The sequence below is a fragment of the Vigna radiata genome, chromosome 3, assembly GCF_000741045.1.
Source record: "Vigna radiata var. radiata cultivar VC1973A chromosome 3, Vradiata_ver6, whole genome shotgun sequence".
NCBI lineage: Eukaryota > Viridiplantae > Streptophyta > Magnoliopsida > Fabales > Fabaceae > Vigna > Vigna radiata.
In genome coordinates, this window is record NC_028353.1 from 4,394,859 (window position 1) to 4,534,757 (window position 139,899).

The 139,899-nt window shown below is 31.3% G+C and overlaps 17 protein-coding genes, 1 long non-coding RNA gene and 1 pseudogene across 41 annotated transcripts; 9 read left to right on the forward strand and 10 right to left on the reverse strand.

Annotated features, from left to right (window-relative positions):
- Positions 1-1,332: 1,332 nt before the first annotated feature.
- Positions 1,333-7,193, reverse strand: LOC106758014. Its single transcript, XM_014640897.2, has 4 exons — positions 6,983-7,193; positions 6,732-6,907; positions 2,426-2,624; positions 1,333-1,742 (listed from the first exon to the last, which is right to left on the reverse strand). Exons 1-4 carry the CDS (start codon positions 7,050-7,052, stop codon positions 1,510-1,512), a joined length of 678 nt encoding a protein of 225 aa, XP_014496383.1. The 5' UTR covers positions 7,053-7,193; the 3' UTR covers positions 1,333-1,509.
- Positions 7,194-8,533: 1,340 nt separating this feature from the next.
- On the reverse strand, positions 8,534-10,763 carry LOC106757328 (protein ALUMINUM SENSITIVE 3). The gene is made up of 3 exons (XM_014639971.2): positions 10,238-10,763; positions 9,661-9,906; positions 8,534-9,106 (listed from the first exon to the last, which is right to left on the reverse strand). The coding sequence occupies exons 1-3, from the start codon at positions 10,556-10,558 to the stop codon at positions 8,795-8,797; spliced, it is 879 nt and encodes a 292-aa protein (XP_014495457.1). The 5' UTR covers positions 10,559-10,763; the 3' UTR covers positions 8,534-8,794.
- A 7,579-nt stretch (positions 10,764-18,342) lies between these two features.
- Positions 18,343-19,875, forward strand: LOC106756908. 5 transcript variants are annotated; one of them, XM_022778972.1, is made up of 5 exons: positions 18,343-18,503; positions 18,608-18,728; positions 18,868-19,003; positions 19,208-19,256; positions 19,351-19,875. In XM_022778972.1, the coding sequence occupies exons 1-5, from the start codon at positions 18,427-18,429 to the stop codon at positions 19,484-19,486; spliced, it is 519 nt and encodes a 172-aa protein (XP_022634693.1). In that variant the 5' UTR covers positions 18,343-18,426; the 3' UTR covers positions 19,487-19,875. The 5 variants fall into 5 exon arrangements, with proteins under 5 accessions (XP_022634693.1, XP_022634692.1, XP_022634691.1 ...); XM_022778971.1 differs by having other exon boundaries at positions 19,178-19,256; positions 19,351-19,874; XM_022778970.1 differs by having other exon boundaries at positions 18,868-19,138; positions 19,351-19,871.
- A 7,418-nt stretch (positions 19,876-27,293) lies between these two features.
- Positions 27,294-29,546, forward strand: LOC106757763 (probable protein phosphatase 2C 38). Its single transcript, XM_014640552.2, has 5 exons — positions 27,294-27,652; positions 27,737-28,135; positions 28,430-28,797; positions 28,906-29,142; positions 29,242-29,546. The coding sequence occupies exons 2-5, from the start codon at positions 27,847-27,849 to the stop codon at positions 29,458-29,460; spliced, it is 1,113 nt and encodes a 370-aa protein (XP_014496038.1). The 5' UTR covers positions 27,294-27,652; positions 27,737-27,846; the 3' UTR covers positions 29,461-29,546.
- Positions 29,547-29,812: 266 nt separating this feature from the next.
- Positions 29,813-34,832, forward strand: LOC106757762 (pentatricopeptide repeat-containing protein At3g53360, mitochondrial). Of its 8 annotated transcripts, none has more exons than XM_022779177.1 (3): positions 29,813-29,991; positions 30,296-33,108; positions 33,452-34,832. In XM_022779177.1, exons 2-3 carry the CDS (start codon positions 30,839-30,841, stop codon positions 33,498-33,500), a joined length of 2,319 nt encoding a protein of 772 aa, XP_022634898.1. In that variant the 5' UTR covers positions 29,813-29,991; positions 30,296-30,838; the 3' UTR covers positions 33,501-34,832. The 8 variants fall into 8 exon arrangements, 6 of the variants coding, with proteins under 6 accessions (XP_022634898.1, XP_022634900.1, XP_014496035.1 ...); XR_002667350.1 differs by lacking the exon at positions 29,813-29,991 and having other exon boundaries at positions 30,218-33,374; positions 33,452-33,539; positions 33,844-34,832; XM_022779179.1 differs by lacking the exon at positions 29,813-29,991 and having other exon boundaries at positions 30,218-31,425; positions 31,657-33,108.
- A 1,449-nt stretch (positions 34,833-36,281) lies between these two features.
- On the reverse strand, positions 36,282-39,338 carry LOC106757743 (protein MODIFIER OF SNC1 11). 4 transcript variants are annotated; one of them, XM_014640517.2, is made up of 6 exons: positions 38,854-39,335; positions 38,623-38,700; positions 38,399-38,527; positions 38,242-38,302; positions 37,759-37,818; positions 36,282-37,624 (listed from the first exon to the last, which is right to left on the reverse strand). In XM_014640517.2, the coding sequence occupies exons 1-5, from the start codon at positions 39,126-39,128 to the stop codon at positions 37,792-37,794; spliced, it is 570 nt and encodes a 189-aa protein (XP_014496003.1). In that variant the 5' UTR covers positions 39,129-39,335; the 3' UTR covers positions 36,282-37,624; positions 37,759-37,791. The 4 variants fall into 4 exon arrangements, with proteins under 4 accessions (XP_014496003.1, XP_014496002.1, XP_014496001.1 ...); XM_014640516.2 differs by having other exon boundaries at positions 37,759-37,831; XM_014640515.2 differs by having other exon boundaries at positions 37,759-37,834.
- A 5,219-nt stretch (positions 39,339-44,557) lies between these two features.
- On the reverse strand, positions 44,558-46,965 carry LOC106757744 (annotated as a pseudogene).
- A 3,048-nt stretch (positions 46,966-50,013) lies between these two features.
- LOC106756910 (glutathione S-transferase L3-like) lies at positions 50,014-52,745 on the forward strand. The gene is made up of 7 exons (XM_022779181.1): positions 50,014-50,024; positions 50,114-50,185; positions 51,918-51,978; positions 52,108-52,194; positions 52,280-52,378; positions 52,462-52,567; positions 52,660-52,745. The coding sequence occupies exons 1-7, from the start codon at positions 50,014-50,016 to the stop codon at positions 52,743-52,745; spliced, it is 522 nt and encodes a 173-aa protein (XP_022634902.1).
- Positions 52,220-54,012, reverse strand: LOC111241406. Its single transcript, XR_002667351.1, has 3 exons — positions 53,385-54,012; positions 52,648-52,789; positions 52,220-52,552 (listed from the first exon to the last, which is right to left on the reverse strand). It is a non-coding gene; the product is annotated as an uncharacterized LOC111241406 (long non-coding RNA).
- Positions 54,013-54,134: 122 nt separating this feature from the next.
- LOC106757973 (glutathione S-transferase L3) lies at positions 54,135-56,687 on the forward strand. The gene is made up of 10 exons (XM_014640843.2): positions 54,135-54,272; positions 54,390-54,464; positions 54,547-54,607; positions 55,005-55,091; positions 55,181-55,279; positions 55,364-55,466; positions 55,554-55,630; positions 55,817-55,924; positions 56,180-56,260; positions 56,384-56,687. Exons 1-10 carry the CDS (start codon positions 54,262-54,264, stop codon positions 56,393-56,395), a joined length of 714 nt encoding a protein of 237 aa, XP_014496329.1. The 5' UTR covers positions 54,135-54,261; the 3' UTR covers positions 56,396-56,687.
- A 6,191-nt stretch (positions 56,688-62,878) lies between these two features.
- On the reverse strand, positions 62,879-66,100 carry LOC106757969 (probable serine/threonine-protein kinase PBL7). The gene is made up of 5 exons (XM_014640840.2): positions 65,617-66,100; positions 64,655-64,845; positions 64,260-64,449; positions 63,775-64,166; positions 62,879-63,480 (listed from the first exon to the last, which is right to left on the reverse strand). The coding sequence occupies exons 1-5, from the start codon at positions 65,714-65,716 to the stop codon at positions 63,214-63,216; spliced, it is 1,140 nt and encodes a 379-aa protein (XP_014496326.1). The 5' UTR covers positions 65,717-66,100; the 3' UTR covers positions 62,879-63,213.
- Positions 66,101-69,634: 3,534 nt separating this feature from the next.
- LOC106757963 (WRKY transcription factor 44) lies at positions 69,635-75,999 on the reverse strand. 4 transcript variants are annotated; one of them, XM_022779185.1, is made up of 8 exons: positions 75,627-75,999; positions 75,435-75,534; positions 71,944-72,197; positions 71,736-71,867; positions 70,852-71,576; positions 70,494-70,547; positions 70,248-70,406; positions 69,635-70,083 (listed from the first exon to the last, which is right to left on the reverse strand). In XM_022779185.1, exons 3-8 carry the CDS (start codon positions 72,163-72,165, stop codon positions 69,897-69,899), a joined length of 1,479 nt encoding a protein of 492 aa, XP_022634906.1. In that variant the 5' UTR covers positions 72,166-72,197; positions 75,435-75,534; positions 75,627-75,999; the 3' UTR covers positions 69,635-69,896. The 4 variants fall into 4 exon arrangements, with proteins under 4 accessions (XP_022634906.1, XP_022634904.1, XP_022634907.1 ...); XM_022779183.1 differs by lacking the exons at positions 75,435-75,534; positions 75,627-75,999 and adding an exon at positions 72,792-72,948; XM_022779186.1 differs by lacking the exons at positions 75,435-75,534; positions 75,627-75,999 and adding an exon at positions 72,350-72,538.
- Positions 76,000-81,190: 5,191 nt separating this feature from the next.
- Positions 81,191-83,544, reverse strand: LOC106756811 (adenylate kinase 1, chloroplastic). Its single transcript, XM_014639406.2, has 4 exons — positions 83,308-83,544; positions 82,188-82,328; positions 81,782-82,054; positions 81,191-81,711 (listed from the first exon to the last, which is right to left on the reverse strand). Exons 1-4 carry the CDS (start codon positions 83,542-83,544, stop codon positions 81,568-81,570), a joined length of 795 nt encoding a protein of 264 aa, XP_014494892.1. The 3' UTR covers positions 81,191-81,567.
- Positions 83,545-85,243: 1,699 nt separating this feature from the next.
- LOC106757624 (thioredoxin-like protein AAED1, chloroplastic) lies at positions 85,244-88,209 on the forward strand. Of its 3 annotated transcripts, none has more exons than XM_014640339.2 (9): positions 85,249-85,572; positions 85,848-85,989; positions 86,095-86,140; positions 86,634-86,693; positions 86,952-86,991; positions 87,077-87,156; positions 87,295-87,386; positions 87,645-87,705; positions 87,822-88,209. In XM_014640339.2, exons 1-9 carry the CDS (start codon positions 85,377-85,379, stop codon positions 87,879-87,881), a joined length of 777 nt encoding a protein of 258 aa, XP_014495825.1. In that variant the 5' UTR covers positions 85,249-85,376; the 3' UTR covers positions 87,882-88,209. The 3 variants fall into 3 exon arrangements, with proteins under 3 accessions (XP_022634909.1, XP_014495825.1, XP_014495826.1); XM_014640340.2 differs by having other exon boundaries at positions 85,251-85,572; positions 86,952-86,988; XM_022779188.1 differs by lacking the exon at positions 87,822-88,209 and having other exon boundaries at positions 85,244-85,572; positions 87,635-87,677.
- A 243-nt stretch (positions 88,210-88,452) lies between these two features.
- On the reverse strand, positions 88,453-97,440 carry LOC106757623 (pentatricopeptide repeat-containing protein At5g02830, chloroplastic). Of its 2 annotated transcripts, XM_014640338.2 has the most exons (12): positions 96,764-97,438; positions 95,573-95,660; positions 95,156-95,360; positions 93,691-93,798; positions 93,135-93,299; positions 92,423-92,998; positions 91,676-91,741; positions 91,464-91,544; positions 91,067-91,164; positions 89,784-89,994; positions 89,086-89,146; positions 88,453-88,952 (listed from the first exon to the last, which is right to left on the reverse strand). In XM_014640338.2, the coding sequence occupies exons 1-12, from the start codon at positions 97,209-97,211 to the stop codon at positions 88,624-88,626; spliced, it is 2,436 nt and encodes an 811-aa protein (XP_014495824.1). In that variant the 5' UTR covers positions 97,212-97,438; the 3' UTR covers positions 88,453-88,623. The 2 variants fall into 2 exon arrangements, with proteins under 2 accessions (XP_014495824.1, XP_022634908.1); XM_022779187.1 differs by lacking the exons at positions 88,453-88,952; positions 89,086-89,146 and adding an exon at positions 89,157-89,437 and having other exon boundaries at positions 96,764-97,440.
- A 2,345-nt stretch (positions 97,441-99,785) lies between these two features.
- LOC106757319 lies at positions 99,786-101,088 on the reverse strand. Its single transcript, XM_014639960.2, has 2 exons — positions 100,802-101,088; positions 99,786-100,316 (listed from the first exon to the last, which is right to left on the reverse strand). Exons 1-2 carry the CDS (start codon positions 100,932-100,934, stop codon positions 100,045-100,047), a joined length of 405 nt encoding a protein of 134 aa, XP_014495446.1. The 5' UTR covers positions 100,935-101,088; the 3' UTR covers positions 99,786-100,044.
- Positions 101,089-102,655: 1,567 nt separating this feature from the next.
- On the forward strand, positions 102,656-105,779 carry LOC106757230 (protein REVEILLE 8). Of its 2 annotated transcripts, none has more exons than XM_014639856.2 (9): positions 102,656-103,448; positions 103,682-103,739; positions 103,838-103,961; positions 104,048-104,179; positions 104,298-104,423; positions 104,525-104,625; positions 104,867-104,926; positions 105,097-105,209; positions 105,290-105,779. In XM_014639856.2, the coding sequence occupies exons 1-8, from the start codon at positions 103,321-103,323 to the stop codon at positions 105,199-105,201; spliced, it is 834 nt and encodes a 277-aa protein (XP_014495342.1). In that variant the 5' UTR covers positions 102,656-103,320; the 3' UTR covers positions 105,202-105,209; positions 105,290-105,779. The 2 variants fall into 2 exon arrangements, with proteins under 2 accessions (XP_014495342.1, XP_014495340.1); XM_014639854.2 differs by having other exon boundaries at positions 102,657-103,448; positions 104,516-104,625.
- A 1,475-nt stretch (positions 105,780-107,254) lies between these two features.
- LOC106756665 (60S ribosomal protein L4-like) lies at positions 107,255-109,057 on the forward strand. The gene is made up of 2 exons (XM_014639174.2): positions 107,255-108,414; positions 108,714-109,057. Exons 1-2 carry the CDS (start codon positions 107,320-107,322, stop codon positions 108,825-108,827), a joined length of 1,209 nt encoding a protein of 402 aa, XP_014494660.1. The 5' UTR covers positions 107,255-107,319; the 3' UTR covers positions 108,828-109,057.
- An 11,898-nt stretch (positions 109,058-120,955) lies between these two features.
- LOC106756828 (ethylene-responsive transcription factor RAP2-7) lies at positions 120,956-123,864 on the forward strand. 3 transcript variants are annotated; one of them, XM_022779191.1, is made up of 11 exons: positions 120,956-121,133; positions 121,241-121,696; positions 121,777-121,802; positions 121,886-121,916; positions 122,015-122,102; positions 122,206-122,351; positions 122,512-122,571; positions 122,690-122,793; positions 122,877-123,019; positions 123,174-123,287; positions 123,384-123,864. In XM_022779191.1, exons 2-11 carry the CDS (start codon positions 121,263-121,265, stop codon positions 123,633-123,635), a joined length of 1,398 nt encoding a protein of 465 aa, XP_022634912.1. In that variant the 5' UTR covers positions 120,956-121,133; positions 121,241-121,262; the 3' UTR covers positions 123,636-123,864. The 3 variants fall into 3 exon arrangements, with proteins under 3 accessions (XP_022634912.1, XP_022634911.1, XP_014494914.1); XM_022779190.1 differs by having other exon boundaries at positions 120,956-121,696; XM_014639428.2 differs by having other exon boundaries at positions 120,957-121,696; positions 122,527-122,571.
- The last annotated feature ends 16,035 nt before the right edge of the window (positions 123,865-139,899 follow it).

Genomic DNA, 139,899 nt, shown 5'->3' on the forward strand with positions numbered 1-139,899 from the left:
TTATCATTTTTCATTGTAGAAATGAGTGATAGATATTGCCTCTACTACTTTGACGATCACAATTGAGTGTTTGCTTATAACATATCGTAGAAATCCTCTTTCCCCTAGAGTTAACCAAATTATTGATACAAGGACTAACTTACTCAATGGAAATTTTTAAAACTTAAGTGTATCTAAATTTCTTTTAAGGATTACTTGATAATTCTCACTGGAAAGAATTAATAATGAAGAAAGAAGACTTTCTATTGATTCTAAACAATACATTTACTTCTATATATTGAAAATTCAAACTTAAAGTAATAATTACAAAAATACATCCACTTCTATATATAGAAAACAATAGATCTTTAAAAGTTTTTAACAATTTTTAGTAATTTAATATCTCATCAACAACTTTCAATAATATTTAATATTCAACTAACAAGACTCCTTCTTGTATATATGTCATTTCAAGTTTATATGTGAAATCATGAAATTGTTAGTGAAAAGACTTTTTGCAAACAAATTTACTAACTAAAGTCCAAATAGGATGTAGAAGTAGCAATAAAATCACTATCCAATTTTTTATTTAATAAAGTGTCAATCTATTTCTATTTCTATGTATTTAGTCTTATCATACTAAACTAGATTATGAGGCTAATAGCTAATTTATTATCACAATAAAAGATCATAGGTTCTTTCACTTTAAAATTAAAATAATTCTCATCCATAATAATTCGCGCACTCCTTGTGTCATATCTCAAAATTTAACTTCTGCATTAAACCTTACAACATGGAAATTTCTTCCATTTTGATCATTCATTATATTCTTCTAGTATGAGGTAAGTAAATGAGCTTCCCAACAAATCTTTAATATTGGCCTTATTCACATAATAACTGCCTTCGTCACTCTCAATTTTATTGTTTTGTTATGTAGAAACTCGAGTAGTCTTGCAATCAATCATAATTGTTTGCTTGAGAAGATCATTTTTGAGAGATAAAAATGTCTTTATTTGAGTAAGCTACTTTTATCTCAAAGAATTAGATCCTTCATTTCAAATTAAAAATTAAGTAGCAAGTTTTTCTTGGAATTGACAAAGTGTTATAATGGTGCTCTTGAAATTGGTAATGTGATGGATTTGTCCAATGCAAAACCAAGATGCAATGGCTGTTTACAAATTGCTTTTGCTGCCTATTTGTGACAGGTAATATGCTTTTTAATGTGTCACTCTGTAAGTAGAAGGGAAGATTTATGGTATGGGTATTTTGAGAATGGAACAATAAATATATGCATAAAAGGTTAGATGAAGTGCAGCATTTGATTGGTGGGATGATAGAGTGTGGGACTGAAGATTTAAATTTGTAAAAGTGATCTTAAATAATTTGATTGTTAACGTATTTCTGTCAGGTGAAGTTCAAACAGCCATACGTAAATTTGTGGTAGTGGTATGTACAGGTAATATGAACAATAAATTTTCTTAAACAAAATTGTGAGGTAAACCTACTGTACAAGAGGGAATTTATTTGCTGTCATATTATAGTTCCAAAGCCGAGCTCATCCTCAATGTCATCGCCATCTTCAAATAGCTTCAAAAACCGAGCCTGATCCTGCTCCCTCTTCCTCTTTTGCCAATACTTGTACACAACCAGCGTTACCAGAAGCAATATGGCTGTGCCCAGAAGAGTTAGCAAAACGATAACTGCTACATGCATTTCTTTTTTACTGTGATCTTGATTCTTGGCCGGCAGTGCAGAGACAGAAACTACAAATAAACACATTTTTTTGCAAACATATATTAGCAAGTAATGCAGTAACGATGCATTCATACGCGAGAAAAATAACTTATAAAACAACATGAAAAGTTAATTAAAAAGTGCGAAGTGGAAGAAACTTAATTTGGGCAATCCCAGGAAATCACAGACTCACAAGAACAAAATGAATGAACAATGATGAGAAAAGTATATTTCAGACATGAGATAACAATATCAACGGTAATCAAGACTTGTCCCATTAGGTTGAATCAGACCAAAGATTATATATAATACTTACCATATAAAATTGAAGTTTAAGACAAATAAATCCTACCTCTTGTTTATTAACACCACCAATTAATCCTTCGTCTAGTTGGTTAGGGTAAAAAAAGGTTAAGATAATTTATTTTTTTGTTTAGATTCTCAGCCAAATAATCTTCTAAGCAGGTCATCAATGGTGACATAATTGAGATTACTAGCACTTTTTAAAAAATTACAAAATTGAACTGTAAGCACCATATTAGAGATTAGAAGAACCATTGACAGAAGTTGAATTTGTTTTCTTTTCATAACTTCATAATTGTTGCATTGGCATCATATAACTCCCAACTACCATCACACAGTTGTCTGTGAAGTCTAATACCATGATAGCTGTAAGGAGTTTTCCAAGAAAAAAAGGTAGCAGGAAACTCACCACCAGTAATATTTAAGCAATCTGAGCAGAGAAAACTAGCATTGAATTCGTTTTCCTTGAAGTGGATATATCTTCCATCAGGGGCCGTAAAATCAGAAGGACACAATTCCCACTCGTCAAACACATCGTCATAAAGAATCTTGTCTTCTTCATAGAATCCACATCGTTTACACTTTTTACCAGAGAAATTAGTTAAAGGCTGGAACCACAAAGCAAAATCTCAGCAGTTGCAAATGCAAATTCATACATAATGATTAAGTGAAATCTCAAAAGGTAACGTTTGAAATTACAAAATGCAAAGTCACATGAATTTAATGATTAAGCAAACCAGTCTAATAGTTGTTTTTTGGTTAAACAAGATGAGCCAACTGCCTAAATTAAAAATAACAGTACTTTGTACAAAGAAGCAAGGAGTTCAAATAACTGATTTTTAGACCTCGTTGTTACACGAGATACAAGATGACCAGTCTCATCATAACCCAATTAGTACCCAACCAGCTCAACTTAACAGAATAGCTACCCAGCAGGTATTATTTTTGCAATTTTAACTGTACAAACAAAGAGCTATTGTTGATTTCATCTTAGCTCAGTCAGGAGTTGCCCTATGCAATTCCATTGCCGTCAAAATTCTGTACAAGTAAGATTCTTCTATAAACAAAACACACTTCCAATCAGGTCAGCCCCTCTCCTCACGTTGGCCATAAACCAAGCCAGGATCTCAATCCACCTCATAATGTCTGTGTCCTAACTTTTTTCCTCATGTGTCAGTATTGGTTCTTGGATATTAGACTCTGGAGCCAACAATCAAGTATTTTTATCTCTTGATCGGTTCAGTGTTTATAACAGTATTAAGACAATCAATGTTACACTACCAAATGGAAACCGTGACTGCACAGTTTGCAAGAACTTTGAATTATTCTTCCACCTTATATCACACTAATGTTCTCTATTAACACGAATTTTCTTTCAATCTATTTCAGAGTCCAAGCTTTGTCATTTCTTCATGTGTACTCTCGAATTTCATGAGTCAGTGAATTCTGCTGTATCTAAAATCCCAGTGGTCAATTGGCTTTGCAGATAAAGTTGAAGGGAATTGGTGATTGATACCAATCGAGCTCAAGTTCAAGCTGTACCCAATATATTTCCAATTTCATACCTAAGCCAAGACTGCATTATGACAGTTCTGTTGAGACACTTTTTACGAGGGAGAATGTCCTTACTATGTAGTCTTTCTTCAACTTTTCATTTCAGTCAATAAGAATTAGTATGTATGCCATTATGATTACGCAAGCCAGAAGAGATTACCATAAACTCTTAATCATAAAAAAGCTTCTAAGAGATATGGAATGCTACATTTTGACAAATGGGGACCCTTTGTCCATTGTTTCTATTCTTGGATGCAAATACTTTTTACCTGTATCGGATGATTTCGGCAGATCTATATGCATTACATAGTGGAAACTCAAAGCCGAGTCTCATACTTAGAATTTTGTTGTTCTGAGAACAAACTCAGCATGATGCATGAGCGAAACTGATTTGTACAGATAATGGACATGATTTTCCGGTTCATCAGCTTCAAGTATCTAATGAAATAATTCACCAAAAATCTTACATTGAATCCCCCTTACAAAACCATAGAATTGAGAGGAAGCACCGACATATACTTATGCAGATAACTTTTTCATATTCTAAAAAAAAATTGTCTTATGCCCTTACCCGTGTCAATTACATCATAAACCAGTCCCTAGTTCATAACTGCATTTTATAAAAAAAGCTCCCCCCTGACAGTTGCTACGTGGTTAATTATAGTGATGCCAAAGTCTTTCAATCACTATGTTGCCAAACCTGAACCCTGAGCTAGAAAATGCCTTCTTTCTAGGTTACAAAATGGGAACAAAGGGATATGTATCGCTAGATTTCAACAGCAGAAAAGTGTTCAAAATACCGCAGTGTGATCTTCCATGAGACAATCTTTCCTTAAAAGGTTGACAGTGATAACTTATCACTTCATACTTCTTGAGAATATCACTTTGTAGAACCACGTTGCTTCCCTCATGTACTATATACTGAAACTAGTTACCTAACTTTGCATAGGCTGAACCTCCACCAAGAAGATCCACACAAGCTAGACATCAGCCACATCACCTTGCTGAGTACATATTCAGCTTCTCAACTGATTCAGTAAATTCTTCTTCCTTATACTACCTTCTTTCTTGTCCTGTTTCTGATGCTAACCTTTTCCCTTTCATTTGTTGTTTTTCACATCCGATTACAACACATGTTGCATTTTAAGTCTCTAATCCAATGCTAAGGCAAATGAATAAGAGTGTTGGAATCATTTGATGCTGGGTGAGCTCATAGCTATAGGGAGCAACGACACTTGGAAACTAGTTCATCTTCTCATTTGAAACCCATTAATAGAAAATTGAGATATAAAATAAAGCATTGAGGTGAAGGATCTATTAATTGACTTATACCTTGTCTTGTGGCCAAAGGTTATCATAAGGTTGACAGGCTGGATTACTTTGATACATTCTTTGTGGTTGAGAAGTTTACAAATGTTTGCATGCATCCATCCAAAGTTTGCATTTACATGAATTGAATGATTTTAGAATCTTGTAGATATGTTAGAAGCCTACAGATATAGTAACTGTTGATATTAGGATCTATTAGATTGTGGTCTAAAATATACAGAATTCATCATATTTGATATCAAGAACCTAAGGAGAAGGGAACCTAACCTCCGCACTTTCCTTGGACCCACTAATCATATGTGTAAATTGTTTAGAAACCATGTATATTTTTTGGTTTTTGTTAATTTTTTTAGTGTGTTTCACAATTAGTTTGTGTCATTGTTCACCACTAAAAACTGTCTAGCGAGCTTTTTCTGGCTCACGATGACCACTGCTGGCATCGCCTTGCCATGCAAAGATCAAATCCGAAAGTCACTATGCCCTCCAAGCCTTTTTTTTTTTTTTTTTTCTCTTTGCCAGCCACTCTAGCAGTCACTGCACCATTTGACCCGTTTTGCTCTCCAGCCGCAGTCACCCTTTTACCTGTTTTGCTCTCTAGCAGCCGCTGCACCCTCTAACTAGTTTTTCTCTCCAGCAGCTGGCACACCTTCTGAGCCTGTTTGCTCGTTTGCAGCCACAGCTCCCTTGGAGTATTTTTCTCTAGTACTTGCTATTCTATTTGAGCATTTTTTTTTTCTCTTCAGCAACCACCATGCTTTTCAAAGATAATTTTGCTTTCTAATAGCCACCATATCCTGTAAGCACTTTTTCTCTCATGCAGCTGGTGAGCTTTCCAAGCAAGTTTTGCTCTCTGACCACTGCCTCTTTGGCAATACTACTAGTACTCATTTCACAAGACTTCTAGTTGATGTGGATGATATCATCTGTGCTGGAAATTTTTTGATAGAGTTCGAACACATCAAGTATGTCCCAAGGATTTGGGAGTCCTTAAGTTTTTTCTTGGTTTGATTGTTGCCAAACAATTTCATTTTGTGAAAGGAAGTAATGTTTGGACCCTGTTGCTGAATCTGGTAACTTAGGATCCAAACCAGTTCAAACTTGACCCTTTCATTTAAGATCCGTTCAGATTGAATAAAGCCTTATGAAGACGTTCCATCGAATAGGCATCTCAGAGGGAGATTGCTTTATATCATTCTCACGAGAGACGACGATATTTTTATCATTCAGCAGCTGAAGCAGTTTATTTCTCATCCAACTTTGGTTCACTACCAAGCTGCTTGCAGGGTTCTCAAATATATGAAGGGATGCCATGCAGTTGTTTGGTTTTCATAACCTGATTGGCCAGCTGGTTGTTTGGCTTCTCTACTTACTCTGTGATCTGAATGTCAATACACTTGCACCCTTCTTCTGTATTGCAACAACCAAAGTGTGCCAACACAGTCATATCATATGGATCCTGATAAAAGAGAAGGCCCTCTTGCCCATTTCTTAAGCTCAAGGAAATTTCTTCACTGAGCATCTCCAAAGCATTACATTAGCAAATAACTATTCAGACAGCTCAACATAAAAGAATAACTCCCAATCAGTTATTTCTATGTAATTTTCGCAGTACATTACAGAGAGCTGCTATATATAGGATACATCCTAGTTCAAGGAATTGCATATTGCAACAATACCTTTCCATATAAATATTCTAAAACCCTAATAATGATAATTAAATTCATTTGATCACTCCTCTTTCCTGTGATAACCTTCTCATGACTTATAAAATAAAACTCAAATTAAAAATAGTGAAGGAAAAGCTTAAAAAACAAAAGGGGACAAGGAGGAACCTGCCAAGACTCTTCACCCTTAAAAGTATAAGAAACGTTGGTTTTTTTTACATCAGGCAAGTTGGTTTTGTTGTCCCCTTTGCACCGAAAATAGACAGCTGGAGTGGCTTTTAGCCACTCGTGGGTTGTGAAGATCTCAATCGAGCTCAGAGTCACCTCCGCAGATACAACCGACCCTGTGCTACAAACAGTTAGTTTTATGTTTCATGAAACCTATAAACGAACAAACAAAGAGAAAATTGAAAATTAACCTGGGAAATCGGTGAAGAATAATATCGAAGAGAAAAGAAGGAGAAGCGAATAAGGAAGCGACATGAACATGGAGATGGAGATCAGAAGAGAGATCGATGAAGGAAGGTTGGAGAAGAAGTCAGAATTCAGATACGAAGCTTAAACGACAGCGTTCAAGGTTGTACACGGATTGCAACTGCTTTATTCGTTACGGTCTGGTTGGCGGTGCGTTCCGAAGAATAATACTTGTATCATAGCGTAGCGTCAACAACCCAATAGAATGTTCCGCCACGTCATTACTTCTGAAACGGCATCGTTCTGTTAAGGTAAAGTTGATAAACTCGTAAAGATCTTCAAAATAATTATTTAAACTCAATTATATGATTGATTAACTGAAAGTTCAGGCGCAAGTACTTTTAAAAGAAAATATATATAAAAATAAATAAATAATTCCTCAATAAATTTAAGTCATGTGCATTGAATTTTCTAGAGAATACCTTCATCTGTTTCCTGATTTTATAAAATAAAATGTTATAGTTTTATTCCTTTAAAAAAATTATCTATTCTTAATCCCCAAAATCTAGAATAATTGTTTTTAGATAAATGAATTGTGTAATTATATATATGTATATATAAAAAAATCTTTTGATCGTTCCCTCTAAAACATAAACATAAAATTTCCGTTTTTTTTAAACATTTGTTTAAGACAAATAAATACATTTGTTTTAATAATTTAGTGGTGGAATTTAATTTTTTTAGAAAAGTGATTAATAATAGAAGGGTCAGAATTTGGATAGTCCATAAGAGAATATACAACAAATTATTTAAGGTAGTGCAAGATTCATTCAGAACAAAACAATCCTAAGGAAGCAGCTCAAGGATCTTGAATGAATCAACCTTTGAAGAAGATGCTAATCACCATTATTATAAAATACATCTCAATCAACTTCACAAATATTTAAATGAAAACAATGAATGTTTCAGCTGTCCAAAAGATCACACCAAACATTATAATATTAGTACCTTAAGAAAATGTATAATTGTTAAAAATGAAACCCAGAATGGTTCAATAATTTTGTAATCAATCATGCAAAAGGAAGCACTTAATAAGGTACAATTCTTAAATATCGTTTAACACAATTTGTCTTAAAAATAGTTGTTTTAAAAAAATTATACTTATTCATTTTTAAAATTTAAAAACCAAAACATTAATAAATTTTAATTTTCTAAAAATATATTTGACGAAAAGATATTGGTTTAAATACGCTTTTAGTTTTTATTTCCATGAGAAAATATCAAATTTATTTCTTAACTTTTTTTCATCTTTTTAAAATTAATGTAATTTGATTATATCCACTAATAATATATGAATTACATTACACATCACCATCACATGTCTGACAAAAATTATAACAAAACCGTATTTTATCAAGTATTAATTAGCTGTAAAACAAAAACTACTATAATCTTTTATGAATTAGAATTAATAACTTATAAATTGCTACATTGTGAACTCTGTCATTAACCATTAACGTATGATTTGTAATGTATATTTACATAATAAATCAACCTTTCTCACTGATGTAAATTACTTACAAAGTTATGCTATAAAGTGAGTTATTTGCTTTAAATAAGCGATCTATATATCCAGATTTGAAAAGCTTAAGGTGATTTTGAAGATTTACACAAGAATCAGTTTCGTCAGACAATATAAAAATTGGAGTAAACATCTACTGAATTACCTTTTAGGAATTGAAAATCATATATATATATATATATATATATATAGATATATAATTGGATGAATATGAATGAAGGGTTGAAGTTAGAAATCAAGTTAAGAAGACTTTGGTTTCGAGCTGATAGGCCTTGGTGAAGAATGCTGGCCAACAGAGGTATGTGACCATTATGCTGCTAAGAGTTGCTGCACCTATCAACATGTTCATCACCACTATCTGCAGTTGAATGGCTTCCAATGGTGAGGCACCTCCCATAATCAGACCAGTCATTGCCCCAGGAAGAGATATTAAACCTACTGTTTTCGTGTTGTCGACCACTGGTGAAAGAGCCAATATCACTGCTCTTTTCACTTGCTCCTGCGTTGCTTCTCGCGGTGTTGCACCAAGAGCCAATGCAGTCTCAACCTGCAAAACAAATTATCATCAATAAACATTCAATCACTTCATCTAAAACAATTACAACTATTTTACTCACTAATTTAATTATACTCACCTACACTTGACATTGTAATCAATATCTCATAAATGTTTAAGTGTTTTTCTTAAAATTGGCACTGATAAACCAACATTCATATATATTTAATAGAAAAAAGTATTAGTTAAATCCTGATGTATCGAAGACGTTAGTTTCAAATATTAAAAAAATATTATGCAAGTGTGTTTCATTTTAATAGAAACTAGTTGCAAATTACAATCATTTAGTAACAAAGAACTTTAGTAATCCACGCTGCAAAATCAAGAACTTTAGTAATAAAATATCGACAATTGGAATTTGTGGTTGGTGTTAAAAGAGCTGGATATTTTGACTGACTTCAATCTTCTTTTTTTGGTGGCGTGTGTGGATCTGTTCAACCTTATGCAGATCTCATCTTAGTGCAGCAGCAAAGCTTGCAGCTGAATTATTCATTGTGTAATACATAATCAGAAGATGAATCGATAAGGAGGATTATAAGACATACCAAGTTCATTTGTGTTTTGATGTCCTCTCGGAGTCTTTTCATGGTAACACCAGTTACTGTCATGGCGTTTCCAACCATCATTCCAGCAATAGGTATTATATATCTGGGAGTGAAAGGGAACACGCTCAGCAACACAAGCACAAACATGGTCACCGCAGTTCCGGTGAGAATGGAAACCCCAGCCACATACTTTCCTCTAGGCACGTTTTTTGCACGTTGACCTGCAGTGTAACCAGCAACTATTACCTGCAACAAAAAAGACAGACATTTTCTTCTGTGGGTAACTGCAACCTATACTAAAAACACAAACTATCTTAGTTTTGTTTATCAAACTCCTAAAAAGTATATTTTTTTTCCTACCCTTTGGTTTTTCTGGACTTTGCAGACGGATTTCCTATTCAACAATGTCTAACAACCATTTGGGTTATCCCAATGATCTTAAATTCGAGCCAAAACTTGTTGATACAAAATATATACATTTACTTGAGATAAACCCAATGAAAGTGACCATTGAAATTTGTTACGTGAAATTAACCGAAAAGAACGAATAACGGAGAAAGAACGAAGAGGGACTAACCATGAAAAGGTAAGCTAGAAGGATCCATCCAGCGTTGTCCTGGTTGAAGATGAACTGCAGCACAAAGCCAATGATAGAAAGTTGAATAAATGCCCTCAGAATGGAAACAACCATCTCCAGCTCGAGGCCAAGCTTCTGGTAGAAGGACAAGGCCACAGCGAGAAAGACCACCGCTGTAGCAGCCACAGGCTTCACCATGCCCTTGAGGAACTCCAGCATCCATGACCAATCCGTGCCCTGCTGTAATGTGTGGTTCTGAGAAGCTAGCATGGGTTTGAGGAAGAAGAAGGAATCCATGGTGATGGATATTTGCTGACACATAGGGTATAGCTATGATAACATATATGTGAAGGCCAAAGCAGAAAAGACCTTCCCCAGAATGCGAGTCACCATGTGGATGGATTGAGGAGTTCCTAGTCGCGTGACGCAGCAGCAGATTCAGCACTATTTTGGCCTTATCTTAGTTTACTTAATTATTCAATTCTACTATTCTTTTCACAATTCACAGTTCTCAGCCACTATCCTTCTCTGCAATATTAATATTGCTTGCTGACAAATTTTAATGATTTCTGTCAACTTTTCCATTTTACATGTAAAATCTGGTTATTATTCAGCCCAAAATTACCTGGAACAATATATATTTTATAATTTTGAAGCATGTAATTAATAATTTGTCAACGATCCAACCATTTTCTAAATCTGCGTACAGCTGACAAATATATTTCAAAATAAAGTAAAATGGTAAAAAGTATTAGGAACTATCTTAATTTAAAAAAGTGTTTTTTTTTTCTTTCAAAATCTTAATTTCAAATATTAGGAACTAAATTTTTTAAGGTGTTTTTTTTAGAAAAGTAACGGAACGTACGTACGACAAGTTGCTTTCATGAGGTTGTCCTTTGTTTTCAAGCGGTTTGGAATGTGCCGTGTTAGTGAAAGTTTAACAAAATCTTATGCTTTGGCTCTTACTTAATCGATCAATTAAAATTAATGTTAAGCAAAAAGTTATTATAAAGATCAATAAACTTAACAACACAGTAATAATGTAAAAAAATTGAAAACTTTTAGTATTGTTATTTAAGATTTAAACTAAAACATTTTTTAAGATTTATTTTAAATTATTATTTACTGATAAATTATCATAATTGAATAAGAATATTAGTATATCATATAATTGTCTAATCAATCATAAATTAGAAAGTCAAATATTATTGATATGTATAAATAAATCATCATCTGCACCAGACAGTTAAAGAGGGAAATCAATTGATTAATAACGAAAACAATTAATTCTAATATTGAATAATGAAAATGTAAAGTGTAATTATTAACTATTGAATTTTAATTAAATTGTTATTAACAAAAATCTATTATAAAATCTATAAATATAAACTTGAAATAGATATTAATCCGTATTTATTAAACCATTAATATTTAAACGGAATAATTGTTAATAATTATATTTTTTAAATTTATTATTGACTAAATAGTACAGTGGAGCAGGTGATGTCTAATTTCATATTAAATCGTGTTTTTGAATTTGGGCGTCCATGATCTGTCCACGTTCGTGGTTTAGGTAGTGTACGGCCACATGTGATGTAATCGTATTCTACTTTGATTTCTTTAATCATACATAATAAAGGTATGGTATTGTGTCAATTACCAAACAATACGTGTACATATATTATTATTTTATTCTCTATTAACAATAAACTAACTCACAAGTTTTGCAATACGTCACTCTTGACATCAGTGTCAATTGTTAATTACCAATTGTTATTTATTTAAATTATTACTATTTGGATTCTAATTTTTAAAATATAAACTTTACTAGAACAGCAAGAAATACGTTATAAATGAAATGGTAGCTTTGTGTCTACACTCCAAAACTTTAAGGAGATTGTGGCTTCGAACACAGTTTAAAAAAGTTAGTGTTTTTAAAAGCTAATCAAAGAATTAAACATTCAGTTATATGCTTCTTCTTAGAATAGGGCATGGACAGAGTATTCCAATACATGTACTTCCAACTTCTAATATTTTAAGAGCAAATGGAGATTTTAATCCTATCAGGTAATGCTACATTAGTACTTGAAAAAAATATTATAAAAATAAGTCTTTAAATTTATGGATTCAACTTCAATTAATTCTTAAATTTGTTAATATTATCAAATATTTTTATGATTTTGCTTACATCATCTTGGTTGGAAAAAAAAGAAGAAAGAAAATGATACACGATACAACTAACAAGAATTGTAGAACTTAAGTTATTGGAAATCTATCATATGATAAGTATAGTTTTTTTTTTTAATAAATAATTCAGTTTTGTGAAATTATTTAAAGCATTTTTGTCAAATACTAAAATTGAAGAAAACTCTTTTGATTTATTTTTTCATAAGTTAACTAAACTTATGCAAAGTGAATTAATAAAAGGAAAATGAACATATTCATCGTACCATACCATTAAACAATGTTGATTTGCTTTGATTATATAGTGGAGACAACTTTTGAGTCTATGCAATGTCCTCTCGCTCAATTGAATGAGATTTGCAAAACATATTGTCTCTTAATTCTCATAAGCATTGCCAATTGAGAGAGTGCAAGGACACAAATACTACAATTCTAAAAATTCTTACAAAGAATATACCAAAAGATAACAATGGTTTAATAAATAAAGAGATTTCATGTCAAATATCCTACATAACTTAGAAATAAGGTTTAATTATAGCATATGGGTAATTGTAATCATATCATAAATTAGTGTATGGTTAAGTTTAGTTTAAAGTATATTTTTTAACATGATATTAAAGTTTTGCTGGAGTGTATTTAAGTGAAATTTTTTTTTAGGTTTATACTCTTCTATTTATTATTGAATTATCCATAGATGTTTAGTCTCATGCTTGAAGGACTTTTCTTTTTCCACGCTTCCTTTTTTCTTCTTACACCTTTATCAAATTTTTAATCTCAATTCTACCCGTCTATTAAACAATATTAAAAATTCTAATCAATTAATCTTCACCATACTTTCTTTTTCTTCTTCCATAAACACATCTCTCCCATTTCAAAATCTCCATTTTTTCTTGTTTTTTCTTCCATGATTATGGCACATAAATTACATCTTCCTTATTTTCTAAATGGATTAAATATATTTTTAATCCCTTAACTTTCAATGAAAATTGTAAGGGTGTTGCTCCCTCCACCTCCCCAAGTGGGTCCTGCACCTCTCCACTATTTTAATTTATTTCTAAAATATTTTACACCTCTCCACTATTTTTTTTTATTCCAAAAATACCCTAGACCTCCCCATTATCTTTAACAATCTTTTTCTTTCTTTCTCTAGATTAATGGAGCATTTACATGACTCAAATTTGAACTTGTGATATATTTTCTTAAATAAGTTTGGTTCAACCTTATTTTCGCTGCTGAATATTTTTTTTCTTTTCAAATTACTTAATAAATGGTAAAATTTTGTTCTAAATTTCTAAAAAAATGTTTATATATGTGTGTTTTTTTATATATAATATCTATAATTTTTAACATTATATTATGTTTTAATTCACCGACATGTTTGACTCAAATAACTTAAATAAAATATTTAATTTATTAAATAAATAATATAAAAATATTATTAAATACTTAAAATATAAAAAAAGATATTTGTTAAAGATTTAGAATTTATTTAGTTCTTTCATCATTATAAAGTTAGTATATAATAATAATAATATATCATTATTTAATATTAATATTATTATGTTTATTATTTTGTATTTGCATCTAACTTTTAATTTTATAAAATGGAGATGGTAGAAGTACTAATATTGAAGTTTCCTCTGAATTTTATATTTTGTAATATATCACAAATTCAAATCTGAACCATATAAATGTTCCATTAATGTAGAGAGATAAAGAGAAAGATTGTTAAAGATAGTGTGGAGGTCTAGGGTATTTTTGGAATAAAAAAAAATAGTGAGGAGATATAGAATATTTTTAAAATAAATTAAAATAGTGAGGAGGTGCAGGATCTACTTGGGGGGTGGAGGGAGCAACACCCAAATTGGAATTAGCCCATCTTTGAAGCTTTGGACCACTTTAGTTTCTTATCTTTAGAAACACATGAATTTATTCTTTTTAACCAAGTTTTGTTAAGTTTATTTAACGTTTCAACACATTTCTCAACTAACATTGAAGTAGAAATGTGTCAAATGATGTAAACAAATCAAATGCTATCATAAAACACATTTGAAACGTTAAATAAACTTCACAAAATTTAGTTAAAATGACTAAATCCATAAATTTTTAAAGTTGAGGAACTAAATTGGGTCAAAGTTTTGAAGAGGGATTAATATAATTTTTACTAAAATTTAAGAAACCAAAAACATATTTAACCCTCTCTAAATCATGGTTCTCCTTCACCTCTTCTTAGTGACTCATCATCATTGTTGTACCTATCAACACATCTCCATGTGAGTGTCACATTAAAACCCCTCACCCATCATCCCAAAGTTGCTAACAAACTTTATCTATGTGTTCATATTATGGTCCCGCTCGAACTTGATTTTACATGCAATGCTTCCATCGCAAACGTTAAACACAATGAAATAATTTATGCCTCTATGATCTCGTAACCCTACATACTGGTATTCTTATGATGAAGTCACTAAAATTATTTTTCAGATTGTCTGTTTCGAAATGTATTATAGATTTCTAAATGTTAACACATAATCCAAAATATATTTTTTATGCATTCTAGATTATATGTTTCAAAAGGTATTTTTGGATTTGGAAGTACTATCTAAAATATCTAATCCAAAATTTATTTTTTATACATTTCGAAGTGAGTGTTCAAGAAGGTATTTTCATATTCAAAAATATCTTTCAGAATACTCAACCTAAAGAACATTTTATATTATGGATTGAATATTTCAGAAAATATTTTCAAATCCAGAAATACCTTTTGAAATACTCAATCTGAAATTTATTTTTTATAGAGTGTTTCAAAACTCAAAATACCTTTTATAACACTTAATATGGATTTTTTTTAAAAGTACAAGCATTTTTATTATAACTGTAATGAAAGGTAATTTAGAAATTACAAGGTTTAAGGGGTGCAAGAAGGAAAAAAAGGTGTAGGAAGAAAAAACTTATAATATATATAGTTGTGATAAGAACTAATTTGCTAGGAATCAACTATGTGTTCGTTGGGAAACGACTCAAAGTTTACTTTATCCTTTCTATTTTGTTGACTACTATCTTAGCAATATTGAAGTTGTTATATTTTAGTAGTATTAATTTGATTGCATCAATGATAACATGGCTGATATAATAGAATTTCATAAACAAATCGTAAAGGGAATTGTGAGATATGTGAAAGGAACAAGAGAATTTGGAATCCTTTATGAACACAAAGGTGATAAAGAATTGTTAGCCTAATAGTGACTATACATGAGATTTGAAGGATCGCAAGAACATGTCTCATTATGTGTTTTACTTGAGTGGAGGGATTGTAGACTAGAACTCTAAAATGCAACTAGTGATTATATTGTCATTCACATAAGTAGAACATATATTAATAAACAGAATATATAGTAATAGCTTATTGTGCAACTCAAGACATATGGTTAAAACAAATTATGGACAAACTTAATCAAAATGAAGATAAAAGTGTTGTAATCTAACAATAGGTTCAACCATCACAATAGCAAAAAAATCCTCTCTCTCAAACACATTTACATCTACTTCGACTTTTTTATGCAATCTCAACAACGATAGCAAGATAAAGTTGGTATATTATAGTTCTTTTTATCAAATGGCAAACTTAATCACCAAACCACTCAAGCATATACATCTAATATGAGTTTGTAAGGTTGTTAGCTTAAATTAATCATCTCATAATGAGATTTTGAGTATGATATATAGGATAAGATTTGTTTTAGTCAATTTGTTGTTGTTAATAAAGTCCTTAAATATTGGTTGCAGTTAGTGGCTCCACGTTTTTAGACTTATTAGACGTGAATATTTATTTGTTGCATTCAGTTATAAAAGAATTATATAAGACCCATCATATTAATAAAGCTATGTGCATTTCTCTACATTTGTGTACTATAGTTTAGTACCTAACAAATTCAACATATAAATATAATTATGATTTTAATTTATTTAATTAAAAATATTAATTAATCAATTATAATTAAATACACAAAAACAAATTAAAAAAATTGAAACAAAAGTTGGCAGGTTATTCCATAAAACGAATCACGAATGCTAACTCATTTTACTATCTTATCCTGTTTTTATATCTTGTCGCTTTTAGTAAATCAATGACAAGATATATCAAAACATAGCGAGTTTTATTACCTCTAATTATTTTCAATGACATTTTTATTGATAAAGATTTTTTTTATTAACAAATAACTGTTTTAATATAAAGCAACAATGTCATGAAATAAATAACAAGACCATTATATTTAAAAATCTTGTGCATTTATTTTTTCCAACATAAAAGGATCAATTTTCATTTTGATGATTAATCTATATTTCATAAATATAGTAAAACCCCGCCACTCCATTCCTTTTTTTAGAGTTGTGCAATGGAAGCCTAACACAAAAAGTCAAAATAGTTCTTTATAGTTTATTGTTATTTTACAACCGTACTTTTAGTGTTTTCTTACATGTAGTTGGTATCATAAAAATGACTTAGTTTAAATGGTTAATTAGTGAGTTTAATCAATCACCAAACAGGTCAAGATGATATGTACTAGTTTGGAGCACAAACTAATGAACATGATCAAATATCAAACAAATAGTTGATAATACATTAGTTCAGATTCCATATCCTACAATTTGAAATACAAGTCACAAAGATCGGCCGGTTATTAAACAGGTCAGTCGATAATAGTCAAGTACTAGCTTAATAAACAAGACAACAAACTCAATCGAACACTAAATAAACTGATTGACTATGAACTGGATTAATAAAAATAAACTCTCCTAAAGTAAATTAACCTTCAAATAATCAATTTAAGAGTAAAATATAATTATACCGTAACTAAACCAATATTAATTAAATATCTACCATCAAACTTATAAATAAATATTTTAAGTAAGGAAATATGTTTATGCATTTATTATTGTATTAGCGACTAATTATCAAAAATTAAATTAACTTTGATATGGAAATACTTTTTACAAATATTTTTCTAACGATTTAAACGAATATAAGCTTATTGAATAACATTTAGACTTTTATCTATACAAAACAATCCGAACTATTGACCTGATGCAAATGCCATTGATTTGAAAAAAAAAAAAAAAAACATTTTTTCCCACACTGGTCCAGAAAACTTTGCTCATTACTAAAACTTGAATCTCTTTTTCTTGTTATCAATTGAGGTAGACAAATTTGGAGTCTTAAGAATTCTTTTTAAGATAGCGTTCGCCCGTGAATAGGCTAAAAAATCATATTTGAATTCATATTTCTGAACCCTCAGTTTTTCAAATAAATAATGCAAAATGGTCCAAATATTTTTATTAAAAATATGCTCTTTTTGTTGAGAGAGAAACAAAGTTGAATTTTAGGTGACAATAAAATAAAATGAATTTATATAATATAAGGTGCACTAACCAATAACTGTTGGTGGGTATTTCACGAAAATCAGTAACATTGTGTGTCTGTTTGTGTCATGAGATGATTTAAACGGGTCACACAGGTTAAGATGATGCATACGAAATCAACAGATTTTAAGAATAAAATAATATATTCTTATAAAATAAATAGAAAGTCTATAATATGTACAAATAACATTTTCTCATCATCAAAACATAGAACCAGTAACACATAAAAATCAACTAATTGTTTCTAATATTTTTTTTTTCTGATCAATGACAATCCGCCTTTTAAAATAAAAGAAAAACTACACATTTTTTATTTTATTTCTCATAAATGAAAATATTAAATTTCATTTTAATTAATAATAATTTTATATATCGATGTGAAATTTTTATTACATTATTATTATTTTAAAGTCGACAATTTTGTTTACATGTAGTGTGATAATAATATAATGTTGTCTTTAAATTCTGCATTGCATGACTCATTTTGTAGAACACAAATGTTTCATAAAAATTTTACTAGGAAAGATTCGGAGTTCTGAAACGGTGATCGTTGCAGCAGCAGTACTTGTCTGCAACACACAAAGATGACAACTTGCTGCGGCCGAAGGACAGAGAACAAGCCAATAACACCTGCCACAGTCAAGCAGAATCACACATGGAGGTGGGTTTCTCAATTCTCTCTCTCACGGACCTTCTTTCAAATAGGTTATGTCACTGCTAAGAAAAATAAAATAAAATGGAATTCACATTGTTTCGAATGATCAGTGGCAAGAAAACGGAAGAACATGATGGTTGGAATGCTCTCGAGTGCCTCAGAGGGAGATTACTAGCAGAGAGACAGGCTTCAAAGGTTGCCAAAGAACAAGCAGAATCATTGTGCAACAAGGTCATTTTCATACATTGCTTCTTCTTTCCTTAGATTAGGGAAACAAAATGACATAACTTCTGCTTTCTGCTTCATAAACTTTATTCTGTGGTTTTATTTTTGTCTCCCTAAAATTGAAAATAAAAATCTTTGGTTTTAGCAGTTTAATGAGCTGGAAAAGAAGCTCAAAGAAGAGATTAAACTAAGAGACAAAGCAGAAAGAAAGCTTAAACTTTTAAAGAAGAAGCTTGAATGTTTCAATGTGTCCACCCCGTCATTGCAAAAATGTCATTCGGGTGAGAAATGTGAACTCTTCTGCGGATCATCTTTATGTAGTGCAGCTTTGTTAGAAAATGAAGTCCGCAACCACAATGTTGCAGAAGAACATGCACTCGCTCATACCCACAATAGTCCATTCATCACCAAAGATGGTGATTCTCTGTTAACTGATACTTCTTGTTGTAATTCAGACCTCGGTAACTTTCTCCCTCAAATTTCAGGCAAGACGCCAAATCAGAGCTCAGATAATTTGAAGAATGGCGAAAATAGGTGTTCCATTTGAAATTGAAGTCATATTGCATTTGATGAAATTTTGGATCTTTTAGTTGAATTTGTTGGCTGATTTCGGTTGTTTCTATGTTAGGCTTTCACTTTCAAGATCAAAATCATTGGCGAAAGGTTATAATTCTCAGGGTAGCTATGGTTATTATGGTTCAAATCCAAGTCCTGCTCAAGCTTCACCTGAAATGATTAGTCAGAATCCAAATCCAAGATTATAGTAGCAGGTATTACATTAGAAAATGTGGAGACATTATATTAGACGAGTAGTTTTTGTCCTACAACTTAATTTGCTTGTGTTGACAAATTACCAATTTTCAACTTAAGATGTGTTTCAGTCTTTCTGGGTTTCTAGTTTGAGCTCAAAACCACCATGGCACTGCCATTAGTTGCTGTGACTTTTCCAGCAACTTGGACATAACAAACCAATCAATTAAGAGTGTTTGAAGTCATAAATGCATAAAGAACAAGTCAAACTATAAAAAGTGTGTATTTTGGAATAGTGAATGGTGTGATAACTTGATTGGTGTGAGGCAGTAACTTCCATTTACATTATAAAACTTAAACTTGCGAGCTTCAGCATACTGCTCAGATGGCAAACAATCAGAATCATTCATGGCAGGCAAACTTGTCTACATCTCACTCTATGTTCAAGATTATTCAAATTGATTAAATTCAAAACTTTAGTTTCCCGTGATTGTTTATTTTGCTGGATTTTTTTTTTTAAATGATATTGTATTTGTGAAAAACTTTTCATTTTCTTTCTTCAAAGTTACTCTAAATGACACTAACTTGCCTAATTTCAAAAGAAGTTTTTCTTTTGTTAATTAAGTTTTAAGTATTGATAAGTTTGAGTATTTTAAATTGAATCTTTATTAAATCTTTAGTTCATTGAGTACTCAATTTTTATGTTTTTTTAATTAAATTGTATAGTTAACTTTTCGATTAATGGAGCGAGCGATGTAATTATTATTTTGTTTATTTGTTTGTGTAATATAATAAAATTTACGTATGTGATTAATTTTTCTTATATTGTATTTATAGAAAAAATATGAATTAAATTTAAAATACAAATAAAAAACAATAATAGACAAATAATAAAACATAAAAATAAAATATTTATCTAAGATATATAATAATATAATATATTTAACCGTCTAAGAAATTTGAGAGTATATATTTAATGTATGAAATGATATAATATATTTAGCCGTCTAAGTAATTTTTATTGTTCTTATTGAACGAAGTTGTTATATCTTTTGATAATTTCATATATGATAACCCAGAAAGCATAACCACTGAGATGTTCTTATTATCTATTATGTTTTTAATAAAACTAATAAAAGTTATTAACATATTATTTGTAATATCACGCATATAAATAGTGTTACTTATTTAACAGAAAAATTAAACATAGAAATTTAATTAAAAATATAAAAAATTGGAGTATATATATATTAAGGTAAAGTTTTAATAAAATTTAAATAAAATATTTAAATTTATTGTGAATTTATATCTTAATCAAACCTTACTTTTTATAATAAAATAACATTCACACTATTTTTCTTCCATTTTATGATTAAATTCGTAGATTCTTAGTAAAACAAGATAATAATACAAGATCAAAATGTACTGAGTAAAACGTAAAGAAAAGGACAATAATATTTTGACAATATTTTTTGACAATTTTTTTTATAACGAGATACATGTCATCATTTTATTGGTCTATTTGAATTTATGTTTAAAAAATACTTAAAACAGACCAATCACAAACTATCACATAGTTTGTTAAAAAAGTGGTGTTAAAAAAAGTTTTTCCTAAAGAAAAACATATCTTTAACATTTTTTTACAACTTTTTTATACTTGTTTATGTAACCGTTTGTGATTTAGTTGAACTATTTAAAATAAAATCCCTACTTACATACACTCAAAATCAAATGAGCTCAAAGTTTAACTTGTATTTAGCAACAGAATAACTAAAAGATAGAAACATATGAATATCAAACTAACGCCAAAAACAAAATAACAGTGATCATAAAAAGGGATTATGGCCTATGGAATCTACTAGATACAACAAATTAATCTGCTAGAAAGGGGGACCAGAAGAACCATGGAATGTACTAGATTCAATATTTAATAAAGACGAAGGATACCATGTGGTATGGTTTTACATTTCATGGTATATTGTATGATCTTGTTCCTTGTCTATTGCTAAGATGGTTTGAGATATGGCATTGTTACGTGGTCATATTCTCATGATTATGAGTTTATTTCATGTGAACATGTTACATGTCGTAGGTCAAATGTTGGTCTTTGCTTTGTTAAGCAAGTCATCATACTTAATTACTTTATTTAAAAGTTAATACAATGCCTAATTATTGTGTAGCTACTTAGATATATTAAAATTTTAAGATAAGCTTGTTGGAGGAATACAACTTCTGGAGTATAAGAATGATTAAGGATATATACATTTGTTTCAATTCCTAAGAAATACGAAGGTTTTATGGTTACTGTAAAACGAAGTTGTTATGGATGTAAAATAATAAGTAATTTTTATTCATTGTAAAATGATCTCTTGTAACAACTTATCTCAATGAAAATAATATAAATTATTTTGTTTTGTATGAAATATAATATCATTTTTGTATTATTCATAAATATTCATATTTTTTAATAAGTAGAGAAAATAAATAATAGATGAAAAATTATAAAATATAAATTTTTTAGTATAATTAAATAAAATGAATAATAAGACACAATTGAGAATATTAAATTTTATATAAAAAAAAACTTCAAACTTAATTAAATCTAAAAACTATATAACAGTCTCTAAATATACTTAAGAAATATTTCTTTTAAGTATAAATTTATATAAAAATGGATTTTATTTATAATCCCAAATAAAATTATATCATAAATATTAATAAAAATAAAAATAAAAAACAAAGTTTAAATTTAAGCAAAAAATTGTTTCATAAGTTTTGTTATAAAACATAAACTAATAAATCAAATAAAATAAAAAATAATAATGATTTTGTCATCAATCATTTTATTTTGTTCATTTGATTCTAAGAAAGTACTTAAATAAAAAGTTACTAATAATGAACATTGAAATATTTTAATCTTTTTAAAAAGGAAGGAAAATGACACTAAAAAACATTTAAAAAGGCTTATAACACAACATATTAAATACTTCTTATGTCATTAGTGTGGTTATCCAATCGATACATTATCCACATGAGAGACATTTATAACTATATAGCAAAAATGTGATCCTTCAACAGTGAAAGAAAGCCTAGGAATACTGTTTTTCAAGAAAAAAGGACAATTATCCATGGAGGTAGGACCCATTGTAGACAAAAAAAAAGTTCACATTGCATGTGTTTTAGGAGGAAAATTCGTAACATGAACTTAGAAAGAAATGTATAGTCTAACATAAAGCTTTAAGCTATGGTTGATTTTGAGATATTATAGATAATAAGATAATTAGTATTGCCTACAATTTAGTACAACTTAACAAAACAAAGTTCATATTTAGTATCTAATTAAAAAAAATATTTAAATGAGATGATCTTGGCCTTATTTATGAATAATAATTAGAAAGAAATGAAATAGAAAATTTGGCAGTGACATTAGTAGGGGAAATAACAAATATGGTAAGATGAATGGTGTCATTTGCTATGCCTCTCCTTTCACACTAGAAATAGGACAACACACATAATTATTAACATGTTATATGATACACTAAATGCACCAATTTTACACTTATAGGATTTCACTCTCCACCTTTCAATTCAAATTTCCTTTATGCCCTATTTCTTTCTCTTCCCACAAAAATCATTACATACGTAAACATGCTATGTTTATACAAATTTGATAACCCAACATGTGAAATCATTTCATACGTAAACTATTATTATGTTCTTATCATGTGAAATAACTTCAATACATTACATTAATTCTTTTCCATCTTTTAAATCCTTTTTTCATCAATCCCTTTCTCATTTTTTTCTTTCACCATATTAACAAAATCCTTCATCAAGTAAACATTGCCTTTCTTGGCCTCAAATGGAAAATATATTTACACAAATTTGAAAACGAATTATCAAGAATTATGGTCAAGGTTTCTAAAATTAATATTTAGGGATATGAAAGCAATTTGAAGATATAGGTGTCACATAATCATTCACATCAACTCAATATCATATTATATGAGGCAAGTTGGATGTCACTTTCACAAATAATTGAAACAATGGAAGGATTATACCGAAATGGAAAAATGGTTTTTGAAAAATTAGTTTCAAACAAGATTAATAAATGTTGAAAAAAAATTACATTAATTAGAGATACAATAAACTTACAATATATAAATAATTATAAATATCATTTTTATGTTTAGTTTTATGCAATTAAGTTTAATTTAAAATTCACTTTTTTAAAATGATATAAAAATCATAAATTTTTTTAATGAAATTTATTATTTGTTGATCATTATGTTACTCGTTATCAATTTTTATACTCAAAATGTAAATATCTATTTAAAAGAGTGTGTTGAAAATTTAAAAAAATTAAAGATAAAATGAATTTATTATTTAAAGTATTAAATTTATAAGATTGAGTTTAATTAAAAAATATATGATAAAGTTTTGTAGAATAAAAAAATTAGTTAAAGAGTTGTTGGGCATTCTAGTCTTACTATAGGTTGGAAATAAAGAAAGCATGATGAGTTGCTTCAGAAAGAAAGACCAAAAATTGACCCATACGAGTAACATGCGTTCTAATAATCGAGCATCCCATGTACTACTGTTATTCTATTATTCATATTTTCCTACAAATATCAAATCATTTAAATTTACTTTTAATATTCTATCAGTAAATTAAATATTTCAGGAATTACCTGGATGGACGTGCGGCTCATTTTTTAATGTCTTAATGCAAAATCATTTATATTTATTTTTATGGAATATGAACTTATTATTATAATAAGTTATGGTTTTCAAGTCATATGTACGATTTCATTTATGAAATCCATTATTGAAAGAGAAAACACTGTTTAATGTTGTCGTACATGCAGGATTTTAAAGATCAAGAACCATGTGTTTCTCTATCACAATCTTAATCAATTCCGTTATCCATTGCTTCATTTTTTAATCTATTAATTAATAAATGGCTTCAATAAAAAAATACAAAAACATGAATGTAAAAGCATTAAAAAAATTATTAAAGCACAATAATAGAAAAATGAAAGAAAGAAAAATTAATAGACTTAAACAAAAATTCTATAATCTATTATAGATACCTAAATATTTGGTATGCAAAAACAAAAGTAGGTTATATTAAACTTATTTAATATGTTTCATCCTCTTAATGATTAAATTATTATGAATTAGATTAAGCATTAATCTATATATATATATATATGTCTGTCGACATATTAATTCAAACATCAAAATCACAAAAGTTAATCTAAGTCAATTCTCCAAACAAACAAACTTGTTGTGACTAATAAATCAATTTCAAAATAAAATTATCTTAAGACAAACTACTATTATTTAGGATAATGATATTTAGATAACATTTTTTTGACAACATTTGAACATTGATTACATGTCAATATGTGATTGGTCAAAAATTATTCACAATAATGTTTATGATTATTATTATTGATTGTTGAATAATTTTTAATCAATCACAAGTTGACACGTAATCAATGTTCAAATGTTGTCAAAAAAAATGTTGTCTAAATATCATTATCCTATTATTTATGAGAGACCCTTAATTTCTTAGAAATTTAGTTCACATTAAATTTCCATGATATGTATCATGGATAAAAAAAATTAAAATTATTTTGATGATATGATATGAGTAAGTGTAGTTAGTATTACTTACTATTTTACTGGCTTAATAAAATTTTAACTATGCCACAAATTTCCATTTTAATTAAAAAAATTATATTGAACGTTCAAAACATTTATACTTTTTAATTAATTTTACAGTTTCATTTTGCCATCATCATCATTCTTTCTTCATTTTAAAAAGAAAAAAAAACTAAATAATTAAAATATCTCGTAGATTCTATATTTTCAATTGAATCTTTATTAAAAAATTATTCTATTTAATGTCTAAATTTTTTATATTTTTAATTGAGACTCTGTTATCAACTAAAACAACAAAGCAGACTTATTTTGTTGTCTAAGCATAATCTCACGAATTAGCAATAAGAAAAATAAAACTCCAAAACACTAATTGTTTTACCAAATGACAATGTTTGGTTTCTACACATTGGTTGTTTGATTTTTGTTTACGTAATTAATTTAAAAAAAAATAAAATCAAACAATTTAAATTTTTATAATTAAAATTCTAAACCTTAAATGCTAAATGTAATCAGTTACGTACATCAAAAAATATAAAGATTTTTGGCACTAAATATAATAACTTATTTTTTTAATAGAAACTTAATTGAACTGGTTTTTTTATTGTTGGTATGGACACACATAAATAATGATGATACAAGATAACAGCTATGCAAAATCAAACCACATATACTCAATTTAAAATTATAAAAAATTTAAATACTAAATAAATTAAAATTTGTAAATATCTAACTTTACAATTGACTTAAATCTTAATTAAAGGTGAAATTGATTAGAAAGAAAAATGTAATTAAATTACTTGAATCAGTGGTCAACTTGGTGTATCTTGTATATATAAAATTTGATGAAATAGGGTATTTAAAATATTTAAAAAAAGAAATAAAATGTGAGGATATGAATTGATGTTAAAAAAGATGAATAATTTAATTTGGATGTATGTTTTACATGTTTCCATATTGAGTGAGGTTGAGTTGACAAGGCCACCTGCTAGCCTGACTATTCATTGAAAATCTGCTAAATACTATATATATGTTGTATCATGCATCCTGTTTTCTAACTATTCTCTGAAGAGCACGCATCCAAATTTATTATAGGTGGAACCCATGCAAAACCATCATTCACTTTGCTACTATCCATAACCACAATATATAATCGACAAATCCTTCTCTTTCCATAAACTATTGCTCGCTAACTAATACACCTTCACCAAATTATCATATTGAAGTTGATGGAATTTCAAAACCACACTCTGTTGTTTCATACAGTGAATGCATGCATCATTTCAAGTTCCAAGGTGTCTTCATCCGCGTATATACCTTTTCTGATGTCTACAGCTGCACTCTCTCCTCACCCTTCTCAATCATACCTTTCAAACCTTATACACCAAAAGGATTTAAATATCTGTTTAAGACAGGGATTAGTCTTTGCCTAACATAGTTGTATCCAGAAAATAGTATTTATCAAATGAAAATGTTGCAGGGTTTTTGACTGGAAAAATAAAAAGAAAATATCAGAATAATACAGATTCATTATGCAGTGAGTCGGTGACAGAAAAATGAAATGACCATACAGGAGAAATTGGGTGAATGAATTTGGTACTGGATATGATAAGAGTCCATTTTTCTTTTCCTGGTTAAATTTGTTAGGTTAAAGCCAAAGTGAACTTTGCCATTTTACTTATTTGACCACCCCGGAACATGTTTGTGGAAAAAAAGTGTTAAAGGACCACTTTTTGGACATATTTTACTCCTGAGATGTTGTGTTGTGTTGTGTTGTTCAGTTTCTAATTTTTCTTTATCACATATTTACACTTACCTAGATTTTTATGTCTTGTTACAACTCAGACATATAGGAAAGTATTGCAGAGTTAAACAAAGTGATATGTAGCAGAAATGTGGAGATAAGTATTAGAGAGGAAAAATCAAGTGCATGAACCCATGATGGTAAAGGGTGAGAAAACCCGTGGGTCCTAGACTCTAGATTAGTAAAGTCATGCATTATCACGAAAGTTAAAGCAGGGAAAAGTCGACGTTTACCCAGAAAAATGGAAAGTGGAAGAGGTAGACAAGCAAAGTTACCTAACACTTAGGATTATACCTTTTTAATGTGATGGAACTCAAATCCTAGCCATGAAAGGCTTTTGGAAACCCACATGGCCACAGAACATTAAAATCATGTGGGACAAATGAAAGGACATGAGTTACAATGTCAGAGTTTGTAGTTTAAATCTCTTTTCATTTTCTGATCTTAGATCTAGTCTCAGTGCTCTCAAGATCCTCTGTCAAAAACATCCAAAACCCCTTTTCTTATCCATTGCTCCCTTTTATCACTCAAATCTTAGACCAACTCTGCCATATCCAAATTTTATGTGCTTTTACAGCTAAGTCTGCTGCTCAAAATTGGCACACGGAGAAGTTCCGAATGCATGCTGCTCAGGTTCAAGGTACATGCCACCAAAAGGCCTCAGTATTCTCTGAACTTGCATGAGAGTTACTTGGCTTGTCATCCCAAGGTATACTTCTCAGTTAGTTTGCCCCATACCAATTTGGCTTTTAGCTAAAATTTGTTCTTATCCTATGATGTCTGCTTTTCCTAGGTATATATATAATATAACTTCAGGATAAGAGAGCGTGTGAAGCATAAGCAGCTGAAGAAAACTTCTTCATATTTTATTACTTTAAGGGTCTGCAAAAAAAAAAAAAAATTATGGTTAGATTCTGCTGGAAGCCAGCTTCTGTGGGTGATGATGGAGATGTAAATGGGAGAGTTGAGGGACTGCTATGGTACAAGGATTTAGGAAACCATCTTTATGGGGAATTCTCAATGGCTGTGATTCAAGCAAATAGTTCATTGGAGGATCGTAGCCAACTTGAATCTGGACCCTTGACTTCTGACTATCTGGGGCCTCAAGGAACCTTTATTGGTGTATACGATGGCCATGGTGGTTCTGCAGCCTCACAGTTTGTCAGTGACAATCTCTTCGCCAATGTCAAGAGTATGATATGCCCTCAACTTTTACTATAACAATATGTGTGTTTATTGGAAGAACAATTTTTTCTCTCTGATGCTTTTCGAATCAATTGAAGACTGAAAATCCATTAGTATTTTCTTGCTTGACCCAAATATTCTGAAACTAAATCAATTACTTGGACCACAACTGCAAAGTAGCATAATTTGGACCATACTTTTGGCAGTGAAAACTGAAATTGTTAATGATTTAAAATATAAGAAAGTCAAATAGAAACAAACATCCATAGAAGTTTAATAACCTCTTTTGTGTGTAAAGCAGGTTTCGCAGCTGAGCATCGAGGCATATCAGAGAATGTTATACGAAGGGCATTTTCTGCAACAGAAGAGGGTTTTCTGTCTGTTGTGAAGAAACAGTGGCTAAGCAAACCACAGATTGCATCTACCGGTACATGTTGTTTGGCAGGGATAATTTGCAATGGCATGCTATATGTTGCAAATGCAGGAGACTCAAGGGTGGTGCTGGGGAGAGTAGAGAGAGCAACAAGGGAAACAACAGCTATCCAATTGTCTGCAGAGCACAACGTTAACATCCAAATGGAGAGAGATGAAGTTCGGACAAGGCACCCTTATGATCCACAAATCGTGGTTAAGAAACACAATGTTTGGCGTGTGAAAGGCCTCATACAGGTAAAAATTAGAGAGATTCATAGCATTAATTGTTAAGTGGTTCCTTGTTGATTGTTGAGAAGAAAATAAAACATGAGAATTCAAAGTTAACAGATTTGGCCTTTGCAGGTTTCAAGATCCATAGGTGATGCATATCTGAAGAAACAAGAATTTAACAGGGAGCCTCTGCCGAATAAGTTTAGACTACCCGAACCCTTCTTTAAGCCAATTCTTAGCTATGAACCAGAAATATCAGTGCATAAACTTGGTCCTGAAGATCAATTTCTCATCTTTGCTTCTGATGGTTTGTGGGAGCAACTTAGCAACCAAGAAGTTGTGAATATAGTCAGCAATAGTCCACGCAATGTAAGTTTCCTTTACATCCACCAAAGGATATGTGTGTGTTGTTTTATCATGCAAAAGTTCTTTCTGAATATTAATGGTTGGTGGTAATTGATGTTGCAGGGTATTGGTAGGAGACTTGTGAAAGCTGCACTTCGAGAAGCAGCAAGGAAGAGAGAAATGAGAGTGTCAGACCTGCAAAAGATAGAAGAAGGAGTGAGGAGACACTTCCACGATGATATTACAGTTATTGTTGTATATCTAAATCCCAAACTCATAGATAATAGCTCTCTATTGGCTTCTCCTCTTTCAATCAGAGGAGGTGGGTCAGCCAATTTTTAGTTCAAACAATCATGCTCTTCCTGTTTACAAAATTGTTACCGAAACAACATAGTCAAATAACATAACATCACACTTCCACAACCGCAGCAGCATGCTTTCTCAAGTCCTTCAAGCGAAGCAGTTTGTGATTGATCAAATAAATTTCTCAAAACCTTCTCTCAAAATGCTAAAGAAAATAAGCACAAGCGTTATTAGTCTGACATTGTGCTGATACAGGAATTTAAGGAAATAGTAAAAATTTACATCTACAGTTATGACTATAAAGAAGCAAGTTAAATGTCACAATTTTTGTTCCGTTGTTGAATTGATTAACGAGAAGTAAATGTGGTCAAATTCATTCCTAAACGATAATTTTGGTGGTATCTTGGATGGCGATGCTACATTAAATTAAATGCACATGTGTCTACTGCATTTCAAAAATGTTGCGCATAATCTAGCGTAATATTCTATCCTGCAAACATTGGAACAACCGAAAAGCAATGCATTAGAAACAGAGGGTGATGAAATTTCAAAAGCTTTGTTTCTTCATAGGTTAGTTCATTGAGCTTTCCAACTGTAGATTCCAAAAAATATAGATTTGAGAATTCTCTATTTCTAATTAATGATAGGTGTAAAGTGAAATTACAAAATGAGGTATCTTAATAAACTTTTAGACTTTGAATAACCAATATTGTTGGCTTAAAATGACTAAATGATTAAAATAATTCATATATAATTCATAAAATAGTCCATAGTACAGCAAAAAATCATAATTTATAACATATTCATATAAAAATAACTAATAAATTTACAAATTCATAAAGAATTTCATGCCAATTTTTTCAACTCTTGTCAGAACCCAGAAGAGCAAAAAGCAATAGAGGCGGGGAAAGAAAAAAGAGTAAAAGCGAGGGCGGGGAGTGCCCGTAAGTGCGAAGGCGGCGGCCGCCGGTGAGTGCGACGGTGGTGTCAACAATGGTCGTCGTGAAGCTCGTGCCTCGTGTGGGCCTTCTCCTCTGGTTCTGATATGCGAAACAGAACCCTACCAGAAAGATCGACACGGCGCATGGTCCTCGGATCCAGCGAGCACCCTCGCATAATTGCTCCTATCATCCAGCCTCCGCGTCAGCTCGCTTGGTGGTGTAAACTCGTAGGATACGAGTTTGCGAGTTTACTCGCGATTTTAACAACACTGCGCCCAGGTACTACATAATCATATGCGGTTTCTTGATATTCGCCCAATACCTGGCTTTACATAAGTGGGTTCATCTAATTGTGCATTTTTTATTTCATTAATCACAAACACTAATTTGTGTCGACTTCATTATCCTGACACCACACCCAGTGAGATTCTCAACAATAAGAAGAACTTCACTTGCTTTGTCGACATCCCCTGTCCATGATCATTCCAAGCCAAATTCGATGTATATATAATTGTACAAGACCTATTGTATCAACAAGAGTAGTCTCCAGTCTCAGTACAGATTTATCAACCAACAATTACATCAACTTGATGTGCAAGCAACAGCATTACAAAGAAGCACTTGATGCATTTAATTTCAATCTAGAGAAATCGAGTATCCACCTAGAACCAAGCACTTATGCGAATCTAATACTGGCATGTACCAACTTTAGATCTCTAAATTACGGCAAGAAAATCCATGATCACATTTCAAAATCCAAGTGTCAGCCAGACCTTGTTCTCCAAAATCATATTCTTAATATGTATGCAAAATGTGGTTCTCTGAAGGATGCTAGAAAATTTTTTGATGCTATGAAGCTGCGTAATGTGGTCTCTTGGACTATAATGATCTCCGGATACATGCAGAATGATGAAGAGAATGATGCCATCATCATGTATATTCAAATGCTGCGATCAGGTTATCTCCCAGACCAATATACATTTGGAAGCATCATTAAGGCTTGCTGCATTGGGGCAGATATAGACTTCGGCAGACAACTACATGGTCATGTCATTAAATCAGGGTATGATCATCACTTAATTGCACAAAACGCTCTTATCTCAATGTATACGAAGTTTGGACAAATTTCACATGCCTCAGGTGTGTTTGCTATGATTTCCTCGAAGGATTTAATTTCCTGGGCTTCTATGATTACAGGGTTTACTCAACTTCGTAATGACATAGAAGCTTTATATGTTTTCAGAGATATGCTCAGGCAATCTGTTTATCAACCAAATGAGTTTATATTTGGCAGTGTATTCAGTGCTTGCGGAAGCCTTCTCGAACCAGAATTTGGAAGGCAGATTCATGGAGTCTGCGCTAAACTTGGTTTAGGGAGGAACATTTTTGCCGGGTGCTCCCTCTGTGACATGTATGCAAAATTTGGATTCTTACCTTTGGCAGAAAGGGCATTTTATCAAATTGAAAGCCCGGATTTAGTGTCATGGAATGCAATTATTGCAGCATTTTCTGACAGTGGTCATGTTAATGAAGCGGTATCATTTTTTCGCCAGATGATGCATACAGGATTGATGCCAGATGACATTACTTTTCTCTCCTTACTCTGTCCTTGTGGGAGCTTTTTGACACGTAACCAAGGCATGCAAATGCATTCTTACATTATTAAAGTAGGTTTAGATAAGGAAGCAGCTGTATGCAACTCTTTGTTGACGATGTACACAAAGTGTTCAAGTCTACATGATGCATTCAATGTTTTCACATATTTGGGTAAAAGAGCCAATTTAGTTTCCTGGAATGCAATTCTATCGGCATGCTTGCAGCACAAACATGCAGGAGAGGCTTTTAGATTATTTAAGCTAATGCTCGTTTCTGAAAATAAGCCTGACAATATCACCATAACTACCATATTAGGTACTTGTGCAGAATTGGCATCTCTAGAAGTTGGGAATCAAGTCCATTGCTTTACTGTTAAAAGTGGGCTAGTGGTTGATGTTTCCGTCCGCAATAGACTGATTGATATGTATGCAAAGTGTGGATCACTTAAACATGCTCGTGATGTTTTTGATTCAACCCAGAACCCGGATATTGTCTCGTGGAGTAGTTTAATTGTTGGCTATGCTCAGTTTGGACTTGGCCATGAAGCTCTTAATCTCTTTAGAATGATGAGGAATCTTGGTGTCCAGCCTAATGAGGTCACATATCTGGGGGTTCTCAGTGCATGCAGTCACATTGGATTGGTGGAGGAAGGTTGGCACTTGTATAAAACCATGGAAGTGGAACTAGGTATTGCACCAACAAGAGAGCATGTTTCTTGCATAGTTGATTTGCTTGCTCGTGCTGGATGCTTGTATGAAGCAGAGAATTTTATTAAGAAAACAGGATTTGATCCTGACATTACTACATGGAAAACTCTACTCGCTTCCTGTAAAACTCATGGTAATGTTGACATAGGAAAACAAGCTGCAGAAAATATATTAAAACTCGATCCTTTCAATTCAGCTGCTCTAGTGCTACTTTCTAATATAAATGCTTCTGCCGGCAACTGGAAAGAAGTTGCGAGACTAAGGCATTTAATGAAACAAATGGGTGTACAGAAGGTTCCTGGTCAAAGTTGGATAGAATTTAAGGATCAGATCCACGTGTTCTTCTCAGAAGACAGTTCTCATCCACAGAGCGGCAAAATCTACACTATGCTAGAAGATTTATGGTTGCAGATGCTGGATCATGGTTATGATCCTTGCCAAAGGTTAGAAATTAGCTTTTGATAGGTTCTCACCAATGGTTATAATTCTTCCCATATCTATGATGATCTTTTACTGATCCAATGAATCAATGACACTTAATTTTAAGAGTGGCATGGCATCTGATCATCATCCCCATTTTATATTATAGTAATACTAATTAAAGGGGAACTGCAAAACAGTGAATCATTACAGATACCCCTAAATAATTGGTTTTCTTCCACTCGCCAATGGCCAACGTTTTTGTTTTCTGGCATTCGTTTCAATCTAGGTAGTCCAATTCTAAAGAATATTTTTTTATTTTCTTTTTGTGATTTATGAATTCTCATCTCTTACATTTTTATATAGCGGGAAAATACTGTTGATAACTTCAGAGCTGGAAAAACATGGGTTTTGATTGCTACTGATGTGGTTGCCCGGTAAATGGATTTCAAAGGTGTGAACTGTGTGATCAATTATGATTTCCCTGATTCTGCCTCCGCTTATATCAACAGAATTGGTATCTATAGCTATGTTAATGTTGGTTTAATCTGAGAAAAGTATATGGATTATTTATAGTTAGTATTATTCTCATGGAGACTTTTGTTTCCTATATCCACGAATTATTAATATTGGTTAGCATCGTGTATAAGGACAAGTTAAATTGAAAACATGGATATTTAATAACCTTGCCGAAAAACAAAAATAATTTTGTTCTTCGTTAATATCGTTGTGGAGGTACATTTTTCTGTGTAAAGCAGGTTTTGCAGCTGAGCATCAAGACATATCAGAGAATGTTATACGAAGGGATAAACTTGCAATGGCATGCATATGTTGAAAATGAAGGAGACTCAAGAGTGGTGCTGGGGAAAGTAGAGAGAGCAAGAATGGAAACAACAGCTATCCAATTGTCTGCAGAGCACAACGTCAACATCCAAATGGAGAGAGATGAACAAATTTACTAAAATATTGTTATATCTTTCCATGCATTCTGATATACTAAAGCAACAATCATTAAACTCCTATATTCCTTTTGATGCGTAGTGTGATATTGGATAAGAGTGAACAAAATAGCTGAGTTACAGAACAAGTTTGTATCGTGTACCTCATTTGTTAATCAGATCATACAACAAATATAAAAAAAATGCCGAATTTAACATATCTAAGGAGTACATAGTCAATCAGAACTTAAATACAACCCAACATACATCAATAAAATAGAATATACACTCAACAATAGTCAAACTTTAAAACAACAAACAAAGATTATCAACTTTGTTGTAATGCGTATTGAATATAAACATCACAATCAGCCCTATCTAAATATAAACATCATCATCAACTCTGATTTATCTGAGAGAGAAACTTGAGTTAAAATAACAAAATATTTTACATCACTTTTAACTCGAAATGCAGCAGATATTTTACCTCAAGCGCATCTTGTTGAAAGTTTATTTTGAAAAGCCAAACCATTGTAAATGTGAGTAACGATTAGTGTCCAACACACTATAGACACAAAAGATGCACTTCACTTTGAGATAGTTGCGCAGTTCCCAAACTCAGCACTTCATATACTCACATAAATTCCTCTACCCACCAAAATTGTGACTGAACGCATAAACCGTAGTTAGGAATTAAAGCTGAGTATTTCACTCTAAAAAAGATCGTTTAAGAAATTTTTATACTTTTGTTACAACTTAGGATAACAAGGAGTCGGTTACCGGAACTATCTATCCATTATCGATTCAGTCTAAAAAATCTATCATGGTATATGTTCAGTTAGTTGTCCCTCGGACATCATAAAAAATGTATTTACAGTTTATATATATATATATACACACACGGTTGTATATGAATACCTGCATATAGATTTTTATATATAAAATTTTTCAATTTTAGATTAAATTATTTAAAAACAATTCATTGCAATATAAATTTAAATGAAAAATTAATTTTGAATTATAATTCAAATAAAATTGCTCACTAAAATATTAATACAAATAAATTTGGTCTAAAAAAGATTTAAATTAGTTAGATAAAAATATGAATTTAACTTTTATCAAAATAACTTCAATTACATAAATCTAAATAAAAATAGAGATATTTCACGTTTTTCTGATAATTAATATTTTTTTTACTAATTTTGGTCATTTTAAATATCAAAATAAAATTAACCAATAATTATTTATAAATTGTAGATATTTGTGATTGTAAATATTCAAATTCATTATTCACATATATTTATTAAATATTTATTTAGTATCTATAGTAGATTTTACTTGTGGATATAAATTTTTTTCATTCCTAATTAATATTACCAAGCTCACCTTGAGAGTTTCACCAAATTATGTGAGCATGAACTAGGGTTACGAATAATAAGGTGAAATACAAAATAAATCTTAAAACAATCAAAATGAAGGAAATAACTAAACATAAAATAAATGAAGGAAAACAGATAAAAGAGCCCGAGAATGCGCAACAAACTAAAAGTAAGAATAAAAGTGAAAAGAAATAGAAGGACAAGAAAAACTATATTAACATTGGACAAATATTATTGTGTTGTCTGATCCTTTAAAATTTAACAAATGAAACTTACCCTTATTGGTTGGAATGTTCCATACAAAATGGCGGTGTTTCACAATTTGACAAATAAATCTTATCCTCTTTATTTGTAGGACCTAATTTAAAAGTTAAATTTAACTATTTTCATAAGATTCAATCTAAAATATCTCCTGCACTAATTATTTTTCCCTTAATTATAAATATTTTCTAAATTCATGAAATAATAATGAAAAAGATTACTGTTTAAGTTTGCATAGTCTAAATTTTCTGTGTATAAATAACAAGTGGAAAACCTACTTTACCTATTAATATTAATAGCTAACTAAAATTGAAACAATGAATTATACGTACACTCAACCTTATTTATACGGACACTCAACCTTCATTTTCTAATAAAGATGTCAACATATTTATAAATTTGTTGCTTAGTGCTTATTCTTACTCTGATAAGTTTGGAGGCCGTGTATTGAGAACTAGAAGGAAATTCCTAGATTCCAATCGATCTCCCTAGACTATATTTTGAAGGGTATCTTAGATGGCGATGCTATACATAAAATTTATTGCATTTCAGAAATGCTATGCAAAATCTGGCAAGGTCGTCGTCTTCTAAATGTGTGTGTGTGTATCGCACTAAGTATTGGTCGTTGAATTCATTTATACTAGCTAGCATAATATTTTATCCTCCAAACATTGGAACATACGAAAAGCTTAGGTATAAATTACAATGGAGTGATATTTAAACAATATGTAAAGAGTTCCCTCCACATCCAGCCCTACAAATGTACAACTCTAAATTATGGCAATCAAGTAAACTACTAAACATCTTCAACGGGTTGACTTATCTTAAAGCAACAACAAAGATGATAAAAATTGGAAGCCACAGCCTTCAAAATAAACCCATTTTTAAAACATCCATTAAAACGTTTACATAATCCAGCATCGCCTTCAGGGTTTCACTTCGAATATTCAGCTTACCATCATTCACCCTCATTTTTTTTCTTGAATGCCAGAAGATAATACCAGGAACTTGAGCTTTAACATTCAGCTGATCCATTAAAGTTGTGCACTAGCTCTAGACCAAACAAATTAACATATCTACACGCACCAAAACATAATCCATTGATCCATTCTCGAGAAACATGCTTCTAATCCATGTGATGTGCATTAATAGCTACTCTCATAAGATCTAATCACGATGAAAATCTAAAAATGGCTAATGACGTATAAACACACACATTAACAAGTTAAAGAACACTAGGATCCAAGAAAAGGAATTTCACACACAAGCCACAGTAGTATTCCCATGATCCCCCCTCTTCCTGGATTGAAGAGCGATTACCCCTATAGCCATTGGAAAACCATAGAAGAGAAGTGAATCAACATTACTAATGACAAAATATTAACTCCTAACTCTAGCCCCCACTTCCCCCACAATGCCCAAAAATGCAAACAGCATATAACAAGTTTATCCAACGCACATGCCTCTATTTGAGGGCTTATTTTCTTATTCAATCATCATTACTCAAGGACATATCAAGCAACATAATTTTCCTAAATAGTAGACTGGATCAGCATGATGTTGGATTTAAAAACCTACCTGGTACTACCTTCTGGCACAATGACAATGGCACATTTCATAATCAATGCATTAGAAATAGAGGATGGATGAAATTTCAAAAGCTTTGTTCCTGCATACCTTCGACCATTAGACTTTTAAGCTGTAGGTTCCAAAATTCAAAACTTTCGCAAATTTTAAGATAAGTAACCCAATGAAGATGGACAAAATTACCCCAAAAGCTGTCACCTATGAAGCCAACACTACAAATGGAAAACAAGTGTCTTCAGAACACTCGAATCTCTTTTATCTCATAGCGAAAGGCATCAGCAAACATATTAAAGACGTGTCCAGGATTAATATGCTGAAAAGTAGAAATGGTGTGGAGGTTGCTCTGCAAATCTTGAACTGCTAAAAACTAAAAACTGCAGAAAAAGTCAAGGGAAAAAAATCTCATGAATAAAAATTGAATTTAACATCACAAATCAGGCTAGAATTGAACACACGCAAAATAAAAAAAACAAAGGATGGCATAAGGAGCAAATGATCATTCACTTACAAGAAAATTTCCTACAATTAACTACGCAACCAGTCACTCAGGTACCTCCTCCAGCTTTGCCTGCAATAGCAGCCTTCTAGTTGGAAACACGACAAAAACAGCAGTCACCACAACAATATAGGACTTCATTTATTCCCTTCTCAGTGTTAATTAGTAGAAACAGTTTTCAAAGTAATTTTACACTACTTGGCACTCATCCAAAATCTAGTAAGTTTGGAAAATTGTTTAATAAATGATATTAAAACTAAACGAGAGAAAAAGTTAGGGTTAAGTTTTCTATTGTTCTTTAGTTTTTCATTCTTTTCAACATTTTCCTCAATTACACTAAACTTCGTGTCCTGCACCACCCTTCACCATCTATCTGAACAACCATTTATTAGTTGTGTTTTGAAAACTAAAGTCCATTTCGAAAATAGAAATTAAACAAACAAAAAAAACCCATAAATTTGTCTCTATATAACTCAGCATTGGAAAAGTTCTTACCGGCTCAATGTTTCCTTCGCCATTACCACTAGCTATAGAAGTTGATGATGAATTCGCAAACCTGGGAACAGAAAACAGAAAGACCTAATAAGACTCCATGCATGGTTAATCTCCTAGCAGAATGACATGGGAAAACCAAATTATGACAAGCACCCACCTAAGTGCTCTAGCTTTCCTTTTATCTTCTTCTAGAGGATCAACTTTGGAAGCAGGTGCAAACCTAGCAAGTCGTGCTTTCTTCTTTGCCTCCTCATCTGCAGCTGTAGTAGGACTAGGCATTCCAAATCTGTGAAGCAGGATAAGTAACAGTGTTCATTTTTATTCACAGTGAAAAATAGAAGTTCTTGTCAGAAACAAAAAAGGGAAACTGAAAAGTGGAACCTCTCTGCCCTGGCCTTCCTCTTCAACTCCTCAGATTTTGACGGCTCTGATCCCTGCGAAGCGGGAGCAGTGCCAAACCTACACGTGAAGAAAACACTCAACTGAGATAAAACTAATATTTGATACAGAAAAATAGGGTATATAAATCAATATATGAACACCGACAGAAAAAAAGAGGATAACAACGCCGACTATATAATGTACATTTCGTTGAAAAGGATGGAAATTGACCTTTCGGCTCGGGAATTGCGCTTCTCTTTCTCGGACAGCTGGACGGAAATGCCGAATCGCTCGGCGCGGCGAATCTTCTTCTGAATATCAGAGAGCGGAGCATCGTTTCCGGCTTCGGGCGGCGGAGAAGTCTTGGATTCGGCAGCCTCCGTGGCGTCGGTATCTTCGGCAGCCTCAGTGGCGACAAGAACTGGATCTGGTAAGGTGGGGTCTAGGGTTTTGTTAGGGTTTTCCGGTGGAGGGTTGGTGTTATTGTTGTCGGTGACTGTTGCCATTGGAAGGGAAAGATCAATCGATTAATCAAGGGAACGAACGACGAAACGGAGAACGAACGGGGAAGCTGAGGATGAAACGCAGCGACACCGAAACGGAGTTACAGCTGGCAAGGGATTCCTTTCTCTTCCGAAGACAAAGGGAAATTGTTCTGTCGTTCCTTTTTTCTAAGTTGCGAAAATCAATGATTTTCTATTTATTATTAGAGACGAGGAGCACGATATATACTTACTTACCTACGCCTACATTTTCATTTGTGTGGGTTACTGGGCCTGGGCTGCTGTAATAAATGCAAAACAATATGACTTTTTTCTTCCTGCGCCCCATAATTTCTTAGCGCGCCTCATTATTTCAAACAAATGACTTTGTATGGGACCATCGAATTGTTTAATCTGAAGCTTAAGACGTATTTGACTTTTGTGACTTGATTTTATGTGCTTATCTTAAAATAAACTGAGTAAGAATTAATTTATAAAATTTAATTAATGGCATAATCTCTGATTTTCACTCTAAGTGCGATTTTTTTCTTATCTCTGTCACTTGATTGCATACACTTAAGAATTCATCTAAACGAGACTTGGGGTTGCAAGAAATACGAGACTCTAATAAATTATTTATTAAAATACTCAAAATAAAATTATATAGGTGCTAAAAAATTATGATGACCAGTTTTAATTCTTAAATTTGACTAACGAATTAATTAAAAAATTTATAGGAATTAAAATACCTGTTAGTCATTATTTTAACTTGTTTATATTTTTGTTGTCTTTTAATCTTATCTCTTGAATGTTTTGACTAAAGATATTTGAACATTTTTTTAAATTTAATTTTTCATTCTTATTTAGTAATATATACGAACAAATATACCTTTTTTTATGCACTTAACTCTTTTATTTCATATCATTCGTTATATATACTACTAAAGACTTAAGTTGCTTCATACAACATTAAGTGTGATGGTTCAAAAAGTAAAAAAAAAAAAAAATTGTCATTAACAATTCTCTTTAATTTTAATGATATAATAAGGTACTAAAATTTTAAATTAAAAATAAACAAATATGATTAAAATATTATTATTTTGAGTTGTGTTATAGATGTTTTCTTTTGTCTTTGATTGTGTCAGACGTATCTCCACTCTAAAATTTAAGTCACGATTTTTTTAGACGTAGTTTGTATCATATTACATATCAAGTATTCTCATTATACAACAACATATTTAGAACATATTAAGAACAAACAATCACTTTAATCCTTAGAATAAATATAATTATTATATTAGTACTTCAAATAAAATAGAAAGTTCTAAAAACTTTTGAAATGTAAAATAACTCCTCAAATTTAAGGATTTATTGTCATTTAATTTATAAACTTATGTTAATATTATCATAGTAATTTTTTATGGTTTTCTTTTAACCTTCAAATAAAGTTCACTCAATACCTGAATTGGAAGAAGAAGGAGAGAAAATGATGCAAACTAACAAGAATTACAAAACCTAAATGGATGTAAGTCTATCAAGTGATGAGTTTGTTTGTCTTAAATAGACAACCTTAGCATTGTTGAATCTTGCTTGGATTTTGTTACATTATTTATATAATGGATTTTTGTTAGATAAGAGAAGCATTAAAATTGGAGAAAATTTTCTTTCACTTTTTGTTGACATAAATTAACTAAGCTTGTGTGAAGTGAATGAATATATAGTTAATACACTTTAAGCCATCACAAAAAGCAAAATTTTAAAGGTCAATCAAACACAACAAAAACATACAAAAATTAACTAAAAATATAAATTATAACACCCTTCAAATTGTTACAATTGGTATTGCATTCTTCTTAGGCATGGCATTTTGCAAGATTTGTATTTATTTCTCTCACATCTAACATCAAATTTGTGTTTTAATCTTTAGTTTTTTTTTTTTTCATTCTTCTTCACAATTTTTGTCTTTTCCGGTCTCAAAAGTCCTTTTTAATTGAAAAATTTAACCGATTAACATCACATTTGTAATTCTTTCTCTCTTTTGCTCACATTTAACCTTTTATGAGAGTTCTATCTTTATCTCTATTACTTTTTTTTAACCTTTCTTGCATTTTGTTTTTTTCTTAGGATTGTGTTTCTTAGGCTTTGGAATTTATTCTGCTCTATGCAACTTTTTCTTTTTTTTTTCACAATATTTGTGCATATAAAATAGGGTTTTGTAGTTTATTTTCACATATGTATTTTTGCTTTATTAATCTTTGCATTTTGTTTCCATTGGGCAGAAACCACATTTATGAAGGCTGAATTGTGTGCTCTCTCTCTACTTTATAATGTAATAAAGTCTACATTTTATGCTGTATGCATTGACTAATTTGTATTTTAAGCTATATTTTTTCATTTTAACTTATACATACATATTCAGAAGTCTATTAATGTATCATTGGCATGCCTGCTTTTGTGATTTTTTTTTTTGGCAATTTGAAAGTGCATGGGAAATCAAAAGTCAAATTCAAATTCAAATTCAAAAGATGATTTTATTGTTTGCCTCTGCCTTAATTTCTCCTATATCACTATGTCAAATACAAATTCAAAAGACGACTTTATTGTTTGTAGACTTCTTCTATTTTTCAGTTGAACCTGTTAGTATTCATTATTCTTTGTCCACCAGTTGTGAGAAAAAACTAGAATAACCAACCCATGCTCTAAAATATTATTTTTTTTTTCTTTCTCTGATTTTGATAGAGCTCCAATTATACTGAGTAATCAACGCGTGTTCATTTTGTGAACAGAAATATCATCACAGCTTCATGTCTGTTTTTAATCAATGTTGTATGGTTTTGTTTCATTTTTTCAATTAAACACTTAGCACATAAGTGTAAAAATTCTTAAAACAGTTTTTTTTTTACATTTATTTTCTTTGGAAGAGAAAAATTGAAGAAGAGATCATCTTGTTTTAGAATTGTAAAATTCGTTGAAACCTTATCCGACCGCTATCATGGTGACCAATACATTGACTTTCAAATACATTGACATTCAAATTTTTTTATTTTTAATTCATTATTTTACATTACAAGAATAATAAGTAGAAAAGTATATTATTTATAATTTTCTAGAATTCAATCGATTCAAACTTTATTAAATATTACTAATTAATAAGAAATTTGTTATATGTAGATATATAATTTTAAATTGATTGGGTATTTAGTGGACTGAAATTGTAAGTAGTATATGGTTTCATTGCTATTAAGTGGTCTAGGATTCAAAGTTTATTAAATATTTATAAGGTTTAATCTTTTTAGTTATCTCTATTTTTGGAATTTTTTCAAATTTCATCATTTTTTTATTAAAATTTTCAATTGGGTTCTCATAAGAGCTAATTTCAATCAATTTAGCCATTTCCGTTAAAAAAAGTTAACATCGTGAAGTTTGTGTACAGTGGGGTGAATGAATTGTTCATTCATGTAACCGTGACCTTTTTAGCCTTGAAACGTGGCAAGGATTAGTCATGAAACGTGACAAGGATTAGTCATGAAACATGGCATTATTTAAAATTTAATAATTTAAAATAAGGTTATTCTCATATCCGATTTAGGGATCTAAGGTTAAATGGAAACACTGAATCATTTCCTTTTAACTTTTCCAAAATCAGATTTTTTTTAATTATGCACAAGCTGTGGAGAAACTAATATTAATTTTTCGTATCATTTTTCCGAAGTTTCCTCCAATCAAGCTCTAAGTCCAAAGCAACAACTTGACCACAGTGATTCAACCAAAAACCACAAACACAAACCACCTCTTCAAATTGCAGTTATGTGGTTGCCATCTCAATACTGGTAACCCAAATCAGACCTTTCATGCTTTTGATGGGCCAATTGGTCAGACATGTAAGGGCAATCTGATTCATTATATAGTGGATGCTAAACATTATCAAACACCCATTTGCCTGAAAAAACATCACAACTTTCCGGCCTCACTCTCCGACGACCAGACTGCCAAGAATCACCACGCCAAGCAATTTTCTTGCCACTATACTCAGCAGTAGAGTTGCATCTTCTGAATCTATCCAAAACCCCTAAAATCCAACAACCCCATTTCAACAAGTCAAAGAAAGTACAAAGCTTAAGCCTCCAATGAAGCACAAAGCTGAAGAGAAATGTCATACCCGGAGCTTGCTTAAGGTGACCAGAGAGGTTGGGTTTGACAAAGGTGGTTGAAGAAACCTCTTGGTGGTTAAGAACATGATATGGGATTTCATTGATTCGTTGTATGGTGTGCTCATTGTGGAGCATTGAGAAGGCTATGAAGAACAGCAAGACAAGCACAAGTAAAGGAAATATGGGGGGTTTCTTTATGTTCCACTTCCATTTAACCCTAAATCAGATTAATAACCTTATTTTAAATTATTAAATTTTAAATAATGTCACATTTTATTACTAATCCTTACCACCTTCAACACTAAAAAGACCACTTTTAAATAAATGAACAATTCATCCACCTTACTATATAAAAACTTCACGACGTTAACTTCTTTTAATGGAAATAGCTAAATTGATTGAAATTAGCTCTTACGAGGATCCAATTAGGAATTTTAATAAGAAGGAAATGAAATTAGAAAAACGCTCCAAAAATAGGGACGACTAAAAGATTTAAACCTATTTTTAATTACCAATAAATAATATTTTTGTTTATATTATATATAATATATTAAATATTACATTAAATTGTTATATATTATATCAATTATATTAATATAATTTTAAATATAGGTCAATATTGTATCTTAAATTGTTGTATATTATATATTATATATTTGACATTATATTATATATGTTATGTATTAATATTAATATTTGAGGTTATTTTATTTTGTTAAACTTTTTTAATGTATAGATTTCTTTTTTTCTTTGAAAGATAAAAACTGTAAACTTTGCTATTCAGTGGTCTGAGATTGATTGGACTGACAGTATAGGTAATATATGGGTGGCCGCTACTTCCTGCACCCCATTTTTTTTTCATGCACCCGGTTTCTATAAAATACTGATTTTACCCTTGAATCAATGAATCCATAGTAAATAGTAAAGTGAATTTTAGTTAGTTGCACCGCACCTCCCTCACCCTCCCTGCATCTACCTCCTTAATTCCTTCTCTCCACACCCCCATAGAATTTAAACTCCCATTTACCCTTTATATTAAAAAACCCTAAAATGGAAATCTGCCACCCACTATATAGGTTGAGGAATAGAGGTAAAATGAAATTCCGAACTACGTTTTAGGATTGGGTCTCTTGTAATTGATATCTACAATAAAAATCACTAAATTTTAAAGAAAAAACCTATTGCTATGGAACTATGGTCTAGTGTCCTTTTGACGTCTTTCTTTTGATATGGGGATTTTGTGAATGATCTACATTCTTAAAAGACTTAGGAGCAGATATCTTGCCTCTCCTGACAACCGCCTCTGCTATTGACTTCAGAGGAACTGCAACATCCAAAGGAAGAAGCACCTCTTCCAACTCCTGCCAATCAAGATCTTCCGAATCCCCATCTTCATAGTGGACCCTGTACCACCGAGAATCTTTGTCGTAATCAGTTACTCTACCTGAGTAATATCTTCCCATAAACCACTTTCTCACTTCCCTCCCTTCAAACCATTCACCCAAACCTGAACCCACATTTATTTCAAATTTGCTCGTACCATCACGGAGAGCAATAGAGCAGTCACTGGGGATTATGTCAGGCACCCCATTAATTACAATAGCAGGTTCTCCAGCTACCTCATAAACCCCAACTGCTGAACTATTTGACTCCTGCTTAATTCCTTTGCCCTCCATTTCAAAATTTCCTTCGGAAAATCTACAGATAACAGTAAACAATTATTTAATTATATAGGAAATGATAATCTTTTGTCTGCACTCCAAGACTCCATGGAGATTGTACCTCAGAACATGATTTCACAAAATGTTTCGCAAAATAATCATAAATGAAATGATAATTTTGGGTCTACACTCCAAGCTTTGCGGAGAATGTGGCTCAGAACACAATTTAACAAAAGTAAGTATTTTTAAAAATTAATCAAAGAATTAAACAAATCATACAAAAACATTCAGTTAATGCCAAAAAAATCAAAGCCCAAGGGAAACATTGAATATGAAAAATAGTGACTTTTTTCAAGTTATCAATTTCAATAGGAATAATAATTTATCGGCACACAAACCTATTTAACCTTGTGGGCGTTTTGATCTCGTCGTATCTAGAGTATCATATTCACATTTCAATATATCTACCTTTTATTTGAAGATCAAATCAAAGATGCATATAATAATATTATATATGTTTGGATAAACATCAAGCTTGTGGACAAGTTGTTTTCCTAGAAAAAAATAAGACTTCAATTCCATTTCTCTCTAGGATTCAATGTAAATGTCATTTCTATCTTTCTATCTCATATCAGCCATTAAATCCTGATATAAAGTTCACCTACCATAACCAACTTATTTATTTGAGTCAAACTACTAGCATCTTACCTTATATCAAGAGTTCTTACCCTATTTTTCTTCATCTAAGCACAAACATTTAAATGAATTTAGGGAGATAGGAAATCAATGATATCATTTCTACAAGTTAATTGTTTAACAATAGCTGTTTAAGTTGATTTTTCATGAAAAAATAATTTAAACAATTACTAGACTGATGATCTATTTAAATTCAAAATGGTCAAGTACATGAGACATAACTCCAAACAATTTTACAGATAACCAGTGGAAACAGATAGGCGTAAGTGTTATTTCTTTTTTATTCTAACACAAATTATTAAACTATAAATAATTATAAAAAATTGTATATATTTTAAATTATTAAATAGTTTTTATTATAAATTATTTGAATTTAAAAAATAATTATTCAAAAGATAAAATAGTAAAATAACTATTATTAATTTATAAAATAATTAATTTAGAGAGATGATTTAAAGAGTAAAAATAAAAATGTAATTATTTTAATTTAAAATAAAAGTTATTAAAGGATAAAATTGAAAAAAAAAAATGTGTATACCCAAAAAAATACGAATCCTCTATAGGTATAGATAATAGAATACTCAATTATAGAAATGTTTCCAAAACTTTAAAATTTAATCCATTATAAATTTTAACTAAACATATAATATTAACCTAAAATTATATAACAAATAAGTGCATATAAATCAACTTACACGGCCTTCCTCTTTAACTCCTCAGATTTTGAGGGCTCTGATCCATGCGAAGCGACGTTAAGAAAATGTTCACTTGAGATAAACCTAAAATTTGATACACAAAAGTAGGGTCTATAAATCAATACATGAAAACCGATAGACAAAAGAGGATAACAATACGGACGATTGAATGTATATTTGAAAAACAAAGGAATGGAAGAGGTTGGAAATTGACCTTTCGGCTCGGGAATTGCACTTCTCTTTCTCGGAGAGCGGAGCATCGTTTCCGGATTCGGGCGGCGGAGAAGTCTTGGCTTCGGCAGCCTCCTTGGCGTCGGTATCGTCGGCAGCCTCAGTGGCAACAACGACTGGATCTGATAAGGTGGGGTCTAGGGTTTTGTTAGGGTTTTCCGGTGCAGGATTGTTGCCATTGCTGTCGGTAACTGTTGCCATTGGAATGTAAAGATCGATCGAATAATCAAGGAAAAGAACGACGAACAGAATAAACGAGGAAGCTGAGAATGAAAATGAAACGAAGCGACACCAAAACGCTGCCAAGGATTCCTTTCTCTTCCGAAGACAAGGCAGAGGAGGTTTTGTTGTGTAGTTCCTTCTCTAAGTTGCAATGAGCAAAATGATTTATTTATTTATTATTACAGCTGAGGAACATGACATATATACTTACATATGTCTTCATTTTCATTTGTGTAGGCTACTGGGCCTGAATAACTAATCCAAATGCAAAAGACTTTTACTTTAAGAAGCCTACAATTTTTTCACGCACCTCCGGATTTCAAAAATTTTCCAGAACAAATTTTATGAAATTTTTGGAATAAGATTTATGAAATAAGATTTTTCGAACAGAATTTTCACAGTGCTTTGATACATTCCAAAATAAGCTTTTCGAAATAAAAATTCTGAAACAAATTTCTTGAAACGCATTAATGATAAGAGTTTTCTGGAACAATCCATCAGAAACTTCTTTTTAGAATACATGAAATTCATTTTAAAACGAACTATTTTTGTGTTTTTCTTTTCTATGTATTTTCTCTTTTTTATTTCTTTAAAGCAACAACGATAATAGATATAAGGGTGGCAATTATAACGATAATGACAATGGTAACAAAGTAATGTGATACAGTAGTGAAAGAGTATTTTCCATTTATTTAGTAGTATGGGATCGATTAGTAATTGTGGGATACAGGAAGTAATAACCTGTACAAACTTTTATTTATCATGTTCATTAAAGTTTGTTACTTATTAAATTTTTAATTTGAAATTACATATAAACATTTTATATCTTTTATATTGTACACAGTTCATTATTATACATTATTATAGGTTAATTACCTAATCACAGGTCAGTTTATTATATATAGTTAGAAGTTCACTTGTTATATCCAATTATAAGTTTGTTTATTTTTATCAAGTTATAAGTTGATCTGTTCTATTTGGTTAGAAGTCGGTCTGTTCTATTCAGTTATAAGTCGATCTGTTCTATTCGATTACAAGTTGGTCAATTCTATTAGGTCATAAGCCAATTAGTTCTACTCGATCACAAGTCAGTCAGTTCTACCCTACCGTAAGTTGACCTATTTCTACTCAACCAAAAGCCGGTCTCTTTCTCCCAGCCACAAGTCGACTGACTTATTTCTATCGGGCCACAAGTCAATTTGTTTCTATTTAGACATAAGCTGACATGTTTCTACCCAAACACACATCAACATGTTTCTACCCAGACACATGTCAACATGTTTCTACCTAAACACAAATCGAACTATTTCTATTTGTGTTACCAATAAAAAGTATTGATATCTTGAAACTCTATGAAGTTTTGGTGACGATAAAAGCTAAAGAATTGAAGACTCTTTTTGTTAAAAGTATTTTGTAGAAACAAATGTATAAAATAAATTACAATGATATAAAAAGACTTAAAAGTTTTCTTGTTTTAATCTTTAATCTCAAATTTGAGTTAGGTTTGTACGGACTTTCTATGACCCATTTTAAAATAATGTTGAATATTAAAGTGGAAAACAAATTTCACTATAATAAAAAAAGTAATTCAATTGACTTTAAACAAACTATTTTTTTTTATTTATTGTCGTTTTTAAATCGTGTAATTTATTTTATCTACTCCTAACCTGAAGGGTCATTTATTTATTATATTTATTTATTAGTATATCATGTTAACTATCACTTTTTAACATAAAATCTCATTCCTTATATCCAACTTATTTATTTTACTTTATTTGAACTCCTAGCATTTTACATGTATAACTACTTATTATTTTATATTTCTTCTTTCATTGTCCAATCAAACAATTTTGGAATATAGAAAAGAAAAGCATAATTTTTTTTATAATGTTTTTAAATAAAACATTTTCATATTCTCAAATTTATAATTTTCTTACTTTTATGATTTTAATAATAATAACAATAATTTATATTTTATCATTTTTATTATATTATACTAATTTATTCTTATATTTATTTTTTTATAAAAATATAATAAAAATTAATTATAATATATATGCAAATATAATAAAATATGTACATAACATCGAACCATATCGTTTTCATGTTATTTTACATTGATTTTTTTTTTTTTATCTTTATTCGTATTTTTAAACTTCTTGAGTTTTTATTGTCGAGAACTCATTTGTTTTAATGGGTTCAGGTTGTATTGTATCTCTGTGAACCCTTTGAATAAAAATGAGAAAACTAATAATATATAATTCTCTCTTATAATACCAACAAAAACATTAAAGTCTACTATGGTTTTCACAATCCCTTTTTTTCATATACAATCAATTACCAACATATTAATATAATAGTGATATCTAAATTAATCAATAATATATTGATTAGTAATTAATTAAGTGGTTAATGATTGTACATTCAATATTGGTTGTCAAATATTATTATTCATTTTTCCAAATGATGGTCTAAAATGACTTTTAGGAGGGAAAAGTAAATGGAATGGTAATAGAATATAAAAAGATTATAACTATTTATTGATAATGTACCGCGTTCCATTTATGATCATTTAGCGAATATATTTATATACAGTTTATAATTGGCTAAATTTCAAAATTTTGAAGCTGTTTTATTCTGTGTATATAATTCACCGAAAACATTAATAATCAATCATAAAATTGTTTGGAGTTATCTCTCAAATGCATTTAATTTATTTATAATCTAAATAGTGGATCAGTTTAGTAATTGTTAAAATTAACTTTTCATGAAAAAAATCAACTTAATAAAAAAAAAAAGTAAATTACTTTGTATGGATTATGAATTACTTCTGAGATGAAAGATAGAAATAAAAAAAAGTCGGAAAGAAATGACTTTTCAAACGAAACTTTAAGTCCCACCAATTCAAATTCTGTTTAAATTCTTAAACAGGTTTGAAATTTTTTTTAACAATTTTATATTTCATAATGTAAAGACATTGGTGAAAGAAAAAGTACTGCTATTATTATATTTATTTAGCTAAGATTTGTTATAATAAATTTTCAGGTCTTCATAGCCAACTCAATTATCAGAACTAATGCGTGCCGCCACCCACTACATAAAAAACAAGAATTTCGTCATTGCTTGCGACTTCAAACTTCACAGTATAAATTATGCCCTATAAATGCAAACACTCTCTTCCAAGTGAGTGCATTCTTTATTTGCTATTCGTGTGTTACTTCATCACTTTTCTGAAAACAAAAGATATATATCAATGGCAACTTCGTAAGATATATCATATGTTTCTTTACACTAATTCTAGTGTTTTATCAATTCTACCATTTCATCTTTTCTAAGCTTGTTTCAATGCATAGTGTGTTAAATGTTCGGCCTCCTGCATTAACTTCCGTATCTGAACCACTCCCATTTTTTTATGGAACCACAAGGTGCCACTCATCATCCCTATTCTCCATTATTTTTCATCTTTATTTATATATATATGGTTGAAGATAGAATTTGAATTTAAATTATTATTATATAATAATAAGTTTTAAATAAGGTTTAATATCCAACTTTGTTCTTAGTTTGGTTGGCAAATCTCAATTTAGTCCCTCTTTAGAAAAGTGTTTGAAATTGGTCCTTATCTTTAAATTTTTGAGTCAAAATAGTCCCTTCCGTTAAATAATGACAAACGGTGTTAAATTTTTTTTTCTCTTCTCATTTTCTGTGCATTGCAGGTTTTTGTCAGCATTTGCAGTATTTAATGATTATTGTACTTTTTCCAATAAAAATTTAATATGATTAAATAAAAAATTTAATTTTTTAATGATTTTTTTGTTTTTGTTTAAATTTTATGATGTATATAATTAAATAATATTTTGTTTTTATGATGTATATAACTAAATAAAAAATAAAATTTAAACAAAAACAAAAAAATCATTAAAAAATAATTTTTTATTTTTAATTTTAGAGTAATTAAGAAATAAATACCTTTTAAAAAAATTATAAACTCACTTATTTAGTTATATACATCATAAAATTTAAACAAAAACAAAAAAATCATTAAAAAATTAAATTTTTATTTAATCATATTAAATTTTATTGAGAAAAGTATAATAATCATTAAATACTGCAAATGCTGACAAAAACCTGCAATGCACAGAAAATAAGAAGAGAGAGAAAAAAAATTTAACACCATTTGTCATTATTTAACGGAAGGGACTATTTTGACTCAAAAATTTAAAAATAAGGACCAATTTCAAACACTTTTCTAAAGAGGGACTAAATTGAGATTTGCCAACCAAACTAGGGACAAAGTTGGGTATTAAACCTTTAAATAAAGTTGTTTCCTATTTTTAAGTATAAGCGGTTAATATTGCTTATATAAATGTACCTCATTTGAGAAGGAAAAAGATGAATGAATGAATGAGAGAATTATTTCCAATAATTGTTTCAACATGGTATTTTCTGATCCTTTACTACTTTGTCTTTGCTGCTAGGGCCGACCGCCATGGCCGCCACCGACAGCCCCTAAAAATCTCTTCTTTAACCTGTGTGTTTAATTTTGGGAACACCTGTATTCACTTTCGTACTGTTTTCAATCTCTAAATTCTCAATTTAGCCATGGATAATGCTTTCACCTCCTCACCATTTACCACCTCTTCTCCGTCCTCCAATATTATCATTCAGCAAGATCATTTTTCATTTCCTATCACTGTTATTCTTGATGACTCTAACTACCCTTTTTGGTCCCAACTAATGGACATACATATTGGAGCTCGAATCAAGGTATCTAAGGACTCTCCCCTCTCTGTATCGGACTCTCCCCTCTCGACCACGGTGATTCTTGACTATGGTGTTATACATGGAAGGTGTTTGCAGAAGTCATTATTAACACGTTGGACATGAGTGATATTCATGCGCCAACGTGAGGAAGAGTGTTGAAGATAAAATTTGAATTTAAATTATTCTTACACTTAGTTAGGAATAAATTTTAAATATTTAAAGTTATTTTTTGTTTTTAAGTTGTTTCCTATTTTTAAGTATAAGTTGTTAATATTACTTATATAAATGTATCTCATTTGAGAAGGAAAAGGTGAATGAATGAGATAATTATTTCCCATAATTGTTTCAACAGATATAATAACTTATAGTATGTAATTTGGATGGTGTTTGTAGGTTGTACATTTGCTATCTGTGCCCTTATGCACAACGTGCATGGATAACTAGGAACTGCAAGGTTTTTTTCTCACTTGTACCTTTTCTTCAGCTTTCAAGTTCTGCCAAACTCTCTGGTTCTTCTTAGAAATATCAATGAAAGTCTTCTTTCTTCTTTTTTTGTTAATTAGTGATGATCTGTGAACTTCAGGGACTGCAAGACAAGATCGAATTGGTTCCTATTGACCTCAAAAATAGGCCTTCTTGGTATAAGGATAAAGTGTACCCTCTCAATAAGGTACATAGACATGATCAGTATTTTTAACTGGAGAAAACTATTTGATTCGATTGATGGATCGTAACACGTTCTTCTTATGTTATAGGTGCCATCGTTGGAGCACAATGGCAAGGTTTTAGGAGAAAGTCTTGATTTGATCAGATATATAGATGCCAACTTTGAAGGGCCATCTCTATTTCCAAGTGTAAGAAATATACATCAATTTTATATAGTTATCTGTGTAATTTGAAAGGGAAGTCATGACTCTTGATGAGTGGAAAATTTTAGGATCCTGCCAAGAGGGAATTTGGAGAGCAAATGATATCCCATGTTGATACGTTCACCAGTGGCGTATACTCTTCATATAAAGGAGATCATCCTGTACAACAAACCAGTAAGATCTTAACATTTTTCTTTTCTGAATTTAAGTAAAGAAAATGAGAATATAGAATTTTTGAATGGTTTAAAACTGACAATTTGAATCAGGTGCTGCTTTTGATTACTTGGAGAAGGCTCTTGGTAAATTTGATGATGGACGATTCTTTCTTGGCCAATTTAGTTTGGTAAGTTGAAATTCTCATCAATCTTGAAATTTTGTTCAGTTGTGTTGATTTCACTGTAAAAGTTGTATGAAAGTTAGAACCTTCTGTGATGTAGTCAGTCATAGAAGGAAAAAAGAGACGTAGCCATATCAGATGTAATGAAAAGTTTTGTTGTATCATAGTATAATAATTTCCCCCTATCACTGATGATTTTAAACAATGTGGTTATGATCAGGCGGATATTGCCTATATTTCCTTTATACCTCTGTTTTTTTAAGTGAAACTGCTATATTCGAGTCAAGAACATTTATATACAATAATAATATTGTAAAAAAAAAAAATTCAGAATTTTGTTTTCATGGTGTAAAACAAATCGTAATTAAAATTTTCTTCGTGGAAATCATGGCAAATACACCTGAGGCATATGCAAGGTGCAATTCGTCCAACTAACAAAACTAACTAATTTACTTATTAATATTAAGGCGTAAAAGATGAAAATGAACCATGTCGCAGACTGCCAAAATATCTTCCTAGCAGCTCTTTGAGGCCATTTTTCGAACTGTAGGTATGCAAAAGAACGGCATTCTAAATTTCGAAATCCAATTCCAAAAACAATGAAGATGTTTCTTAACCTCGTTCACCAAATAATGTAGTAAAAAATGATAATACCTGAATTAATTCCCCCTTTTGCATTCCCCACAAAAATGACGGGTGAATTCAGATTCAAGAAGTTTAATTAGCTGGAACATGCTAATGCTGAAAGTTAAAGTTACGAGTTTTCATAAAAGGAAAAGAAATTGCGGGAACAGAACAGAATAAGAGGGAATTACAGAGAGAATGGAAACTGGAAAAGTGTAAGATGGAATAAGAATACAGAGATGAAGTTGACATTTTGGAGGGTCCACTGAAAACAAAAAAGACAGTACCTGATGCGAAACAAAGCGAAAGATCTCAAATATGTTGTTTCTTCTGACCCTGTCTCTCATACGAATTGAAGATCACAGTTACTTGTAGCACCAAACCCTCTTTCTCTTTCTCTTCTTGCGAGGACGGAAATCAATTCTTGCCAAATGCTATGACAGGGCAGTGTTTGGATTCAAGCCTGAGTTTAGAATAAGCCAGAAGCACATCATACAAAACAAAAAAACCACGTAACTATCGTCAAGTTCTAGAACAGAGACTGTGTCTTCAATTTGTGCTGCGGTGTAGGAAATATTAAAAAATAGTAATGAATAAAACAAGTGATGAATAGGAGAATCTTGATCCTTATTCATGTTTGTATATATAAATTAAAAATAAAATTAGACGACAAGGATATGGTAAGAGAATTAATAATTTTTTTAATTCTAGATTATGGTGTCAGAGTTTTCTAGAAGCTGGGAGTGACAGGTGATAGTGGGAAAGCAAAACATTGATGACTGCAAGCCGTTCCTTTACTTGATGTGGTCCTATAAAATGCAAACACACTCCAATTGAACCTGGACGCCATTCTGTACAAATTTTCTTTCTTTGCCCAAACTTTGCAAGCAAAAATCACAAAACATCCATGGCAACTGTGTAAGTTACTTCTTCATTCATTCTCCATCGCATGAGATCTGTTCATGAATTATGATATGCAATTACTTTTAATTTGAAAACGATTCCGATTAACTGTTTCTCCTCTTCCTCATTCAGCGGCGTGGAAGAAGCTCGTATTCCCCCGCTAACTTCCGCTTCCGAGCCACCTCCTCTTTTCGACGGAACCACCAGGTTCTTCTTCTTATTCTTCTTCTTCCGTATTTTTGTGCTGATTATTATATTTTTTTAATATTTGTTTTGAATTTTGTTATAGGTTGTATATCAGTTATATTTGTCCCTATGCGCAGCGTGTTTGGATCGCTCGGAACTACAAGGTCTCTCTCCCTTTCCTCTTTTTGAAATGATCTCAACTTCGTTTTAATTAATCTATTACTGCTATTATCTTTGTTATTTAATTTACAAGTGAATACCTTCATTTGTCCTTTCTCTAAAATGTTATACATGATAAAAGATGAAGATTTCAAAAATAACAAAATACAAAGTACCACCGCCTTCATCTTGCTTAAATCATTAAACATCGAGAGGACACATTTTATGTAGAACTAATATTCTGATGTTTCAGATATTACTTTGGCCACTGGGATTGTCTTATGCGATTTTTGGTTCTACTTTAGAGGATAATTTTAAATTTACTCTTTAATTCATGGTATTCTGTGAGCCATAGGTCGTTTTCTCTCAAGATTGGTGATTGATTTGGGTTTACTCATGCAGGGACTACAGGACAAGATCGAACTGGTTCCTATTGATCTTCAAAACAGACCTGCCTGGTATAAGGAGAAAGTCTACCCAGAAAACAAGGTGTTTGTTTAACTTGCTTATTGAATGAGGAAAATTTTTTAGTCCATGATGGAGTGTTCAATTGTGATTTTTTTTTTCTGATGTTATAGGTGCCATCATTGGAGCACAATGGGAAGGTCTTGGGAGAAAGTCTCGATTTGGTCAAATACGTAGATGTCAACTTCGAAGGTCCATCTCTGGTTCCCAGTGTAAGAACTGTATATTCTTTTCTCACTTTGCATTTCAATTTATGGTTTAGTGGGGAGTTGTCCTGAGAAGATTTTTTTTTTCAGGATCCTGCCAAGAAAGAATTTGGTGAGCAGTTGATTTCTTATGTTGATACTTTCACCAAAGAGCTGTATTCTGCATTGAAAGGAGATCCAATACAACAAGCCAGTAAGCACGGTTTTGGGTTTATAAGTAGAGGAAAGTATTGTTTGAGTCCGTATGAAATTAATTTTCAGAATTGGGTATTTTAACCAGGTCCTGCTTTTGATTACTTGGAGAATTCTCTTGGTAAATTTGATGATGGGCCATTTTTTCTTGGTCAATTTAGCTGGGTAAGTTGAAATCAATAGTCTTGAAAATGTTCCTTTTCAATTGACTGAATTATCCATCTGCAATAAATTCTAGAAAAAAAGCACATAATGATGTAATGGAACAAAGTATTATATTAGTCAAGGCTCAAGTGTAAATAAAGTATAATATATTCTCCGATATGACCTGTAAATGCTTGTGATGGTCAGGTGGATATTGCCTATGTTCCATTTGTTGAAAGATTCCAGCTTGTCTTTTTCGAGGTGTTCAAACATGACATAACTGAAGGAAGACCTAAACTTGCAGCGTGGATTGAGGTACAGTAGAAACAGTTCTATGTAAATTATTTTCCAGTTCCAAAGAATATGTACCGCTTTATATTCTTTTTATGTTAATGGATTGTTTCCTACCATAATCACAATCTGTTCTTGAAGAGAACTTCTATGCTTTGTAACAAGTGGAAACAGAATGGTCCATCTTTTCATGCCTTTAAAAGGGAGCCTCAAGACCAACTGAATCAAACTTACTGGTTACAGAAGATATATTCATTTGTGCAAATGTTTCTTTTGCAGGAAGTGAACAAGATTAATGCGTATACACAAACAAGAGGCGATCCTAAGGATATTGTTGATCTTTTCAAGAAACGGTTTTTGGTACTGTAAACAACATTCACACTCCTTTCAAGATTGAGTTTTTGGCATAACTGTTGTTGATTTCTGCAATTCTTCCTATTCAATTTGCTACTGTGTTGAACTTCCTAATTTTGTGCCCTGCAGGTTCAACAGTAAAAGCCAGAACAGAGAGTTATCATCTAAGATGTAGATTATTGGCAATAAAGTGTTATGTGTGTTTGGGACACGTCTTTTGTTTGCTAGAGTCGATAATAAGCTGTAATAAGCATTGGTTTGGCTGCTAGAGTTGCTGCAAGAAATTAGATTTCAAGATTTGGGTGATGTATATGTAGCAGCTTGGCTGGTGTTTGAGTGGGTGCATTCAATACTAAGTGGCATGGAATTATCCTATGATTATTATGTTTGGATATGTAATTTCCTAATAAATTAATTGTCTTTTTTATACTCTCCCGATGGTGAATTCTGTCCTTATGCAGATTTATTTGAAGTAATATATAAACTTCCCATCTAAAATATAAATATAAAAAAAGTTATTAAAAGAACAGCATGGTGAACTAACGGAAATTAGAAACGGAAATAGTAATATTTTAAGATAATAGTATGGTAGTATAATTTGAAAATTACAATACCTTATTTATGCTTAAATAAATAGGAAGTTTAATTTCTATTATTTATTACCATTATTTAATTTAAAGTTATGGTTAGCCCGAGAACTTTTTCATGCACGATTATGTTTGTATGGAAATGTTGTTGACAAATTTGCATTTTTATTTGCACATACCCTCTCAAGTAGATTGGTTCTTTAATTGTTTTTTCATCTGTTATATATATATATATATATATATATATATATATATATTTGTTTAGCTATATATATATATATATATATATATATATATATATTTGTTTAGCTGTTTATAATATATGTAGTAAGCTTAATCATCACATGATTATATTTTTTCGTCTACTTCTTCATATTTTAATTCTCAAACATATTTTATAATACTGCCAATTTCATACTTCAATTCTTTCTGTTTATAATATATGTAAAACACCTATCCTCTCTTTCCTTTCCAAAGTTGTAACTGTTTTCAGTAATTTTCTTTTTTCAAATAATTATGTCAATAGTTTACAAATATTTAGATTATTATTTGACGGAAATAAAAAAACAGAGACAAAGAAGAGAGAAAAGAGACAAAGATGCAAAAGAAACTCACTGTTGTGTTTTGCCTTAATATATATATATATATATATATATATATATATATATATATATATATATATATAAAAGATGACCTAACAGAACAAGAGAAAAAACAAAAAAAATCCTATATAGAGTACTATTGTCTGGTATATTCCTCTGTTATGTCATTTTCTGTTTTGCTTTGTTGGGCCAAATTGGGTGGTGCTTCTATTAGCCCCCCCACAAGCTGGAGGTAGGAAAATGTCAACTAGCGCCAGCTTGGAAAGATTAGAATGAAAGAGTCTAGGTGGGAGAGCTTTGGTAAATATGTCAGCCAATTGATTTGAGGAGGAAACTGGCAGTAAGTGCATTAACCCTGGTTGAGATTTTTCACGAACTAAATGACAATCAATATCCAAATGTTTTGTCCGTTCATGAAAGAAGGGATTGGCAGCAATGTGAAAAGCACTTTGGTTATCACAAAATAAAACAGCAGATTTAGAACAAGTGACTTGAAGATCTTTAAACAAATAAGACAACCATTGGAGTTCACATGTAGTGGAGGCAAGAGCACGATACTCAGCCTCAGAAGAAGAGCAAGAAACAGTGCTTTGTTTCTTGGTCTTCCATAAGATTAAGGAATGTCTAAGAAAGAAGCAGTAACCAGTGATAGATCGCCGAGAATTGACACAAGTGGCCCAATCGGCATCACTAAAACCAGATATTTGTAGGGGAGAATCTCTACGAAAAAGAAGACCTTTGCCTGGACAACTTTTGAGATAAGATAAAACTTTCATGGCAGCACGGTGGTGAGCTTGAGTAGGATGAGCCATGAATTGGCTAAGTTGTTGTGTGGCATATACAATGTCTGGANGTGTAGTAGTAAGATATAACAGTCTTCCAACCAAACGCCGATAGGACAAGGGATCTGCCAAGAGGGGGCTAGAGTCCTGATGGAGGCGAAGAGAACTATCCATTGGAGTAGAGGAAGGTTTACAANCGAGCATGCCAACATCTGTGAGCAAATCAATACAATATTTGCGTTGACAGAGGGAAATCCCTCTTTCTGAATGAGCTACCACCAAGCCCAAAAAATATTTTAAAATCCCAAAGATCCTTGATGTGAAAATTGGAGTGAAGAACATGTTTAATATGAGCCATTTCAACGGGTGAATTTCCAGTCAACACAATATCATCAACANATATAATCATAGCAGTAATGTCAGGACCAGAAACTTTAATGAACAAACTATGATCAGCTTGGGCTTGAATATAACCACAAGAGAGAAGCAAAAGAGAAANCTTTTCATACCATTTGCGACTAGCTTGCTTGAGACCATACAAAGATTTCTTTAATTTGCAACATTTAGAGGGATCATAAGAGCCTAATCCAGGGGGAATGGACATGTACACATCTTCAGTGAGATCCCCATGGAGGAACNCGTTGCTCACATCTAATTGTTGAAGTTGCCAACGATTAATGGATGCAAGAGCAAGAATAACCCGAATGGTTGCCATTTTCACAACAGGAGAAAAAGTTTCAAAGTAGTCGATTCCTTCAATTTGTGCAAAACCCTTGGCGACTAANCNCGCTTTGTAACGTTCCNCANAGCCATCCGATNTTCGTTTGAGTCGGTAAACCCACTTACAACCGATGGGTTTGACATGGGGAGGCGTGTCCACAATATCCCAAGTTTTATTCAAGACCAAGGCATCAATATCAGCGTTCATGGCCTCAAGCCAGCAAGAATGGGAAATGACTTTATGATAATTGCGGGGTTCTTGCTCAGAAGAAAGATTCATTAAATAATGACGATGAGAGTCAGAAATTCGACAATAATTAATGACAGATTGAATTGGATACATGCACCTGGAAGATGATGGATTTGGCATTGTAGACAAAGAATTACACTGAAAATCGCGAAGGAAAGGAGGGGGATTACTGGGACGAGTGGAGCGGCGAAGGGGTGATGTAGGTGGTGTTGAAAGTTGTGTATTTGAAGATGATGGTAGATGGTTAGGTGATGGATTGGTTTGACTTGTGTCGGTTTGTGGTGTGGTGGTTGGGGATTGTGTAAAGGGTGGGTCATATTGAGATCTATGAGTAGGAGGTGAGAAGTTAGGTGAACCCTGAGAAATAAATGGATTGTGTGAATGTTGGGCCGAGTGGGGCTGATGATGCTCAAGGTATGGATCTATGAGAGGAGTAGAAATAGTGATGTGAGTAACAATGGTGTTTGAACTTGAATTTGGTGTGAAAGGAAAATTAAATTCAGAGAAGGAAACATCTCTTGATATAAAGATAGTTTTAGAATTCAAATAAAAAATAACATATCCCTTAGTTCCAGTTTGAAAACCAAGAAAGACTCTCTCACGAGAACGGGCATCAAACTTTTGACGTGGAGTGTGTGTGGAAGTGTAACATAAACAACCAAAAATTTTAAGCATGGAAAAATCAGGTGTTTGTTTGTGTAAAAGCTCATAGGGGCACATGTTTTGAATGACAGGAGAGGGAACACGGTTAATTAAATAAACAACATGTTTAACTGCATAAGACCAAAAATGTTTGGGAAGATGAGATTGAAACATAAGTGCACGAGCAACATTAAGAATATGCTGATGTTTTCTTTCAATTTTGCCATTTTGTTGGGGAGTGTAAACACAACTAGTTTGATGAAGGATGCCTTTAGATGCTAAGAAGTCTTTAAGAAAAAACTCTGGACCATTATCCGTGCGTATGCATTTGATTTTTGTGTCAAATTGATTTTCAGCAAAGGCAATGAAATTTTGGACATGAGTTTTTACCTCAGCTTTAGATTTTAATAAAACAATCCAAGTGAAACGGCTGTAATCATCAAGAATGGTTAAAAAATACTTGTGACCATGAAAAGAAGGGTAGAAAAGGGACCCTAAATGTCCATATGAATTAGAGCAAAAGCATTTGAAGCCCTACTCGTGCTAGAGGTATAAGACAATTTTCTTTGTTTTGAAAGATGACAAATATGACCATTTTCATTAACATGTTTTGGAATAAAGGGATATTTATTATGCAAGTCATTGAGACGTTTTCCAGAAAGGTGGCCAAGCCTAAAGTGCCATAGGTTGGTTGAGGATAAAGATGGGGTAACAATATTGTTGGCACAGGAAATAGGGTTTTCTCCTTCCTTTTTGTTTTCTAGATAGTAAAGACCTTTTGTCAATTTAGCCAAACCAATCATCTGACACGTGTCCATCTCCTGTATTTGACAAGAATCATCAAAAAAAGTGAGTATTTGAGAGAGGAAACTAATTTTGATATAGAAAGAAGATTGAAGTTAAACTCCGGTACATATAGTACATCATGGATTATGAATTTTGGGGAAATTTGGACAGTACCAGAAAAATAGGATTTGACAACGGTACCATTGGGTAAATATATATCAACAGGTTTTATTTTTGAATAATTTTGGAAAAAGATGTAAAGAGGAAGCAATGTGATCTGTTGCACCAGAGTCTATGATCCACGAGACGGTGAGTAATGATGGTGAGGGTGTGTGTTTACTGGAGTTAAGAATGTGTGTGATGGTGCAAAAAATGAAAGAAATACCAAGAGAATCAGAAATTGGGCCTGTTGTTTGATAGGAGAAGAATTAGTATTTGAGTATTGGACATTAACACTTGGGCCCACGTCATTTAAGGAAGAGTGTGGTTGCTGCAGAAGATCCATGACATGCTGATATTGAGTCTGGGTTAGAGTAAACCTTGATTCATGTGGGGTTGCCGCCGTTGTCACCTGTGAGCCATCAAGGGATGCATTTTTGACGATACTGTTAACAAAGGAGGAAGAGCCAATGTCATTGTGACCATTGCCGCCGTTGAAGCGTGGTCTACCGGGATAACGAGGGTGACCGGGAGGATACCCATGCTTGCTATAACACACATCGATGGTGTGGCCAGTTCGTTTGCAGTAGGAACAATATTTATTTGAGTTTTGCTTGAAACTTCCTTTTGGAGAAGGACCGCCACTATGACTCCTGTTATGGGAGGAGGAACCAACGACATTGATGAACGGATTGACGCCCTCAATGTTTGTTGATGACATTGATGGGATATGTTGGCGCTCCTGCTGGATAACCATGGAGAAAACACGATTGATGGAAGGAAGAGGATCCATAAGCAAGATCTGGGAGCGCACAACTGAAAATCGCTCATCCAAACCCTTTAGGAAGCGTATAATAAGATCTTGTTGATGATATGTCTTGGCGGAACAAGTGCAAACAGGAAATGGGCGAAAATTGTCTAGTTCGTCCCAAAGAGACTTGAGGACAGTATAATAATCAGAGATAGATTTCGAACCTTGGCGAAGGCTAAAGATTTCTTCCTAGAGCTCTGCTATGCGAAGCAAATCACCTTGGAAAAAACGTTCCCGAAGATCAGTCCAAATATCAATGGCACGATCAAAGAAGATAACACTCTGAGCAATTGAGGAAGACAAAGAGTTAAGGAGCCACGACATGATCAATGTATTGCAACGTTCCCAAGAATGGTACGAGATATCTGTAGGAGAAGGAACAGGTATGGAACCCATCAAAAAACCCATTTTATTTTTGGAAATCAAAGCCATTCTAAAAGAGCGAGACCAAGAATGGTAATTATTTTCTGTAAGAACAGGTGTAATAGAAACAGAACTAGGTCCTTCACTGGGATGAATATAGAAGGGACTGGAAGGAACAAGACTAGGGTCGGAAGCGGCACTAGAATTAGGATTGAATTCTTGAGCGTGACCTGTGCTGTTGGAATTCGTTTCAGTTATGATGAAAAAAAAAAAGCACAGAACTCCAAGAGGGAGCTCTAATACCATAAAAGAACAGAGACAAAGAAGAGAGAAAAGAGATAGAGATGCAAAGGAAATTCACTGTTGTGTTTTGCCTTTCACTGTTGGTAATATATATATACAAAAGATGACCTAACAGAACAAGAGAAAAAACAAAAAAAGTCCTATATAGAGTACTATTGTCTAGTATATTCCTCTGCTATGCCATGCCATTTTCTGTTTTGCTTTGTTGGGCCAAATTGGGTGGTGCTTCTATTAGGAAAGAAACAAAATCAAAAGCACTAAAATAACCACATTAAAAAATGAAAAACTATTATCATACCCTTATTTTCTTCTTCATCACAATTTCTTACATTTTTCTTAACTCATGATGTCACTTATAACACTTGTTGTTTTCTCCTTATTTTCTTTATATTCTCTCTTTGCTTCTCTCTACTCCCTTAAAGTTTCATCCTTTTAATAATGAAAAAATGATTGAGGAGGATGTCAGTTGCAAGGATTCAGCTCAGGTTCAAATTGGGCTACGAAAAAGATATTTAATGTTCAATTAAGCAACTGAAAAATGCAAAATGCATAAACATGGTCCTTGGGTAATATATACATTACCACAGAGCTTAATAAACTGTACAAGAAGACCAGCATAAAGAAGCAAAGGCAGGAAAATTGTCAAGATAAAAGGCACAGGAATTATGAATCCAGCAATTTGTCTTAAATAAAATTTTGGACAAAAGGAAAAAGGTGGAGCAATTATCTTAGCTCCAGACATAATAAATGGAAGTGGTTTTGAGTACAGGACTAGAACAGAATTCCAGAATTATGTTCTATTTTTGGAACTGTACTATGAACTGAAAGAACACCACCAAAGGACAACTGATATTAACATCTATAAACCTATACCTTATAGTTGAGAAACCCATTAAATAATATACTTGAATTTTTCTCCAGATTTTGTTGTATCCACCAAGCATGAGCTGCATATCATAGCCCCCTCCTGGTTCTAGGAGGGGTACCCGGAGCAAGGCGTGAGTTTTGGACTGTGTGTGTATTGGGATCATATTTTTGTGAAGCAAGGTAAGACAAAGCTGTTACAACATCAGCTATGACTGGACGCATGTTAGCCTGCTCCTGAACACACATTGCTGCAACAGCAAGGGCCTGGTATAGTCCTCGCGGAGGATATTGACCTTGGAGTGTTGGATCAGCCATTTGAGAAAACTTTCTTCTATCCCTAAACAAGGGTCTAGCCTGCATTTAAATCAGAATATTCCATCCAAAGTTATGACTCAAATATTCTAATTTCACCATGAGATGTGCAAAAGCCAGTTCAATCTGAGATATGCAACTAAAAAGTTTCACAACTGTAAAACAAATATCATCTTGAAGAGACTTTTCCTTCACAAGGACATTTTCTTTATGCCATTCACCCTGGCTACTTTTAAGTTTAAATGAAAATATACTTAAAGATGTTTATGACACTCAACCAAAAGCCTTTTCACACAGCCAACCTTAGGAGATGAGATAACTGTAGGAGTGTCTTACCCATGCAACAAGATTCTGCTCTCCTGCAGATTTTGAATTGTCAATTGCTTTCCTTCCTGTAATTATTTCCAGAAGAACTACACCAAAGCTATAAACATCTGATTTCAGAGTCAGTTGACCAGTCATGGCATACTCTGGAGCACAATATCCATAAGTTCCCATAACTCTTGTTGATACATGTGTGTTCTCCCCAACTGGGCCGAGCTTAGCCAAACCAAAATCAGATAACTTTGGCTGATACCCTTCACCAAGCAAAATGTTAGAGCACTTTAAATCACGGTAAATGACAGGAGGATTAGCTTTGTCGTGTAGATATTCCAATCCCTTGGCTGCACCAGCAGCTATTCTCATTCGGGTGTTCCAATCTAGTCGTTTCTTGCCAAGTGGAATGTCTACAAATCAAACATATATGATCAATAACAACATGAAGATGATATTCAATTTAACAAAATGGGGAAAAACTTGCATAGTTGGAATACAAATACCATGCAAGTGGTCTTCCAAGGATCCTAACGGCATATATTCATAAACTAGAAGCCTTTGATCTCCATCAGCACAATAACCAATAAGGTTGACAAGGTTTGGATGATGAAGTAGACTTAACATCAGCACTTCAACAAGGAATTCCCTATTTCCTTGGAGCCCATTTCGGTCAAGTTGCTTAATGGCAACAACCTATATTCAAAAGAATTAAGGATGAAGCTTGTTAGAAACTGCTACACAAAATGTATGCAGAGTTTCATGTCAGCAAAACTTAATCTATTGTTCTGGCTGTCAGAAGATATATCTGTGCAGATGAAGAACATTGACATGAGGAAGAACACTCCAATTCTCAACAACTCTCTCCTATTTTTCATAAACAAATAGAAAACAGATTCACCTGATTGATACTTTCCAGACGCCCTTTGTACACTCTACCAAAGCCTCCCTCTCCCAGAAGACACTCAGCTCTAAAATTTCTAGTTGCAGTTGCCAACTCCCGGAATGAGAATGTCTGTGCTGCAATGTGATCAGGGTTCCCATTTTTAGATGTATCTTTTGAATTTGTGGATGTATTTCTCTTCAACTTTCCTGCATTCAAGTGACAAGAAAAATATTTAAGGGAAGAAGCACAAGCTACAGCAGGGTTATATCTGACTTCAAAAAACCATCACATGTTAATGCAATCTCATGGAATCACAAACTGATTCTGCATGCATTATGCATCATTTTCAATTTACCATCAACATTACAAAATCAAACTTGCTATATATACTTTGTAACTGATGACATCACCAAACTCAAAGAAAACAAGTCTAGTATTGTTCAGAAAATTAACAAGATAATTTCAGGTACATGGAATATTATAGACTGAAACTTGGTGCAGTAGTACACCATCAAGAAAATGTATCCAAGACAGTAAGAAAAAACATTCTTACACGACTCAACACAGAGATCAAAATGCTAACTCATATTCTACAAATCCAAAACCAAATCACACTCACACTAAAGGCTTTGGTTACGATATATATAACTGAAAACAACATATTACTAGATCGTACGTTTGCAGCTTCCACCCCTCCTACTCTCAAAATCATTCGTTTTGCTATTAAATAAAAAGATTGCAATCATTGACCACGTCAAATCCCAGCTACCTATACTCATAAACTCTAAACATCAAGAACACGCCCTCAAATTTTATTTATTGATAACCCCAAGTAAAACAAGAGACAAATTTGTGCAAGAAACAAGTGTCTAACCCCAGAAACTACCTTAATTAAGTGAAAGAACAATTGTCTCCAACAGGGTCTCACTATCATACTTCAATTTTCTCCCTTTTTTCCAGTATAGAAAGAAAAGTACCTGGGGTGGCTTTGATCTGACCAACCAGACTGTCCTGAACTTCCATCTTATCAATCTTGTTCTTAGTGCCTGAATATCCAGAACAGGGAATCCAACCCATGTTTGTTTCCCCTTCAATGAAGGCAGCACCGTGATCAGAAAGAAAAAGAAACCGCAAATCACTCTCTCAGACCCGACCCGACCAGACCACCACACGGTTCTCGGGCAGCCAACTGCAACAAAAACAACTTAGAAAACAGCCTTTGTTCTTTCTCTCTCTATGTTTACTTTTATCATGTGTCTGTGTCTTGTGTTCTATATTTTTCTGTTTTTATATTTGGCTAGTGTTTTAGTTTGAGTTCATTAATTTATTCCTTGCCTTCTCTTTTGGTCGGAAAAACACCATGATTGGTTCAAATGCGCCTCACTGGATCACCTCCAAAATCAACTCCAAAACCAATCTCATAAAAAAAATTATATATGTTTCCCCTTTTTGTCTAAACATAAAATAATTGCTTTGATATTAAGTTAATTTCTGTCATGCTTGGCACTTCTATTTGCCCTCCATACACTGCTTAAGATCTACAACAAGAATCTATAAAATTAGATGCTTTGTGCTTTTGTTGGAACAATTCCTACTTACCATTTTAATGAAAAAGCAATAATGTCCATTTAATTTCAACATGTGATGCAATTTAAGTCTAACTGAATGATAATGAAAATATAAGATTAGCTTGGTAAAAATTAAAAAAAAATGACAAAGTTATGAATTCAATTCTTTTTATATTTAAAAGATATATCATTTAAAAGAAAAATATATATAGATTCAACTCCTTTTCTAAAAAAACTATCATCAAACATTTAGGGATAAAAAAAATCTCAATGATGAAAATTTGGCCGCCCTCACAGTTCAACTTTAGGCACACAAATGAACAAGTGCTAACAGCTGTAGACCTTAATTAAAGACATTCCTATAATTATTACAAAATGGGGTTCATGCCATCACCTGAATTTAGCTTTCTCCATCACTCTTTTCTTTCATTCTATCCCTTTTGGTCAATAATGGAAGTAATTCATTGGAGGGAAACAAGATTTTGTTTTACCAAATGCCTTTTTTTTCCTTTTCAAAACCATATTCAAAAGGAAAATTAAGAGACTAGGCCAAGCCTGGATTCTTCTTTTTATCCTCTAACATTACTTTGCTTCATAATTCTCATTATTTCTATGCCAATCATTTTATTTTTCTACCTTTATTCTTCTTGTTTCACATTCATTCCATTCACGGAAAAAGTAGTGGAAGATAGTTACTGCCACATTTAATTCCCTTAGAAAAATAATGAAAATATTTCAGTATGGATAGAGACTTGCTCCTTAAAAAATCTATTACACGGAGACAGCTGGTAGGAAACCCTCTCTACCAAAGTGCCATCTGTTTTTGCAATGCAATCATATATACATATATAATAATATAGGTAAAACAGGAATAAATGATTACTAAAGAAATAACAAAAAATCATCATTATTTATTTTCAAACGTTTTTAGTTAATTATATATATATATATATATATAACTTTATAAATTTATGTAATATAAACTTAAAATTGTCATTATATATATTCAACATATTCAAAAAATTTTGTCTATTAATAAGAAACTAAAACCACATTTCACCTAAATGACAATATAATAAAAGTGTTTTTCAAATTCAAATAAAAAATCAACACAGAATAATAATCTAAAAAAGTCTTATAACTTCCATTTCCACCGATTTTTTATCTCTAACATAGATCCATATTTCAAAGTCAATCGGCTTTCGGTAGCTTAGACAACTCTTTCTTTTGCACGCCAAATATGATATTTTGTACATTTCTTCTTTAAGTATCCAACTTTATTAAAAAAAAAACATTTCTCACTCTATTGTTGTTTCTTTTGTGATGAACCTTTAGCAGTTTCATTCTTGGGATTTTCACTTTTCTTCCTTTTGCTCTTGTCTTTAAAGGTACTTGCTAAGAAAGTGTTTTCAGTCTTTTCTTACTTTAATCTCTCCTCTTCATGTACATAATATGAAATGATCTTATTAAGAAACATTTTCTCTCTCTCACAATTATATGATACCTTAAACTATCAAAACTATGAATTAAGAGAGATCAAAACTAAGTGTATAAGTAAGTCTTTTGACATCTTAAGTTTTAGCGCCTTATGTTTTGAAGCAATGTTGAACATTTCCATAATGAACTCTCTAACATTTCTTTTTTCTTGATACTTCATGAAAATCAAGCTATGAAGAAGCACACTTGTTTCGCCTTATCGCTTTTTGTAGAACGTTTTTCAATTTCAGCAAGAAAATCTTTTAACACTTGTAATTTCTTGAGATATTGCACCCCTAAAGACCTTTGGAATGTCGCACTTAATAATCATCAGACTCATGCAATTTGAGCCATCCCACTTCTCATAATCTTTCCTTTCATCATATGTACTTAAGCTTGTAAGAGAAAAAAATTTCTCAATCCTTAATGCAAGGTCAAGATCCATGCAACAAAGAACTATCTTTATGTTCTCGTTCTAGTCCTTAAAATTTGTTCCATTGAGGACAATAATTGTAGTTATATTCAGAATAAGAGAAACAAAGAAATTAAACTCAAATTATAAAATTAATAGTTATAAATATATTCAAATAATGATCTAACCATTAATATCAAGTCTTTAGACTGTAATATTAACTACTAGAGGTATTTTGGTGTAATGAACAAACACTAATAATAAAATTCTCCAATCACTAATGTATCTTTGAATTAATTTATCATTGAAAAGCAAAGCCTTATGATTATCACACATTTATCCTCATAGGTGTGTATGCAATACAACCAAATATTAATCCCTCTTTGGACTGCGCAATACTTATATAGATGTACATAAACACAAACATCTAACATTTTTCACAAATTATATACTCAAAAAACATCACTTTAGGGTCTTCTTGATTTAATTTGTTCAAAAAACTTAATTATTTATTTTATTTTATTTTCAAATTTAAATTATTTTATATTTATTTATCCTGATCATACAACCTAACACACATGTGATGGGTCCTGACCCAAACTAGAAACCCAAACTAGAAAGCAACTACATGGGCCAATACTTACGAAATGCTTAGTCCAATGACCCACGTCAATTCTCTGAAAATTGTCAAAAACATGAAAAGGATCAAGGCATGTTCTTTGTTGAATATTCATACCTAGAGCCAAATAACCATTCTTGGATTGAATTTTAAGCCTCACAATACACACCTTGGCCTATAAAAGTAAATATCCCACCTTTTCTCAGTGATAAGGAGAACAAAAACAACATGTGTTTGTCAAATAAAAGGCAATGATTTTTTAAGGCTAATTGCAGAAAATTGTCCAAAGAAAAGAAAAATATAGTCCAAAGGACTGAGAAAAACAAATGTGGTATAAATACAATAGATGAAAAACAAAGAAAAATACATTAGAGTTTGAGCTAGAAAAGAGAAGGCAATACAATAGAGCTAAATGACTTATGTACATGTTGTTTTAACTCTTTTTATCATTGAGTCTTGCTTGTCTTATCAAACAAAGTTTCTTTACAGTCCATCCAAATCATAAGCTCAAGAAAGACTTTAGTGATCCATGCTAATTATGTATGGAAATGAGATACAAAATCAAGTGAAAGCTTGCAAGGTTGTTTGGAGCATTAGATTTTTAAACTGGTGAGTACATTCAATAAAAATCAGATTGAAAAGCATGAGTGAAAATTCATGTTGGTTCGTGAATGAATGTATTCTTTTGTTGTTCCGTCACTTGCATTCAACATGTTGCACTAGCTCTTTGACAACCCATGAAACTCATTATTTTTGAACTCTATATTCTTAATTGAATTAACTCATATGAACCATGAATTGTTTGTGAAGTGGTTTTTTTCTTTTGGAAAAATGTGAAACTATCATTTTAATTCTTTCATATGTAGGTGATGACTATTAACATGTATTGAACAAGAAAGTATCACCTAAACTATTACATATAAGAAACAAATTTATCTCCATAGCTAATACTGTATATATATATATATATATAATACAGATTACCAGCACATTAGAAAGTATGAACCAGCTTCCCTAAACATCTTTGTCTCAGTAGGTATTGCATTTGAAATTGTCAATATCTTGGTCTTTCTTATCAACTTCAATTATTGGATATAACAGTAATGAATTTTCTCAATTATTTCTGATGCCTGTGGCACTGTCATTGAGTCATACTTGTTAACTAATTGAAGTGTCTATCAATCATGCTTTATCTTTACAAAGAGAAGCCTGTGAGTCTCTCTCAGAGGCCACATTTCCTGTGTTCTTGAGAGGCATATCATGATTGTGTTTTCCTTCATATGTGGTCACAAATGATCTCGGGTCATCTATTGCTCTCTCCACGTGTTTGCGAACGTTGCACTTTACATTAGTACATCTGTAGTAGCTTCTGCAAAACAAAATTGTTTCATATGTTCTCAGAAAACATTATTAAATAATCAGTAGTAATTTCAACAGGAACTCAAACTCACGACTCCTTAATTTCAAGGAATCTTGAAGCAGATAATTTGAAATAGTTACTTTGATGAACATGAAACAAGTATAATAATAAACCTGGGATATGGATTGCCCTTCACCACCTTCTGCCCGTATTTCCTCCAGCGAAATCCATCTCCAAGTATTTCAGAATCAGTGAAACTTTGCATCACAATCCGTGGCTCTACTAAACCTTCCTCTGATAATGCTACTTCATTAGATAGATTCTCATTTTTCCTGAACAATGAGATTCAATATATAAATTATATCTTCTGACTAAAAATGGTGAATGACGAGATAAAACAATATTAAACTTGTACTAACATGCTACTGGATGAACAGTTACTGTTATTGGACAGGATGCACAAGAAGGATGTCCTGGATCATGCAACCCAAAATCTTATGAACTTAAGCGGCCAAGTAAAGGATTTTTATAAGATCAAGTATGTTTTTTGAATTTATAGAGCAAAATGAGGACAGAACTTTTTTAGAAAGACTAAAACTTTACCCTATAAGGACAGCATATTCTCTCATATACATCTCAAGTATGCTTTTTTATGCACGGATTCATTGCACGCACTCATCTATTGTGTGAAATTCTCATATAACTGCTTAACCAACGATTTATCTGACATGTTATTGCATACTACGGATGAATTACAATTTTAGGAAAAGAATTAACCTTCTTTTACTTCTGGGTTCATCTTCCTGTGCCTCAAAACCCTTGCTTCCTTCCTCACATTCCCCACTTAGACCACAGGAGTTTTCCGTGCTTCCTCCACCAGCATTAGTTGCACCAATATTTAGACCAGAATCATTAGGCTGTGGAAGTTTGACGTAATAATCTGAAAGCACAGATAGTCCTCCTCCTGCGTTCTCAACTCTACTTTCATTGCCTTCATTCCTCTCGCTGTGACTATTACTCCACACATCTTGAACCATTCCATCAGACAACACCCCCGAACCTTGTGTCCCTGTTGCTGTGCTTCTTTTAGGAAGCTGTGGCTTCAAATGGTTATGTTCACCTTTATAAACAATCTCTGCAATCTGCCCATCAAATGATCTTTCAACCTTCTTTTTCACTGGACAATTAGGATGTGTGCACTTGTAATAACTTCTGGGGTACTCACTCCCTTTCACTTGCTTCTGACCATATTTCCTCCAGTTGTACCCATCATAAGAAGGTCGATCACAATTCGCAGAGGATGTTAAAGTCTTCTGGTCTTCCTCTGTGTTCTGCTGCACCATCTTACTAGCTTCACTGATCTCGTTTATTTCTGTATGCCGGGCAATACTCTGATCAAGATGTGAACTCATGCTGCTTCTAAACTTTTCATTGATGGAATGTTGAAAATTGGCCTCCATTAACTGCCGTGTTTGCTGCTGACCAGTGCTGCAATTTCCCTTCTTCAAAATGAGAGAAAGATGACAATTGTATACAAATATTAATCATCAGAATTAACCCTTAAAAGTAAAATACACCGGGTCTCATAACCTTTGTCAGAAAAGTGAGTATAAAACTTCGAACCAATGTTCACCACTAAATATGTTATTTATATTACTAACCATATTTGCCAAAAGAGACACAGTTGTCTTTGACACAAGTTTTGCCGTTGGTTTGTATATGAGGGACTGATTGTTGTCAAGTTTTGGAATCTTGTCAGAAGAGTTACTGAGTGCAGCTCCAAAAGTATCAGCCTGAAATTGTTAAACACCACTTATGTTGGAAGCAGCTAGGAAGAAGAGAGTTTTTCCAAGTGAAACAAAAGTTCACCTGACAAGAATCAAACCCTGCATGGGGGTGATTCAATGCTGCAGGCTTGAACCTCACAGTCTTGGGTCTAATGGCAGAAACTGTAGCCTGAGAAGATGAAATATCAGGAGAAACATTGATTGCACCAGCTAAAAGCTCTGAGAAAGATTTGAAAGTAGAACAAGTAGGTCTTGAAGCAACAGGTTTGGCAATCACCACCCTTTCTGCTTCCTTAATATCCATCTTCAAATATGTCTGTCTTTCGCAAAGTGTTTCTGTTTGCAAGAAAAACAAAACCATCACCCTTGACAAAATCACATCGTTACATATTACAAACTCAAGGGCTTAATTACGGTTCCTAGTCCGAAACAAACTTTGTTTGAAAATGATTATTTCACGTAAACTATAGATGAAAAGCCAAAACTATCTTCCCACCAACCAAAACAAGGTTTTATGATAGAACAGTGACAATGGGTTCCACCAAGAAATGAAAAAGCAACATTTAGAAGAAATTGAGACAAGTTTCATCAAATTGGACCACGTTCTTCTGTATTCGTCACGGGAATGCCCCATGCATTTATAATCAATCGTACTCAGTCGGTGAGAAAAATATGCTTTTTTTCAAAAGACAAAACTAAATTTTGCATAAATTAAAAAAATATAAATTTTAAAAATTATATAATTCTTTTTAACTTGATTTATGTATAAAATAAATTTAAGATTCATGCAGCTAATGTATCTATACTGTTTTTGCTTGAAGCTAGGTTTTACTTTCATTTTAACTTAGCAAACTATTGAAATATAGGTGGGCAATGTAGTGATATAATGCAGAAAAATTTACACATTGCACTGTTTACTTATTATTTTACCTCTTTTTCTTTTTTCATTTTTCACTTGATCCAACATATTAAATAGGAACAGAACAGAGCCGTATGCTGCCCTTTTCTAGTGAAAGAGCACAAACATGATACTTGGATTCTGAAAGAGTTCGAAATTTTGACAGGAAGATTTACGGTTCGTTCGTTACAGAGAAAGTAATAAAGGGAAATATAAAGGGAAAAAAGATAAGAAATTGTAAGAAAGGAATGGAAAGATGATTCTTTTTAATAACTCACTTATTAATATTAATATTATTTATTATTATTATTTATTATTATTATTATTATTATTATTATAAAAGGGTAAAAGAAATTAAAAAAAATACACTTATAATGAATTATGATAATAAAAAATTCCTCTCTTATATTTTAAGTAATATATATATATATATATATATATATATATATATATATATATATATATATATATATATATATAAGTTATTAGTAATTTGTTATGTAAAAAACTTCTATCATTTTACATGAATCCTATAAGTCTTTTTTTTATTAAGTAAAATTATTTTTAGAAAAATATTCTGAGAAAAGTTAAATAAAAAGTTAATGAAAACATAATTGCATCACAAGTTCAATTAAAATTAATCTTTTATAAAAAAATTTAAATAAGTTACATCATAATATACAAAGTTGCATTAATTTAATATTTTAAAAACAAAATATATACATATTCATAATAATTATAATCTAGACACTTATTTACTTACAATATTGTTTCTAAGTTTTTTTCTCCTATTTCTTTATGATTATTTTTTTTATTTTAGTCTCAATGTTATTAATTTGATGTTTTTTTTTTTTTACTTTTAAAAACTAATCAGTATAATTTCTTCCACCAAATTTGCAATAATAATTATGTCCCGTGTTGATCCATTAGTAAGTTAACTTTCAAAGTATGTTATTCCTTTTTCATGTTCAATGTTACTATTGTAACATTATTAGCATTGGTTTGATGATGTTGACTACATTAACACATTTCTTTTAAAGTGAAATCAAATTGATAATATTAAAACTAATGGGATAAAATTAAATATACATATATATTAATAAAATAAAAAGACTATTAAAACTACAAGTACATATTAAAGATACTCCTTTTTATCAAAATATGAATTTTATCTAAAAGCTTAAGTTTGAAATTTCTTTTTGATTATAAGAATCCCTAATTCCTTTTAACACTCTTTTGATATTCGACAATGATATTTTGACAACTTTTTTGACAACGGGACACGTGTCATCATTTTATTGGTCTATTTGAATTTATGTTTAAAAAATATTTAAAACGGACGAATCACAAGCTGTCACGTATGCGTTGTCAAAAAGTTGTTAAAAAAGTGTTGTTAAAAGAAGTTTTTCCTTTGATATTATATCAAAGGAAAAAGTCTCTTTAATAACTTTTTTTTTTACAATTTTTTGACAACGCATTTGTAACCGTTTGTGATTGGTCCGTTTCAAATATTTTTTTAAAATAAATTCAAACATACCAATAAAGTGGTGACACATATCCTGTTTTTAAAATATTGTTAAAAAGAGTTGTTAAAGTATTATCCTATAAGATATTTTCCCTTACATTATTGTTTTCTTTTTTATTCTTATCAATATTTTTTTGTTGGGTTTTAAAGTGGCCAAACTTGAAATGGAAAATTGAAGTCACAAACAAGAAAACCTGGCATTTCACTTATTTGTCTAGTCCTTGTCGGTCATAAATCTCCATTTTCGAAACTCACAAAAACTCAAATCTTCATAGCTTTATCTCTATATGAGATAGCCATGTGATAATGCGTACCAACAAAAACTTTCTACCAAACATGTTAAAAGCTTCCCTCTCTTTCTATTGTATAGGAAAAAAAATTATATGATAAAAGAGAGAAAGAGAGAAAGAGAGAAAGAGAGAGACATGCACTTTCGTAGATTTTTAGAAAAGAGAAACATTGCCTGTAAGAATATACCATCTTTGATTAGTCAAAGAAAAATTAAAGCGACTTTCCAAAATATAATTTTATTTATCTATTTTCTTTCATCTTGAACAAACAAAAAGAGTGAAAGTGTTTCTTTTTTTCTGTTTAAAGTAGTAAACGAAAACTTTTCAACTTTTCCCAGACTCCATTTGCGTTTTTAATTCACATCAAAAGTTCCACGCCTGTACACAAGTGGCTCAGGAACACTAATTTCAATCAATCTTCATGTATTGATTTTGTTTTTAATTTTAAAAAGTTGATAACGATTAACAAACAGTATCTGATAAATAATAGCAAAAAGGTATGTAGTTTTGTACTGCAAATGAAATTAAAGAAATAAAAGTGATTGAATATATATAGGAAGAGGAGTCTGTGTAAAACAGTCTTGTACTCTTGATCTATGAAACCCAGAAAAATCTGAGAAAACCAGATCTTGTAGAACTTTATATACTCTGCGTTGTTAATGTAAAGAATGACTTTTGAAAAGTCCCAAATCAAGGTTAATTTGTGCCAAGTTTTGCCTTAGTTTGAAGATTTGAAAGGGAAAAAAACAAAAGCTGATTGTATCTTCCTTCTTGTTTGCATCTTTTCTTTTCATTCCTTTGTGTTTAAGGGGTTTATGGCTATCACTAGAAAACAAAGAAGAAAAGAGTAGAAAACTAACCAGAAAGCTTAGAAAAAGCAGCATGCCATAAAAGGATGAGGATTATTTTGACTGAATTTTCATTTCCAGCTTTATGAATAAAACCTGAGTTTAACTTTTCCTGCATAAGGCTCATAATATCACAACAAAATAAGCCCAATATATACATAAAAAGAATGAAAAAAATCAGTTCAACAAACAAAAATACGAAACCTGGGTTTCACAGGCAAGATTTCCTTCTCTAGATCCAAGCAATAAACCAGCAAAAGTAAGGACCTTGAAGCAGCTTCTTCTGAGGATCTTGTTCTGAAATGTCAACAGTTGTAATGCATGAATATTTATATTGTAATGCAGAGAGAAAGCAGCAGCACAGAGGGAGAGGGAGAGAGAAGAGGGAGTGGTTTTTGATTTGAAAATAAAATCCAGAATCTAACTGCTATGACTGTAATGCAATGCACCCTTTTCAAAAATTAACCACATGCTCTGTGGTTCTTAACAGTGAATGTTTAAAAGTATAGTTTTGGTTGTAAAGAAGAAAAAAAAAAGTGAGTATAGTTGCATTGCATTTGCATGTTTATGTTTGTTATGTTTATTGGGACATATGAATCTTGGGATTGGTGGTTGGCAGTGGAAGCCAACCTCCAATGTTGTACGGACAACTAACTGTCTCAATGTCCCTCTTTGACCATTCGCTACGCGGGTAAATGGTAAATTGTTAAGAAACAGATAACGAGAGAGAAAGAACAAGATATCATGTCATATGAACTGTTACAGATATCAGATTAGATCCCACACCGAGTAGTTCAACTCTTCAACTCCTCTACTGTTACCGTTCCAGACACTTTGCGCGAAAGCATAGAACATGAGTTAATAAATATATCAATCCCAATGTTTTTTTTTTTTTTTGGATTCTTTCGCTCACTTTCATCTTGTCGACACTACACGAAATAAATAACATAAAATATATTATTCACTAGACAATTCTTTTCGCTATTTTAAAGTTTTTAATTAGGTTTTCTTTTTTAAGATTATTTATGAATTTAAGAAATCGTGACTAAAACTATAATAGCATAGCAAACGTGTAATATATTGTTCTATCATTTACATGTTGGGTAACATACGCGTCATTATTTTTTTTATTTTTTTTTTTAATATAAGTAAATAACTAATTGTTATGACTAGAAAAATTAGATCTTATTGAAAATATGAAAAAATGAGATATATATGATGCTTTAGATGCTAAGTTATTGGAGTTGGAAAAGGTTCATACAAATGGTAATGGTGTTGATATGATGACTAAAGAATTGTCAAGAAGAAAATTTGAAGTTTGTTGTGAGATCATCTGTTTGGTGGTTATCACCACATAGTTGTGAGGGAGAGATTTGTTGGATCTTGAATATTGGGTTTCCTTTCTATGTGGAGAAAAAATTCAAAAATTGAGAAGTCCATATCTCACTTAACCTAGTAAAGAAAGAGCTAGAAAGTAATTAAGAGACAAAAAAAAAAAAGGTAAGTTACAATCCACTTAAAACCCTGACATATTGAGAGAGAGGAAGAGGAAAACATTTGTTCATATTTTTCACTAAGTTGTTATTTAAAATTCGCATTATAGATCATGCTGAAAATGACAACATGTTCAGGACATCCTATTCTTCATTATGATTGTTCAGATTGTTGACACGAAGTTTGAATTTAGAGAAATTCAGTTTGCACTACAATTGTGCATTTAGGTTTTTTTTATCTTCAGTTTTCTTTATTTGCAAACTTGTTGTTCTACTTTTTTGGTGCATTTGTATGTGATTTTGGTAATTTTTTGTTATTATGTAAATTAAATTTGTGTTTCTAAATAAGAATATTATTGTGTAATTTGTTTTTGAAATTTTAAATATGTTTTCTCTATTTAAACAAGTTATTTTTTATTTAAATGAGTTTATATGATAAATTTTATTTAAATGTGTTTTCTTACTTCTTATTTTAAATTATTGTTATATTAATTTTTCTTTTATCATTTTATGTAATTCACTAAAAAAAATAATTATCGACAAATTTACTATTGGTAAAGCCAAAATTTCAGTTGGATTTTACTAACAAATTTTGGAATTTAATTACCGATAGATATTTCTATTAATAATCAATTTTTCGATAAAATTTATTAGTAAGTTCCATTAGTAAATTAGAATTTGTATTACAAATGACTATTTTTGTTGGTTTTATATCTCGTGGTGCATTTAGTTAGTAAATTTAGTTAGTAATTTGTGATTCTTATTATTGACAAATATTTCCTTGTGGGAATCCACAACAAAATGAGTTGTAAATTTCTTGTCCGATGGGATTTTTTTTATATTAAGAAAAGATAGGTGAGAAGAAGAACATGAAAAAAAAAGGAGAGGAGGAGAATCATAAATATCATTCTCACTAAAGAGACTCCTGTGACACTACAATTTCGTAATTTACAATTCAATTAGACAATATTATTTATAAAAACACAAGAAATTTTTTTTGTATTTTTATCAAATAATTAGTGTGCAAGAAATTTTAACATAGTGTATTTAAAATTGTTAAAGACTAAATTTCATTCACCTCATTGTGGTGCATTAGCAATTATCCCAATTTCAATTTCATGTTAATATCAACTCATAATTATACTTAAATCTTATTCCCAATACCTTTGAACTTATGAATTGCTTATTAAGTTCTAATCCCTTAAATCTTCAACAAGTAAAACATGTATTAAATTCAAAATTCTAAAATTACTAATAAATCAAATTATATTTCTAGATTTATGAAATATTGTTAATACCTCAATAACTACAAATCAAGCCATGAAATCAAGCTACATCAAACATTAAATAAAAAATTAAATATAACATGAATTTGAAAAGTGTATATATATATATATATATATATTATATCACCACATGAATATAATTGAAATAATGGTTAGTACAAAGCAATACATAATGATTATTTCAAAGTTACAACTGGTTAATTGATTTGTTATCCTTACGTTTAAGTTACTTGAAGAAAATATTAATCAGGTTTATGTAGCTTTATAGCTGAAATAATTTCTTTGACAATTAAATTTAATAAAAACTTACTGGAAATTTTTATAGTCACAAGAAAAAGTTGAATACTATAAGCCTTTTCTGTTGAGAAGATATGTCGGAAACAGTAACTTTGACCTTATCATTGATAATTGTGCATCTCAAAGTACTAGAAGAATTTTTTTTTTAAAGATTATTATTTTTCTTTTGTATACTAAATTTAAGAGTAGAATAAAGTTTTTGTCATGAAAAAATAATTGAATATGAACAAATTAAATTAAAATATACTATATATTGTATTTAAGTTTATTATATATGTGTTTATTGGTAAAGGTGATTAAGAGATAATAATCATATAATAAAATTAGATTATGAAAGAGTGATGAAAGATGATTTGTTTGGAATCAAAATTAGGGTTTCACATAGGATTGGGTTTGAGAGTTAGTTGAGGGCATTGAACGTTAGATGAGACGGAAAGTGAACGCGTCCGAGTGTTAGCTGTGTATGTCCCACAATAGACAAATTTTTCAAATTTTATTTCAATTTTTTTTAAACTATCTATTTTCATTTTAAATATTTTAAAACTGGAGAAAATGTATATTCTTTTAAAAATTAAAACTAATTTAACTAAGTTTCAGAAGATTAAAAAATATTTTTATGAATAATTTTAATTCATCAATGGTTTGAAAAGTGTGACTTCAGATATCATGCTTATACTTTTGTTGATCCAATTGCATTGAGAATTATTTAACTATACTACTAGTTGTTGAAACTTGTAACATCAACACTTATCTCAAAATTTTCCAAAGAATAGAAATCTTGATAAAAATAAATAGTTTGAGTTATAATACATTATTGGTTAAAATTCTCAACGAAACAAATCTCTTGGCTGTTGCAAAATGTTATAAGAGGACGTATTCATTGAATGTAATTGATTGGCAATGACGCAGCGAACCCAAAAGTTTTGATATGAAAGTTTTGTTTTGGCATATTCAACTTGACTCATGAGTTCTAATAATAGACTGGAAGAAAAGCAAAAGGTGATATACCATTATATGTTGAACATGATTTCAGAAAACTAGTTTATTAATGTTTGTTTTTTCCTAATTATGTTCAGAAATTAATGCTATGCTATGACTACATAAGCATTGCATGTTTTGTCGCTTGCATGTGACTGCACAAATCAAAGAGGATCCCAATACCCCATTTTCTGCCTCCAATTGCACAACACAACCTATTTTATTCACTTCAAATTACTACCAAACATGCAAGTGTAAAGCTTTCCTTCCATTTTCTCACCACTAACTTGTTTCTTTTCTAATGGCCTCAACTTTATGGTGTTGGATAAATTCTTAGTGCAAAGGTTGAATATTTTTAATCTGTGAAGGGTAAAAGTCACCCAAGAATAATTCCTGTGCTTTTAGCGGTTTACTACCATCTTGGATCTAAATTTTGTTAGGTCATACAAACATTAAAATTTTCATTTTCACTATTGAAGATGATATATTAATCTAGATGGAAGCAAACCACACCACACCACTCGCAAACATGATGTAATCTATCCTGTTTCAGGTTGTTATTGTAATGCAGAAAGTGAGTCTAAGATGGTGTTAATTTTGTTCTCACTGGTTTCTAAAATTATTCATCTTCTCTATGCTGTCTTTGCTTTTGTCCTATCAAGCAACAGGAAAGGAAGAAAATGGTTAGGTTCACCTTAGTTTAACTGGTACAAAATCCAAACACACGTTAAGCAATCTCTTTCTTCGCTTTCTGTTGACGTTTATGTAAGATATCTTATCAATCTTAGGACTAACATATAGTTGCGCCTTAGCATGTAAGTGACGGTTGATTTTTAGTGTATTTCGAAAAAGGGTTTAGAGGTGAAAGTGATTGTTTTGGAGAGGTTGAAGAAGACATTGGGGAGAAACGTGGATAAGATGACAGCTAAAATTGTTGATAGAGTTAACCGTGTCGAGCTAGTGACATACTATAGATATTGCAAAAGTCCTCCATGATGATTTATCAATTGTTATATGTATAAATCTGAGTGCAGAAACATTCTCGTTTTTGTTTATATCATTTAACAAAACCTTTTACAACTAATATTCACTTCACAGAACTTCATACAATCAAACATAAGTGTTATATGCTCATTGCCAACGCAATGAAACTCGGGCCTAGTAAAAAAGGGAGACAACTTCAACACAGTTATCATAATTAAAATTTCATTTAAATTACACTCATTCAGACCTTAGATGAAAACTATAATTGGAATTTCCAAAACAATAATTTTGTTCGAAAAACATGACTAAAACACATGAGAAAATGCAATTATGTTTTGTCCAAAAATAAAAGGTGGAACAAAAAAGGAACTGTTGACTGTTGGGATAAAATGCAGGGCACGATCTATCTTGCACCACAAAAACTTGAGCAGTTAAGAGCTGGTACCGTGCCCACTCTTAATTTAGCAGCTGATTAAACTTACTGGCTCGCAAACACTATGACGACCAGCTCGGCCAGCTGCGATTGTACCAAGAGGACTAGTATAACAAAACCGACATACCAATTAGATAATATTGATGAAAAACAAAGCTTTCATCCAAACACTATCAGATATATGAAATGCCAATTCCTGTTAACAATAAAAGAGAACTCCTAAGATTTGAATCACCATAATATACATCCAAAACAGAGTCAACCAAGGAGTCATGAGTGGGAATCGTGAAATCGGGAGGCAAAGAAGAAATTAGTACAACAGCATTAGTTCATTCGTATTTCATATTTCAGTTACAACACAGTAATTATGAGTCAATCTTACTGAAGCTTATTGCTAAATCCTAACCAGTCAGCAATTCTATAGGAATTAACTGTTGCTGACACCATTAAAAAGCATAAAAACCATTGTCATTATTAACTGAATTAAAATAGTGAATTCCCAACCGGGAAGAGGTTATATCAGATTTGAACACCTCGTGTATCATTATTTATCCAAATAATACCAATAGAGAAGTCCACCCTCTTTGGTTCTATATCTGCAAAATTTTAAAGCATGCAATACATAAATGCATGCAAAGAATGAAATACTCATTTGTGTGGTATGATTTTATATCTTATGCAGCAACGGATTGCTTCTCCTCATAATCGTAAAGATTAAGAGCTTGTAGCAACTTAGGCCAAGATTCTGGGATCCCTCCTGGCAAATCAAACTCCAACAGTTTTCCTCTGCTACGGTAAAATTCCTCCACAGGCTGACTCTGCAAGCATGATAGTTATAAAATTAATACAAATGAATGGGGAAATTTAACGAAATAATAACACAAATACCTTTTCACTGTATATTCGAAGCCTTTCTTTGACCACTTCTTCAGTATCATCTGAACGTGTAACGAGCTTTGACATACAATGTGCAGGAGGAAGAAGTGGAGCCATGACCATTCCTGGGCGCCCATTCTCACCCTTGAGGCTGATGGAAGCAACATTAAAATTTCCTCCACATTGATTGCAAATTCTTCTACCAAGGCATTTTGCAAGCAGTGCTTCTTCTTGGATCTTCAGATTGACTACCAAGTCAATGTCAGTTACTCCTTCCAATATTTCCTGTTCACACAGATGTTAAGCACATTTTTATTGGATTGTTGTTGTTAACAAAGTATGGGGAGGACAGAAAATATAGCCATTGTTTGGCTACTACAAGCACATAAGGGAATCAATATAAAGACGTAATACTCACTGCTTGCTTTATTGTTCGTGGAAACCCATCAAGAATAAATCCCGATTCACCTTTTGCTTCCCCATCAGCCAGCCTCTTCGACAATAAACTCATGATGATTTCATCGGACACCAATTTACCTTGATTAACAATTTCTGATAGCTGTAAAAAGACCAAAAATAGAAAATCAGAAAGTAAAATAGATGGCTGGGTAGATAAAAAATAAATATACTACCCTCCTACAATTTATTTGGTCAAAAACTAGGCTACTTTAGAAGTTCAAGCCATGTTATCTTCAATTCATACCCAACAGCTTCCAATAAACAGATAAAAAATAGGGTACACCACATGATGCATTGAAATCAAAACCACCAAAGATATGTATAATTAAAACCTCAAAAAAGAGATCAATAATAGTAAACAAAGTTCATACTTGTATGCTTAAAAACATGGAAAATAAAAATGAGAAGAAACCAAGACTCAAAATTCACGGATTCAGAAGACAAGAAGGCAGACTTTACTTATAACCTAGTAAAATAAATAACATATATCCAACCCCAACAACAGAATAATCCTTCACCACTGTCAAAGAGGCGAATGGAAGAAACTAACAAAATAAACTATTTAAATTTCATAGATCGCGGCTCAGATTGTCAAAATAAAGATAACAACAACAAAAATATGCCACAAGTATTCAGTTTCCAGTCTTGCAAGCTGTAACCATACGAAGCCTAAAAAAATAATTCAGATCCACTCAAATCGTGACTCAATTTAATATCCCTGAGTTTGCACTATCATAACCATATGTTTCTCAAAAACAACATCACTGAAAGGGGACGAGCCACAACTTTGGATCTCAATTCAGCCAACTGAGTGCATCGAATTCCAAAGTTAGTTAATACCATAATGCACAACCTAGGACCACAGGGTCACATTAAAAGAAGACCACTGTTTTTTCAATGAGCAATGACATCACTACTGTGATTGTAACTAACAAAAGCACAGATTCTTAAGATCATTTCACAGGAACGCATTAGATTTACGTTTAACAACGCATCAAGGCATAACACATAAAGGTCAGAAATTCAAAGTCAACGAAATCGATAAAAGGGTTTTGAAATCCCCAGAGAGAGGTTGAGACCTGGGAAGAAAGAGGGCCGTTGGAGGCAAGCTCGCTACGGACGAGATCACCGGTGGCGATATGAGGGACACCAAGGAGGTTGCAAAGCCGGCTGGCGTAGGTGCCTTTTCCAACGCCGGGACACCCCAGGAACACCCACTGGACATTCCTCTCCTTCTGCGGCGGCGCGTGAGACAGGAATCGCGCCGCGCAAGGGAGGTAGGGGGTGCGCTTTACGAGGCGGGTTATGGCCGCCATTGGAAACGCAGCTAGAGGCACAAGAACGCAGCGGTATTCTTTACAACGCTGATTGCGCACTCAGCAATGCATCCTTCTTAAATAAATTTCTTTTCTTCTTTTCTTTCTTTTTCTCCAACTGTTTACCCTATCTTTCTTTTTCTTAAATAACTTATTTTCTTTTTAAATTTTAGGTAAATCGTGTTTATTCTGTTAGATTTTTTCTTTTTTTTTTTTACTATGACATAAGTTTATTTATTTATTTCCAAAATTACCAATATGAGATTTTTTTTCTGAAAATTTACAAATAGGAACAAGTCTTGATAACTCTTGTACTCATGATTTTGGTTTAATAATCAAGTCATTAAGATGAACAATAACATCAACTTTAATTAAATACAAAAAAAAAACATTGAAATCGTGTATAATGCTGACTACTTCCTTATATTTTCCTTATATCTTTAATTTAACTAAAGTGATGATATTTATCTTTTAACGATTTTGGTATTTTTATTTTTATATTGATAATGGACTTTGAAATAGAAGTCATATTCATAACATACAACTTCTATTTCTTACATTATTTTTTATTTTTATAGAAGTCTCAAGGAGGAACACGAATTCTATTTTTCTCATTTCAATTTTTTTTTAACAATTTTGCATTTTCTAAAACTTTGATACCACAATATTTTTTAACTATTTCTAATATTTTGTTTAATTAATTTTTATAATCATATATTTTTAATTATAATATATTTCTTTTAATAATTTTTTTTTTATAATCTTTTAAATCCTAAAATGTTTTTTCTAATATTGATTTAAAAAAATTAAAAATTAAACCTTTTAAATTTATGTATAAATATTTGTTTTTTTTTTGAGGTATTTTTTGATAACTTGCTTTTTAGATTTAAAAGAATTAAATTATTAAAATATTTAATAAACAAGTTATTTAAACAATATAAAAAAATAGTTAAAAATAAATTATTTAAATTAAAAAACACCAAATTAAAAAGTTAAAAAAAATAAAATAGTATAAATATTAGGGTTAAATTTGTGAATCAAATTATTAAAAAATAACTTAAAGAAAAACAAAATGTTTACACAAAAGTTTAAAAAATTTAGATCATAATAAAATTAATACATAAATTTTTTTAAAAAATATTAAAACAATAAAATTTGATTAATCAAATTATTAAAAAAGAAATTTAGAATATTTTTTTAGAAAATAGAATTGTATATCAAATTTTAAAAATATTATTGATAGAACTAATTGATTTTATATGAAATTATTAAAAAAAGTTGGATACATAATAATTTCTCTTAAAAATAATGTAAAATGTTACGTTGAGAATAAAAAAACTTACATATACGGTTACTGTAAAGATGATATTATTAATTAATTAATATATTTGTGATTTTTTTAAGATAGCTATTATAAAAATAATATGTTTAATATATATGAAATTTTCACTCGATATTTTATTAAGAAATAAATTGGGAGAAATATTTAGAAGATACGGGTATTATTACTGGAATCTAAATGGTTTGCCCTAATTATTTATCTTGAATAAAAAAATTAACCTTTTATATTTAAATCCTTTTGAAAATTATATATCTTACACTATTAATCATTATATAATCTATCTATTTTTCTTATACATGTAACTAAAGAAAAGTACAAAAAAGATTAAAATTGTGAATTTCTTATTAGACAAATGATTTGTGTCCATATGTTGAATTGAGCCACAGAACATGCCACGTTAGTTGTTTCTCTCACTTTGCTATGCAACGAGGGACAAATAGAAAGAAGGAAAAGTCTTCCATTGCTGTTCTGCTTCCTGAGACCGTGTTCCATGGCATGCTCTCTTTCTGCAACTCTTGTGTCAAATTCTCTTCACCTTAACAGAATCACAAGTCACTGTTGCTTGCATCTACATCATCCCACCCTTTCACTGCACCAAAACCTTCCAATATATTCAAAGAATCTTCCCAAACTCTTAACAACTCAAAATCATGCAACGACCACACCCTTTGCTTCTGGCACTGCAGGCAAGTTTTGTCTCAATCTTTTTACTCTTTTCCCTTTCTGAAGTATAGAAAAAGATAAGTTTCTGAAATAGCATCTAAAAAGATCATACATTTTCCCGTTCTGAAGTAGCCATTTGTCAGTTTTGATTGCACTGAAACTGCTGAAGATATATGCATGTATCTTTAAAGTCTATAACAAGTTCTAATTAGTTGACAGTGTAAATTGTAAAATAAATATGCATGTATCTCACGCAAACTCTTGAAGGTTAACTGTTTCAATTGGTGTATGAGAACAGGAGTAGAGTCTCCTGTGTTGAGTGACGATACCACAAGTTCTCTGGATTCGGTGAAAGTGTTTGATTTGGAAGGAAACGGGATTCCAATTTCTGACTTGTGGAAAGATAGGAAAGCCGTTGTGGCCTTTGCACGCCACTTTGGGTGATTTTTATCATATTTACACAACATAAGTTTTTATATGTAGTAACTCCTGTTTACCAGTTGCTGAACAATAACTTGTGCTCCTTTTTATCTGTAAATTTGCAGGTGCGTGTTGTGCCGCAAAAGAGCTGATTATCTTGCATCCAAGAAGGTAAAGTTTTCTGCTATGTTATTTCTCTTTTCTCCTGTTCTTTTGTCAATTGTTTTATGTTCCAATAAGCTTCCACCTTAACTGAAGACTCGTTTGATTACTGCCAGAAGTTAGGAGGTTGCTTTTAGAACCGAGTCTTAGAAGTTTATTTTGGTTCTTTTCTTTTGAGTTTATAGTATGCATCCATCTTTATTCAAAATGCTGATTCAAACATGATTCATGGTTTTTGTTCCCTTTTATGTGACAAATGTTTGAACTTTGGATAGCTTCCTTTTGGTGTAATCTATATTTTGCTTCACTAGTTCTGACTGAAAATATCCTTACCATGAGGTGGAAGGTAAAAGCATGAGTCGTTTTTCTAAAATATAGTTTGCAATGAAAAGTTTTGGCTTGAAGAATCACATTTCATGATAAATGTTTAGTGGTAACATTTAAATATTTCTATTTCACCAAGGTTTGCATGCCTGCTAACATGGATATGTTCTGCCAACAGGATATAATGGATGCATCTGGTGTGGCACTTGTGTTGATTGGACCTGGGAGCATTGATCAGGTATATCAGAAGAAACTATGGTGAATGTCTGTACTTTTTTTATCAGGTCTGTTGGGTTAGATTTTATTTTCTTCTTTGGATGCTAAATTTTCTTGTACTGTATCTTCTTCAATTGGAGTCTGGTTTGCATTTTGAGTGGAACTACTAATGTCCAATAGATATAATTCTCGGTGCAAGACTCCCAAGTATTAAAATCTCTTCTTTCTCTTATCATCTGAATGTTCTGGAATGTGTTGCTAATACCATATGTTGGTACAGGCTAAATCCTTTGCAGAGAAAACAAAATTTCAAGGAGGTGGTTTGCAGATAACCTTAGGCTTGTTATAAGTTTCATAATTTATACATCTTATAGCAGCACTTCATGACTCTGTTACCTCTTCTAGAAATCTATGCAGACCCCACACACTCGTCATATGAGGCCTTACAATTTGTGTCTGGAGTTTTAACCACATTTACCCCCAATGTAAGTCACACGCCTCCAGATCTTTTATGGAAAATAATGCACAAATCACCAGTGGCCGAATGGCATATGTTTATCTATTGAGGTTTTTGTTAATTGCACAAAGAATTCCATGTCAATTTCAGCTGTTACACACTGCAGGCAGGTCTTAAGATAATACAGCTATATAGGGAAGGTTATCGACAAGATTGGAAGCTTTCATTTGAAAAGGATACTGTTACCAGAGGAGGCTGGTATGTAAATAAATTATCTTATGCTGTTTTTTTTCCAGATTTGTAGTCAATATCTCATATGGTGTGTTGTGATATACTTGACTCTCCCTTGTTAAATTAATCTTGCTACATCTTCTAAGTCATTCTGAAATACAATAGATATATTATCAGACATATTTTCTAGTTTTTCTAACAGATTCTAAATCATTTCTCCCTGTTTACCCTTTGGTGCATAGCTGAATTCTCTTAACATTTCCTCTATTTTTGAGATTGTGGCAGGAAACAAGGAGGAATTATAGTTGCAGGCCCGGGTAAAAATAACATCTCATACCTTCACAAGGTATGACATTCCTTGCTACTTGTTAGCTTAACAGCAAATAGCGTCAATCAACATAATATTCATGGCATATAAACATTTTTCTGATATCATTGTGTGGAATATGTTCGTGTGAGCAGGACAAAGAAGCAGGAGATGACCCAGAAATTGAAGATATCTTAAAAGCATGTTGCTCGTGAAAAAAGGAGAAGGAGCCCTTTCTCTGCTTTATGTATCTTGCTTCCTGAAGTGTTAATCGTATCAAACATACGGCATTGTACATCATACGTAAACTGCTTCTTATGCTGAGTGGCTTTTCTTGACTTTCGGTTAAAAAATAACCTTATTACCCACAATTTATCCAAAGAAAACTCAAATTTTGGAACCTAATACTATGGGCTGTTTAACCGAAGAGTCTGTTGATTATTTCAAAATCTTGTATATAATAATTTTCCTTCCATTTCACAAGGTGAAACCTTCTATTCCGTTTTTTCTACTGATGGAATGGAGGAATAGGTTCATTGAGCACTTTATTTCATTTTCCAGTTTCCGCTTTTTAAATTAGATTTGTTTGTTTGACCTTTATTCATAATTGTGTTCAATGAAACGTAGGAGCCGGTGCTAATTTTAACACGTTCTAGAACAATATTTCTTTTTCTTTAATTCCTTGAGTTTCTCTTAAACTTATAATGCTGAATTGAAGTATCAGTATTGCAACTTAGGATGACAGGAATAACCGGAGAGGAACATTGAGAATAGCTAATTACACGATTTGATTAGACGGCACTTGGTATCATTCATTATTTTACAGCTATTTTGATTACAGATACATGGGAAGCTATAACCACATACATTATATACAAAGTTGGGAGGGGGAAAATGGCACATCTTATCTACTATTTGTACAAAATTCCTGTAAGTTGTAATGGAACTATCCAATGCTTACTTCCTGTGCAACCAACTGTATAATGATTTTCTGGTGACCTTCAACCTCACTAGAATTCCAGGTCTCCTGGTCTGAAACCCCGTTAATGTGGGTAATGCATCCTCTCCTGGTAGTGCTCCTATTTTGAGATTTGCAAAGTTGGGGTGCTTTAACTTTGGTGTGTCACTTAGTGCTAATCTGGTTCTGGCAGAAAAAACTTCTAGCCCCAATTCGTTTCTAAGAAGTTTTATTATTGCCTCTTGCACTTCTAATATGCGTTTATTTGGATTTTCGTCTACTTTAGTAGCTCCTATGACGATCAAGATATCATCATTTATTGAATGTCCTGCGTCCACAAATGTTAGCTATAAGTTATATTTATATATATATATAGATATTTTTTTTGGTGTTTCCACCCGTTTCCTTTCAAAGTTCATATGAAGACGAATACTTATATGGCTAAAATTTCACATTCATACCTAAACTGTAATTCTCTTTGATCATCCGAAGAACTGCAAGAACAACCAAACGAGCTTCAACCTGTTCACAACGTTGGTTTCATCACAAAAAGACTTCTAAGAATTTTCCAGATCAAATGTAACTAACAAAATATTGCTTGTTTTATAAATTTGAGAGTAGTAACAGAAACTCAAGAAACAACAAGGAAGTAAATGAAATTATGCAATCTGGAATTTAAAAAAGAAAAAAAAAATCTAGGTAAAGTTGGGAACAAACTTTACCTTTTGGTCCCTGCACATAAAAATCAGTCATTTAGTCTGCATGCATACTTTTTTTAATCTCTTTTAGTCCTGTGACTTTAAACCGTGGGAACTAAAAGAAATTAAAAATTACATGTATAAGGATTAAAATAGTATTTGTTGGGATTAAAATGGAAAATTTTTAAGCACAGAGATCAAAACGTAAAATCTTATAACAAAAAGGATTAAATGAGTAATTAAACCTACATTCTATTATTGACTGAAATTCATATAAGGCTCACTAGATCATGATTCATGAGTTCCAATCGCAATTTAGTGGGACTCACATGAAATTCACACGATACTTAAGTGCATGTTGAAAAGATAGTTCGCTAGCATTTCTACAAACAAATGTCTTTCAACCGTGCTAGAGTTGAGACAGTTTCATGACAAATATTAACTGAGGAATTTATAGGCACCTTTGTGAGACCTTGAACATCAATTGATAGGATGTCAGCTACCCTCTTTAGCAGGTGAGCAGCAATTTTTTCAAGAAGTAGACTTTGGGATCTCTCTAATTCAGATTTATTGCTGAAAGAAAATTCTCCTTGCATCTCTCTGTTATCTTGTATCACTCCTTCACACCATTCCTCAATCAATTCTTCCAGATAGCAGTCATTGGGTTTATACCTGCAATACATAAGTTATTTAGTTTGCAACTGAAGCGATGTTGGTGTCAAAGGATATTCTGGTCATTCCCTTCAAAGTACAAGATAGTCCTGGATCACATCCTTCTGTTCAATCCTTTGTGTGCTACAACGTTTGGGAACTCGTTATATTGTATACCAGGAGGACAATGGAAGTAAAGAATTAGAATCAGAATTCCCTCTTCTTCCTTGGACAATGAGGGATTCCAGTTCCTTTTCAATTCAAGGATACCAAAGAGGATCATGGTTTCAGTAAAGCATATCATCTCATCTTCAATTTGGGTCACGCCAAACTCAATAAAAAAACTAATTTATGAGATGAAGGTTGTCCTAGTTTTTATAAGGCTCTACTTTGATAATATTTACAGTGGATGTACTAAACACATTTCTTATGCATAATATTGGACATCTGAAGCATGAAGCTTGCATGACCATTTTTTATATTGAATTGGGAAAGCTGTGAGGCCAGGCAGGCTTTTGGACAGGCGAAGATGGCCCAGTATCATGTCTATGATAGGGGGCTCTGGTTCCATCTTGAATTTGAAGTGAACCTAATGTAAACCCAAAAGCTAGCACATTAGATGGGGGTTTCCTGAGCCTTTATAAGCTCTAGTTTGCTATACATATGTAATTGATTTGGGATCTGAACTTCCCATAATCAAACTTTTAGCACCAATTCACTATGGGAGAAATTATAACCAAGCAAACAACAACTGATAAAATCAATCAGGGTGTAACAGAAAAGAAACAATATTGAATAGGATCACTCATACCAAAGTTAACATTATGAATGTAGCATCAGCAGTAGACTACTTTATGCATGCAATTAAGAGCATATAGAGCTTGAAATAACATAAACCTTGCTGGGCATAGGTAATTCAGAATTATGCTTGAAATTTGAAACCATTGAGAAGTGATCTCACAAACATCCAAATGTGTTAAAAAAGTTATGAACATATCATTTAAAATGGAACAGACAAGGTCTACATGGATACACATAACTTAGAAAAGATAAATTGTCCAACTTATCTCTGACATGAGTACAGCTAACATACCCTGCCTTTCGCATATCCTGGTATATAGCCAAGCATTGTTGCACCTCATGTAGGGAGCCATATTTACTGCGGGCCTTCAGAAGTGTGTTGTATGTTATCTGAGAGGTAATTAACAAAATCAATATGGATAAGATGAAAAAGATGAAGCATACTATGTTAATTTTTCCCTAGATCACAAGAAAGTTTTCATTTCCATTATTCTCAGAAATTTACTGTATTATACATTGTCCGTCATTTCCTTTTCTGTGAGTAGATATTTCAACCATTCTACTTATATTTTAGTTGGCTTTTATGGATGTAGAATAGCCGCCTTATCCAAGTTGCATTGAGTTCATCAATAGGGCTATCCAAATTTACTATTTTGTGAATATAACAACTAAAGTCACTGGGCACTTACCAAATTTGGTCGTATCTGGTAGCTTTTCATTTCTTCATATAATGCTAATGCTTGCATAAAATTCTTACTTTCAACACAAACCTGTGAACCAAAAGGCAAAATTCCCTTGTGTCAAAGACCATATAATTTTAACATAGTAAAAAATGTCCCTTGAAGTGTACAGGTAATTTCATAAAATAAAATGTGTTCATTTGGACAGAATAATTTTTTACCTTAATGGCTGTCGTATATGCAATAACATCAGGTTTAATTCCAGCATCAGCCATGTTCTTCAAAATCTGCATGGGAAACATGGTCATCTCATCAGAGAACTAAATGCATGACCATGATATGAATAAGCTAAGAACAACAATATTTACTCTCGGCACATCAATATTCAGGCAGACTATTATTTCATAGTAATTATTTGAAGTATACTGTTTATGGAATATGACATTATGACTTCACGGTAATAACAACATCGACAACAAAGCTTTATCTCACTAGGGGAGGTCAGCTGGAATATGATTTCATGGTAAGTGTCCAAGAATGGTCCCATAATCACTTTCCATGGTTACAATTGAAACATGACAATTTTGAATTTCCTCTATCGTCTATCTTGCAGCTACAATTTTGCCTTGTAAATATTATACTTGTTAACATTTTGGAGAAGAGTTTTCCTATTACCTGCTCTATTCTATGCCTCAGTAGTTTTAAGTACATAATCTCTTGGCTAAGCTGATTTATCAAGCTAAAAAATTGAACTAATCGATCATATTAAGATTAACAAATACTTTGAAGTTGTTCTTTTAGTTCAAGTGATCCATAAAAAATTACAAATATGATAAGAAACACATGGCATTCCCTGTGGCAGTGTTACCAAAACATCAATCCTGATACACTTTGACTAAAAAGGTTTCCAAAAAAATTATGCAAAATAGATGCAAATATATAATACTTTAGATTAATTATAGTTTTACCTCAATGGCACCCTCCACGTTTGCTGATGCTCCACAGATATCTATCAAAATTGACCAGCTAATTTGATTAGGGGAAAGGCCTACTGTTTCCATCTCTTTGATTAATGCTTTTGCATGGTAATAATCAGTACCACAGGCCTTCAGTAAAATATTGTATGTTGTTGTAGTTGGTGTGAAAGGGAACCTCTCAGCAAAATTCAAGATGTGTGAATTAGAAATGCCATTTGGCATAGTAGTAACATTATGCACAAGTCCCTGCCCTATATTGTTGTTGCAGTCTTCACCAAATGACCTTGACATCTTGTTTCCCTTCCAAGAATTGAAAAAGCGAAAAGCCCTGTCATATTGGCAAGCTTCAACACAGGCATTTAAAATTATGTTGAAACACTGAGTATTAGGCTCGCAGCCAGCCAAAAGCATTTCTTCAAATAACTGAATTGCCTGCTCTACGAGCCCTGTATGTGCACAGGCATTGATTAATGATGACCATGCGACAATATTAAGAGAAACACCAGCAGAAAGCATGTCTTGCTTGATTGTTAGAGCCATCTGCCATAACCTCGCATCTGCGAAGACCTGAAATTGGTGTGGGAGATGTCAAATATACTATTTTTGTTACATAGTTCTTCACTGAAAAGAGGTGAACGAGAAGGTTGTAGATTCCATGCAATATCAATGAAATTATGGTGATGTTGAGTCTACAATAACATACCTTTATAATTGTGCTGTAGGTAAAGACATCTAATTTTAGCTGTCCCACTGATTCCAAATGCTTAAGTTCCCTATAGATGTCTTGAGCCAGATCAACTCTTCCCGCAACACAGCATGCTTTCAGTAGGATGTTATAAGATGTCATATCTGGTTTTAAACCAAGATTCTGGATTTGTAGAAGGAATTTAGCCAATATGCAGTATTTGCTCAGATGAAGAAAAACTTTAATGCTCCTGCCAACTCTTGGCATGACAATAAAAGCATATGTTGTCAATTAATATATAAAGTTATGCAGAAGAAATCTAATTAGTCTTCTTTTCTCATTTTTAAGGGATATCAAAAGAAAATAATATAGACATAATTCATTCGATGTTATCCAACACATTAAAAATTATTGTGAGAAAACAAGAATTGTAAAGACAAGTGAAGTTTTCATTCAAAATAATATATGCATGGCTGCATATCTCTGTTCTGGAGTTCTGCCTTTTTCTTCTTTGTGTGTTCACATGTGTGTATATGTGCATATGACAACTATATTCGAGGGGAACAAGGGTTACCTGCATATTTTGATATAGATTTAATGTGTAGCTAAGATCATGAGCATTCACATTCATGAGGCTGTTGAAAACGTATATATTTGGAGTTATCTTCTGATTAAGCAAATCCTGCACCAGAAATTGTGTAAGTGTATGCTATAATATACATCAGAGAAGTGAATAAATATTACAAAAACTTGTATTGAGCTTGTAAGCCAACATCATAACCACTAGCTCAGTATTAATCTATCAGAACAGTCATATTTTATTTTGAAATTCTAGGAGAGTGCCATTTTAGGAAACATGTGAAACCAAAATTACTGAGTATGCCAAAACATAACCAAAAATTAATTACAGTTTCTGTATCCCTAGCCTGAGGACATCATCTCTTTCCCATGCATATCTCCTTTTGACAAATATAGGTGACGTGAAGAGAAATATAAAATTTAAAACTAGATAGACCGTCCCCATATTATCAAGAGCACAGCATAACTACACACGGTTCATGAAGGCATGTAGTTCATCCTTTTATAAATTACTACCCCTTTAAAGGGAACTAAGTACTTTATTTGTTGTGCAGTTAAAGAGAACCAAGTACTTTATTCGTTGTGCAAAGAATTCAATATGGTGTGCACAGCTTCGGAGAGAATTCAATTACTATGGACTATCCTATAAAATTCATTATGCTATTGTAAACAATAGTGCGGCAAATTCACTTTATATGGTAAAGGCTTAGTCAATGAATCCAAATTAAGTTCACATAAATATAGAATATGATTTTATCTCTATATGCTGACATAAGTTTGAGATGTTCAATGAACATTTTTCAAAATATTAGCTCTATCCTTTTTCTAGTAGTTATGATTGTATATGAAAGGAACTTGGGTATTATGGAGTGCCTAAGTCCATCATTGAGTAGAATGGAATGCTCAATGGAGTATTTAAATGTTGGTTTCCCCTCTTAATAGTTAGTTTTTGAGGGTAGTATCCCCCATAATACTTATCACGATAGTACTAGTTTGTTAATGAACAATGGCGACCCTCAAGTCATCTCTTCTCATTTCCCATGCAACAGGACTCTTGTGCTTGAATGCTTTCCTTTACTGCTTCATATTCAACTAAACCTTTGTGATTAACATTTGAGTAGGAATCAATAAAATAATCCTTACTATGTAAGACATTTGTGCTAAAAGATTTACTATTTATCTGGGCTACAATCTCACAACCAATTAATTCTTCTAAAACCTTTTAATTTAAAATGTCAATTAATCCAATGCAGTGATCATAACCACTAATAGCATAGCTCTACATTTAACAGGAACAGGAGCAAAAGAGCGCATAAACATGGGGGTTGTAGCTTGTAAGTAACTGGCACTGTATCATAAGTGCTACACCTAGGAGAATAAATTACTAATGCAGAACTCAAAGTTTTGAATTGCTTTAAGACAAGTTGAAGTGAGTCAATGTAAACTGCCACAGAAAATACCTCATATATGTACCTAGATTTCATGTAATCACGACATAGACCACAAGCATCAATTATTGCCCGGTATATGTACATATTGGGAGTATCCACATGTTTCTTCGATAGCTCATATGTTTTCAAAGCAGAAATCAAATCCCTCCTTTTGCCAAATTCTGATATAATACTGCAGAACAATATCTGTGCATGGGGAAGAAGACATGCATACCTGAAAGAAATGATAATATCATTCTTATCATAGGGAAAGTCGACATATATCGACATATATTGAATTCACTTGTTTAGATTAGAAGATATAAATTAAAAATTAACTTCAAAAAAGTATAAACAGATATTAAAAATCAAAGACAACACATTCAAATGCAATCAAAATGCTCTAGAAATTGAAACAGTGTCTTTTACAACAATATAAAATCATACCTAACAGCTAGAATTGGGTTCCGACTAAGAACACAGCGTTTAATTACGTCAGACGGCTGAACAAGTCCCCTGATTGATATCTTGAAACCTGAAAGAAAGAATTAATGAATTTTATTCATCACAAGTCACAACAATTCAATCATTAGGAAGCTGCTCTAATATTCTCTCCCCTGAAAAAGGAGTTCACTCAGTTTATATTGATCTATTGCCACTAGTTGTAGTATTACTACTGGTGCTGGCAGTAGTAGTTCTAAAACTACGGTTTTTTTTATAGACAATGTTAGTTGTTAGTATTTGTTAGTGGACAGAGTTCAACCTACAACTTCTCACACCTTCCCTTTCAAACCTACCAAACCAATTTTATATCTCCACATTGTTAATAGAGAAGTTGAACTCACAACCTCCCCCACCCTCCCTTCCAACTTTACCACTAAGTCATCTTATATCCCAGTGCTAAAACTATGGTGGTGGGACTACAATATACACTTAATTGATACTAATTTTCTGTATCTCTTTTACTTAGATCATATCATATATCATATCTACATCTCTCTCCCTTCTATTTCTATCTCGCTAAGTGTCTCATAGCGTTCATACACAATTTTTCATTACTCGATGAATGCACAGCATAAATGCTAGATTTATACATGCAAAAAAAAAAAAAAAAAGTAAACACCCACTAGAGTTGATTCCTAATAAGAATATATTAACATTTAATTACAACTGTTAAATAAAAAACATGTTTATTGATCTTTAATTCACATTAAATTAATTTTAAAAAATTAAGTATACTACATTTCTTAGAATAACTATATATATGTGTGTCTATACAGAGATATTTTTTTCGCGCAATGTAAGAATTCAGAAATAAATTACACAACTAATAAAAATTATGCTAATTAAGATTGCAGGAAAATTATTACTTTTTATATATTAACCAAAAGCGATACTAGTAGAGACAACTCCATTCAGAAGCCAATGATCAAACGTCAATCCTTAGTCAAAGCACACAAGTCTCAAATTACTTATGTCAACTACTTTAGGGTGATTATCATAATAGTGGACAAGTTTACCATGAACAAAAATTTGCATGTGTACGTCTAAGGATAGATTATATAACATTATGAGGTGGATCTACACTACTTAGAAAAGGATGCAAAATAAAAAGAAAATGGAGCCAAAAATAATTACGTGTGAGAATCTCCATTAGTTCAACAGCCTCCTCAATTTGGCCGCACGTGACCAAACGGCAACACTCCTTCGCAATGGCATCAATCGAAGAGCCATTAAGATGAGAAGCTAGAGAAACTGCGCGATCCTGCACTCTGTTGAGAGTGTGAACAACACTCCTTACCTTGTTCCCTCGAATTCCTAACAGAACCATCTTGGCCAGAACCTCAGCATCGACCCCAGAATCAATGGCATCCTCATCGAACACTTCAAATTCCTCAACGAGCTTGGAATCGGCGCTGAGAGAGAGGGGGGCTTGGAGGGCGCATGAAATGTTCCAAGAGGAATAGAAAGGAGCGAGCTTTGGAATAGACTGTTTAATGGAGAAACGATAGGGTGCTGCAGAAGAAGAAGAAGAAGAAGGAAAAGGGGTTGTGACAGAAGAGCCAAGGATCACGAAATCTCTCATTCTTGGTGATGATGTTGTGATTCTTGGCCAACCGTTTGGTTTGTTAGGAAACTCTGATGGAAGGGTTTATATGGGTTTTGGAATTTGGATTGGATTGAATTTTAAAGGAGCATGTTTTTTCAACATTATCGTACCCACAAATTCCGTTTCCCTTCACGCAACTCATATTATTATTTTGCCTTCTTCTTCACTTTTCTGTAGAAAATATCTAGCAATAGCATCTGCCTGATCGACATTGACAAGTTCCTTTTAAACGCAGATTTTATTATTTGGTTTTTTCTGGACAGACAGATTTTTTTTATTTGTTTAGAATTTATTTAAGATGATAAAATCAAGTGACACAAGTAGAATAACAAAACTTACAAAATTGTATTGTTTTTAATAAATTTTAATTAATAATAAATAATGCAAATGGTATTCAACATTGATCTTCAAAAATTAGCACGTGCTCCAATTTCAGTTAGACAATTAAATTAACTTAGTATAACTGAAATTGAAAAAAAAAATGATAGTATATTTTAAGTAATTAAAGTCTGAGGTCATTTTTTATTTATAACTAGATTAGAAATTGCAAATATATTGAGACTGTTAGTAGAAATTAAAACTAGTTTAAATATTTCAACTGAAATTCAAACATACACTTAGTACTGTATTTTAGATAATTTTAGTTAGTTCTCACTTTGAATATATATTGCATAAAAAATTAGGTATGTAATTTCATTTAAAAACTGATTTATTACATTAATAGAATGATACGATTTTAATAAAACTTTAAAATATGAATAATAATCTAATGTTATCTTTATCCTTCAATTTATGTTCCAGCCTAAAATGTTTTCATAAGCAATTTATATATAAGTTAGGACCCCTGAAGGAAAATTAAACTTTTGTTTGAAGAAATTTGAGGATCAAATTTGGTTTTTGAACTTTCAACGCGACACCCACATATAATAAAGATTTGGGTTAAATATGTTTTTAGTCCCTATACTTTGGGTCAATTTTGGTTTTAGTCCCTCTTTCAAACTAAGCTACAATTTAGTCCTTCAACTTTAGAAAAATCTGGTTTTAGTCCTTTTTATCAAATTTTTTTAACTTTATTTGCTGTTTCAAGCACGTTTCATTATAGCATTTGGATTGTTTACACTGTTTGACACATTTTTGCTTCAATGTTAACTGAGAAACGCGTTTGAAACAACAAATAAAGTTAAAAAAATTTGGTAAAAAGGATTAAAACCAGAGTTTTCTAAAGTTGAAGGACTAAATTGTACCTTAGTTTAAAAGAGGACTAAAACCAAAATCGTCCCAAAGTATAGGAACTCAACACATATTTAACCCTAAATATTTTTATCATTACAATTACTGCATTTTAAGAACTTTTTTCTTCACTTGATTTATATAAGTTTTTGGTTTTCTTTACATGTCTTCGACTATTATAATTTTTTACTTTTTGGTTAAATTTAATATGTTAAATATAGAATTATAATTTAATTTAACTTAGATATTTACACCCAACAAATACTTCAGTTTCACTCTTGTCGTTTATCATTTACAAAATGTAATTCATATTAAAACTTACATCTGTTTTTATTTTTGTTAAATTAAATTTGATACAAAAAGCATATGAAATGAGACAATAAATTTAATGCATTTATAAATAAATAAATAATACTACACCACTGTATTTTTTGAATCCTGGACCATCACCTCTTTGAACTAGATCTAGGACTTAATCCCAAGAGTGAAGAAAACGTGTGGTATATTGTTTATTTACAAAATCATATATATATATATATATATATATATATATATATATATATATATATATATATATATATAAATAAATGTAGTAGCTAATGCCCCTATTATAAACCTATGTGACTTCATAAATCATCTCCATCTACAAAGAGGAAACCATAATATTAATACAAGTTTTGTTTTGCACACAGAGGAAAAAAAGTTAGAAGAAATGTTATCTAGATGAAGTTTTGTATTTTTATTAAAAAGCTTAATACTGCTTTTGGTCCCTAATTTGGAAGGGTTTGTTCAATATGGTCCTACCTTTTTTTTTTATAACAATTGATCACACCTTTTGATAAAACAGTTCAATTGAGTCCTTTTTGTTCATAGTGGTCCCATATTCAAGTTTAAATTGTTTATTATAGTCCTTATATATGATGATGACATGATTTTTAACATAACATTATGTCAGTACCGTTAAAATAACATTTGGATGGATGAATGCATGAAAGAACTTATTGACGTCGTAACCGTTAGAAAATTGACGTCATAAACAAAAAGGAGTCAATTGAACAATTTTTTCAAAAAATGGGATCAATTGTTAGTAAAAGAAAAGGTAGGACCATATTGAACAAAACCTCCCAAACTAGGACCAAAAGTGGTATTAAGAATTATTAAAATGGGAGCTTCAATAATTAATCTTTTGACAGTTAACCTAAAATTACAGTCCTAAGTAAAGTCAAGCATCTATAAGAGTCTACTTAATTATGTTTATATTTGTTTAAAATATTTGGGTGTGTGAAAAATCATTTATCTTATAATTTATTATTCCATCCAAGTCCAACATTTATCTTGTCTTCACTTTCAAGAATTTTTTCATACAAAAAAAAAGAAGTAATGTGATCATTTTGTTCCATATCCATATCTCACTTCTGCATGTAGGAAAACCATCTAAAAATAGATTAACCATGAAAAGCCAATGACAAATCGGAGGAAGTAAATTGTTTGAAGTGGTTGAAGCAACAACAGCAGAGAAGGAAAGGGAGAAGCATCAACTTGAATCGAAAAGGATTTACATTTTCTGTGAAAGAAAACTTCATTTGATTGGTATTGGTGCAAGAATGGTGTACAATAAAAGAAAAGTGACAATAATAATTGCACCCCCTAGAGTGAAAGTGGGACTATTCCAGAACATGAGGTTTGATCTTTCTGTTCTCTTAATAGGATCAACCTCCTCAGAAAGAGGGTATTCTGAACGCCTTGGATTCCAACTCACATACTTATCTGAAAATTTGGAGAAGGCTTTATTGCCCCCTTGCTTCTTCAATTTTGACCATGCCTTGTCCCAGTCTGTTGTAGATTTATCACCTGACACATTCAACCATAACCAACAATTACAATAACTTGCAGTGACTTCTGCACTTTGTTTAATGGATTCAATACTTCTGGAAACAAACAAGTTCAAGAGTAAAAGTTTGATTATATATATATTCTTCTATTTCCTTTCTTTGTAATGCAGACAAATTCTCATTGCACTAAATCCTGGCTAATTATCAGAGAAATGAAAACAACAACGATTGAAATCCAGATCATTTTTGTTTGTACAGAAACTGACGAGACAAATCTTTTAGGTAATCTATGAATGTTTTTAACCTAAAACTAACATATCGTCACTTTTATGTTAGTAATTTTGATCTAATTTTAGCTTCAGATTAAAAAAATCATACATTGAACTTCTCTTACAACTACTTATTTGTGCCAATTTTGCTCTTAAAATACTATCATACATGTTCATCATCACTATAATTAGGGGAAAATGGAAAAATGGTGATTGTAGAAGAATAACTGCATACCCTTATTATTGTTATCGTCTTTGGGTTGAGATTCCTTGGAACAGAGAAGCTTGAAAGGTTGGTATCGTGAAGAAGAGAAACGATGCGATATGAAAGGTGGTAACGAAAGATGTGAATAAACGTCCATTTGCATGCAATTGAATTTCAATTTGAATTCCAAAATTGTTCAGGTGGAAGCCAGGAAGAAGGATCATCACCTGTTTCTTATCCTTTCCTTTGGATCTCCAAATTCATCACCTCCTCACAATTGGTCTTCCTTTTTTGTCCCTCGACCTCCACAAACTTCGTCTGTAAATTTTATTTTTTTATAATATAAGTTGTAATTTTCAATATCGATATTTTAGTTTATTTAATTGAACATTTATAACTGTTTATATTAATAGAATGAATAATTGAAAATTTTAATAAAATAACCTTTTGAGATGGTTACAAACATTATATGATAGTCTTTCTCAAACAATTATACAATATATTAATTCTCCTATTGTTCATGGTATACAAGACCTCTCCTATTACATTTTGTAATATTTATTTTCTCACTCTATTTCATTTTTGTTTATATAAATCTTTTAATTATTTATTCTATTAATATAATTAACTATATAAATGATTCAATTAAAATATTAAAAAAAATTAAAAAGCACAATATTATTACAATGAAATATATTTATTGAAATTATTCAGTTAAATAAATTTTAATTGTCTTAAATAAAAATAATAAATAATAAATTAAATTAAATTCACTTAGACCACAAAAGAAAAAGTCTCTTTAATAACTCTTTTTTGATAACGCATACGTAGTAGTCTATGATTCGTCCGTTTTAAATATTTTTTTAAATATAAATTTAAACAAATCAGTAAAATAATGACAAATATCCTGTTATTAAAAAAATATTAAAAAAGAATTATCAAAATATCATTGTCGGAAAAAAAATAGAATGAACTTGGTGGAAGTGAAGGATGGGACTCCTCACACACGATGGAGGTGCATGGAGTGTGAGGGAAACCTGAAATAAAATTAGGATTTAAATTGTTTTTCAATAATGTCATTTCACCAAGACTATGTAGGTGCAGAAAGAAAACATGATGGTGCGTGAAGAAATTCTCCCCTCGAGTCATAATCTTTCATGCTATAATCTTTTACACTATAACACAAAAGAGTCCCCTGGCCTATAATCTTTTAGACTATAAGACTAAAAAAAGATTAAAAATTGATAATAGTCCATGTTCTTGAGATTATTCTTCCATTAAACGACTATAATTGACAAGTCTCTTTTCCAAAACTTCACATACTTTATAATGGCGTGATTATCCTAGCAATAACTTATTGAGTTGTCAAATTTACTTCATTTTCTTCTTCTCATAACATTTTCCTTCTAGTTGCTCTCCTTCCTTAAAAGTATGTCTTCTATAAAAAGAAAAGGTGTAACACATGACTAATTTTACGTATCCACGTTAAACCAATAAGATTATTCTCGTATAAATATTCCGTATTTATTATCTAAATTCACTATATTTATAAAAAAAAAAATCTTTTAATATTATTAAAAGTAATTTAAATATGGAGAACATCATCATTCACTCCCTAAATATATATTAATATCAGATAGAGATAAGGTGGAGCACCACCCCAGAATCCATCTAATGATAGTTTTTGAGACTTGGCAAAGGTTAAAAAAGGGCCTAAAACCAGATGTACATCGTTAACAAAGTTACTAATGAAACCCTCCGAATTATGAAGAACATGTTTTTATACAAAAGCCAATCTTGCGGGATATTAAAAGAAAATATCCTCTTGTAGTTCTGGGGTGGAGGTGGAGCAAATGAAATGAATAATAATAGGTTTTGGCGCGCCTTGTACCCAACTAAAAAGAGAAGCAGCAGTGGCACATGATTTGTATTAGGTCGTTTTCTTTCACTGTCATTTCCTCCTGTTCACAAAAACATTGCCCCCTCTCATGTCCCTTCAACTTCTTTCTTTATACCAATCTTCTCTTTAATCTTCGTTCTTTATCTATCTAATGTACTATCCACAATCTACTTACGCCGCCAAACTATTCCACACCATATAACCCTCTTTCATATCCTCATTTTTTCTTTCACAACATTCTAACTTTTACTAGGAAGCTGTTTATGTTTTTGTTAAGTGATAATCTAGGATACTTTAAAGTAGCAATTTTGCTTTTCGTTTGGTTTGGTGGTACTGACCTAACATTTACAACTATGCACCTCACTTAACCACACAATCCATCCCTTCATTTTTCTCTCTTTCTCTTCTTAGTCCATAAAGTTGGATAGTTTTATACTCTATTATAGCTATATACCACATTATCTAACACCGAAAAGGATTGGATATTTCAAGCATAAAGTTTAAAAGAATATGCATTAATTGGTAGTATGGTTACAATGACTAGTTAGGCAAAACAACATTTAGTGAAATGAAGTATGATAATATATCTCTCTTTTTGTTATATTTAATTTGTCACACTAACTATAGTAACAGTTGAAGTTGTCAACCAATGGCAATGGCGCCCTCAACTCCCTCTAGCGGCTCTGGCAAGAAGGTTAGAAAGCCTTATACTATCACCAAGTCTAGGGAGAGCTGGTCTGAGGAGGAGCATGACAAGTTTCTTGAAGCTCTTCAACTGTCAGTTCTTATTCTTAACCATAATGCTGCTTCACTTCACAATTTATTTCCTTATCAGTACTCTAGATTGAGTTATTTTTATTATTTTCAACTTCTGGGTAGAAAAGGTGCATAACTCAACAAATTCTTCGGTCGTTCTGCTGGTTCAGTTCTTTTTTGGTTTTTGAGAGAAGTATCAAACACAATCTGCTATTGAATTACTGACCTTTTCCTTTATATTTTTGGCCGTTCAGATTTGACAGAGATTGGAAGAAAATTGAGGACTTTGTTGGTTCAAAGACAGTTATTCAGGTTAGGAAGCAGTTCTTCAGCTATGTTTTCATGATTTATGTATTCTGCTATGCTATTATATGTATGTATCTCTCTGTCTCACCATGAGTTTTCTTCAGATTAGAAGTCATGCCCAGAAGTACTTTTTGAAAGTTCAGAAGAACGGGACAGTAGCACATGTTCCTCCTCCTCGTCCTAAGCGTAAAGCTGCTCATCCTTACCCACAAAAGGAATCCAAAAATGGTTTGCTTCTATTTCATACTATGATGTTCTGTTTTTTAAAAGCACAACATGCACGTTCCTGACATACTGCTTTCTGGGTTTTGCAGTTCTGGTGCCATTACCAGCTTCCCTGGCATATGTTTCTCCCACGTGGGATGAAAATTTCTTGCTCATGAATTCTGGATCCAACAGATCACTGCCCTATCTGGATGAACTCACCAATCTTCATGGAGATGAAGGCATGCGCGTTTCTTTTTATTCTTTCATATTTTTGGTTCGATTGTTCTGTTTGAGATGAAGATGTACTAAATTGAACTTTCCACCACTTGTTTATGTTATATGACGTCACTGATTCAGCTGATATTGGATCAAAGGGGGTAACAATAATTGGCAACAGCTGCGTTAGTGATGTTGGGAATTCTACTACAAAGTTGTCTGCTACTGAGATACCAAAACAAGGGAAACAGACTCAGGTGCTTCATGGTAATGATCTTACATGTATATGTTAATCATAATATGCTTGCATGGTGAAATTAATAACTGGTGGTGATTCTCATTTTGGCCAAATTTCGTAGGTTTACCAGATTTTGCTGAAGTTTATAGCTTCATTGGAAGTATTTTTGATCCAGACACAAAAGGCCATGTCCAGAAGCTGAAGGAAATGGATCCTATAAATTTTGAAACTGTGAGTACAATGAAACTTTTCGTAAGGCTTTGTTGTCACATATAAGGCTTGTTTCCTGCATAATCGGTAATCTTCGTTAACATTATAAGGCATGTAAAAAGATTTGTTAAAATAATTAGAGTTACTGTCCTTGAGCTTTGCATAAGGTTGCTTTTTATTATCTCTTTTAGTTGCGATGTAGCAGAGCATTATTCTTTTTCTCTGTGACTAAGAATTGGTTTACATATTTGGTGCTCCGCAGGTTTTGTTGCTGATGAAAAATCTCACTCTCAACTTGTCTAGTCCTGACTTTGTGCCCGTTGTAAGTTTCAAATTCAAATAAATCTCAGTCATGTATATCTATCTGCGCTATTTGTGCCCATTCAATGAATATATTTAGTCCAAATTAATATAAGGAGATCAAATTTCTTGATCGTTTTGACGATTATAGAATGGTAGAGTATACAAGTTCATTTTCATTGTTTTGTACAGAGGAATGCCATGTCATCATACGATGCCAACACGGCATTACGGCAGGAATTGATGTCAAGAAATAGACAAAGGATCTATAATGTCAAACAGCTCAACAAACATTAATTGAACAAGTGCGTGTTTTTTCCCCTGATGTTATGTAGCTTTCCTTTTGTTTTTCATATCCCTTGGATAGTAACATCTCCTACTACAGTGATCGAATTTGAATGGAAGACTGAAGTTTTTCTCAACCAGCAGCAATGCATTCACTCATTGCGAAGCTTGTCAATGCAACAAAACCATCATCGGCCTTTGTAACCACAGCCAGGAGAGTGAATGTTAGAAATGCTACCAAAACCAAAAAGATATGGAGGTGCACAGTGTTGCAGTGATTATATTTCCATTGTTTAATAATATTCAGCTATTCAAAATAGAGACATAACTATTTAACATGATTATGCAGTAGAAAGTAGATCACTAAGCTTTTCTAGTTAAATAAACAGTTTACTGCATGACAATGCATATGGAGGGAGAGAGTTGAAGAAAAATGACTTTGCTGTCATTTTGTCTACTTTTGTATCAGTAGAAATTTGCATAAAGGTACTTTGACTAATTCCTACTGTAATAACTTGTCACCATAACATTGTGTTTGTTGGGGCAATGTACGAGAAAGGGATACAAAACATTGATATGGTTTTAATCTACCCATCTGTGTAGAAATGTAAAAATATTTTTCAACAATACTACTCACACATTAAATTTGATTGATGGGGGGTTTTGGAAGTTCTATATAAAATCAATTTAAAATATATAAACAAATATAAATTTTAACTTACAAGTTTTATAAAATAAAATTAAACATAAAATCTACTTTTTAATCATAAAAAACTCTCCGAACACAATTACGTTGGTTGTGTGTAGGATAATTATATTTTAAACCAATTATTCTTTACATTATTTTTTATTAGAAATACAAAAATTAACTTTTGTTAAAATTATTTTATCTTATTAAAATGGTCAAATATTAAATAATCTTTTTGATTGATTTCGTTTAATATCTACCTAATTTTTTTGAATTATGGTGGACACTTTAAAGTTATAGGGTAGTAATTTATTCATTGCATTGCATGGAATGGTGTTGTGATATATATACATGTGTTTATATAAGAGAAAACACTAATTTGTTCAACAATCATTGATATTTAATCCTAATCAATTAAGTCTCCCCCACATAATGAATTATACCAAACTTTTTTTAGCTCTCTGAGTATATATGTTGTGAGTATTATTTAATATATGAAAAGGAGAAGGAGATCAACATTGGAAAATAGATGAAAGGTGCAGAACAACAAACTTTTAGCAAAAAAGAAGGGTTGAAGTGAGAAGTACATAGTCATATTTATAATTATTATCATTTTCATACCACTAATAAATAACCCCAATTATAGTTTATTTACTGGGTCGTAACTAGTTATGGAGTCCACCTTGTATTTTTTATTTTCAAATATATTTTAAGCATAACAGGTGAATAAGGTAATGATAATATTTTTTATTTTCATCACTCTATCCAAACTTTTTTGTTGGAGGAAATTGTAGATATTAAAAAAAGTTTAATGGAGTACGTAAGAAGAAGAATAAGCCCAATTAGCACAAACATACGGAAATTTCGTTCTGCAACCTTATACTTTTCACAGACATCCTATATAAGTGATAAAAAGACCAAATAATTCTTAATTATATATATATATATATATATATATATATATATATAATCAAATAATATGTTAAGTCATGTGGTTGAATAAGACTTATTTAGTTTTATTAATTTAAAATGTTTAGGTAATATTTTAAGATATATTTTGTAATTTAAAAGTCGAATTTGACTTTTATACTATAATCGAAAATGATATTTTCACTTGGAGAAGAAAGTTTATTTAAAGTTTTGAATTACTTAATTTAGAAGGTCTTTCTTTTGAATGTAAAAATCCGCTAATTAACATTACCTCAAATCTAGCAACCCAAAGCAGTGAACATTACTTAATTTGGAATTTTCAAATTTAAAAAGGTGTAAATGGAAATTATGAGGGTGAAAGAAATGACCCAAACATATTCCCAAGTGGACGGGCCTCAGCTGGGCCGAGCAAAAAAGGGCCCCTGTATAGATATATAATCACCGATTTATTTTCTGCTGTTTTCTGCTGACAGTACCCTAAACCCTAGTTTTGCGAAAACCAACCTTCACCAATGGCGGCAGCAGCAGCAAGGCCTCTCGTCTCCGTTCAAACCCTAGAAGGCGATGCAGCCCCCGCCGTCCCTCTTCCTGATGTCATGAAGGCTCCCATTCGCCCCGACATTGTTAATTTCGTCCACTCCAATATTTCTCGCAACAGCCGCCAGCCCTACGCGGTGAGCAAGCGCGCCGGCCACCAGACCTCCGCCGAGTCATGGGGAACGGGCCGTGCCGTGTCGCGTATCCCTCGCGTCCCCGGCGGCGGCACGCACCGTGCTGGCCAGGCCGCCTTCGGTAACATGTGCCGCGGCGGTCGTATGTTCGCACCGACCAAGATCTGGCGCCGCTGGCACCGCAAGATCAACGTTCAGCAGAAACGCCACGCCGTGGTCTCTGCCATCGCCGCCTCCGCGATCCCCTCCCTTGTCCAGGCCCGCGGCCACCGCATCGAGTCTGTCCCTGAGCTTCCCCTCGTCGTCAGCGACAGCATCGAGAGCGTGGAGAAGTCCAAAGAAGCTGTGAAAATTCTTCAGAAGATCGGTGCGTTCCCCGACGCGGAGAAGGCGAAACTGAGTCACGGAATTCGTCCCGGTAAGGGAAAGATGAGGAACCGTAGGTACATTTCACGCAAGGGTCCTCTTATCGTTTATGGATCTGAAGGTGCTAAAGTTGTCAAAGCGTTCAGGAACATTCCTGGCGTCGAGTTGGCAAATGTGGACAGGCTTAACCTTCTGAAGCTTGCACCCGGTGGCCACCTTGGGAGGTTTATTATTTGGACCAAGTCTGCGTTTGAGAAATTGGACTCCATTTATGGATCCTTCGACAAGGTCTCCGAGAAGAAAAAGGGCTACCTGCTTCCCCGCCCCAAGATGGTTAACTCGGACTTGGCCCGCATCATTAATTCCGATGAAGTTCAGTCCGTGGTGAGGCCCATCAATAAGGAGGTTAAGCGCGCCACTCTGAAGAAGAACCCTCTGAAGAACCTCAATGTCATGTTGAAGCTGAATCCCTATGCTAAGACTGCTAAAAGGATGGCTCTTCTCGCTGAGAAGCAGCGTCTTGTTGCTAAGAAAGAAAAGCTTGATCAGAAACGCAACATTGTTTCCAAGGTTAGTGATTTTATGATTTCCCAATTGAACCTGTTTCTGCTGAATGTTAACTTTTATCAAATGAATGTGCATTGTTGTGATTGTTATTGCGGTATGCGTTTAACTGTCAATGGAAAGCATATTCTTGGTTTATTTAGAAACTGAATTCGCATGCTGTGTGGCTCTGTAGTTATGTGCTGTTTGTGAGTTTTGTATGTTTTATTTGGAGGGTTTTGTTTACTTTTTTTTAGGTTTATCATTTAAACATTAGAAATTGTTGTTGCTTTAAAATGACATTGGTTTTCATATTTCATCTTTAGGAGGAGGCTTCTGCTATCAGAGCTGCTGGAAAAGCGTGGTATCAAACAATGGTGTCAGACTCTGATTATACAGAATTTGACAACTTTTCTAAGTGGTTGGGCGTGTCCCAGTGAACTCTTTTGAATTTTGATTAGTTCTTGTTTTGTTATTTTCTTTAGATTACATTTACAGTTTTGATACGGTAGTTATCTCGCCCGAGTAAAAGTTATTTCTCTGATGCTGTTTAAAACAAGTATGGTTTGCTCATTTTCAATGTTCTTTGCGGCAATGTAATTGATATTTAGCATCTGGATTGATGTCCTTATCCTTTTCAAATCATGTTTGAAATCCCATTTTTCTACTAGTTGACTACTTGTCGTTAGGACTTCTTTGTGAAAAAACTAATTTGAAAAGATTTTATCCAGCCGAGGATATCTCAATGGACTGAGAATCTTCAAATTATTTCATCTACAGATGATAGAAAATAGAGATTAAAATATTGAATGGAACAAGAGTCATCTTACTTTGAATCCAACTCCTTTTAAGTTGAGATAAATGATGTTAATATCTACCAAAAAAGTATAGTTAATGTTGTAGTCACATATAGGAGGGGCAATATACATAGAAAATGGATTTGTAGAAATATGTAGACATGTTGATCAGGTTAGAATATAGTAATTTGCATAATCTGAAAACCCCATCGCTTCAACGGCTGATGGTTTTCCTCTACCAATTTGCTTGGTAGGGTTTCCCATTCCCAATTCTAAAATCTCCACCATGTTCATAACCTTCAGCTCCAACTCTTTGAAAACAATACTGTTTCGTTTCACTCCCACAAAGAAGTTCATTCTTACCGTGATACAAAATAGGCCAATACAAAAGTTACATGCATCTTACCCATTTAAACTTGCACGGAAGCATTGTATCACTTCAACTTTGTCATTTACGAGTTCAATTTTGTCAATCTAGATAGCATAATTTTATTTATAAAGGAGGGAGTATTGTGAGTTTAGTATGCACAGATCTAGTCCGCTTTGGAAAAGCTGTAAGACATCCCTAATAATTATTGGAAGAGTATTACGTTGATCTCTGGGAAGAGCTTGAAAAAATTGTTGCAATATAACTTACCAAAATGTCTCGTTGTATATATATCTGACATCTAAGTTCATAGAAGCAATAGATGTTTAATTAAGCGCTTGTCTCTATGTATTTTAAAAATTAAAAGGTATAATTATAATATAAATTAAAAAAAAAAACAAAAACTATATTGAGTGTTTTGTACATAAGTCCTCACCATTTTTTGTCAATGGCATCCATAGATGACTTAGTTTAAGGGGCTTCTTCCTGCACCCACGTTCAATTATAATCCTACATTATATATATATATATATAATTAATTAGATATATAATAATTATTGTTTACCCACCTGTATTTACGCTGTATTTACGTTGTCGTTGCTATATTTGCTTCTTCCGGTATCCTAAGTCATTCTCACGAAACACACTCTTTAACAACATTTTCCTTTAAAGTTCTTCATTTTCCTTTAAACGATATTCTTCTTCTTTAACGGATTTCATTTTTAATGAATTTTAACTTCATTTGTTTTGGTTTAAGTAAAAATATATGTATTTACTTCATTCTTTTCTATTTATACTATTTTTTTCGAGTTTTATTGGTCAAAATTGACCGAATTTCATAATTATTTTTTATTTTTCAATTTTTGTCCATGAATTAGATTTTGAAAATAGTTTTATAGAAATGGTCATCAAATTTCAAAATTTAATGAATAACGTTGAATTTGAAAATTTTAACAAATTTTAAAATTTAGTTTAGAACTAGAGTTTCCTAAATTTCAAAATTCAATTTTTTTTATTTCTTGGGTTTTGAATCTGATTTTGAGGTCTCTTAGGTTCTAAAATCTAATTTTGTAGTCTCTCGGTTTTTAAATTCAATTTTGGAGTGTCTTAAATTTTGAAATTTATTGTAATTCCTCATATTACAAAATCTAATTTTAGAGTGTTTCAAATTTCAAAATCTATTTTTTATTTCATATCTGATTTTGTTATTTTTTTAATTTTAGTTATTTGGTGTTCTGTTTTATGAATTGAAAAAAAAATATCAATCATAAGCAAAGAAAAATTCATCTACTTTAATGACTTAGTTTTTCAACCATGCAAATGCTAAGAAGTGTCACATAAACCTTCAAAATATCTATCTACTCCATCTTCGTATTTAACAAGATATTCATCTTCTTGTTTAACTCAACTCGTTACACAGAGGCACCATGTGTTCTCGTTATTTGTGTAAGAAACAAATTCAAAACACATTAAAAACAACATACCAAATAATTGAACTTAAAAACAGAAAAAAAAAAAAAAAAGCACAACACGACAAAGTCAAAAGGTCAAAGGGTATTTATGAGTTTTGGAAAATTTTGGGAGTGTAGGAAATAAAATGTAGGATGCAGGAAGAAAGCCCCTATTTGTTAGGCCCAAAAGGGTTGTGAAGCTTCCTTCCCTAATGAGTTAGTTGCATGAAGATTCATGTTGATGGTGCATTTGCCAGTTCCAATCCTTAGTTGATTTTACGTTTTTTCTTTCTCCATTAAACATCACTTTGCAATGTTGTTATATATCAAAACTACTATTAATGAAATAAACTTAACAAATATCTACATTAATAAAATAAAATATACAATTTCAGAATAAATTAGTTTGAAAAATAAAATGATTTTTAATATGTAAAATGCGTGCGTAATTTATTGGTAAAGAGTTGAAGATTATTATATGAATTCGTGATATTATCATCATTAATCTTAAACATAATATAAATTTTTGGATAAAAGATGGTTAAAAATTTAAAATGGGCAAGGTGTCTTACCTTGGTTAAAATCGAGTAAATGTAAGAAGAATAACTTACGTTCATCAAGGTGTTCAGTCTTGCATGTGATTGTCATTGTTGTTTAATAACTTGTTTCATTCAGTGATATGAATATCCTATGTATGAATAATGGGTATATATTTTCGTAAAGTATTACGTTCCAATTGGTATGAAAGAGAATTCCTAAGAGGAATGTCTTAGTGAATGGTTATCAAGGTGGTGGTAAAAGTATGAATATGGACAGTGAAATCCACAGCATTAATTCTGACATTCTAATGATTAACAACTCTCAAGTAGAGATGTGTAAGTCATGTCATGAGAATAGTAGGAGGTCCTAGCCTAGGGGGGTCCTACGGTGAGTTATAGCGGGCTAACCTCGTGCGACAACTGATGGGTTTCCAGTTATTACAACCACGAGTGCACGAACGACCAAAACTACAGGAAGGTCAAAGTAAAGTGGCCGGTCAAAATGTGCTTATCTGTTTTGTATGTGTATGAGTGTATTATATGTTTGTTTGAATTGTATGATCACATGATTATTAAATTGCACTAGGTTACCTTTCTTTTCCGTTTTGCCATGTTTACCCGTTCGGTTTATCCTTTGCGATGATCATCTTGTGAGTGTGAGCAGAGGGTGAGGATGTCTCTGTGGAGCAAGCTCTGAAAGGAGAGGATCCACCCATTTAGTATAAGACCGTTCTTGTACATAGTTTTGTATCATATTAGGATTATGTATAAAGTTTTAATTTTATAGTTATTTTGGAATAATTGTACTGTTAACGCTTTATTATTAAGTGGATGACTATTTTATCATATCATTTCATGTGATGATTGATTCTATTATGTAGTTTATACTATATTTTGGGATATTACAGTGATAAAATCAAATATAATTAATTTGGATTCCAAATAAGGTTTAAACCACATCTTCATACATCGGATGAGAATTTTGGACATTCTATACCTCAGAAATTATTTTCATCTTTAAGATAGAAAGATTAACTCTTAGTTTTGCATTATATTAATTAGCTTCATCAATTATTTACTATTCTGAAATTATATAACAGAAGAAGTTAGATAATCCTCCTACTTTGAAAAAAAAAATCTAAAGCAGTTGTCCTTCAAATCATATATGAACAAATTTGAACATAATGTATCTACAGAAGCATGAAAATGGAAGTAGAGATTCTCTCAAGAGAGAATTACATAAAATATTAAATTACTAAATTGACACTGTTTTTCTTAACTACACAATTTTAATAAGATATAATCTTATTTTCTAATATTCTTTTTGTTTTAACTGTCTTGAAACTGATTATTAATGTTTGAATTCCTAACTCAACTCAACTACAAATGTAATAGATTTTATTCTCTACACTTCTATATTGAATGATATGTCTTTATATTATATATATATATATATATATATATATATATATATATATATATATATATATATAAATTTGTTAAAGAATAGAGACAGTTTATGTTTGAACATGAATACCACCAGTAAAACTTTTACCGAAATCAATCTACTCTACTAATTCCTAAACCTTAAATAATTAAAATTTAATCTATCTCTATTTTTGTAGTTTACTCTATCCTACTATAGCATGGATGATTTTGTTATTGTGGTTATGATAAAAATATTGTCCTATTAGTTTTAACCTAGTTGGAGTAGGTAAATAGGTATATAGAGAGAAATTAAAAAAGATGATATGTTAGCAATGAGAATTTTTTAATGCAACTAATAAGTAGAATTGGTCATAGTAGAAGCACTAACCTATAATTAGTTTGTCACTTATCGAAGTTGCTTTTGCAAGAAACAACTATGATATTGCAAATTTCAAAGTGAGGTTCCTTTTCAGCTGTTGGATATCCTGTTTCCATTACGTGGAATGCAAATTAAGCTCTCTAGCAACTTGGTTTTCGTTCATAAAGAGAAACCTGGTGCCAACCTATGAATTCTCGAAACAAAAGTTGAAATTGGACCACATAAGCAAATAGCATCTTCCACTAACCTCAAACAAACTTCACAAACATCCAATAATGCCACATAAAATATACTTCTAATTGCGTCACTTGCTTAATTTGAAATTAAGATTACAAACCTCCACTTCTTGTCGGTAACACCACCTTTTCTATGCATGGCTAATGAACTCTTTTGTTACATTTTCTTTAAGAAATCTATAGTCATTCTAGATCGATACAAAATTATATGTTTTGTGTTGTCTTAATCTCATCCCAATTCTACACCACCTTTGACTGTACGCATCAAAATATCACTACCAAGCCAAACATTAGTGGGATTTAGCATGTGAACATTGTCCAATAATGTTTCAAGTATCGCACTTGCCAACTTTATTATATATGTATTTTTTAAGATTATATTCTTTTAAAACTCATGATATTTAAAATTTTTCACACACTGTATTAAGCACTTCCTTCTTTATATCAGAAAGGAAATAACCGTAGGCTTGTATATTTATAGATAAATATTACATGTGTTTTTCTTTTTAACATTTTCTATATAATATTTTTTTATTATTATCTGTTATGAAAAAATTATGTTGAAATATTACAAAATCTCAATATTATTTAAATTTTAAATCTAATAAAACATAACTGAATTTTTTTTGTCAGAAATAAAAGGGGCAAAACGGTAAATTGAAAGTAAAGAAGCTTGAAGGAAAACAAGTACGGTCAAATGTCGATCCGTACATGAAAATTCAACGATGACCACCCGGGTGGTTCTGTGAGGTATTCCATTCATGTGCAGTTATTATTGTTATTGAACAAATTCAACAAACTTCAATACTCTACCTATTACCACTTTCTAGGGTTAAAGTTTGGTATATTTTAAAAAATAAGCTTTGCAAAGTAAAGCTAATAGCATCCTCTCTTTTTTAACTTATATATAATTGCTTAGATTAAAAAAAAAGATAAAAAATGGTAAGAAAACAAGATTATTAATAATAAATAATTTAACTAATGTGATAAAGTGAAATTAAAATTATAAATAACTATATTTAATAAATTATTAAAGTGTTTTTGAAATAAAATAAAATATAATTAAATTTTAAAACTATTAAATACTTCTAACTTCAGAGGTTAAATTATTTGTTTCCTAATTATAAAATAATCATAGATAATATGATATATTTTCTTGTCTATAGTTTTAAAAAATAATTTATCATGAAAAATAAAATTTTAAATATAAAATAAAATTTAATATACATATTTATGATGTGTAGTCCTTTATATTTAAAACTACCAATTTAGTACTTCAAAACATTGTTTCTAACATTTGCTTAGTGTATGAGAACTAGCCCAATACAAAATATATTTATATACACGTTTATATACAAAACAATTAAATATTTACTTCCCACAAACTCGTTATAGTTTTAGTGTTACTCATTTCTTATAAGTACATTATCCTTTACTATTGTGAAGTATACGATAATCGTAAGTGAATAGCACAATCACAACCAAATACATAAGGTAAGCTAGAATAATTTTAAACCATACTAAATATAAGTTAAAAATCATAAAATGTGAAGCCCTTTCTTTCACAATTCACACATCACACTCATAAGAAACAAATGTTTAAAGCATATCACACACAACCTTTATGGCTCATTTATATACATCAGACCTCTGACTTTACTTTTGGAAGATACGTGTATTGAGTAAATGCTGAGATCATACTGTCATCACTCATTCACTTTTATCTCTCAAGAGTTATAACTGTATCATAGTCAGACTCATGTCTTGATGGAAGAGTATGAGAAAGTAAATCTCTAACATCTATTAAATGTGATTCTATTTCACATTACACACCAGATATAGAAACTGACTACGATTGTCACAACTAATTATTTTCTTCTATATAAGTCAGATAATAATAGTCATGATAACCTCATTACAAAATTTGTCTTTCTCACAACAACACACAATAATATTCCCACTTTATGTACATTCTTATTCTACACAATTTAAACCAGACAACACCATACAATACATGATTTTACGACTAGCTTTATAAGTTATAAATCTATGTTTTCACTCAACGCATTCATGTCTTTCTTAGAGAGTCAACACTAGAGTGATACTCACCCGACAACTATATAACTCGCCTAGAAAAAAATATAAAACTGAAGCTCTCTATTTTTCACTCAATTTTTGATTGGTGAAATGTAAGCTCCTAAACAAGAGACCATTCGGACTAAATTAGCACAACGAAAGTTCTTCTCTTCCAAAACAATCAAACACACACCTCTCTCTTAAATTTTTACATATTTTATTTTGGCCTAGTAATTCTCATACTCTCCCATAGAGGCCATCAAATGACATCACTCATGACAAGCTCATCAATGAATTGTGGTCCACCTAATGTTTAAAGGGACTAAAACTGTTTTGGAATACATATTTTACATTTTCGCTCAACAAAAGTTTACAAAATTTTATAGAATAAGTTCTTATAAATAAAATTGTCTATTACTCTATTTAAATGGTTTTACTCAACTTATCTTCACAAATTACATTTTTTTTATCAAAACTAAGTTGATTATTTCATATATCAAATTAGTTATCATACGAGACATATCTCATTAAAAAAGATAATTTACACCAACAATCAATATAATGAAAGTAAATTTAAATTGATTGGAAGTTTCTCATTTTAGGGAGTGTTTTGGAGTTAAAGTAGATACATTTTCCGATCTTTTGAGAAACATTCCCTTGTAAAATGGAACACTAGCACAAAAGATAAAGAAATCTTATTCTAGTTAATCATTTTATAAGGTAAAACAAGTCGTTGAGGATGTTGATGAAAAAATTACCCATATAAATGTGTCAAAACACAATTATTCAACCACTAATAATTACTATATTGGATCTTAATATTTTGACAATTGTTTTTAACAATTTTTTATAATAGAACACATATTATCATTTTATTAATCTTATTAAACTTATGTTTAAAATTATATTTAAAACAGACTAATTACAAACTATCACGTAAACATTATAAAAAAATAGTTGTTAAAAGAACTTTTCCTACTATCTTTAGCCTTGTTCCCTTTACAAAAATTAAAGTCAATGACAGAAGTAACCACACTTACTAAGTACAACTGATTAAGAACCTATACAATAGCTGAATATCGTTTTAAGGTTTTAATTGATTCATGTCTCATTTCCTTTTGCTACTCTTTCTTCCTCTTGGCATCCTTATCAGTTATTATGTTTTCAATGAAAGTAATGATTGTAGCATATCAGTGGACACAAAGAAATGAAAGGAGAGGAAAGATGTGCATGTCAGAACAAATAAATAATAAAAAGTCCAACAGCCCCACTTTAAAAATTTCATATATTCACATAACACTTAGCAGACAAATTCAAGCTGCTGTTTTTAAGGACTTAATTATAAATTTTTAGAACTAGCTGAGATCCAATAATTTTCTTAAAAAAATTATAAGGCTTTACGTAAAGTTTAACTACAAAAATTAACTAAGTTCACGTGTTTTTAAATTAAAAATTAGATATTAAAATTAAGTTTAAAAAAAACTTAAATAAAAGTTATGATAAAATAAATTGGTATACACAGTAAGATGTTTCCAGTTTTCGTCCACCGAAACCTTTGTCTCGTATTTGAAGCCTTTCCCTGAGCATTTTGAAGAAGATGTTTGGACCGCATTTGTTATTGTGATGCTAAATTACTGTTGTACCGCCACTCAACTCAATCACCTTTCCCCTTACCAACACCACTTGCATAACCTATGTCAACATAAAATTGTCAACTTTAGCTATCATAAAAACAACATAATTCTTCTATATTTTGTTTATTAATTAAATATGTTTTTTTTTTTCTCTCTTTACTGTTATATAAAAAAAATAATGCTTACTTCTAAAATAAATAATAATTCTTTTTTATATTTTACAAAAATTTAGTTGAATATTTTCTCAATCGGTGGACCTTTTGAAAGAAAAGATTTATTAACCAGAAATGTTTTTTTTTTTCTTCTGTTAACTGTCACAAAAAATTATAAATAATAAAATAATTTTTCGTTTATGGATATTTTGACGAAATTGGTTAAAAAAATATTACATAAATGTAGTTCAACTACAATCTACACAAGTAATCAATACAATTTTTAAATCAAAATCCTAAAAAAATAATTAAATAATTACAACTTATGTAGTCGAGGGTTTCTCCTCCTATAATTTTTCTATATATAAAATTATATATAATTTAATTTCTTTTTTAAAACTTTAATATGTTTTTGATACATTTTATATATTTTACATCTAAATTATTATTATTATTATTATTATTATTATTATTATATATATATATATATATATATATATATATATATATATAAATTTTGATGCCCAAAATATTTATTAAAATCTGTTGTTGTTTATAAATTTTATTTAAACCTTTTTTATTTTTTAAGCAATATAAAAGTAATATAAAAGTTAAACTGAGAATTCTAACCATTAACATATTATAATTTTTAATTTTCACATATAAATATTTTATATGAAGAAAAAATATTTTTAATGTAATATCTAATTTTTCATATTGTTCAATTGCTACGATTCATCACGTTTTAAATAATACAAAATAGTTAATTTGAGAAAAATATATAAATTGCTATTAATTATCCAAATATGACATATAATAACAAAAAATATATAGTCCCATGCTACAAGAAGATACACTACACTAAACACAAAAGTGTAATACAATCAATATATAAAAAAAACGATGAAACTTTCGACTCTAAACCTCAGCTTCACGACCAGCTAAAACTTGCTCACGAGAGACATCATCCTTGCTCACACCATTAAAGTGAGAGAAAACATCATGCACACTAAAGTACCAAGAAACATTAATATAATTTCAATCATTAATATATAAATACTGTTCAAATCAAACAATACAAAAATAAACATATCAACTCTAAATTTTGACCATCCAGATACATGTATTGATGTTGAACTCATGAGAGAAATACCTCTTGTATGGTGAAAAAACTCGTCCACATCAAACTACCATACACCAAGGTTAATCTGATAAATGTTTATTGTCAATACATAACAATCAGACTAATGACCTCATATTACTCTTCACAACATAACCATCATTTTTTTCTTGAGATTGAAAGCTATTAAAAATGTTGAAATCATCCCCTACGATTTCAATTCTTTAATTAGACAAATAAAGACAAACAAAGAGTGAAAACTTCTAAAAAAAAATCATTAAACTTTAGAAAAATGATTTATAAAAAGATTGTATATTTTATAATTATAAACGAAACTAATTATATTAAAATCTTTTAATATTAAAACAATTTAAATTATCTCTACTTTTAAAATGTGATCTTCTATATCTTTATATTTAATATTTTTTATTTCAAAATCATATCCAAAACTATGATAAGTTTTTAACGACTTTTTAAAACTCAACTTTTTTCGAAAACTCAAATAAAGTCTTACTGAAACTTTTGGCCACCATTTTTACTCTTGCAATGTAGGTAGCGAAAAGCTTTCGCAAGTTTTGTAGTATTTATGTTAAGATGGTTGACATTATTCTTAGATATATAGAGGAGAAAGTTAACTAAAAAGATAACAGTAATAAGATGTAAATCTAATGATACATTAATTAAAAACTTTAAAATAATAAATTTATAAATCTTGGTCCTAATACGATGAAACTGATACTCGTCCTTAAACTGTTTGATAGGTTGGAGACATAGCATGAAACAATGGGACATGACAATTTGGGTACAAGAGTGTATTCTTATACCTATTGTTAATGGAACTTGCTTATTTCTTATGTGCACACTAAATATCTGATACAATTTATCGATTTCTTTAAACTATGGGGTTTTTATTGCATTCTCTTGTACAATGGGCACTGCACCTATAAATAGCCCATCCAACTCACCATTACAATACTGTGTTCTTTCCTAACTTCCTTCTTCGTAGTACCATTTCATTAAATTTTATCAGTATTTTTAAGCATAAAATATGCATTATCAAGCAAAAAAACATAACACACGTTGCCATGAATCTATTTAATTACTTTATATTGGTAAAACGATTTTATTACAATAGGTGTTAGGTTGCCCCCAGTAGTAACTACAAACTGTGGTACAGACATATTAATTCGACTTAGCACAATAAATTTTAATTTACTCACTTTATATTTTATTATATTTTAATATTATTTAATTTACATTATTGCACTTCTTATAAACTTTTGTCAGTAGTAAAATATATTTTATTTTATTACGTGCTTTCACTGTCACTTTGTAATTTATTTTTTTAAACAAATACTTATATTTTATTTTTTATTATTATTTTTCCCAGATATATATTAATCGACAGTACAATTTACATACATCTAGCAACATTATTTATTAAGATGGAAAATAAACAAATATGTTTTCTTATAAAATATTATCCCAATTGAAATAGTATTAATGTCATCGATCCAAAACAATTTTAATAGCGTTAAGGAGAAAAATAGTTTATTGAGAATTTAAAGTTTAAAAAATTTGTTTCATTTACTTTTTGAAATATATATTTTTTTAAAAACAATGTTTATACAAATATTATTTGCTACATTCTTTTAGAGTTCTCGTTGTTAAAAAAAAAGGTAAGAACATAACTTTTTTAGTTAAAAAATTAATTTAATAATAAAATTTGTGTTAATTGTATTAAATAATTCATGCTATCAAGTTACTTTTCCCAATAATTTAACTATTTATGACTTTTTTTTTTCTCCTTAAGTTAAATTAAATGTAAATAGATAATATCATGGAGAATATTTAAACAGAGGAAGAATGTAATCTACAAGACAAGATTTTACTGTTTCTCGAGCATTGCATTTCCAATGTTACCCTTAGAAATTTTCTTTTGTATTCTTTTCAAGTGTTTTGTTATTTCTTTTCATTGGTAAATATTCTGTTCAAGCTCTTATATTTGGATTACTGTTACTATATTTCACAAATATTTATATAAATACATAAAGCTTTTAAAAATGTAATTAATTAATTACATAAATAATGTTTATGATAACTGCATACAATTTTCATATTTTCTTTGTTTACAGAGGAGAAAACTGAAAAAGAGGCCAGTTGACTGAGTAATGAGATTGGCAGCCCTTAGCAGAGTAGGAAGGAATTATCCGAAATATGAAATAAAATATGGAGGTTAATTAACGATAAATAATTTATTTAATAGATGCAGGCGTCACTCTCATGGAAATATTTTTGGTTCTACTCCTAATTTTATTACTACAAGTAACTTCTATAAATAAACAAAAAATAATAATGGAAGCATAAATTAGGAGAAGGAAAAGAAAAACTAGAAATAATAAATGTGGGGTAAGAGTTTAGGAAGAGAATGAAAGAAAAGGAAAGACTTGAAGGAAAGATTGAGGAAAAGAAGGCACTCTGTTTTCTGTTTTTTTAACCTTAGTCATGGCTCATCACTCTTCACTCTTCTCCCTGCATGAAACTCCTTCCTATTGTTGTACGGTTGGGTCAGTCTCCTATTTCACAACCATGTGAAGGCGTTACCGTAGGAGATTAATCGCTCTACCTCCGCTTCTAACTAACTTTACTTTCCCTCCAAACGCTTCCTTAACAGATTCTAACAAACTCTCACACCGATGTTGGATCTTAACCTCAACGTCGATTCCCCCTCCGACAACAACCACACGCCTCCGCTCTCCGTCGCTCAAATGGAGAGTTCCGGAAGTTTCAATTCCTCCGTTGTCAATGCTGCCGACACCGATGACTCCTGCTCCTACGGCGACGCCGTCGCCTACAACTTCGCCATCCTCAACAGCAACACCGCTTCCCCTTCCGCAGGAGAATCCTCTGTCCGCACCATCCAGCTCTTTCCGGCCACCGACTCAGCAGTCTCGCCGACTTGGCTGGACTTCTCGTCGAAGGTGGATCAGCACGGTGCCGCCTCGGAGCAGAGGATCACTCCTCGGCAGCCGCTGGTGAAGAAGAGCCGCCGTGGACCGAGGTCGCGGAGCTCGCAGTATCGCGGCGTCACTTTCTATCGCAGGACAGGAAGATGGGAATCTCACATTTGGTTAGTGGATTTTGGTAGTTTTGCTTTGTGATAACACGCTACTTTGTCTGAACACGCTGTGTGGTTTTTGATTTGTGCAGGGATTGTGGCAAACAAGTGTACTTAGGTGAGGTCGCCATTAGAGGATTTGTTTTAGATTATGTGCTTCACCTTTCTTCAATATCGCTTTCGGGTTTTTTCTTTTTGTAGGTGGATTTGACACGGCGCATGCTGCGGCAAGGTAATTTCATTTATATCGTTTTCGTCCTTAGGTGTTTCTGTTTTTGTTTAAGCGTGTTAAATGTTTCGTACAGTTTTTTATTGTTATTTTTGTTTCAGGGCTTATGATCGCGCTGCGATCAAGTTCCGTGGGGTTGATGCGGATATCAATTTCAACGTTAGCGATTACGACGAGGATATAAAGCAGGTTGTGAGTCTGAACAGTGAAGTGGTTTTAGTGTGTTGGTTGTTTAAGAAACTTGAATGAAACTGTAATTGTGGATTTGATTTACTGTTACTGTGTTGTGCAGATGAGTAATTTCACGAAGGAGGAGTTTGTGCATATTCTGCGTCGACAGAGCACGGGTTTTTCAAGGGGAAGCTCCAAATACAGGGGAGTTACTCTGCATAAGTGCGGGCGATGGGAAGCTCGTATGGGGCAGTTTTTGGGTAAAAAGTGAGAAAACAAATCGATTTCGGTTAAATTATGTGATGGATAAGCTTCACATGCTTCATCAATTTTGTTTATCAATTTTCGATTTTACTATCCATTAAGTGTGGTTGTGTTGGTTGGTTTAGTTGGTGATAGATCATAATTCAATTTTAAAGTTGGCCAGGGTTTATTGCTGCAGGTATATATATCTTGGGCTATTCGACAGCGAGTTAGAGGCTGCAAGGTTTTATCAATCGTTATCAGAATATCTCTCAGACTAAATTCCTAAACATTTTGGATTCCATATATGTACAGACACACGCGTAGTGTGTTATTATTGACTTGCTGTGTGATAATTCCAGAGCGTATGATAGGGCTGCTATAAAATGCAATGGAAGGGAAGCAGTTACAAACTTCGAGCCCAGCATATACGAAGGGGAGGTGATTTCCCAATCTGATAACGAAGGTAGTACTTGTTTTCGTTGAGGCTCTTTTATTTATTTCAGTCGTTCACAAAAATCGACAATGGATTTATTCTAACATTTTCAGATGGCAAGCAAAATATTGATCTTAACCTGGGCATAGCTCCCCCTTCTTACACCGACTCTCAAATCAAGAACACACCTAGCAACGGAAGTGGTTTGAAAGGTCCACCCAGCTGGGATGATATCCCTGTCGAAAAGAGATTTATGGTAAGGTGGAGAAGTGTTGTATGGCCATATGGTTGGATTCAATTCTTCTTTGAGTCGGCAATTTCCCTAGAATCCCTGCTTTTTCAGAATTCTTGTTTCTGAAGTGGCAGTTTTCATTCTTGGCTTTGATGGTATATCTTCACTCACTTGATAGTTTGAGCACTCTGGATCGAGATCACTGAATGTTCAGGCATCTCAAGGCATCTACAGAGTATCTGGGCATCATCCTTCCACCTGGAATGGTGGCAATTTCTTTCCCATCTACGAGGTGATTCTCATACATTCTTAAGGCCGGGATAAATAGTTTTTGGCTGAGTATATATTTACTTGTGAGAGATGAGCCATTTTGGTTTATATTTTACAGGAAACAGCAATAGAGAAGAGGATGGAAGCTGGTCCCGTGCCTAATTGGGCATGGCAAGTCCAAGGTCCGTATGGCGGGCCAACTCTTACTCCACCGTTCTCTACTGCAGCATCATCAGGATTCCCTTCAACAATAATACCATCAGCTGCGGATACTCAAATTCATTTTCCAAACATGACTTTCCTCCACTCACATTTTCCACCATCGATCACCAACTCGGGCACCGTATCCCCTTTCTTCATCGGTAGCTGAATGCATTGCTAGGTTTTAGAGCGTATGGTTGACACGAAACGAGTAGGACCAGCTACAACTAGTAATTGAATTGTTTGGTTCTGGAGCTATTACTATTTGCCCTTTAATATACTACTAATTTTCTTGAATGTAAAGAAATGCCATGCTATGTCGCGAAGGCATGATGAACTCTGCTTTTACTGATTTGAGACTACTACTATAATGAGTTAGCATTTACTTTGGTATCCAACATTCAACCTCGGTGCTTTCTATCTTGAAAATACTTGAAAATACTTGAAAAGATGATGGTGATCTTTGAAGAGACGGAAATAGTACAAATTTGAGCGCATGCTAGGTTCAATCCGTATTTGTGGGTCATGATTTTTGAATTTTCTTTGCTTCCGTTAGTTATTCACCACTGTGCAATGTTTATTATTGCCGACATAACACTATTCACAATATTTGGCTTGAATCCTTTCACATGGTTATTCTTTATATTTAAGGAAGAACAAAGCTGTCTTACGGTCTTCGCTAATGATTCCTCCCCTATCCTAGGTCCAAGTTTATACAATAGTTTTGTGCGCGCGGTACAACGTCCAAATCACTTTCTCATCCTTTTTCATTCCCATGTGCATTATTATTATTATTATTATTATTATTATTATTATTATTTATTATTATTATTATGTTTATTATTAATAATATTATTATCGTATACATTCATGTTTATTCACATTTTATTATTTTTACCTTCAAACAAAAATCTATGGTATTGCGTAATAAGCATCGTTGTCAGAGAGTTCGGAAACACTGTACGAGAAGATAATGAAACATGTTAAAACAGCAAACCAAACTGCCGATTTGCATCATTGCCGACGCCTTACAATATTTTACAATAATATTAACGCAAACCAGACAAGCACGGTTTCCAATATCTCACTATTTTTTTTTCCACAATCGATGCATCTTTATGTTGGAACTTTTTTGATAAAAGAAGTCAAAATGTCGTTAATAATCGATAATTTATTCAAAAACTTAACTTCGATTATAGGGAAGAAAGACAAAAATAAGCTCGAATTCGAGAATTAAATTTGTCATTGCACACGAAGGAGAGAATTTCTGTTCGAAACTAAAATATCTTTTGAAGCTGAGAATTTGTACTAAGTATGAGTTTCATAATTCATATTAATGTAATGATAAGAATTAGATTGATTATCTTTTTTAATATGTACAAAAGAGATTTTTTTTATTATTAATTTAGAGGCAACAAAATGTTAGTTACATGCTTAACATGTGTCAGATTCACTAATTTGTTGCTCGCTATATCTACTATTTATACATTAATCACGTGTGTCAATTTTGAAAGATTTTAAGATGAAAATGTTTTTGTACAAGATATTCAATTAAAATCATATATAGCATTTTATAAGATTTTTTTACTAAAAGAAAAATAAATATCTTCAATATAGAAAATGAATTTTTGTAAAGATAACATGAAAATCTATATATTTATTCTAAATTAAATTTTAAATTCTCTTCCTCTTTGCTTATTGCAGTGGAAAGCATCACAAACTAAAAAAAGAATAAAAAAATGTATCAGAGGAAAGAGATGAAAAACAAAATAAATTCATAAAAAGAGTAGTATTACAAGCAAGATCCTCTAATCTCTTGGATTTGCTGAATAGAAGAGAATGAAGATAGTGGATGAAAAGTGTGGATAAAATAAGAGGCAAACAAAAGGAGGTGAGACATATGCAGGGTATGTAAGGATCAAATACGAGAAGGTGAGGAAGCGAAAGAGAAAAAAAGAAAAAGAAAAAGAAATGATTTTAAAACAATTAATTTTGTTCCAGTTAGATTGATCAAGTTAAGTATCAATATACAACTTAACCTGACCTAGGCAAGGGATTTATGTGCAGTAGATGAGATTTTGTGGTGAAAAAAAAAACAAATAATTAACCTTTTAAAATAAATACTAATTTGTAGGATTTATTGTTTGATTTACAATAAAAATATGAATGAGATGGTGAGAAATTTTACAATTTACATAACACAAAAGAATCCACACAAAAATAAACCAAGATTTCAAAATAAAATATTGCACTCAAATGTTCTAAGGGTAAAAATCATATTTTAAAATAAAAAGAGTGTAAAACATAAAATGAGATTATTTTTAAATTTAAATGGGATTTTTTTTTTCATTTTAATAAAAATCAAGAAGAATTGATTTCTTTATAAAAAAAAATATTTCAAAAAATTTCATTACTATTGGATTATAACTTTTTAGACTGAAATTAATTTAGGAGTTTGTTGCCTCTAAATTAAGAAGTATCTCTTGTTATCAATACAATATGATATAGGAGTATTATCACTTATTTATTTTCATCCCTATTTAATCAATTTTACCGTCGTTATTTCCGTTTATTGCATTGTCTTATTTATTGTATTCACCACTAGATATACTTCTTTGACTTATAGTTAGCGTATTTAGTTAATAAGAACAGCTGAATAGGTTAAAAATTATGTATAGGATTAATATATCTCATGGAATATATAGATAGGGTATTTCATTCTTTTGAATATAATATAAGATAGGATATTGTATTTATAATAAAAGAGATAGACACTAAGCTCAAAATACAAATAAAGAATAATAATAAATTAATTAGAGATAAAAACTAAACACAAGATATTTTTCTAAGATGTAATATATCTAACACTCTCCTTAAGTTGGTACATACAAATCATATGTACTAAGCTTGTTACTAATATAATTCATAAAGACTTAGTGAAAATATCTACTTTAGTACTCGAGTGACACCAAATTGTTAATAATTTGCGAATACAATATAGAAGCGAAATATCAATCTAGAAGACTCCCATAATCAATAAATCCGAGAGGTTGCTTCAGGTAAATATCTTTTTACAAATCATTATTGAGGAATGCATGGTTGACATCCAGTGGATAAAGAGGTTATTGTTGAAGAGTCACCACGATTATAAATAAACTAACAAAAACCATATTTGTCACGGGAGAAAAAACATATATGGATGGGTCAAACACAATGGTGAGAGGCGGGAGGTCAGAAGAGACCATAATGGAAAAAGTCATTGATGAAAATGACAGAGAAACCTTAAAAATATAAGATTCTCTAATCAAGGCACCTGAAAATGGAAAAAGAGCAATCTGGACGATCCAAATAGCTGCCTGAGAGGAGACAGGGCGTGCGACCACACACAATAAACCTGAAAGAGGAAAAAGAACGACCTCGACACTCTAAATTGCTACTTGAGAGGAGACGAGACCTTCCACCACGCATGACGGGAAATAGAGCAAATACACACAAAAGGCGTTGAGAGTGCGTAGGAGCTTTGATTAAGGCGTCATTGACAACACGGTGGTCGTCTAGCCGAGGCAATCAAAATCATGTGATCGTTGGTCAAAACTAAAACTCCGATAGTGGTAGCGATAGACAATGAGAGTAGACAATGGTGCCGCTAACAACAATAGATGGCACTACTAACAATAGTAGATGGCGCCGCCGCTGGCAACGACGAGTGTAGTGGCATAGGCAACAACAAAAAATTTCCTCAAATAAACTTGGCTCTAGATGATACCGTGTTGAATATACTAAAAAACTGTGTATGAGATTAATCTCCCTTCTATTGAATGTACAAATAGGATACTGTATTTATAATACAAGAGATATGGACTAAGTTCAAAATACAAATAAAAAATAATAACAAACAAGCTAAAGATAAAAGATAAATATAAGATATCTACCTAAAATATAATATATCTAACAAGAAAAACTTAAGTGCTTTAGCGACATAATTAAGGCTGGCATATAATATGAATTTAAATTTCAACTCAGTTCTCTATAAGTTTACTTCAATTCAGTTGACAACCTAGAAAGAATATTAATCAACTTGAGTTTAATTCACTATAACACTTGACACTTGAACATTAGGCTTAAAAAAGTGACATTTTTAATATCCCTATGCAGTTATTTAGAAACTTTTACAAATGCAGTTTTACTATTAAAATTGTCTTATATGTTTCGGTTTTATAAAAAACCAAATATAGAAAAGTGTGACGATATTTTTTTGTAAATTTTTAAATTTTAATTCATGATGAATCGAAGAATGTATGATGTTTATGCTTCTTGGAACCAAATCCTAAGATTTCACAAAAAATTTAAACATGACACTTTTTTTCTAATTATTTTATTTAAACTAAAAATTTAAGCTTTGTTTATTGAAAAAAAAAAAGTCTATAAAAATTATATATTAGGGTTTCTAATAAACTAAAGGTTAAATGTCAAAGAAAATTTTAAAATTGTAATTAAAATTTATAATTTTTTATTTTCATTGCAACATTTAGACTTCAATTTTACTAATAAGCAAATCATATTAACTTTTAGACTTTCATTCTTTTTAATAATTGAAGCCTAAAGTTATTATAGGTTTCAACTTTGCAAAAGATACAAAGGTGGCCACTTCATTTTTATAGTTTTCTTCTTCCTTCTCCCTACGAACTAGCGCACACTTAGCTCCACCATCCTTACACCATCATGTGGTTGAAGTCATCGTCGCTATCTGTTGCCATCTCGCAAAGGTGTTCTAGGGGACTTACACTTTCAGTCGTCTCCGTCGTCATGCGATTATCTTTGTTTTTCTTTTTCTAGGGGACCACATTTGTTAAAATCATCTTAGCTTTGTCCAACTACAGCACACACATAAAATAGTATCATTGAGCAAAGGATAAGCTTTATCCAAGCAAAACACAAATATATAATTTAATCAAATTAAAACTACTAAAAAAATGTGTCATAAGAAAAAAAACTAACTAGCTCCCCTTACTTTGATTGAAAACTTAGATTTTAAGCTTGTTCAGAAGAACATCCTGACTCTCACTCAAATCTCACAAATTTTTCGATGTGCCTTAGAACATTTCTACACATAATAAAGAAGTAAACATAATCAAAACATTTTAGGTAAGACATGAACTTAAGACTTCATCATCCAACAAAAGGCTTCTAATCAAACAAATTATCCCAACATTTTAGTATCTATTATTTATTTTATCTCGTGTAAATATTTTTCTTGTGTCTTATAATCACTATTTATTATCTATTTTGTCTCCTGTAAATATTTTTTTTTGTCTTACAATTAAGGTTGAGTGATTTAATTGTAAATTGAAGGCCATGTTTTGGAAAATTACAAACCCCTGTTTCCTGAATTAATTGTATCATAAAAGGTTTTGAATTGAAAAAGTTTTCCTCTTAACCTGAATTCAATGTTCATAAAGTTATTATTTTTTAAAAAAGGGTTAAATATGTTTTTAATCCCTATACTTTGGGACGATTTTGGTTTTAGTCCCTCTTTCAAACTAAGGTACAATTTAGTCCTTCAACTTTAGAAAACTCTGATTTTAGTCCTTTTTACCATATTTTTTTAACTTTATTTACTGTTGCTTGAAACAGTAAATAAAGTTAAAAAATTTTGGTAAAAAAGGACTAAAACCAGAGTTTTCTAAAGTTGAAGAGCTAAATTATACCTTAGTTTGAAAAGAGGGACTAAAACCAAAATCACCCCAAAGGTACTAAAAATATATTTAACCCTTTAAAAAACCATCTCTAGTGTGCACGTAATGATGATCTTGGATTAAGTTCTCCATGCAATAAATTTACGTGAATTATAATTAATGTGTTTATGTATTTTATTATTGTTATCAGATGAAAATGAATGAAAGTGCTATATAAGGTTAATAACAATTAAGGATGTTTATTTATTTAAAATCATGAATTTTGTTAGTCACCAAAGTGGCCAAAGTTTTAATGTTATTTGATTTTAAATTATTAATGATTTTATTTCACTTACCCATAATATGGATGCTAAATTATGAATAATTGATTTTTGAGTTAATTGAAGTTCATTGTTATAAGGCATTTCGAGATCACTTGAAGGTTAATTAATTGTTGATGGTAGATGATTTTGTATGTGTCACTACTTTTATTTATATGTTCAAAGATAGTAGTTGATTCTAGTTTATGTATATTTTAATTATAATTAATATTATATAATATGATTAGTATCATTATGTTTGTGTATTTATAGATCTCCCAAAGGAGAATATTAGTATACATTAAATGATTATTTGGGTCTTAAATTGTATTTATGTTTAGTTTTATGACTCAAAGCATCAATGTTAGGCATGTGTGAATTACAGTCTCTATTATGGTATCTTTACATTCACTTGTTATGTCTCTTACAATGTTCAATAGGTTGAATTTTACTTATTGTATTGAGGAAGTCTGATTTCACTTAGGTGTATTGGATCTTAATTTGGTCTTTCAAGTTGAAAAGCCCACTACTATCATTGGTGCTAGTAGAAATGAAGAGAAAGTCTCAAACAAAGCTTGGGAAAGGTCAAACAAACTCCACCTCATGTTTATGTGAATAAGTATAACTAGCAACATTAAGTTTGCTCTTCCCAAAATTAAGAATGAGAAAGAGTTTATGAAATTTGTGGAAGAACGCTCCCTAACTGCTGACAAGTCTTTTGCTGGTACATTGATGAGTACCTTGACTACCATGAAGTTTCATGGTTCGCATAGTATGCACAAGCACATGATCGAGATGACAAATATCTAGAAAGACTCAAGTCTCTAGGAATGACAGTGGGTGAAAGTTTTCTCGTGCAGTTCATTTTGAACTCGTTACTGTTAGAGTATGGTCGTTCTAGATGAACTATAACACCACGAAACGAAAATGTATATGAATTGTAGAGAACTTAGGAAGCCACTCCAATCATTATTTGAGGAATTAAGGAGCTAAAAATAAAGTTGTAAAGAAACATGCAAAGTGTAATGGACCTTTAAAGATTGATGAGTCCTCAACCAAAATATGAAGAAAAATGATAAATTTCATTTTCGCGGGATGTATAGACATTTTCAAAAGGATTGCATAAAGCGTGGAGCTTGGTTTGAAAAGAAAGTTGAGCATAATGCTTACGTATGCTTTGAATCAAACTTATATGAAGTTCCTCATAATACTTAGTGGGTTAATTTTGGATGTACAACTCGTGTTTCTAATGTGATGCAAAGATTGCTTTCAACCCAAACCATAAACCCAAATGAGAAGTTCGTCTTCATGAGAAGTAGACATAAAGTTCCAATGGAAGTTGTCGGGAATTATTGTTTCATCCTTTGCACTGGATATCCTTTATACCTGATGGATACTTTTTATAAATCAAGTATCACTAGAAATTTAATTTCTTTGTCTAAACTTGGTGTTGTTTGATATTCTTTTAAGATTCAGAATGGTCGCCTCAGTTTGTTTAAGCATACTTGTTTGATTGGATTTGATACACTTTATGATGATCTATATAAATTGAATTTGGATCATTTATATGTTGAAACCCTTATGACCTCAGATCATAATGTTGCAGTAATCATAGTTTAGTGGATGAATGATCTGCTTACTTGTGGCATAAGTTTTTAGGACACATTTCCAAAGAAAGGATGCAAATATTAGTAAACAATGAAATCCTTCTGGACATATTTTTTTGATCTGAATGAGTGTGTGGATTTTATTAACACCAAACAAACAAAACATACAAAGAAATAAGGCACAAGAAGCACTTAGCTTCTTGAAATCATACACAATTATAATGTGGTTCGTTTAATGTAAACTCTTTCAATAAAATTAATTATTCCATCACACTTATTAATGATTTTTTGCGTTATAGCCATGTCTATCTACTACATGAGAAATTTCAATTAGTGAATGCCTTGGAAGTTTATACGAAAGAAGTGAAAAGACAAGTAGACAAAAAGGTGTATATGGTAAGATCAAAAGAGGTTCTGAGTATTACGAAAGATATGATGAAAAGGAACAACACCATGGTCTATTTGTTAAGTTTCTTGATAAATATGGTATTTTTTCTCATTACACAATGTCAGGTACACCACAAAAAAAATTGTGTGTCAGAGAGGCGTAACCGAACCTTAATAGATATGGTTAAGAGTGTCTTAAGTAATTCATGTTTATCTGTATCGGTGTGGGTGTATCTTTTATAAACTACCAAGTATTTATTGAATAGGATTTCTAGTAATTTTTTTCAATAGACTCCTTTTAAGTTATGGACAAATAGGAAACCCACTTTGAGACACGTACATGTTTGGGGTTGTCTTGCGGAAGTAAGAATTTACAATCCACAAGAAAAGAAACTAGATGAAGGAACAATCACTGGATATTTCACTGGTTTTCCATAAAAATCAAAAGGATATATGTTTTATTTTCCTACCCATAATACAAGAATTGTTGAAACTGGAAATGATGGTTCATTTGAGAATGGTAAAACTAGTGAGAGTGGAGATTTGCAAAATGTGGAGATTAAGGAAGCTAGAGTATAAGTTCCTGTAGTTGGTACCTCTTGTTTAAGATTTGTTTCTCACTATGTTGTAGAACCACACAACAATCAAGTAGAGCAACAAATTAATGATTCTAAAGTTAACAATGAGTTTGTGGTAAAGCAACCACAATAAATGGTATTAAGAAGATCTCATGGAGAAAGAAAGTTCGCTATTTCAAATAACTATGTGGTTTATCTACGAGAGTCAAAAAATGACTTAAGTGTTGATAATGACCTAGTTTCATTTTTAGAAGCCCTTAATGGTGATAATTTTGCTAAATGGTTACATCCTATGAATGATGAGCTTAAATTAATGACACATAATTATGTATTGTGGAATTTCCATAAGGATGTAAGATATTTAGGTGTAAATGGGTCTTTAAGACTATGCATGACTCTTACGACAATATCAAACGTTATAAGGTCTGACTTGTTACCAAAGGTCTTATTTTGAAAGATGGCATTTACTATAAGTAAACATTTTCTCTTATTTTTAATAAAGATTCTTTTAAAATTATCATGACATTAGCTTATTATGATCTAAAGTTGTACCAAATGGATGTCAAAACGACTTTTCTAAATGAGCTTTAGAATATAATGTTTATATGGACCAATAGGTGGGGTTCATTACAGAAGGAAAGGAAGACATGGTGTGTAAACTTAAGAAATCAATATATGGATTTAAGTAAGCTTCTCGACAATGGTATCTTAAGTTCAACAATACTATTATGTCCTTTGGATTTAAGGAAAACGTTGTTGATCAATGTGTATATTTAGATGTCAGTGGGAGCACATTTTTGTTTTTGATTTTGTATATTGATTATATCTTGCTTTCGACTATTGATCTTGGTTTATTAAGTGAGACTAAGATGATTCTCTTTAATAACTTTGAAATGAGAGATATGGGTGAGACATAATATGTAATAGGAATAGAAATATTTCGTGATAGAATATAAGGACAGTTATGTTTGTCCCAAAATATATATATATATTAAGAATGTTGTAAAGAGATTCAGAACGAATAAATGTTTTCCATCTCCCATTCCAATACAAAAAGGAGACAAGTGTAGTCTCATCCAATGTCCAAAGAATGATTTGGAACGAAAGTGGATTGAAGATATCCCTTATGCATGTATTGTTAGGAGTTTGATGTATGCTCAAACAAGTACAAGGTTGTATATTAGATCTATAATTGGCATGTTTGATAGAGACCAAAGTAACCTAGGTCAAAATCATTGGAAAATTGTAAAGAAAGTTTTAAGATCCCTATAAGGAACAAAACATGTTTACTTATAGGAAATTTGATGACCTTGAGGTGATTGGTTATATAGATTTAGACTTTATCGACTATATGGACACAAGAAAGTCCACATTAGGTTTTTTTATATTTTAGCCGAAGGAGTGATTTCAAGGAAAAGTGTGAAGCAAACCATCATTATTTCATCCACTATGAAAGTTGAATTTGTGACATGCTATGCTAGCTATGGTTTAGGCTAACTTGTGAAACTTTATTTCAGAACTAGGAGTAGTTAATATTTCTAAGACGCTAAAAATTTGTTGTGATAATTCCACAATAGTCTTCTTTTCTAAGAACAACAAGTATTCTAAAGGTATTAAGCATATGGAATTGAAATACTTTGTCGTTAAAGAAGAAGTTCAAAATTGCAGAATGTCAATAGAACATGTTAATACAAATCTTATGATTTTCGACCTTTACTGCCTAAATTGTATGTTGGCCATGTAAATGATATGAACATTATGTCAACTAGTGAATGTTAAATGTTAATGTTACTAATGTTTATGTTATATAAAGATTTAGGATTTTTGTTTTCTTCTTTATATTTATGCATGCAAATTATGAAGAAAATAAGTTATGTTATTATTGAAATAATATTATGTTTGAACTCAATATGTACTTCTCATTCTAAAGTCATTAAGAAGAAATGGATAGTATAGTTATAGATAAGAAACATGTTAACTGAATAACGTGCAATGGTCATAAGTCTTGTTATATTTGTATCTTTGATTATAAATAAGAATGAAACGAATTTATATAAGGTTCTTCAATATGTATTTTGATTTATGTATTACATCATATAATGTTATGATATTATATAAGTCAAGTGAAAAAGTTTTTAGAATTAATTTTATTATGTGATTTATTTAGAATATTAGAAGGAGTATAAGTATGATTTAATAAATTATAATGAAGTATTGATTATTATAAGAAGTCATTGTGAGAAAAAGAAAGAAAGACACGATTCATAAATGATATTATACACAAATCCTCAAATAAAAACATACAGGCAAGTACCTCTGTAACTGAAGATAAGAAATTGTAAAAAAGAAAAGTGGATAATTTTGTTTAGTTATAGGTATTGAATGAAAATTAAAACAGAGAACAGGAAAGAAAAAGGAGATGCCAAAAGGACAAGAGGTACGAGATTGAAAATGATTTGTTTTGAGAGGTTATGTTGTGGGAGGGCCACGTGGAGAAATAGGGGCTGGCTGTGTCCGGTCCCTTTCCTTGACATTAGAGTAATTCCGCATTCGGCGGCTTTATGGCAGGGCCTTACTTCCCATTAGGACACACTCATCCAAAGGAGGCATTAGAATAGCATGAAAAAAGGTGCTCCTGTATTGTACTTTCTATATCGTTTGTTTCTAAATGTGAATAGTAAAAAGTTGATTATTCTAGCAGGGCCACACTCACCTATCAAATCCGTACTAAGTTACTGACTCTCTTTCTCTTTTTTCTTTTCTCTTTTCTCTCCAAACTCCAACACTCCAAGTAATTTTCTTTCTTTACCTCTCTGTGCTATTCCTGTTCCTATTCCTATGACCTCTTCATTCATCTTTGTTCATTCACATCCATCTCTCACATCTCCATTATTACAACTCTCCTTTTTTTACCTAAACACCAACCATCTTTACCCTCTTCTCCTCATTTTACACCATTATTACTGTTACCATTACATTCAATCCTTCTTTTCATATCCTTTTTATTATTTTACCTATACTTTCTATACCATGCTTATACAATAACCATTCATATCTTTTATTTGTTTACAATACAATCCTATTCCTATTCTGGGTCAAGCTATATGGTAAAAGGTTTTCTTTTTTGGACAATCCACCAAGTGAGAGACTCCTTTTGACAAAATGTTGGAGGGAGACAGATTTTCCTTTGAGAGACACATCAAGCAATTTCTTTCAAAATTAAACTGATATGCTTATAAATATTGTTTCACATTTGTGGAAGATGTTTATTTGTGTTCTGTGAAAACCAGTAATAACAAAGAAGGTTAACTTTTTAATCCTCTTCCTTGGCAATCAACCTTGAAACAAGAGGAAACTTAGATATTTTTTTCATTAATTTTTTTGTTTTCATTAATAAAAAATATTCATATAATTAATTATGTATTTGATATAATTGTTATATATAGAATACTAAAAATAATATTTTTTCTTTGTGCAAATTTCTTATTTATGAAGAAGATTAAATGCAAACATACAATTTCAGCTTTATGTGTTTATTAGTTCTCTATTTTCTATTCCACTTTCTTAGGTTTTTTTTTTCTTGTATTTTTGCACATTTTTGTCTATAAAATCAATAAGCCCAAGAGTTGCACAAAAATAAGTGAAATTATTTACATTAAATGAAAAAGATTAAAAGTGAGAGAGAAGTGATATATAATTTTATTTACTATTTTTAATATTATAATTTAATTATTTTATATTTTTATTATACTAAAAGTCATATTAAAGACATTCCTAGTATGAAACTATTACTTAATAACTTTCCATGTTCTTTTTTACCAGCCCTAATTGCTTTTCCTTCCTTGAAAAAATACCTTAATATTTAAAATAAATAAATTATTAAAAAACATAAATCTACATAATAAAACAAATGGTTAATCTTAAAATAAACAATGAAAGAAAAACATAAACCTACTAAGAGAAGTCAATTCAGAAAGCTTATGTTATGATTGTGTTTAGTCTATTCATTGAAATAGGAGAAATGTGAGAGTTTAATACAAGACAGCAAGGTTAGGCTATAATACCTGCTATTGGCCTCCTAATAGGTTCATCATTTTGATTCTACTGTTCCCACTGTATGATTCTTCACCCTCTTAATATAATATGCAATTCACAGGAAAAAAAAAAGAAATAAAAAAGAAAAATTCTGATACTCATTAATGAAACAATCTTTCCTCTCTTACATTGACAAGACTTCTCATGCAATACATTGGAAATTAATTTAATTTGGAAACCCTTGGACTTTCTCCCAATGGTTTCTTAAATAATTTTGGAAAGAGTATATTAATTTGTAGTTAAATTGAAAGATTATGTAAAAACTATATCTGAAAAGTAAAAAATTGTTTATACACCTACAGTTCAAAACTTTCTTAACCAACATCCAATAAAAAAATATTTAATAATATTATTTTAATAAAAAAATCTTTAAAAATATTATTATTTTAAGATTGTAACATCACAATTTTAGTTACATACAGCAAACTACACATAAAATAGAAAATTATAAAATTGATAAAACAAAATAGATTTTTCACCAATTATAAATATAATACTTATACAGTTATTTAAAATAAAATATAATAATAATTATATTTACGAAAACTAAATTCAATCTTTAGACAAACAAAAAGGTACTTTGGAGCATAACTGTTTAATGATACTTAACATTAAACTCTCATAACCTACTTTCCTGATAAAGTGATTATTGTAAAAAAAAAAAAATTTAAAACATTAAGAACAATCTAATAAAACAATAAGAGGAACTAGTGTTTAAAAGGAAATTATCAAATAATAGTTTAATATCAAAACATTTTATAATTCATGTAAAGATATAAAAATTTGACTCTAAACTTAATTATTTGAATATTATGTTTAATATAGACGTCACTAAAATCGTACATTCATGGTAATATTTATATTGTGTAGAGTTATAAATAATGATAACTAGACCTATTACACATGAGGTTAATCTTCCGCTATTAAAAGCCAAATGACTGGGGTAAAGATCTTTTATCATTCTCTTTGTCACCCCATTCATCTTTATACGAGTTAAATGGTTGATAAAATATTAGGATACCTACTTATTGAGTCTCACCATCATGCATTCACCACAACTTACTTGAACACGAGAACTTCTACTTAAGGTTCTTTTCAAATCACATATATTTCATTCTTACAATCATAGATATACCATCAATAAGCATTAATATATATTAAAATTATATATACCATCATAATCACTATATTGTGTGTGAACAATTACCATACATATTAATATTCAAAATTTCATTTTATGAAGCATCATGCATACCATCATATTCCTCCACCATAAACATATATAAACATGTTCACAAATCATAAATATCTATTTTCTTATGAGATAATCGATTATCATGTCTGATAATTGATTATTTTAGAGAGTTTTAAGCAAAAACAATAATACTTACTTAAATAATCAATTATTAGATTTGATAATCCATTATTTCAAGATACATACTTAAATAATCCATTATTTCAAGATAATTATAACAATAAGACTTTCTAACTTGGTTACCCCAATGCATATCTAAATGACCAAAATGGTATAATTGACATTAGAATTTTATTGAACTAAATAATTTATTTCATACTTTTTTCTTTTTAAATACTTTCATTTATTACTTTTTTTACCACATAAACATGTTTTATTTTCCATTTTGAATTTTTCGTGTTTAATTGTACAATTGTTAATTATTATTCTATTTTTGTTTTAATATTTATGTAATCACGATTTCTTGAAATTTAACAATAAAAATATATGTATGTTTTCTATATTAAAAACTAATAATATCATATTTTTAAGTTATTTTAATTTTAAAAAAATGAATTTATTAATTATTGTTTTAAAAAAATTTAAAATATTTTTTTTATTCAAACATTCTTAAAATTTTATATCAGATATACGCCATATTGGATGGGAGATATTCTTTTATTTACAAGAACAAAATAACTATTACACAAATTAAAGTTAAAGTATAATCATAATTAAGTTTCTAAAAGTCACAAATGAAGTAACTAAGAAAATTGTAATCATACTTATTAACTCTAATATATATATAAGTCATATTTGTTTTTTCAATTTTGTAATGGAAAATAGAATCCCAATTCTGTCGCTGTCATGATGAGATGACAGAGCAGGAGGATCAAAATTTGTTCCACTAGTGAACTAAATTTCAACAAAAACCTCCCATTGGTCTAGTCTTTATAAATTGTTTTTGTTTTAAAATAGTATTCCAACTAAAAAATTAATATTTTAACTGGAATAGAAATTTATGTAATCTAAAAATACAATCAAAATATAATATATAGATAAAAAAACAAAACTCTTTGCAAATCAATATCGTAAAATTAAATTAAACTAAAATCAAATTTTAAGAAAGTAACAGATATTTATAAAAGCACCTGCATATACTTAATAATAGAGAGTTTTAAATTTAAGTCAATTTTATAAAATTAATTTATAAGATAAGATTTAGATTTAATTATATGATACAAATTTGTCGTATTTTTAGTTGATGTGAAAGTTCTAATAACCTAAATTCATGCTTAATTTTTCAAATTAGACTCAGAATCAAGTTCCATTTATAAAAAGAAATATCACTTTCCCTACTTTGGTTTATCTCGACATAAACTATTTGTAAGGAATTCATACAATAAAAGAATATTCTCTGGTAGTAGTCACGATCGACCAACCTTGAGTGTCTTCTGCATGTCTACCGATAGAAACTTACAATCTTTTTCTTACAAAAATTAAAACGTAAAATGAGAATAATTACATAACTTAGTTAATATAATTATAATTATTACTCTTTAACCTAAACAAAATGCCAAGATACATAGCTCATTTTTCACTCAATCCCAGACAGACTTCAAGTATCTGAAACATGAAAAAGAAGCAAATCTAAAACTGGTTTATGATTAGTACCACAGCTTAATTATGCGGCTCAAGTTGTGTTGTACATTGTCGGAAGAATCATGCAGGTTACAAACTAAGAACTATCTCAGAACATAGACCAAAGCATATATGCATGCAAATTCCAGGAACAAAAGAAATGTCCAACCAACCAAAAAAACCAGCGTATCATAGGTAAACGAAAGCTTGAAAATTGAACTGAATGAAGAAAGTGGTTCTTTCCTTTCCTCAAAAACCCTAGCAGGTAGCCCTGATTGTTTTTCTGCAGCCCTTTTCTGGCACATTACTTTTACACATAGCTAAGAAAGAGATTGAAGGGGTTAAGGTTGAATCGGGGTGGAAGAGGGGTTCTCTGTCCTGTCGAATGCGTTGTCGTTGGATACGTAGGACACACCCTGCAACATATGTGTGTCGTGTCATGTGGAAACAAACATAACATAACCCTTTTGGCCTTCTAATGAGTTTCTCTTGTGACTCACATTATCTCTATCTCTTCTACTCTCTCCCTTTTAACCCAAACATCACCCTTGAATTGTCAAAACTGTATATATCAACAATGTTGGTGCTACCACCATGCATATGCAATGCATGCATACCTACTGCATCCTTTCTACTTATCTTCCACGTTTCAACTTCTGCATACATACAATGTTTTTTCTGCACTCACTGACTTGTTACATATGCATCGTTTTGCCTTTATTCCAGCTGTAAAGTGATTCCTGCTTTTAACCACTGGGTTTTAACATCAGTTGCTGATACCTCTTAACATTAAATTTAAACAATCAAAACGTAGGTTTTTTTTGTTTCGATGCATTTAAACATGATAAACATCTTTGATGATAAGAAAATCTTCACCAAACATTATTTAATACAAT

What these genes read in the sequence shown, in the direction of transcription:
- LOC106758014 (XM_014640897.2), bottom strand. Translation starts at nt 7,052, where the DNA reads ATGTTCATGTCGCTTCCTTATTCGCTTCTCCTTCTTTTCTCTTCGATA. An exon ending in ATTCTTCACCGATTTCCCAG is followed by an intron (nt 6,908 to 6,982) that starts GTTAATTTTCAA and finishes TTTGTAGCACAG; the next exon opens with GGTCGGTTGTATCTGCGGAG. An exon ending in TTGCTTAAATATTACTGGTG is followed by an intron (nt 1,743 to 2,425) that starts GTGAGTTTCCTG and finishes GTTTATTTGTAG; the next exon opens with TTTCTGTCTCTGCACTGCCG.
- LOC106757328 (XM_014639971.2), bottom strand. Translation starts at nt 10,558, where the DNA reads ATGTGTCAGCAAATATCCATCACCATGGATTCCTTCTTCTTCCTCAAA. An exon ending in TTCTAGCTTACCTTTTCATG is followed by an intron (nt 9,907 to 10,237) that starts GTTAGTCCCTCT and finishes TTTTTGTTGCAG; the next exon opens with GTAATAGTTGCTGGTTACAC. An exon ending in TCAAAACACAAATGAACTTG is followed by an intron (nt 9,107 to 9,660) that starts GTATGTCTTATA and finishes TTTGTTTTGCAG; the next exon opens with GTTGAGACTGCATTGGCTCT.
- LOC106756908 (XM_022778968.1), top strand. Translation starts at nt 18,427, where the DNA reads ATGACAACTTGCTGCGGCCGAAGGACAGAGAACAAGCCAATAACACCT. An exon ending in AAGCAGAATCACACATGGAG is followed by an intron (nt 18,504 to 18,607) that starts GTGGGTTTCTCA and finishes TCGAATGATCAG; the next exon opens with TGGCAAGAAAACGGAAGAAC. An exon ending in CAGAATCATTGTGCAACAAG is followed by an intron (nt 18,729 to 18,867) that starts GTCATTTTCATA and finishes CTTTGGTTTTAG; the next exon opens with CAGTTTAATGAGCTGGAAAA.
- LOC106757763 (XM_014640552.2), top strand. Translation starts at nt 27,847, where the DNA reads ATGGTTAGATTCTGCTGGAAGCCAGCTTCTGTGGGTGATGATGGAGAT. An exon ending in GTGTGAAAGGCCTCATACAG is followed by an intron (nt 28,798 to 28,905) that starts GTAAAAATTAGA and finishes TGGCCTTTGCAG; the next exon opens with GTTTCAAGATCCATAGGTGA. An exon ending in TCAGCAATAGTCCACGCAAT is followed by an intron (nt 29,143 to 29,241) that starts GTAAGTTTCCTT and finishes TTGATGTTGCAG; the next exon opens with GGTATTGGTAGGAGACTTGT.
- LOC106757762 (XM_022779177.1), top strand. Translation starts at nt 30,839, where the DNA reads ATGATCATTCCAAGCCAAATTCGATGTATATATAATTGTACAAGACCT. An exon ending in GGTTATGATCCTTGCCAAAG is followed by an intron (nt 33,109 to 33,451) that starts GTTAGAAATTAG and finishes ATTTTTATATAG; the next exon opens with CGGGAAAATACTGTTGATAA.
- LOC106757743 (XM_022779180.1), bottom strand. Translation starts at nt 39,128, where the DNA reads ATGGCAACAGTCACCGACAACAATAACACCAACCCTCCACCGGAAAAC. An exon ending in AGGAAAGCTAGAGCACTTAG is followed by an intron (nt 38,303 to 38,398) that starts GTGGGTGCTTGT and finishes TTCTGTTCCCAG; the next exon opens with GTTTGCGAATTCATCATCAA. An exon ending in GCGAAGGAAACATTGAGCCG is followed by an intron (nt 37,625 to 38,241) that starts GTAAGAACTTTT and finishes CTTTTTCTGCAG; the next exon opens with TTTTTAGTTTTTAGCAGTTC.
- LOC106756910 (XM_022779181.1), top strand. An exon ending in AAGTGTACCCTCTCAATAAG is followed by an intron (nt 52,195 to 52,279) that starts GTACATAGACAT and finishes CTTATGTTATAG; the next exon opens with GTGCCATCGTTGGAGCACAA. An exon ending in GGCCATCTCTATTTCCAAGT is followed by an intron (nt 52,379 to 52,461) that starts GTAAGAAATATA and finishes GGAAAATTTTAG; the next exon opens with GATCCTGCCAAGAGGGAATT.
- LOC106757973 (XM_014640843.2), top strand. An exon ending in AAGTCTACCCAGAAAACAAG is followed by an intron (nt 55,092 to 55,180) that starts GTGTTTGTTTAA and finishes CTGATGTTATAG; the next exon opens with GTGCCATCATTGGAGCACAA. An exon ending in TTCTTGGTCAATTTAGCTGG is followed by an intron (nt 55,631 to 55,816) that starts GTAAGTTGAAAT and finishes TGTGATGGTCAG; the next exon opens with GTGGATATTGCCTATGTTCC.
- LOC106757969 (XM_014640840.2), bottom strand. Translation starts at nt 65,716, where the DNA reads ATGGGTTGGATTCCCTGTTCTGGATATTCAGGCACTAAGAACAAGATT. An exon ending in TCAGATCAAAGCCACCCCAG is followed by an intron (nt 64,846 to 65,616) that starts GTACTTTTCTTT and finishes ACTTGAATGCAG; the next exon opens with GAAAGTTGAAGAGAAATACA. An exon ending in AGCAGAATCTTGTTGCATGG is followed by an intron (nt 63,481 to 63,774) that starts GTAAGACACTCC and finishes ATTTAAATGCAG; the next exon opens with GCTAGACCCTTGTTTAGGGA.
- LOC106757963 (XM_022779183.1), bottom strand. Translation starts at nt 72,828, where the DNA reads ATGTTGGATCAAGTGAAAAATGAAAAAAGAAAAAGAG. An exon ending in TGTCTCTTTTGGCAAATATG is followed by an intron (nt 71,577 to 71,735) that starts GTTAGTAATATA and finishes CTCATTTTGAAG; the next exon opens with AAGGGAAATTGCAGCACTGG. An exon ending in AAGGGCAATCCATATCCCAG is followed by an intron (nt 70,084 to 70,247) that starts GTTTATTATTAT and finishes TTTGTTTTGCAG; the next exon opens with AAGCTACTACAGATGTACTA.
- LOC106756811 (XM_014639406.2), bottom strand. Translation starts at nt 83,544, where the DNA reads ATGGCGGCCATAACCCGCCTCGTAAAGCGCACCCCCTACCTCCCTTGC. An exon ending in ACGGCCCTCTTTCTTCCCAG is followed by an intron (nt 82,329 to 83,307) that starts GTCTCAACCTCT and finishes GTCTTTTTACAG; the next exon opens with CTATCAGAAATTGTTAATCA. An exon ending in TTCGAATATACAGTGAAAAG is followed by an intron (nt 81,712 to 81,781) that starts GTATTTGTGTTA and finishes TCATGCTTGCAG; the next exon opens with AGTCAGCCTGTGGAGGAATT.
- LOC106757624 (XM_014640339.2), top strand. Translation starts at nt 85,377, where the DNA reads ATGGCATGCTCTCTTTCTGCAACTCTTGTGTCAAATTCTCTTCACCTT. An exon ending in ATTATCTTGCATCCAAGAAG is followed by an intron (nt 86,141 to 86,633) that starts GTAAAGTTTTCT and finishes TTCTGCCAACAG; the next exon opens with GATATAATGGATGCATCTGG. An exon ending in ACATCTCATACCTTCACAAG is followed by an intron (nt 87,706 to 87,821) that starts GTATGACATTCC and finishes TCGTGTGAGCAG; the next exon opens with GACAAAGAAGCAGGAGATGA.
- LOC106757623 (XM_014640338.2), bottom strand. Translation starts at nt 97,211, where the DNA reads ATGAGAGATTTCGTGATCCTTGGCTCTTCTGTCACAACCCCTTTTCCT. An exon ending in ATCTATATCAAAATATGCAG is followed by an intron (nt 93,300 to 93,690) that starts GTAACCCTTGTT and finishes CTACAAATCCAG; the next exon opens with AATCTTGGTTTAAAACCAGA. An exon ending in ACCAGATACGACCAAATTTG is followed by an intron (nt 91,165 to 91,463) that starts GTAAGTGCCCAG and finishes ATTACCTCTCAG; the next exon opens with ATAACATACAACACACTTCT.
- LOC106757319 (XM_014639960.2), bottom strand. Translation starts at nt 100,934, where the DNA reads ATGCAAATGGACGTTTATTCACATCTTTCGTTACCACCTTTCATATCG. An exon ending in AGACGATAACAATAATAAGG is followed by an intron (nt 100,317 to 100,801) that starts GTATGCAGTTAT and finishes TGAATGTGTCAG; the next exon opens with GTGATAAATCTACAACAGAC.
- LOC106757230 (XM_014639854.2), top strand. Translation starts at nt 103,321, where the DNA reads ATGGCAATGGCGCCCTCAACTCCCTCTAGCGGCTCTGGCAAGAAGGTT. An exon ending in GTTCAAAGACAGTTATTCAG is followed by an intron (nt 103,740 to 103,837) that starts GTTAGGAAGCAG and finishes AGTTTTCTTCAG; the next exon opens with ATTAGAAGTCATGCCCAGAA. An exon ending in GTCCTGACTTTGTGCCCGTT is followed by an intron (nt 104,927 to 105,096) that starts GTAAGTTTCAAA and finishes TGTTTTGTACAG; the next exon opens with AGGAATGCCATGTCATCATA.
- LOC106756665 (XM_014639174.2), top strand. Translation starts at nt 107,320, where the DNA reads ATGGCGGCAGCAGCAGCAAGGCCTCTCGTCTCCGTTCAAACCCTAGAA. An exon ending in AACGCAACATTGTTTCCAAG is followed by an intron (nt 108,415 to 108,713) that starts GTTAGTGATTTT and finishes TTTCATCTTTAG; the next exon opens with GAGGAGGCTTCTGCTATCAG.
- LOC106756828 (XM_022779190.1), top strand. Translation starts at nt 121,263, where the DNA reads ATGTTGGATCTTAACCTCAACGTCGATTCCCCCTCCGACAACAACCAC. An exon ending in ACGACGAGGATATAAAGCAG is followed by an intron (nt 122,103 to 122,205) that starts GTTGTGAGTCTG and finishes TGTGTTGTGCAG; the next exon opens with ATGAGTAATTTCACGAAGGA. An exon ending in CTGTCGAAAAGAGATTTATG is followed by an intron (nt 123,020 to 123,173) that starts GTAAGGTGGAGA and finishes CTCACTTGATAG; the next exon opens with TTTGAGCACTCTGGATCGAG.